Genomic DNA, 139,064 nt, shown 5'->3' on the forward strand with positions numbered 1-139,064 from the left:
GAGGGCGGTCGCCGCCCGCCTAGCCGAGGCAGCACCGTCGCGGTCCTCAGCCGGAGAGGCCGTCTGCGCCGTGCACCATCGCCGTCGCCCAGCGGGGAGGCTGGGCCAGATCAAGCACTTCTATTGAACTAAAAGGGGATTTGCTTCCAAAGCTGCAGCGAAATGGCATGCCCCGTGGGCATCACAAATAATCGCCCTTCATCTTAACAAGATTCATTGATGAGTGCAACTACCAATGCGGCAGTCGGGCCTCTACTGCGGTGGTTATGTATGACTTCTGCTAACTTGGAAAATATATGATTGTCTTTTATTTCTACGACTAGATTAAACTAGTTTCCTTGCATAAAGTATAAAGTAAACCTTGCTATCGTTGTCGTCCACCTCTTCTTTTTTTTAGCAGGATATAGAGCTAATTCTTTTTAGATTTGGTAGCAACATTAATTTTCTCAAATGGAGATCTAGATCCTTACAGTACTGGGGTTATAAAAACTTGTATGCTTATCTCCATACGGCCATTGGAAGAATAAATTTACATTACTTAATCACACTTAACAATTTGACATCCTTTTCACTCTTAGATCCTGAAGAACAATTCTGACGGTATAGTCACTATCTATACGAAGAAAGGTACAAAACCAGGCCATTTTATCTGTTGCTTGTAACTTGTCTCAAGTGCTCATGAATCCCTCAAGAGAAGGAAACCTACTTAAATTAGGAATATAACTCCAAAGAAGAAAGTATGTTTATAATTTCTTGCTTGTTTAGGGGCCAAACCATAAGCCCCATTTTGATTTGAAATATATCTACTTGGATTAAAAATTTCCTTCACAAGCTCGAAGTCGAGATATATTCTCGTCAGTGGTTATATGTTTTCCAAGTTCATGTTGTTTGGATTTAATACCAAAGATGCAAACTAATCTGGATTAGTTAGTCAAGTGGTGAAATTCCAAAGTGTGGATAGCCAAATATATGCCGATCTTCTTGCTTTGAAACGATGATGTGTTGAATTGCTATTATAGAAAATATGGATGATAAATTGATTCGTTGAATTGCTGTTATACAAAATATGGATGACGAATTGATTCGGGAAGTCCATTTCAATAATAAATAAGAACAAAGACTCCTCTATATCTTACCAAAAAGTTATCCTTGTTTTTCTTTATTCAAATAGAACGAGCCAAATGACTTCACCCAATTTTATATACTTGACAACAAACTCCCAATTAATATTGGACTCCGGTAAAACCTCTGAAACTGCTGGTCTTTTTTAATTGATTAAACATAGATTTTCATTTTATTTTGATTTTCATATTCTGTGGCACAAGTTTATGGATCCACACTCACTCACAGGCTTAGGATCAGTTCTATTTTCCCTCCTAGTAATTTAAACTAATTTCGGGAAACAGCCGTTTGTTTAGTACGGCACCGGAGCACAAATTAATAATTCGTATCTAGACACTCCCTCTCAATTTTCTTCAACATAGTATTCCTGATATCCTATCGATTTTCCTGTTCCATGGTGATCATATTGAGTTACTTTCACATACGTCTTGCGCGTGTAAGGAACCGGCTCGCCCGCTAGAGGCGGCGTTAAGTAATACGTCGTATATGCATTATTGGACCTTCCTAGCACTTTATACTTTTGCAAAAGAACAATTTGAACTAACCACCATCATATTCATTCTAAACATTGCACCAATCAACCCGTGTTTCGAGAATTCCTTCATGCGGTTGAAGAAGAAGTCTCCGTGCGATCCTTTATCGAGCGGCTTTAAGAATTTACTCCCCGGTTCGGCAACAGGAAAGGAATCGTTACGGAATTAGTGCGGCCGACAGGAAAAGAAAGTTTAATCCAAATAGGAAAGTAAGGGTCTGTTTGTTTGTGTTTCTTTTTTTATTTTTGAACGTTTTTTCTGTTTTTTTTCCTAAGAACAAAGGAACAGAAACGCATGCGTTAGATGCGTTTCTGTTCCTTTTTGTTCTTTCATTCCCGAAACAAAAGAAACAGAAATAAGAAACAACAAATTTGTGTTTCTTATTTCTGAAACAAAACTTAGAAATACTTTTTATTTTCTTCTTCTTTTTCTTCTTATTTTCTTCTTCTTATTTTCTTTCTTTTTCTTTCGCCGGTCGCCGGCCTCGCCATGGCCGGCGACCGGCCGACAAGGGCTGGCGGCCTCACCCCTGGCCACGGCGAGGCTCACCGGCCCCGGCGAGGCCGAGCCTCGCCGTAGCCGGGCGAGCTCGGTGTTGCCGGATCTAGGCGAGCTCGAGCTCGCCCAACCAAGGCGAGGCCGACCTCGCACCGGGCTGGGCGAGCTTGATCTCGCCCGGATCCCAGCCGAGGCCGAGCTCGCCCGGCGGCCGCGAGGCTCGGCCTCGGCCGGATCTGGGTGAGTCGGCGTCGCCAGGCGGTGGCCCGCGAGGCCGAGCCTCGCCGCCGGCCGGGCGAGCTCGGCCTCGCCGTGGGCGGGCGAGGCCGGCCCTTGTCGGCTGGTCGCCGGCCATGGCCGAGGCAGGCGACCGGCCAAAAGAAGAAAAAATAAAAAAGGAAAAAAATAAAAATAAAAAATAAAAAAAATTATACAAATTTACCAAACATGTTTCTGTTTATTTTTATTCCCGGAACAAGTTTACCAAACGTGTTTTTTGTTCAAAATTGTTCCCCGGAACAGAAACACTTTTTTCTATTTCTCGTTCCCGGAACAATTTTTAAACAGAAAACGCAAACAAACGCACCCTAACCCATTGGGGTTTTCTTTTCTTTCCCACTATAATTGTCTTAACAAATCGATCAATATTCTCCAATCGGGTCGGCTCTTGTATACAGGCTCAAAGTCAAAGTAAACCTTACCCTCATCTTCCTTTTCCTCTTTTTTGTTTTTTTTGTTTTTGGTTGCAGGATATAGAGTTAATTCATCGTAGGTTTGGTAGCAACGTTATCTTCTCAAATGGACATCGAGATCCTTATAGCAGTGAAGGGTATAAAAAAATTGAATGTTCATCACAGTTCATTGATCCAAAAAGTAAAATTTTACATTACTTAATCACACTTAACATGGAAGAACAATCTTGACAATATAGCCATTGTCTACATAAGGAAAGGTACATAACCGGGGCACCTTATTTGTTGCTTTGCGACTTGTCTCACGTATTTTCTTGCTTGTTTGGTCATCAAACAATAAGCCCTATTTGGATTTTAATTTTCTATTTGAATCGAGTTTCCTTCATGGGCTCAAACTCATCACTAATTATATGTGGTGTAAGTTCCCGTTGTTTGGATTTAAAGATACAAATCGATCCAAATTAGTTGCTCATGCAAGGAAATACCAAAGTGGGGATAGCTGAATATATGCCAATCTTCTCTCTTTGAAACACTCATATGTCGAATTGCTATTACAAAAATTATGGATGCTAACTTGATTCAAGAAGGCCATTTCAATAATAGGTAAGAATAGAATACTAAGTCCTCTGTATCTTACCAAAAAGTTATCCTTGTTTTGGTTTGGTTTGTTCCAAATTTAACTCTTGACCGAACTCATAAATAAAGAAAGATATTCACCATCCAGCCAAGAAGTTAATTCTTTGGTACGGCAACCTAGGACAGTTTTGTCCAACAGGAAAGAAATCATTACGTGAATTAGTGTGGCCTTCAAAGAAAAGAAAATTTAATCCAAATAAGGTAGTGATCCGTTGGGATACCTTTTATTTACCAATATACCTGGTATTACTCGGAGGCTTCTAAGGAGAAGGGCACGTTCTAGCGCTCTATCATCTCAATATCTATCGCTTGGCTAAATCTGTCTTGTTTCTACTAACAAAGACATATTCAGTTACCTTCGGCGCACAACATTGTTATCCATGCAAGCAGATCCCTAATGATTTATACTTAGAGTTAAACCTAATGATTCATTAAACTCCGTCTTAAGGTATCATGAAATGAATCATCATTCATTTTCATTGCTTAACGTACAATACAAATATTTACACAACATATTGCTTAACAAAAAAGAGAAGGAAATAATTTACACAATATTTCTAGCTAATTCTAAGAGATACGCCAAAAAAACAAAAGGGAAATCCTAATCGATAATAAGAGATACACCAAAATTAGAAAAAGAAAATGTGATCTTTAGCAGTTCCATAATATATCGAACCTCTGGTGGTTGGTCTGAAATATGACAATGGGGCGGCAACTCGACAGGCCTAATTTGGCCTCGGCATAGCTCGCTCGGACCGAAAAATAAGTAAGCAAATTTTATTTACGATTAGATGCTTTGATGTGGAGTTAGGCTTGATGCCGCGAGCTCGACCCAATCCTGTATGCCCAATTGAGCAAGTACATAAAGAGGCCTAATAACCCCTCTATCAGCACCTATGTGTTGTGTCACTATTTCAGCCACTTGGCCTCGATTCATGAATCGATAAACGTGATCTTCCTGCCCCTTAGATTCAGGATAGATAGGTCGATAGGCTTCACCTTCTTGTCCCCTAGGATTAGAACTCAAAGGTCGATCTTGATTCGGATTGTTGACGTTAGGGCTATGTGGCACATTTGGCCTATATGGAAAAATTTCCTACATTTGGAGGCAAGATTACATCATAAGGTGTCACGGTATACCCATTTGGAATTGGGCAAACAAGAGGTCCATTTTGATTAGCCACAAAATTGTCGACAAGATTAATATTAATTGGATTAACTTGGTTATTGAAAGATTACGAGTTTGGTTTATTTGTTAGGGAGGGGGCTCAATGGTTTACAAAGAGTATGACGTGGTTACTTAAAGTTTACAATTGACTTTACAAACAGAGAAGTTACATTATGCACGAGAAGTTACAACAATCCTAAAATAGTAGCAATAAAAATACCCACCCAATGATTATCCTTGATTGCTCGATGTCGATATCAATGACTTCATCAATTCAAGGTTCTCGTCAATAACTTCATTTTATGTGTCGTCGATGACTTCATTGGCGAGTTGTTGATTCTCTTCAATTTATCAATAATTCTCTTCATAAATGACCAAACTCTACTATTATCAACTAAATCTATCATTTGTCGATAATAATCATAAGTTTGTCAATTTTTAGGGTAAACAGTAGAAATTTGGGATCATATTTGTCCTGTTGATGAATATAGTGATGATACTAAAGGCGCGTTTGGTAACGTTTCTATTCCGATAAACAATTTTTTAACAAATAGTTTTTTTTTTTTTTGTTTCTATTTCAAGGAACAATTTCTAAGTATAAGAACGCGTTTAGTAACTATAAAAAATTTCTACTCCAAGGACAGAAATGTGTATGGTAAACTTAATCTAATTTTTTTTTTTTAATTTTTTAATTTTTTTTATTTTATTTTTCCTTTTTTCTTCTTTCTTCCTTTTGGCTGATCACCGGCCTCGCCCATGGTCAAGACCAGCCGACGAGGGCCAGCCCGGCCTCGCCCGGCCACAACAAGGCTTGCCGGCCCTCGGCAAGGTTGAGTCTCGCCTTGGTTGGGCCAGCACAAGGTCGGCCTCGCCTTGGCTAGGCGAGCTTGGCCTCATTGGATCTGGGCGAGCTCGAGCTCACCCAACCAAGGCGAGGCCAAGCCTCACTGGGCTGGCGACGCTTCGGCGAGGTCGCGAGCCAAAGAAAAAAAGAAGAAGTGTTTCTCGGAAGTGTTCATAGGAACATGAAACAAGTTTTTCTACTTCTTGTTTCTGTTCTAAATCTATTTCGGGGAACAAAAGTGTAAACAAACGCATTTATGTTCTTTTTTTATTCCCTAGAACAAAAGAACATAAATTTTTGTTCTGAGGAACAAAAACACAAATAAACAAACAGGCCCTAAATTGTCATGACTGCACGTGGCTTGACCATTCAACTCCGTGTATTTCTTGCCCTCTTCTAGATTGTAATGATTTTGTAATGTGCTCGCGATACATATAAAATGCCAAAGCTTCTTTTCGAGGAAGTATGCTTTTGATATAAAAATAGTTTCTAAAGTTGAAGCATGATTCTAGGTAAATAAAATTTTAAAATTTTAATAAAAAAAAAAAAAGTAGTGTGATTCTTTTCTGGGAAGCATGCATTTTTTTCAACTTTTAGGCTAAAAAGAGGTAGTTGGGTTGGATTATAACAAAACAATGAGGATTCATCTAGAAAAGGGTGGTCCTTCTGCGTGATTTAATTTAGAAATGGAACTAAAGTACACATGATATCTTCAGAATATCAACACTGACCGTAAATTCTGGCAAAAGCAAAAGGAAAAGTGGATTCTGTCATTGGATAGGGAGTAAACCTCCCCCACTAGAGGATTCAACGTGCGACCATCAAAAGACTAAGTGATTGTCCAAGCCATGAAAGCAGAGCTATGCATCAATTACACTACTTATGCGCCGGTTAGAATGCGAAGATGTGGTCTAATTTGAATTTAGCACATTTCCTTGCAATTGCATCATGGGATCCAGTGAATTCCACGTAAAATCCACCTATGATGAATCAAATGTATTATGTGTGTACATGTACCAGATATATTCATGAAAGTGTCAAGTTTAACAAGTGTCTTGACTTTGAAATTGCTTGAGTAATGAAACACCCACAACATCAACCGGGTTCTTAAAATAAATCCATAATGCAAGGTTTAAAAATTTAAAATAATTTACTAAGGAAATAATGGTCATTTCATTCAAATCCATCGCTTGTGTTTGAAATAATTGCATAATAGTTTTTAGAATATTATGAGAATAAGTCACAAATTCTTAAAGAAATAGTTTTCACGACAATTTATAGTTATTTGTAATTTGGTTTTATATGTTTCATAATAAACTATTATTCTTATAATACATTAATGACGATTACGCAATCATTTCTCTAGTGAATATCATCAACTAACCTACTTCTACCAGTGCAAGCCCCTTTATGCTTTACAATTAGGCTTGACAATCACGCGTGGACAACTTGCCAATAATCTGAAGGCCTTTAAAGTTTCAAAGGTCAATTATTTGCTAGAATATATACTTTATACTTTTGCAATTAGGCCCTCACAATCACGCGTGGACAACCGGCCAATAATCTGAAGGCCCTTTAAAGTTTCAAAGGCCGGATAACATATTTAAATACCCCGTCTAAGCAGTTAATTTTTAATCTCATCGCATGATTACGCGAAATACGTGATGGTTTTAAGCTGAGTATATGGAAGGTTTTGCTTTTTACTGTCTCTTTTTTTTTTTTTTTTTTTTTGGTAACATTTGAAATTTGACTTTTATTTATTTATCATGAAAAAAATGAAATATTTAAAATCTTAGCCCTCAGCTAACGCTCCGACCAGCCCTTTCCCCACATATTCTCCAGCCTTCCCATCACGTATCACCCTCACCATCGTCCATCGCGTCGTGGGAGATAATGTGATTGAAGAGCACGGAACGGGCAAACAGGGCAATTGCATTTTCCTCCGAAGAGGCCTAGAGTCAATCCAACTCCCGGACAGAAAACGAACGAAATTAAAGCTGCAATCGAGAAGCATAACGAAGGCATCCAATCGCAACTCATTCACGAGTGCGAGAACCTGCTGTGGCCGCAAGATCCCATAACAAATAAAGCAATAGAACAAGCAACTCGAGGGCCAAATCACACCGGCTCTGCCGAAGCAGCTCGCGAAGCATTGCGATCATGTCCTTCTTCAGGAGGTGCCCGAAGGTGGAGCAGCAGCCCAGCACAAGCGACTGCAGGTCCTTGCTGCTGGACTGCTTTAGCGCCCGCACGACTCGGATGGCTTGAGGCTGAGGGTCCTCCCCTCTAGAGTGACTTTAGGCGTTTTATTTTACAACCCATTTTAGATTGGGCCTTCAAATTTGAGGTGCTCCATATATAACCTGTTTAAGCAATTTTGAGTTAATAAATGAGTTCAAAACCCATTTTAATAGACCTACAGCACTAAATATAAATAAGCTATAAGTCGGAACCAATTACCCGAATTAACCGTTTTGCCCCCTTTCAATTTATTTCATTTTTAAATGTAGTTTCTTGGAAGCCCCTAAGACTTTTAAGTCCAGATCCGTCCTGCTTTTATTTCTCCGCGCCATCAAGCATAAAAACTTCCATCTTTCGTAGTTGACCCAATCGAGGGAAGAAAATACTGGATACATGTACAATGTACATGCACGTGCCTCGCGTGCATGGGTGATATGATTAGCACGCCAACATGAAGCACGAGGGAATCTGGAAATTGATCGAAGGGCGAGATGCGTTTGTGGTCCAAATCGATGTTTCTGTCGAACTAATGTTCTAGTCATCGGGTCCCTCCGCCGACGCATAAAGCTTACAGTCTTATAGCCACTGGATAATCGCACATGAATTCACTGTTGTCGACCTCTGACCTTTAAGTGAGTGGTAGATTAGCTTTATTGATAAAGAAGGCATTGTCCCATGATGTGAACCACTGGGTTCGTGCTTTTGTTCTTCATCGATCCTGACCGTTATTCTGCATGTGATGATCGTTGATATACCGAAGAAATACAGAAAAAAAAAAAGATGTAGATTTTGGAAAGATTTCAATTTAGACGTCTCATCAACGTTGACACGTGCTTGAATGATTAGAAATCACTTGAAGCTTTGTGGTAGGATCATTCGACAAAAGTTCTTGGTTCTTTTGTCCATATTAGAATGAACTTCCTAAGGCAGCTTCGTGGTAGGACTAGTCAACAAAACTTTTTTTTCCCACTCGAGAAGAATTCTACGTCCGGATAATTTGACAAGGCAGGGAAGTCAAGTTCACATTGCAAGGTGTATATACATCGCACCATCATGTCTAAACACTTAAATTTTCAGGCAAGCCGCCTGAAATCCCAATTGCCTTCGAACCTATCTATTCTTTTTAGGTCTCTTTTTTCTCCTCCCTTTTGTCACGTACCTGCTTCATCTTGCGCAAATTATGACTACAAACCCCGGAATGTCTTCACACCGTCGCCTTTGGATCGCTCTGCTTTTGCTCTCGGCGTCTGTTGCTACTGCACATGACTTAGACGATGTCGATATTCCAAAGCTGGGGATGTCCCGTCCAAAGTTCTTGCTAGACCCGGCACGCGCAGTTCAAGCTTTGGTCGCAGAGGACTTTGTGACTTTCTTCTACAACCAAACCCTCGATCATTTCAACTATAGACCAGAAAGTTACACTGCCTTCAATCAAAGATATGTGGTCAATTCCGAGTACTGGGGTGGCGCGGATTCTGGCGCACCGATCTTCGCCTTTCTTGGTGCAGAAGCACCCATTGATGGCGATATAGCTAATGCCGGGTTCCTCACAGATAATGCTGCTCAATTTAGAGCACTCCTGGTATACATTGAGGTAATTTACAAAAGAAAAGTCTGAAATCGCGTCACTACTCTTACTTGATGCTCTCACTGAAGTCCATTTATGTTGTAAAATTTATTATCCTTGTAGCATCGGTTCTATGGAAAATCTATCCCCTATGGAATGACATTAGAAAGAGCCCTTGGCGACGCCGACACCCGCGGATATTTCAGCTCTGCCCAAGCGCTCGCCGATTACGCGGAAATTCTCATCCACTTAAAGCAGAAATTGAAAGCCGAACATTCTCCTATAATTGTTTTTGGAGGATCGTATGGGGGAAGTAAGTGACTATATTCTCACTAACATCTTACACACCCCACATACATACATATAGCTTACATGGTGGTTAATTTCCATTTATAAAACCCAGTTACAAAATGGGTCGAAAACTCTGAGTACTTACTTCATTATGAATTTCAATGAATATCAATCTTTAGTGTTAGCTTCGTGGTTCCGGCTGAAGTATCCTCACGTGGCACTTGGAGCTTTAGCTTCATCCGCCCCGATTCTCTACTTTGACGACATCATTCCTCAGGATGCGTACTATTCAGTAGTCGCAAAAAGCTTTTTGGTAAGATCTATTTGCTCTGTATTTTCCCCTTCTGTTTCCATTGCCATGCGTTTCTATGTTAAATCGATTGCCTAACAAATTTGTTCTACGAGATTTTGTAGGAAAGTAGTTCTTCTTGCCACCAAACGATAAGACAATCCTGGGAAGAACTCGATAGAGTTGCTTCTGAGCCTCGTGGTCTCACGAAGTTGAGCAACGCCTTCAAAACTTGCAGGTGGAAATGGCTTCTCTTTTAACTGATTCTGAATGTAATAATAAAAGCTCTAACTCTGTTATTTTCCTTCTGTTTAGTCCCCTGCAAAGTTCATCAGAGCTCAAGAAGTACCTGAAATTGCTGTACGTACAAGTGGTTCAATACAACGATCCATCCGCACAACCCTTGAAACTTATGTGCGATGCCATTAATGGAGCTCCTCCAAGAAAAGGCCTACTGCAGAAAATCTTCGCGGGCCTCGTTGCCATCAATGGCAACTTAACATGCTATGTCAATCCTTCTGGTTCGGATGCTCAAACTCCTTCGGGATGGTTTTGGCAGGTGGGTAATATGTACCTACCACCGATATATGCGACTTGCATTTTCATCACATTACTTTTTATTGCTTTGTTAGCAAAAATTAATAAGATGGTTGTCCCATCGAGTCAAGTCGAGTCAAATCAATATGATTATTCACTACTCAAGTCTAGCTCTTCTCAATTATCTGCTAACACCTACCTGCTAGTGGTGGGCTTGAATTTTGAGGCTCGAGTTCACCTGCATGAAGTGTTTTTAGGCTCAAGGCAAACCTAATTTCATCTGTTCTTGAAAAGCAAGTTTTAGCTTAAGAGTCATAAAAACTAAGCTCGAGGCTGGAAAGAAAGGATCAGATGTGTGCTTCTAATGTTTTTCTCCCCTCTTTTGGAATGATCTGATTCTCTAATGTCCTAAATGGCTAAAGATAGCTAAAGTACTTAGAAATCGATCCTGTTCTCAAACTATTCAGGGTGCAGTTGGACTCAAAAAGAATCGAGCTGAGTTTGATTAGGCAGTCCATAATGTATTTGAGCTCGAACACGCCATGCATAGTGGCTTGACTCTCTTACACCATATACTAAGAGAGATCTGCGCAATTTTCCTTTTCTTGAGTCTACTTTTTTTCAGAGAAATATTCCTGCTCCTTTTGTTGGACTGAAGAGAGCTCGTCTGGCTTTTTGCAGACATGCAGTGAGATGGCGTTCCCTATCGGCATTACCAGAAACACTATGTTTCCACCAGAACCTTTCAATCTAAACAGCTTCAGCAATGCCTGCAAAAGTGAGTTCGGCGTCCCAGCTCGACCGCGTTGGGTCACTACCTATTTCGGCGGTCATGTAGGTCACTCTGCAAATCAAATAAATTTGGCTGTTTTTTTTTCCTCCCTCTTGTTGATCAATTTCTGCGCAAAACCAGAAGAAATGGCTTCAGACCTCAGCAATCCCAGATGTTAATTAAATTTTCACTAATTTCCTCAGTGACGATGAAAAATTGCAGGACATAAAACTAATACTACATAGGTTCGCTAGCAATATAATATTCTCCAATGGACTTCAAGATCCTTATAGCAGCGGCGGGTATGTGCAGCATCGAAGCTTATAGGTTTTCTATGAAACATCACTTTCTTTATCAAGTTTAATGATGATTCACATTCATCAATTATATCATAGGGTCCTGAAGAATATTTCTAGCACCGTTGTCGCGATCTACACAGCCAAAGGTATATGCTCGACCTAATTTGTCTCGTACCAAAGTTATATACTGTTTTTGAACTCAGAAATTAATTCTCACTTTGATTTGCAAAATATTTTCTACGTAGGTTCTCACTGTTTGGACATACTCGGAGCTGACAAGAGCGATCCAGATTGGTTGGTCGAGCAGCGCAAAACCGAGGTCAAGATTATGAAAAAATGGCTCGCCAAGTACTATGCAGATCTACACGCTTTCGGAAATTGATCTCACATGTAAAAGTTATGAATATATAGTGGTAATATGACTAGGAATAAAGCTATTACATAAGTTTTGTACCATCTCGGCCAATTTGATCTCGAAGATTTACATCGTTCGCCGCAATAAACCTCATGGGTTTTTCTCGGATGCACTACCTCATCATTTATGCTTGCCTGGATAGTTTACCTATTTAGTTTATCCAATCAAGATCAACAACAACAACAACAAAAGCATTCCATAACTATCTTATTAATAAAAATATTACATATTTAAAAAATAAAAGGAAAAGACGAATAAATTTATTCATGATAATTATTACATATCACGCATCAGCTTATTTGGTAACCCAGGAAACCCCGAAAGCCGACAGCCGGCGGGAAGAACCTGAGGCTGACGCAAGCTGGCCACCACACTCACGCCAGTGGTTAAGTCACCAAGTAACGCCACTAGGATTTGAACTTGGCACCTTTCGTGGGAGGCACAAAGTTCAAACCAACTGTGCCACCGCAGTGGGTGGTATGAAACGTTAATAATTTATATCTAGAATCTTGATAAATATTAAAGAGGACACGTATGTATGTGGATTCTGTTTGGATCCATTACAGGTAAAATCTTAATCAAGAGGGGAAACTTCATAGGTCTAATTTTAGGGAGAGAAATGTTTAAAATGCACCGAGGATGAATACTTCGAGTCATACAAAGTTAACTAATCAGTGTTTTTGTAGTCAAATTTAATGTATATTTCTTTTTGACTGAAACAACGACATAATTATTTACATAAGAATGACTTCTTTCCATCTCACCCAAAGCCAAACATTCGGCAAAACGAAACTGATGTATTGACATAAAACATGATACGTTCCTCATGTTTTACAAAAGGTTAATCCTCCTTATCCCCGCTGAGGCCTACAATGTGCAATCGACAAAATTAAAGGTGATCAAGACGTGTAGATCGGAGAAATCAGTTAAAAGAGACCCTCAATTACTGTCACGATATCACCAAAAGAATTTGAAAAATAGGGATGCATTTGACCGAATCCAAGAGGCTCTTGAATGACTCATGATCTCCGGAGTCATGCTAGTTACAGTTATACATTATACACTTTAGCCAAAACATGTGTATGGAGCATTTACTTACAATAAAATTAACAACTATTTATTTTCTACATAGAATAGAGATTTCGTTTGGCTGAAGCGAGAAATAATAGACTTGATATTGCAATCAAACATACTCCTAGCAAACTATATTACATTTAGTGCTCCTAGCAAAAACTATATTAGATTGAGATCAAGTGGCTTCGCATGTATATGATATGTATATGATGTACGTAAGAATATTTAGAGAACAAGCGCTCAATTCCCGTAAACCATCGACCAGGACGGCAAATGCCTATATATGCTTATGAAGGTGTCTCGTTCCATGTCCTCCTTAGTTTGGAATTCTTCGTAAACATCCTTCTTGTACCCACTGCACACTATGACTCTTTCTTGGCTCTCTTCGATCGTCTCCTTCATTTTGTCCGCAGCATCAATTTCTGGACAGAGACTTTACACTCCAACGCTCAGTCTACACCGTGAAGACGTCCTTCGAGATACTAAACAGGCAATTAGGGATCCCGTAAAAAAACAACTTTAAAACCTTCTTCTTCAACCAAACACTCGATCATTTCAACTACAAACCAGAGAGTTACACCACATTCAAACAGAGATAATTTATCAACTCCAACTACTGAGGCGGCGCGCATTCTAGTGCGCCGATCTTTGTTCTCCTCGGTACCGAATCACCACTCGACGAAGCCCCAGCCGTGGTTGGGTTTCTGACCCATAACGCCGCCCAATTCCAAGCTTTATTAGTTTATATTGAGGTAGTACATATGAGTTCTACTATTTCCTTCTAAGTCCATGCATGAATGTTCCTTTTGTCTAACCAAAGCTGCTAACCACGTAGTTAAATTCTTCTCTTCTCGTGGATTTTTTTCTTGTCAGCACCGGTATTATGGTGAGTCAATTCCACTTGGGATGAGCTTCTAAGAAGCTCTCAAAGATCAAGATATTCGTGGGTATTTTGGCTCGGCCCAAGCTTTGGCCGATTATGCAGCCATTGTCATGCACGTTAAGGAGGAACGAAACGCCCATAAATCTCCAGTTATCGTGGTGGGAGGATCATAATGAGGAAGTAAGTGCATTGGGTATAATATCCCGTTAATATTTGTGAGCATCAACCGCGGAATATATTTTTTTTTTCCCAGTTTGTGCTGCCTTCCAATTAGATTCAGTCTCATTCCAAACTTATTGTGCGTGTGCATATGTTAGAAACAGAAAAAAGGATCCTGAAAACTATATATACGCATTCCGAGACGGGTAAGTAAAATTACCGATAGTATAAATATTATGTAAAATATTCAGTTGTTACTACCCTTCATTATCCATGAAAATAACAGTCTCTTATTTACGTTAAAAAGATATATCATCTTATTATATTAAGTTCTTACATTCTAATAGCTAAAGCGAATTTTAGTGCTTGCTTCATGGTTCCTGCTAAAATATCCACATGGGGCCCTCGGAGCTCTAGCCTCATTTGGGTTGGCCTTGGCGGGTACACACTGTACCGATATCATGAACGGATCTTAGTTTACTACGATCAGTTGAAACCGACTTGGATTGATTATGAAAAAAAAAGCTAATTTCAAACTCGAGTGATGAACGAACAACTCCAAGATTCGGCATAATATGCGGTTTTCTATAACAACTCCAGGATTGACCTGAAGAACTTATCCTACTGAAAATGGCATTCTTGGCAAAATATTTGCAGATGTTGTTTTCTATAACAATAACTCCACAAGATGTTGGAAGTTTGTTTGTAAAACAAACTAAAGGTGCATTTGTTTCACAGAAAACACAATGATAAAGGAAAATGTTTTCTGGGAAAACATTTTCCAATAATATGGTTTGTTTTCATTTGTTTGGTGATGTATAATTGAAAAAAATTTCTACCATTTGTATCCCATTAAAAAATAATCACACTTCATCACAAGAAAAAAAAAATGAAGAAGCAAAAACTCACTGACCGTCCTTGTGGCCGATGACGGGTGAAGAAGAAGCAAAAGAAAAAGGAAGAAAAAGAAAAAGAAGCAAATTCGAATTTTTATTTTTATTTTTAAAAAAATATCCAAATTTTAATTTTTTTTTTAAAAATAAAAATTTCAATTTCAATTTTTTTAAAATATATTTCATAAGAATAATTGTTTATAAACCAAGCATCAAATCTAAGCTTTGGTAGATTCGAAAACGTTTTCCGGTCATTTCAAAGGGGAAATCATTTTCCTGAATTTAAGTTTTGTTAGGAAAACATTTTCCGTTGACTAGGAAAAAAATTTTTCTATTGACTCATTTTCCTAAGCGACCCAAACGCCAGAAAATGAGGAAAATGTTTTCCTTGAAAATGTATTCTGTGAAACAAGCGTATCCTAAGTGTGTGTTTTCTTGTCCCACATAGAAGATGTGGGCCGGTTAATAAGTGTTAGCGCTCTTAAACGTGTTCAAAGAAAAAATATTGGGTATGGGCTAAATCCCACAATACTCGCATGTAGTTGCATGATTTTGGCGAGATTATTAGGCGCACTTATCATTAACCCCTTTATTTTTATTTTATTTCGTACGGTTATCTTATTAACATTTATTATTTCAAAGGTTGTTTTTTGTTTACTAAGTATATTTAGAAATTATGAAAAATCTGAGTTTTATTTATTTAAAATGTATTATTTTTATTATTTCGAATTTTTTATGTGTTTCTTTTCAAGACAGCCTTTGGAAATTTCACTTGTTTAGTTTGCAACAATTCCAGAAGGGTTGCGTTTGTTCATTTTGCAACTCCTTAACGAAGGGATGTCTTTGTTCAATTTGCAACCTTTGGCAAAAAGTTATCTATGTTATTTAAGATCAATTTATAAATATATATGAGATCATTTTCAAGTCTTTTTTCCAAAATTATAGCCATCTTTTCAATTTTTTCCTAGAGAGATCCTGAAAAAATACTAAAATTGCTATTTAGTAATCTCATTTGAGATTTTGTTATATCTTGGAGGATATTTGCTAGTGATCATTGACAACTTTGTGGAGCAAATAAATCCTTTAAAAAAAAAAGTGATATCATGTATCAAAGTCTGACTTGATTGCTCTATTGCCATATTTTTCCAACACATGCTATCTCAAATCCTCCCACTCATGTATATCCAGAGTACTTTGGGTTTGAGGTGGCAGGTATGGTACTCTATATCTTAATCTTTAAGCATTAAAGGAGGCCAATGGGCCTTGACAGTTTGGGAGGGCTTGGATAATGCATTTCGATGTCATGGGTGGATTCGAACCTGGTTGAGTTTTGATTACTTCTAAGCGGACAGCGTTAGGAAAACTGTTCCCTCTCTGCGTCCGAGTGATAATACAATTACGATCGACTTGGACAATGGCATTTTTGTTCCATTACAGGGATCATTAGGTCTATGCTCAGGCCGATCCAAGAACACCTATCAATCAATTCTATTTTAATTGCACCACCCCCTTCTTGAAAAATTCCTTGTAAAATTTGGTAGCGTCTAACAAACTCACACTTCTATTGAACTAAAAGGGGGATTTGCTTCAAAGCTGCAGCGAAATGGCATGCCCCATCTTGACAAGATTCATTGATGAGCACAACTACTAATACGGCAGTCGGGCCTCTACTACGGTGATCATGTGTGACTTCCGGTAACTTGGAAAATATATGTTTGTCTCTTATTTCTATGACTAGATTAAACTAGTTTCTTTATATAAACTTTAAAGTAAACCTTTCTTCTGTTCAAAAAAAAAGTAAACCTTTCCATCGTTGTCGTCCACCTCGTCTTTTTTTAGCAGGATATATAGCTAATTCTATGTAGATTTGGTAGCAACGTTAATTGTCTCAAATGGAGATCTAGATCCTTACACTACCGAGGCTATTTAAACTTGTATGTTTATCTCCATACGCCCATTGGAAGAATAAATTTTCACATTACTTAATCACGCTTAACAATTTGATATCGTTTTCAATCTTAGATCCTGAAGAACAATTTTGATGGTATAGTCACTATCTATATAAAGAAAGGTACAAAACCAGGCCATTTTATTTGTGCTCGCGACTTATCTCAAGTACCTGTGAATCCCTCGAGAGAAGGAAACCTACTCAAATTAGGAATATAAGTCCAAAGAAGAAAGTATATACATAATTTCTTACATGTTTAGGGGTCAAACCATAAGCCTATTTTGATTTGAAATATCTACTTGGATTAGCTTTGCTTCACAAGCGAAATCGAGATATATTCTCATCAATGGTTATATGTTTTGCAAGTTCATGTTGTTTGGATTTAATACCAAAGATCTAAACCGATCTGGATTAGTTGGTCGAGCGTGAAATTCCAAAGTGTGGATAGCCGAATATATGCCGATCTTCTTGCTTTGAAACGATGATGTGTTGAATTTCTATTACAAATGTGGATAATGAATTGATTCGTTGAATTGCTATTACAGAAAATATGGATGACAAATTGATTCGGGAAGGCCATTTTAATAATAAATAAGAACAAAGACTCCTTCATATCTTACAAAAAAGTAGTAAGTACACTATCGGTGTCAAAATTTGTGTACGTCACTCACTTTAGTACCAAAAGTTTATGTCGGATCATTTAAGTGCCAAATCGAAGGAAAAAAAATCACTTTGGTGCCACCATCGAGAGATTTCAGCCAAAATGATTATGTGGCTTTTATATTTAAAAAAAATGACATAGCTTTTAAACGACATCGTTTTGCCATCCTAAGTGGATGGCCTCACAAAAACGATGCCGCACAACTCATTTTGGGATTTTTTTTTTTATTTGGAGATTGAAATTAGGGTTCCAATCCTCATCAGCTGTTGACCTAGCTTGCTCGGCCGCCGTCGCTCGGCCACAGCTTGAGGCACGTGAGGTTCCTGCCTTGAGCAAGATCAACACGAGCACGTCATCGCCGATGCTCAACGACTTGCGCCAAGTCGAACTCGCGATTTCTGTGTGAGCCTCGTGACCGAGTCGAACTCGCGTGAACAGCACCAGGACCACGTCCAGCAGCTCCGAGTGGGCATGGAGGGCGAGCCTTTGGCAGCTCTGGCCTTCGATCGCAAGCCAGCGACGACACACGAGGGAGCACCAGCCCTAGTTGCCGAAGCCTAGGTACTAGAAGACGCAGGCCAGACACTCGTCAAGGAGTTGGAGATGGAGAGGGAGAGATCGAGAGCGGCACACTCGTCGACGGCCTCCCCGAGCACCGGCCAGATCACGACCTTTGACTTGGCCGCCAAGTGGCCATTGTCGAGGTCGGAGCTACGGCTGCCGAGCGCGGGGCCATCGAGGACGGCGACGGCGAAGATTTAGAGTTTTGAATTGGGGGAGACACACCAAACGACATCATTTTGTTATTTAAATGCTAATTATACTCTCCGGTAAGCCACATTAGCTTCAAAAATTAATAAAAAAGTGTCACGTCAGATTTCTGGTCAACCAGATCGGAGCTGGCACTAAAATGATCATTTTTCAAACTTTTTGGCACTTAAGTGATCCGACAAAAACTTTTGGCAACAAAATGAGCACCGTACACAACTTTTGACACTGATAGTGTACTTACCCCCACCAAAAATTATCCTTGTTTTTCTTTATTCAAATAGAACGAGCCAAATGACTTCACTCGATTTTATATTTGAGCCATGTACCTGACAACAAACTCCCAATTAATTTTGGACTCCGGTAAAACCTCTGAAATTGCTGGTCTTTTTGATTGATCAAGCATAGATTTTCATTTTATTTTGATTTTCATATTCTGTGGCACAAGTTTATGGATCCACACTCACTCACAGGCTTGGAATCAGTTCTATTTTCCCTCCTAATAATTTAAACTGATTTCGGGAAATAACCGTTTGTTTAGTATAGTACCGGAGCATGAATTAATGATTCGAATCCTGACACTCCCTCTCAATTTTCGTCGACATAGTATTCCTGATATCCTATCGGTTTTCCTAATCCACAGTGATCATCCTGAGTTACTTTCACATACTGTTTTGCACGCGTAAGGAACCGGCTCGCGCACTAGAGGCGGCGTTAAATAATACGTCGTATATGCGTTATTGGTCCTTCCTAGCACTTTATACTTTTTGCGAAAATGAATTTGAACGAACCACCATCATATTCATTCCAAACATTGCACAAATCAACCCGCGTTTCGAGAATTCCTTCATGCGGTTGGAGAAAGAAGTCTTCGATGCGATCCTTTATCGAGCGGCTTCAAGACTCTACTCCCCTGTTCGGCAACAGGAAAGATATTATTACGGAATTAGTGCGGCCGTCAAGAAAAGAAAGTTCAATCCAAATGGGAAAGTAACCTATTGGTATTTTGTTTCTTTCCCAATACACTTGTTTTAACAAATCGATCAATATCCTCCAATCGGACCGGCTCTTGTATACAGGCTCAAATTCAAAGTAAACCTTAACATCGTCTTCCTCTACCTCTTTTTTTGTTCTTGGTTGCATGATATAGAACTAATTCATCGTATGTTTGGTCGCAACGTTATTTTCTCAAATGGACATCGAGATCCTTATAGCAGCGAAGGGTATTAAAATATTGAATGTTCATCACTGTCCATCCATCCGAAGAGTAAAATTTCACATTACTTAATCACACTTAACAATTGGATCTCTTTTTCAATTTTAGGGTCCTGAAGAACAATCTAGATGGTATAGCCATTGTCTACACAAGGAAAGGTACATAATCAGGGCACTTTATTTGTTGCTTCGCGGCTTGTCTCACATATTTTCTGGCTTGTTTGGTTATCAAATAATGAGCCCTATTTGGATTTTAATTTTCTATTTGAATCGAGTTTCCTTCAAGGGCTCAAACTCAAAATATATTCTCATCACTAATTATATGTTTTGCAAGTTCCCATTGCTTGGATTGAAAGACACAAATCAGTTACTTTAGGCGCACAACATTTTTCATCAATGCAAGCAGATCCCTACATGAAAAATATCATCATTTTGAATGAAGACAAAGGAATTTATACTTAGAGTTAAACCTAATTATTCATTAATCTCCTTCTTAAGGTATCGAACCTCTGGTAGTTGGTTTGAGATGTGACAATGGGGCGGCAACTCAACAGGCCTAATTTGGCCTCAGCATAGCTCGCTCGGACCGAAAATTAACTAAGCAATTTTTTTTTTTTATGGTTAGATGCTTTGATGTGGAGTTAGGCTCGACGCCGCAAGCCCAACCTGATCCTATCCGCCCATTTGAGCAAGTCTATAAAGAGGCCTAATAACCCCTCTGTCAGCACCTACTTGTTGTATCACTATTTCAGCAATTTGGTCTCGATTCATGAATCGATAAACTTGATTTTTCTGCCCCTTAGATTCAAGATAAATAGGCCGATAGGCTTGACCTTCTTGATTAGAACTCAAAGATCGCTCTTGATTCGGATTGTCAATATTGGGCTAATTGGCACATTTGGCCTATATGGGAAAAATTCCTACATTTGGAGGTAAGATTGCATCATAAGGTGTCACAGTATCCCCATTTGGAATTGGCCCAACAAGAGGTCCATTCTGTGAAATATTTTGATTAGCCATATAATTTTCGACAGGATTAACATGAACTGGAGTAGCTTGGTTATTGAAAAATTACGTTTTGTTTCTTTGTTAGGAAGGGCTCTAGGTTTACAAAAAGTATGATAAAGTCTACAATTGATGTTACAAATAGAGATTACGAATAGTTTTTAAAAAAGAAATAACCTTTTAGTGGTTGCAAGAAGTTACATTATCCACTAGAAGCTACTCGGCAGTCTCCTATTATAGCAATACTTTTTTTATAAGAAATTACAACAATCCTAAAATAGTAGCAATAAAAATAACCACCCAATGATTATCCTCATTGCTCGACGTCGATATCAATGACTTCATCAATTCAAGGTTCTCATCGATAACTTCATCTTATGTGTCGTCGATGACTTCATCAGCGAGTTGTCGATTCTCTTCAAATTTATCAATAATTATCTTCATAAATGACTATCATTTGTCGATAATAATCAAGAGTTTGTCAATTTTTAGGGTAAACAGTAGAGATTTGGGATTATTTTTGTCCCGTTGATGAATACAGTGATGACAATAAATTGCCACGATTGCACGTCGCTTGACCATTCAACTCCGTGTGTTTCTTGCCCTCTTCTAGATGGTAATGATTTTGCAATGTGCTCGCGATGCATATAAAATGTCAAAGCTTCTTTTCAAGGAATTATGCTTTTGATATAAAAATTGTTTCTAAAGTTGAAGCATGATTCTCAGTAAATAATACAAAAAAGATAGTGTGATTCTTTTCTAGGAAGTATGCATTTTCTTACTTTTAGGCTAAAAAGGTAGTTGGGTGGGTTAATAACAAAATGATGAGGATTCATCTAGAAAGGGTGGTCCTTCTGCGTAATTTAGAAATGGAACTAGAGTACACACAATTATCTTCAGAAGATCAACACCGACCGTAAATTCTGGTTAAAGAGAAAAAGAAAAGTGGATTCTTTCATTGGATAACCTTCCCCAGCCATAGGATTCAGCGTGCGAGCATCAAAAGACTTAAGTGATTGTCCAAGCCATGAAAGCAGAGTTATGCATCAATTACATTACTTATCCGCGCGTCAGAGCCCAAAGATGTGGTCTAATTTGAATTTAGTGCATTTCCTTCGTTGGATCCAATGAATTCCACATAAGATCCACCTATGATGAATCAAATGTATTATGTGTGTACGTGTAATTCATGAAAGTGTCAAGTATAGAAAGGGTCTTGATTTTGAAATTGCTTGAGTAACGAAACACCCACAACATCAACCGGATTCTTCAAATAAATCCATAATACAAGGCTTAAAAAATTTAAAATAATTTACTAAGGAAATAATGGTCATTTCAATCAAGTCCATCGCTGCAGTGCTTTGAAATGATTCCGTTGATCAAATCAGATTCTATAAATCATTTTAAACATATTGAATATCATCAACGAACCCAATACTGACTTCTGCCAGTGCAAGCCCCTTTATACTTTTGCAATTAGGCGCTCGCAATCACGCGGGGACAACTTGCCAATAATCTGAAGGCCCTTTAAAGTTTCGAAGGTCAATTATTTGCTGGAATATATGCTTTATACTTTTGCAATTAGGCCCTCACAATCACGCGCGGACAACCTTCCAATAATCTGAAGGCCCTTTAAAGTTTCAAAGGCCAATTATTTACTAGAATATATACATAGATGAGGATTCTTTTCATAATTATTTTTGGGCTGAAAACGATTTGTAGATACTCACATTGTAAACCTAGAAAGTTTGACAAGGTTGGGGTTAAAATACAAATGTCTGCCTTAACACGTTAGTTTTTTTTTTTTTAACTTTCTAGGTTTAAAATGGCAGAACGAGTAAAAGCAATCATGGAACGAGTAAAAGCAAAAATATTATTCGTAAGAGCAAGGGAAAACCAAGTTCATCACCAACGACAAGGCGTATGTTGGCAATAAAACATGACGCATCCCTCGTGTTTTTCCTAAGCTCAATTCATGAAAATTGCACAAGTCAATTGTCCTTCTCCTCATTGAAGCCCACAATGCGAAATCGACAAAATAATAGGTTATTAACACATTCAGTTCGAAGAAATCAGTGAAAGAGACCCTCAATAAGGGATGCATTTTCTTATACGAATTCATAATCTTGAAATTGAAATAGGAATGCATATGAACTATAGTAATTAAATCATATGCCGGGTTGTGCTTTACTTCTCTTGAGAGACTTCTTTTTATCAAAAGGTTCTTGAATATTTTACGACCTGGAGAGTTGTTAATTACCTACACTAATACATTATACACTATAGCCAAAAGATGTCTAAACAGCATAGACTTACAATAAGTGCTCAATTCACTTCAAACCGTGGCCCACAGACGGCAGATGCCTCTATATATATATATGCTTTGAAGGTGTCTATTTCATTGTCCTACGAAGTTTGAAATTCTTCATAAACATACTTCGTGTACACACTACACACTATGTCTCTTTCTTGGCTCTCTTTGATCATCCCCTTCATTTTATCTGCAGCTTCAATTTCTGGACGGAAACTCGACACTCCGACCCTGAGTCTACACCGTGAACACAATCTCCGAGATTCCAAACATGCAGTTTCGGCATCCATAGCAAACGATTACGAAACCTTCTTTTTCAACCAAACGCTCGACCATTTCAACTATAGACCAGAGAGCTACACTGCCTTTAAACAAAGATACTTGATCAACTCCAACTACTGGGGCGGTGCCAATTCTAGTGCGCCCATCTTCGTTTACCTTGGTGCCGAATCGCCAATCGACGGAGAGCCAACTACAATCGGGTTTCTAACTGATAACGCGGCTCAATTCAAAGCTTTATTAGTTTATATTGAGGTGGTACATCTGAATTTCTACCCTTTTTTTTTGGGGAGTCCATGCATGAATGTTCTTTCTGTCTAGTTTAAGCTTCTAACTACGTAGTTGAACTCTTCTTTTCTTGCGGAATGTTTCTTGTCAGCATCGGTATTATGGAGAGTCAATTCCACTTGGGATGACCTTAAAAGAAGCTCTCGAAGATGCAAATATCCGAGGGTATTTTAGCTCGGCCCAAGCTTTGGCCGATTATGCAGCCATTATCATGCACGTGAAGCAGAAACTGAAAGCCAGCTTTTCTCCAGTTATAGTGGTGGGAGCATCATATGGAGGAAGTAAGTGCAGTGGGTGTCATATTCTTTCAATATTTTAAGAGCATAAACCGTGGAATATTTGAATTTTTTACCGGTTTCTGCCCCCTTTCATTCGAATATGAAAGAGTTCAATCTCATTCCGAACTTATCGTTGTGTGTGTAAGGGAGAAAGAAAAAATAAAGAAGATACCACCGAAACACGTGTGTATGTATGTGAGAATTTTGACAGGTTTTGATACCTGTATTTTTTTTTTTTTTTTGGTAAGACAGGTTTTGATACCTGTTCTGAGTTGCGTATTTGAAAAATCAACGGTAATTCAGAATAAGCTGTCACTACCCTATACTTTTAACGAAAATAATAATTCTTTTTTTACACGAAAACGATATATCACCTTGTTATTTTAAGTTCTTAAATTCTAATAGCTAGTGCGAATTTCAGTGCTTGCTTCATGGTTCCGCCTAAAATATCCACACGTGGCCCTCGGAGCTCTGGCATCTTCAGCTCCGATACTGCATATTGACCGTATCACACCACAAGATGCATATCATTGGGTTATCACCAAGGACTTTAAGGTCATTACTCTCGTAAATTCTCTTCTTCTTTTTTGTTCTAATGATGAAGCGTGCGGCACTTTTTGATCATCCAAATAATATCCATTGGTTGACGCAATATCCCTATCTTCCCATCTCCACACAAGGCAAGTACATGAGTACAATAATCATGCTCTAGAGAATGGCCTTAAGAGATTTTATGGGTGTGGTTATTCGAAATCATTCCTTAGATGAGAAAGACCTACAAACTTACCATCCGGCTGATTTGAAATATTAATATCTATTCATTCATTTTCATTGTTTGTGTTCGATTTGGAATATTAATATATATTCATTCATTTTCATTGTTTGTGCTGAATCTTGGTGGCTTTGCACAGGAAGCTAGTGAGACTTGCTACCAAACTATAAGAGATTCATGGTCAGAGATCGATAGAGTTGCTCACGAACCTGATGGGCTTTCAAACCTAAACAAGATATTCAAGACTTGCAAGTACGTGATCTTGTGCTCCATCTATTATGTATCTTAGTCACCAAATGAGTGGAATGCTATAGGGTATCCCCATCTAGTTTCTCAATTTAAGGGAGTTGAATAAACTCAATTTACCTTTTGAGATCATGAACCTAATCCACGCACACTCTTCTTTTGGTGTACGTTTCATGATCATCGAGGCTAAATTGAGTCTTTCGAGAATTTGTGTGGATGTTAATTTACTAAAGAGATTCAATCAATCGTGGATTAATTAGTGCATTCTTGTGTGTGGACGTGTTAGGCCTTTAGAGAGTGTGGATGAGCTGAAGAGCTACTTGAAATCGTTGTATTGGAGAGCAGCTCAATATGATGATCCGCCGATATATCCGGTGACAATGATGTGCAATGGCATTGATGGAGCAAATACTATTGAGAATGGCATTCTTGGCAAAATATTTGCAGGCATTGTTGCCTATGACGGGAACTCCACATGCTACGTCAATCCTTCCACTGATCTCTCTCAAACCAGTTTGGGTTGGAGCTGGCAGGTAAAATCCTCTGCATTATCATCTTTAACCATCAGAGGCACGATGGTTCTCGATTACTTAGGCGAATTTGGATAACATATTTCGGTCTCATGGGTGCATGCAGAACACGCAGAATTGAATTTACTTCAAATTGGACAGAGTTAGACAAACAATTCCTTTTTTTGGTTTCGAATGATTTTCCAATTAAGATGGATTTAGGCAATTGCCTTTTGTCCCAATACGGGATCATCAGGTCTATGTTCATGCTACTCCAAGCACGCCGTTAATCGGGTCTATTTTAATTTCAATATCTCATTCTTGAAAACTTCCTCGTAAAATTTTGCACCGTCTGAGAAAACTTAGACTTCTATTGAACTGAAAGGAAGATTTGCTTGCAGAAATGCAGTGAGATGGTAATGCCCATAGGCATCACAAACAATTCCATGTTCCAACCACATCCTTTCATCTTGAGCGACTTCATTGATGAATGCAACTCCTCATACGGCGTCATGCCTCAACTACATTGGGTCACTACTTACTACGGTGGCTATGTAAGATCTGCAGTGACCCTTAGAAATTATATGTTTAGCTCTTATTTCTATCGGGAAACGAAACAAGTTTCCATGCGTGAAATTAAAACCCAATTTACCATCGTCATCCTCTACTCTCTCTCTCTCTCTCTCTCTCTCTCTCTCTCTCTCTCTCTCTCTCTCTTCTTTTTTTTTTTTTCTTTTTTTGCAGGATATAGAACTAATTCTTCGTAGGTTTGGTAGCAACATTATTTTCTCAAATGGACTTCGAGATCCTTGGAGTAGCGCAGGGTATCTAAAATTATATGATTATTTCTACACAACTGAAGAATTAGAATTTTACAGTACTTAATCACTCCTAACAATTTGATCTGTTTTTTCAATATTAGGGTCCTGAAGAACATCTCAAATAGTATTATTGCTGTCTATACAGAGAAAGGTAAAGCCAAGCAATGTATTTGTTGTTTACAACTTGTCTCATTTACCCGTGAATCATTCAAAAGAAGAAAACCTACTCAAACTAGGAATCTAACTCTAATGTGGAAAGTAATTTAACAATTTCTTGCTTATTCAAGTGTCAAACCATACGTCTTATTTAGATTTGGATTTTTTACATGGACCGGGTTTTATTTCACGAGCTCAGACTCAAGATATATTCTCAAATTTGATTATATACGTTGCAGGTTCTCATTGTTTGGATTTATATTCAGAGATGCAAACTGATCCAAACTGGTTGGTCATGCAACGAAAAACCGAAGTTAAGATTATAAAAGGGTGGATAGCTGAATATTATGCCAATCTTCTTGCTTTCAAACAATGATGTGATAATTGCTATGGCCAAAGATATGGATGATGAAATTAATTCAAGAAGGTCATTCCTATAACAAATGAGAAGAACAGACAAAGCCTTCGTTTCTCACCGTAAAGTTATCCATGTATTTCTTTGCTCCTTTAGAACGAGCTCTTAATCGAGGAAAGCAAAATGACTTCACCCAATTTTATGTTCAAGTCATGTAGTTCACAATAATTTTGAAACTGCTGGTCTTTTTTATTGATTAAGCATTGCTTTTCAGTCTATGTCAATTCTCATATTCGTGTAGCGTAGGATTAGTTCATTTTCCTTCCCACAGCAATCCGTCCTGACATATCCATTGATATCATATCTCATGTGAAACGAAGAACTGTCGAATGTTCTCGATCACCCATCCCTCTCGCATCTAAACTCCAAGATAATATAGCATGTTCCGGTGTCATCTATCTTTATGGCAAGATGATTGGGCTTAGAATGTACCTATTTAGGTGTACTTCTCCGTTGTTAAAAGAAGAACAAAAAATCTCAAGTTGATTCTAATATCAAACTAAATCCACATGATCGATTCAGTTGTCCAAGTGATTCCGACTGTTGATTGTAAATTCTCCCTAGATCAGTGTTTTTGACTTGTCCGTAGTGTGCACAAATCGGTATATGCATGAATTCAAAACAAAATTAAATCTTTGCTGATAGTAATTGCTGCGTGCCTAGTCTTTTCAATAGTTTAATGGCTAAGTTTAAAATAACATATTTAAATACCCGGTCTAAGCAGTTAACTTTTAATCTTATCGCGTGATTACGTGAAATACGTTGTGGTTTTAAGCTGATTATATGGAGGTTTTGCTTTTTATTTTTATTTTTTGGGTAAAATTTGGAATTTTACTTTTATTTAGTTATCATGAAAAGAATGAAATATTTAAAATTTTAGCCCTCAGCTGACGCTCCAGCCAGTCCTTTCCCCAGATATCCCCGGCCTCCCCATCGCGTATCACCCTCACCGCCGTCCATCGCACGAGGGAGGAGATGTGATTGAAGAGCTAGGAACAGGCAAACGGGGGCAATTGCATTTTCCTCCGAAGAGGCCTAGAGACACAATCCAACTCTCAAACAGAAAACGAACGAAATTAAAGCTACAAGCGAGAACCTGCAGTGGCCGCGAGACCCCATAACAAATAAAGCAATAGAACAAGCACCTCGAGGGCCAAATCGCACCGGCTCTGCCGAAGCAGCTCGCAAAGCATCGCGATCATGTTGTGCTTTAGGAGGCGCTCGAAGGTGGAGCAGCGGACCCATTCGAGTGACCGCAGGTCCTTTTTGCTCAACTGCTTTAGCGCCTGCACGACTTGGATGGCTCAATGCTTAGGGTCCTCCCGCTCTAGAGCGGCTTTCGGTTCTTGGGAGTGACCGAGGTCGGGGACGATTGCTCGGCTTAGAGATGGCGGGGAGAGAGAGTAAAGAGAGTCTGTGCAAAATGGGTTGACCTTAGAACCCATTTACTTTAGGCTTGTTATTTTACGACCCATTTTAGATCGGGCCCTTCAAATTTAAGGTGCCCCATACGTATACCCGTTAAACGGGTAGGTCGGGTCAGGTTTGGGTCGGGTCATAAATGGTTTGACCCAAATCGATCCATTTAACCCATTTATGATCCATTTATTGCAATACAAAATTTTTTACCCATACCCAATCCATACCGACCCATTTAACTAAACTTAAGAAATCTTATTTAATAATATTGTTAAAATGGTATTACTAAAATAATTTTATACAATGGAAAATTTTTATAATTTTTAAAAATATATATTTTTAAAAATAGAATTTTAATTATTTTTATTTTTTAATTATTTTTTTAATTATTTTTCTTTTCTTTTTTCTTTTTGTTCTTCTTCTTCTTTGGCCAGGCCATGACAACGGCCGATGGTCGGCCACGGGCGACCTAGAGCTCACCCGGCTCACCAACGTTGGCAAGCTCAAGCTCGCCCGACACCGATGAGCTTGAGTCTCGCTAGATCAACAAGGCTCGCCAATGTCGGGCGAGCTCGAGCTCGCCCTCGCCTAACGCCGGCGAGTTCGAGTCTCATCAAATCGGCGAGGCCTCCGCCTCGCCAAATCCGGTGAGCTCAAGACTCGCCTAGCGCCGTCGGCCATTGCCATGCCCGGCGATCGGAGGAAGAAGAAAGGAAAAAAAATTAAAATAAAAAAATAATTATGATTTCAATTTTTAAAAAATATATTTTTTTGTAAAGTTAAAGAGAGAAAAGAGAGACTGTGAAGTTTTGGTTGAAAATAAATTGGTTCATTTTTAATGGGTTTATAAAATGAGTCTTAAATGGATTAGCTCTTTGACCCATTTAAGACCCATATATCTCAATCTTGACCCATTAAAATCCATTATAGGTGCTTTAGGAAATAGGCTTGACCCATTAACAACTCATTTAAACATAAATGGGTCGATGACCCATTTTGACACCCCTCCCCATATCAAACCGTTAAGCAATTTTGAGTTAATAAATGAGTTCAAGATCCATTTTAATAGATCTAGAGCACTAATATAAAAAGGGCTTTGCTAGCATAATAGTCTCTAGGATACTGTAAAAATAATAGTTTATTGTGAGTTATAAATTCTTGAAAAAGTAAGTCTCACAATAATTCATAATTATTTGTGATTTTATTTTTCGTCGTCATAAATACACTATTAATTTCACAATAGATTAAAGACTATCACGTAATCATTTCTCGTATAAATTAGCTATAAGTCAAAATCAGTTACCCGAATTAGCTATCTTGCCCCCATTCGATTTATTTCATAAGTCAAATATAGTTTCTTGGAAGCCCCTAAGACTTTTAAGTCCAGATCCGTTCTGCTTTTAATCCTCTGCGCCATCAAGCATGAATACTTCATCTTTCGTAGTTGACCCAATCTAGGGAAAAAATATTAGATAAATGTACATGCACGTGCCTCGCGTGCATGGGTGATGTGATCAGCGCGCAATCATGAAGCGCGAGGGAGTCTGGGAATTGATCGAAGGGCGAGATGCGTTCGCGGTCTAAATCGATGTCTCTGTTGGATTAGTCATAGTCATCGGGTCCATCCGCCGACGCATACAGCTTGGAGTCTTACAGCCACTTGATGATCGCACGCGAACTCGCCGTCGTCGACTCTGACAAAGAAGGCATTATCCCATGTTGGGAATCATTGGGTTCTCGCTTTTGTTCGTCTTTGATCCTGACCATATATCTGCATGTAATGATCGTCGATACACCGAAAAAATGCAGAAAAAGATGTAGATTTTGGAAAAATGGAGATTTGGACGTTTCATCAACTCGGAGACGTGTTTGAATCGTTAGAAATCACCTGAAGCTTCGTAGTAGGATTATTCAACGAAACTTTCTGGTTCTCTTGTCCATATTAGAATGAATTTTCTAAGGCGGCTTCGTGGTAGGATTATTCAACAAAACTTTTTTTCCCACTCGAAAAACCTTCTACGTTCGGATAATTTGACGAGGCAGGGAAGTTAAGTTCGCATTACAAGGTATATATACATCGCACCATGATGTCTAAACAGTTAACTTTTCAGGCAAGCCGCCTGAAATCCGAATTGACTTCGAGCCTATCTATTCTTTTTTAAGTCTCTTTTTGCTCCTCCCGTACGTGCTTCATCTTGCGCAAATTATGATTACAAACCCTGGAATGTCTTCACACCGTCGCCTTTGGATCGCTCTGCTGTTGCTCTCGGCGTCTGTTGCTACTGCACATGTCTTAGACGATGTCGATATTCCGAAGCTGGGGATGTCCCGTCCAGAGTTCTTGCTAGACCCGGCACGCGCAGTTCAAGCTTCGGTCGCAGAGGACTCTGTGACTTTCTTCTACAACCAAACCCTCGATCATTTCAACTATGGACCAGAAAGTTACACTGCCTTCAATCAAAGATACGTGGTAAATTCCAAGTACTGGGGTGGCGCGGATTCTGGCGCGCCGATCTTCGCATTTTTTGGTGCAGAGGCACCAATTGATGGCGATATAGCTAACGTCGGGTTCCTCACAGACAATGCTGCTCAATTTAGAGCACTCCTGGTATACATAGAGGTAATTTACAAAAGAAAAGTCTGAAATCGCGTCACTACTCTTACTTGATGCTCTCACTGAAGTCCATTTATGTTGTAAAATTTATTATCCTTGTAGCATCGGTTCTATGGAAAATCAATCCCCTATGGAATGACAATAAAAAAAGCCCTTGGCGACCCCAACATCCGTGGATATTTCAGCTCTGCCCAAGCGCTCGCCGATTACGCAGAAATCCTCCTACACTTGAAGCAGAAATTGAAAGCCGAACATTCTCCGATAATTGTTTTGGGAGGATCGTATGGGGGAAGTAAGTGACTATATTCTCACTAACATCTTACACCCCCCACATACATATATATAGCTTACATGGTGGTTAATTTCCATTTATAAAACCCAGTTACAAAATGGGTCGAAAACTCCAAGTACTTACTTCATTATGAATTTCAATGAATATCAATCTTTAGTGTTAGCTTCGTGGTTCCGGCTGAAGTATCCTCACGTGGCACTCGGAGCTTTAGCTTCATCCGCCCCGATTCTTTACTTTGACGACATCATTCCTCAGGATGCATACTATTCAGTAGTCGCAAAAAGCTTTTTAGTAAGATCTATTTGCTCTGTAATTTTTCCCTTCTGTTTCCATTGCCATGCGTTTCTATGTTAAATCGACTGCCTAACAAATTTGTTCTACGAGATTTCGTAGGAAAGTAGTTCTTCTTGCCACGAAACGATAAGACGATCCTGGGAAGAAATCGATAGAGTTGCTTCTGAGCCTCGTGGTCTCACGAAGTTGAGCAACACCTTCAAAACTTGCAGGTGGAAAAATGGCTTCTTCTTTTTTAACTTATTCTGAATGTAATTATAAAAGCTCTAACTCTGTTATTTTCCCTCTGTTTAGTCCCTTGCAAAGTTCATCAGAGCTCAAGAAATACCTGAGATTCCTGTACGCACAAGTGGTTCAATACAACGATCCATCCACACAACCCTTGAAACTTATGTGCGACGCCGTTAATGGAGTTCCCCCAAGAAAAGGCCTTCTGCAGAAAATTTTCGCAGGCCTCGTTGCCATCAATGGCAACTTAACATGCTATGTCAATGCACCCCCTTCTGGTACATTTGCTCAAACTCTTCTGGGATGGTCTTGGCAGGTGGGTAACATGTACCTATCACCTATATATGCGACTTGCATTTTCAGCACATTACTTTTTATCGCTTTGTTAGAAAAATTGATAAGACAGTTGTCCCATCGAGTCAAACCAATATGATTATTCACTACTCAAGTTTAGCTCTTCTCAATTATATGCTAACACCTCTACTTCCTGCTAGTTGTGGGCTTGAACTTTGAGGCTCGAGTGCACCTACATAGAGTGTTTTTAGGCTCAAGGCGAGCCCTATCTCATCTGTTCTTGAAAGGCAAGTTTAAGAGTTATAAAAACTGAGCTCGAGGCTGGAAAGAAACGATCAGATGTGTGCTTCTAATGTTTTTCTCCCCTCTTTGGGAATGATCTGATTCTCTAATGTCCTAAATGGCTAAAGATGGCTGAAGTACTTAAAATTAATCTGTTCTCAAACTATTCAGGCTGCAGTTGGACTCGAAAGGAATCGAGCTGAGTTTGATTAGGCAGTCCATAATATATTTGAGCTCAAACACGCCATGCGTAGTGGCTTGACTTTTTTACACCATATGCTAAGAGAGATCTGTGCAATTTTCCTTTCTTGAGTCTACTTTTTTCAAAGAAATAATCAAATAAAACTGTACACTTGGTGTTAATATTCCTGTTCCTTTTGTTGGACTGAAGAGAGCTCGTCTGGCTTTTTGCAGACATGCACTGAGATGGTGATCCCTATGGGCATTACCAGAAACACTATGTTTCCACCAAAACCTTTCAATCTAAACAGCTTCAGCAATGCCTGCAAAAGTGTGTTCGGCGTCCCACCTCGGCCGCATTGGGTCACTACCTATTTCGGCGGTCATGTAGGTCACTCTGCAAATCAAATAAATTTGGCTGTTTTTTTTTCCTCCCTCTTGTTGATTAATTTCTGTGCAAAACCAGAAGAAATGGCTTCAGACCTCAGCAATCCCAATAGTTCATTAAATTTTCACTAATTTCCTCATTGACGACGAAAAATTGCAGGACATAAAACTAATTCTACATAGGTTTGCTAGCAATATAATATTCTCCAATGGACTTCAAGATCCTTACAGCAGTGGCGGGTATGTGTAGCATCGAAGCTTATAGATTTTCTATGAAACATCACTTCTTTATCAAGTTTAATGATGATTCACATTCATCAATTATAACATAGGGTCCTGAAGAATATTTCTAGCACCGTTGTCGCGATCTACACAGCCAAAGGTATATGCTCGACCTAATTTGTCTCGTACCAAAGTTATATGTTGTTTTTGAACTTAGAAATTAATTCTCAATTTGATTTGCAAAATATTTTCTACATAGGGTCTCATACTTTGGACATACTCGGAGCTGACAAGAGCGATCCGGATTGGTTGGTCGAGCAGCGCAAAACCGAGGTCAAGATTATGAAAAAATGGCTCGCCAAGTACTATGCAGATCTACGTGCTTTCGGAAATTGATATCACATGTAAAAGTTATGAATATATAATGGTAATATGGTGAGAAAATACAGACTAGGAATAAAGCTATCACGTAAGTTTTGTACCATCTCGGGAAATTTGATCTCGAAGATTTACATTGTTCACCGCAATAAATCTCATGGGTTTTTCTCGGATGCACTCCCTCATCACTTGTGCTTGCCTAGATAATCTACCTATTTAGTTTATTCAATCAAGATCAACAACAACAACAAAAAACCATTCCGTAACTATCTTATTAATAAAAATATGACATATTTCAAAAAAAAAAAAAAGGAAAAGATGAATGAATTTATTAATGATAATTATTACGTATCACGCATCAGCTTATTTGACATGAATAAAATATCCACATGTGGCCCTCGGAGCTCTAGCCTCATCAGCTCCGACACTGTACTTTGATGATATTATCCCACAAGGTGCATACTATTTAGTGGTCACAAAGGATTTTAAGGTGATTACACTCACAATCTATCTTTCTCATTTTAATGATGGGTTGTGCGGCACCTTTTTGAGCATCTAAAATATATCATTAGTTGGCACAATGTCCCTATATTCTTGCTTATAGGGCATAACTTCAAGAGAATTCAAGGGTGTGGTTATTCAAAACCATGCCATGAGTGAGAAAGACACACAAAGCTATCCCATGAGTAATTCTTGAAATCTTAATATGATTTTTTCCTTTTCCATAATCTGTGTTCAATCAATGTCATTTTGCATAGGAAGCTAGTGAGACTTGCTATCAAACTATAGCAAACTCGTGGTCAAAAATCGATAGAGTTGCTCGAGAGCCTAATGACATTTCAGACTTAAGCAAGATGTTCCAGACTTGCCAATGTGTGATCTATTGCATCATCTATTATATGTGTCAATCCCTAAATGAGCAGAATGCCATAGACTATCACATCTAATTTCTCAATTTAAGGACATTAAATTTATTCATTTTACCTTTTGAGTTCATGAACCCTGACCCACGCACACTCTTTTGTTCGATAAGATGTTTCATGATCTTCAAGGCTAAATCGAGTCTTTTAGAATGTGTCTGGCTATTAAATTACGAAGGAGATTGAATCAATCATAGATTAAATACTGTTACTTTTTTTATGTGGATGTGTTAGGCCCTTAGTGAGTGGGGATGAGCTGAAGTACTACTTGATATCTTTGTATGCGACAGCAGCTCAATATAATCATCCACCAAGATATCCAATGACAATGATATGCAACGGCATAGATGGAGCAAATACTACTAAAAATGGCATTCTTGGTAAAATAGCTGCAGGCGTTGCTGTTGCCTATTACGGGAGCTCCACATGCTACCTCAATCCTCCCGCTATTGTATCTCAAACTCAAACTACGTTGGGTTGGAGGTGGCAGGTACGATACCCTACACCATCTTTAAGCATCAGGGGAGGCCCATTCTTGAATCTTCCTCGTAAAAACTGTGTAGCGTTTAAGAAAAGTTACGCTTCTATTGAACTAAAAAAGGACATCTGCTTGCAGACATGCAAAGAAATGGTAATGCCCATAGGCATCACAAACAATTCTATGTTCCAGCCAGGCCCTTTCATCTTGAGTGACTTCATTGATGAATGGAACTCCTCATTTGACGTTGTGCCTCGACCATATTGGGTCACTACTACCTATGATGGTGGTCATGTATGATTTCTGATGACTCTTATAAAATATTTTCTATTAGTAAATTAAATTAGTTTCTATGCATAAAATCCAAAGCAAACCATAACATCGTCGTCCTCCAACATTCCGTTTTCTCTTCTTTTTCTCTCTCTCTCTTTTATTTGCAGGATAGAGCTTATTCTTTGTAAATTTGGCAGCAACATTATCTTCTCAAATGGACTTCGAGATCCTTGTAGTAGCGGAGGGTATCAAAAATTATATGCTTGTCTCCATAAATCCGAAGAATTTAAATTTTACATAACTCGATCACGCTAAAGAATTTGATCTGTTTTCAATCTTAGGGCCTTGAAGAACATTTCAGACAGTATCATTGCTGTCTATACAAAGAAAGGTACATAATTAGGCAATGCGTTTGTTATTTGCGACTTGTCTCACATACTCATGAATCATACAAGAGAAGAACAGAACAACATCGATGCATGTCACAGAAATTTTTGGAGGGATCTTGAATTCTTTAATTTGTGGGTATATGCTTTACAGTTTTTCACTGTTTGGACATACTTGCAGCAAATCAAAATGATCCAGATTGGTTGATCATTAAGCGAAAACCGAAGTTGAGATTATAAAAGGGTGGGTATCCCAATATTATTATGACTTCCATGCTTTCAAATAATGATCTGATGAACTAATTCAGGAAGGCCATTTCAATAAAATGAGAATAAGAGACTAAGGCCTATGTTCCTTACAATAAAGTTGTCCTTGTATTTCTTTGCTCCATTTGAACAAGCTTTTAATCCAGGAAAGAGAAATGACTTCTCCCAATTTTAATATCTAATGTAGTTCATAACAAGCTTGGAAATTATTGTTTTATTCGATGCTTTACCTCATCGCCTATGCTTACCTAAATAATCTACCTATTTAGTCTGTACAATCAATAGAAATTACGTTTATGATTTTATTATTCACAAAATATGACGTATTTCCATAAATAAAAAAAAAGGTCGAAATAGTTTATCAAAAACAATTATTGACACATGAGAAAGGAGATAGAGCCTGCTCTTTTGTTGGGCTTGGGCCTATGAGGAACAAACCATGTGGCCCAATAGAGTGTGGCAGGATGCTGTCCGAGGTCTCGCCCGGGACTTCTCCAGTCTCTCTCCCTTTCCATACTTGTTCTTAAATCTTATGTCAAATTGCCAATTACGCTCCAAATCTGTAAAACACCACATTCAAGAGTGCGCTTATTTCGCGAAAAATCGATAATTTAGAGAAAAAAATTCTAACTCTGATCTTTAATGTCACTTTACAGAATGAGTTAATAAGAAACATCCCCGTCATCAAGCATATGTTGTTATTACAAAGATGTTATCAGTTAGTTAATTTACTAAGCAAGATAATAGATAAAAGTTAAGAAAATCATCTCCAAGTTCAACGATCAAAACTCGAATGTTTGGTGCTCAACTCAAGCTCGACCGGGTATTAAAATTTATGCTCAAACTCGTTTCAATTAGAAAATCAAGATAATTGATCTTGATTCGATTACAATCAATTTACAAATGAGATCGAGCTGATCTTTAAAAAAAAAAAAAAAAAACTCTAATAGTGTGGGTACATTATATAAATTGGAGGATATCTACGAAATTTTTAACTGATAACTTTTTCAATAAAATAATAAATAAAAAAAAACTCAATCGGGCTCAATTAGACTCGCAAGCCAGTCAAACTAAGAATTGGCAAGCTCGATTTCACTTGACAAGATATTGGAATTGCTAGAGCTCAAAGTTAGACCTGTCAAAATTAGTCATTACTCCATTTCTCAACTCATATGAGTGTTAAATGAGTTAGTTATATTAAGTAAATGGATCATATATGAGCTTAAACATAATATGAGTGTCAAATGGGTCATAAGCAAGTTTACAACCCACAGATATGACTCTCGCTCTCTTCATTCTTTATCGCCCTCACTCGATTTCATATTCGTCACTCCACATTCTCATCTCAATTTGGATATGATTTTTCGTAGATTGAGTTAAATACGAATTATTTGAACAATATGTGTTAGGTCAAATATTGATCAGTAGATTTGTATTATATGAAAATGAGTCTATTTGGATTGATCCATTTTCAACTCGCCTCACCCGCACCCACCTATTTGACCGATCTACTCAAAACTAACTCAAAGAAGACAGATTGATCTCGACCAAATCCGAACTATATGCTAGCGGCTTGACTCGTATCTTCTTGGTGCAAAGTGGCATTAGCATGCTCAGTCAAGGGCTCAAATTGTTGAACGACCTTCTACAACATCGCCTCAGTCAAAGTTTCCAATCGTTAAAAAGACCGTTTACTCGATCAATTCCAACCCTGACGAAAGCTTCAAGTATTCAAAGCAATACGAAGCATGGCCAGCAGCTATCTAGTGCAATTCCATCTCGACCACGCCCGCTTTTGAGAAATAAATCAGATGGGAAACTTTGAACAAGACAAATGGAGAAAAAGCTCGAAATGAAGTAGTGCTATCTGGGCCCTCGTTTGTCTAAACACGAAAATAATTATTTTGGTACACATTTTTTTATTAAAAGAAGGCTTCAACCTAAGCAGATGAATCCTCGAGCACATAAAACATTTCATTAGTACCTATTGATGACCTAATGAACCACCTAAGATGCGAATTAAAGCCAAATTGGTGGCGCAAAAATTGATTATATGTGCGTGGTGATGTGAAAGATCAGACTAGCTTTTTCTTCTAATCTACATGTACACAAGATGTCTTCACGCCCTAAGCACTAAACCTACTCTATGAGATTTTGACTTGCTTAACCAATTTACTCGCTATTTATTATGCTCCATATAAGTCCTCGTGATCAAGGATACGTTGGCTTCGCACGAAAACCTCATGACAAAGGAAAAAACATTCTATGTAAATCAATTTTTTTTAAAAGTAGTTAGTTTTCATTTGCTCAATCATTCAGGAAAAGTAATTCTTTTCTTTTCAATAAGAAAATTCATTTTCCTTCAATCTAAATTTATTATTTTTAATCCATGAAAAATGTTTTCAGTAAATCAATTAATTCTCTATTATCTAAATATTGAAAAATCAGAAAAATAATTTTTCGAAAATAGTCTTCCTATCAATTCTTGGTGCAACAATAAACGAAGGATGGTCCAAGACAAATTGGTCTATTTCTTCCTAACCGGCTAAATCGCCAAATCCCCCTCGTAGTCCACGGACCCACATTGTCTGCTTTCAATTATCTCGTAAATCCACGTGTCCAGCTCCTGCCACAACTCAATGATTAATAATGTCGCAAAGGACATCTAGTGGAATGTTCTCCAACATCTCGAAATTATCAAAAAGAAATAAGTAATAATAAAGATGGTAATTAATTATCTGCGAGTTTTGTCCTTTCTTGTGATGGTATGTCGATATTATCAATTATCTTGTAAAGGACGAAAAAAAGGGGAAAAAAAAGAAACAGAAAATATTTCTTCTTTGTGTCTTTCTTTTTTTCTTTTTAATGTGATTGGAGATTGAAGATTGAAGATGTCTTTTTCACGAGTCACCTGCTCTTACGAACGTCTGTCCTGGAATGGAAGTCAAAACGTGAACGCGTCCCTTGACAGGCCGAGATAATACCAAGATAATGTATCGTTGACTCTTTCCGCGGCGGATGGTTGCGTGCTGAAATCTCAAACAGCTAGAAAATTCTATTATCGTGGGTTCATGTAATTGCAAATCCTAAATAACTGAAATGACATGAAACAACTAAAATTTTAAGAAAAATTAGCTAATCAATTTTAAATTTATTATACGAATATCAATTCAATCTTAAATATTTTAATTTTACTATTTTAATTCTACACCTTTGCACATAACTCCAATGTTGTCCTTCCAACTAGGGTGTTGGAACCAAGCTAGCAAACCTTATCGAAGGTAGAACCAATCCAAACCAAACTGCATTTTTGTGTATTTCCAATTCAGTTCGAGTTTTTTATTCAAATAATGAAAAAATAACCTTCTTTCTTTTAATTTTGGTTTAGGATGCGGTTTAGTTGAAAGTTAATGTACACTCCAATGATTCAGCTCCCCTCCTTTCAATTCTAGCCAATTTTTGCTAGAAATTATTGACGTTGTGTACGGGTGGCAATTTAGGATAACTAGTAATAACTAGATTGTCACGTCAACAATTTTTCAACAAAAATTTACTAGAATGATAAAACTAGAATTTCGTACAAAAGTTTATGATTTAATTTAGTAAAAGTTCGACAAAAATATTAGTAAATGTTAAAAAATTTAAACTAAATTAATATCCGTATAATAAAATTAGGATTAGTTGAATAATTTCCCTAAAATAAATTTTATGTCCCTTGAGCGTCGTAGTTACTTTGAATAATGTGTGAAATGAATACATTGCAGACGAAAATTTCGACCGAATTACACAAGCAATGACGCACGCGGCGTCGGCGACTTACGAGGATGCGATGTGAATGTCGTCCCGTGCGACGTGGCGTCATCGCTGTGGCTCGTTGACTTCGATTAGGGGAGAACAGGCCGTGGTTAGGTGAACGAGGTGCAGAGGAAAATAATCAAATAAATAATTAACTAAATAATTATTTGATGCTGGCACAAGCATTGAAGAGATCGTCACGAATCATGATACTATAGGTTGAGAATGGCGATGCTTACATAATTTTTCAGCCGCCCGATGAAACAATCTTTGCAGATTATAACGAGGGAGATAACATCTAAGGACGACGAGAACTAGGCACATCTCGTCGGCTCGGAAAATCACTATAATTAGGTGACTTCATGAAGGCGAAAGTTCGATAACTCCAATTCAATAATATTTTTAAGGATTAATATTATCAACAACCCCAAATCAATATATTTATGATAAATTTACTCCAAACTAATTTTTTAACCACAAAAAATATTAAACCAATACACATGCATAAAAAAACTTCAAAGTTTCTACTAAATTAGATTAATATCGCGAATAATCATAAACATGTATATTTATGACAAATAAGGAGTGAGACCCTAAATTAATTGATAGATGACATCCAACTCAGTAATCCAATCTCAAAATTTAACAAAAACTTATGACCGATAAATTTGTCACGGATATATATCAATTTGGAATTCTTTGTGATCAAAAATTAATTTATGATTAATTTGTCACGAGATGTACCAGTTTAATGTTTTTCGTGGTATTACCATTTTTATATAAAATAGTAGATTTTAGCGATATTGTTTGTATTCCATTTAATGGATTATGCATGCATTTCGTAATACAAATATGGAATGATTATCTGGGGGAAATAAGGACCGTAACGTATCAAATTGACTTTTTAAGATCAAATTTGTCTCGCGGCCAGTGGTCAACGACGCCATCTTGTGGAATCATTCGCCTGCGCCTTGAACCAACTTCTGCACCATTCTAAACGTGGTGAAGGCTCTCCTAGGGATCAACTATAAACTCCTATTCTTGTTTTCCCTTTATTTTATTTTTGCTTTTGCACTTTTTTTATTAATCTTTAGGAAAAAATAATAAATTATACGCGTGGGACTTGGGAGCAGGTCCGGCCAGCTTCCGTAGTTGCTAAGGACAATAATTCGGCACTAAATAAAACAAAAATCAAATCAAATTGGGCGAGATTCTCTCTCCCTCCATCCATCTTCTAAAAGCCGACCAAAGAGTGAATAATTGCATTGGGCTTCGTTAAAGTGAGCAAAAGCACATGCAAGATGGGGGCAAAGCCAAAGGAAACTAGGAACCTGTGGCTTTTTGGTGAGAAGATGTGGGAGTTAGTGTTCAAAGGGGCCACTCCATCCTCCCTCTCCTGCCACGAATTTGAAAATAAAAAAATCGAATTTTTTACTCAATAAATTGACAGAAAGGGATTTGGTAGGGCCAGCCAAAATCCAACCGGAAAAACGTGGGTTACCATAGAAAAACGGCCTAATTCCCTCAAAGATGGTAACTTTAAGTTCAATTTTTATTCTATATAAATTCCTTTTATCCAAAAAAAAAAAAAAAACTCTTAACTTTTGCTCTATCCTCAAATTTGTTCACGCATCCAAAAATCACCGTTAATTTTTTCATTATTATCGACATCAGAGCCAATTAGGGATTTATTTTTATAACTCCCATCTTCATCAATACCCTTGCGTTGTTTGGAACAATGGCAGCCTCCTAATTTTGATAAAATCAATGATGATTTTTGGATGATGGAGTGGATTTGGGACCACAATAAAAAGTTTAGAATTCTGTTTTAAATAAAAGATCGGGACAAAATTGGAATGATACTTGAAGTTGGAGCTCTTAGGGGATTAGCCCAATGAAAGACAAAATCTCTTTTTTATTAGGCAAATTAGGTCACATTAATCTTCGATACACATGTTATAAATTCAAGAGATGACCGATTTGATTCAACTTTGTAAAAGGTGGTAAGTGGGTACACCCCCACCTTTTCTGCTAAAGTTGCCTTCTTAATTAAGCATTATCATTTTCTTAAGTAATTACATGATCGAGCATTACTTATGTTGTCAGTGCAAAGTTAGAATGATAGGAATTGACTAAGAGAACATTAGGTTGGTACAATTTGACTTGAAGGCAACGTCTTTCTTATGCCAATTTGTTGAGAAAAAAGATTTATTAGGTGCTCCCCAAAATATATTATATTTTTCCTAAAGATAGATCTCTCCTTCTATCCTCCTAAGTTTGTTGAATTCTATGTGGAAATCAAAAACAAATATTTATCCACGAACAACTTTAAAAAAGCTTCATTTGATTAATATCATCCACAAAGGAAAGTAATTTCTCGCATATTCTTAATTAATAATTTATTCTTGTCACCGGTAAATTTTAAATGCATGACCAAGTAACTACGTTAACAACAGTTAAATCTTTTTTTTTTAATCTTAAAATAGTACACCGCATAAATAATACAAAACAAAGATAATGACAAAAATGATCATTGCACTTTAACTCAATGAATAATATAATCCCTAAAATTTTAATTATTTAAATGTAATCATTGAATTTTAATCAAATATATAATATCATTCCTAAAATTTTAAATTATTCAATGCGATTTTTGAATTTTTAGTAGATATACAATTTAGTCAATGAACATGTACCAAAAATTCATGCATATACTTTGAATTAATTAAAAATTTAATGATCACATTACATGTTAAAATAAAGATGAGGAATCAACTTTTACCCATATGACTAAGACTATACATGGAATTATCCGTACAAAATATTTATATGATCGCGATTAGTAGATTACCCTATCGGACAACAACAACCGAGGTTTCTCCGTTGTTTTTTTTTTTTTTTTTTTTGGTGGTTTTTTTAAGGTTCCGCGGCGTGTCAGAGTTGGCGAAGCAGAGCGCGTGGGGCGGGGGCGGGGAACGCGTGCGAGCGCGTGGGTGGCTGACCAAGGAGGAACGTGGAAGGGAGGGGAGAAGACTTCGAGGAAAGATCAGAAAGAGATATGGAGATAGAGAGAGAGAGAGAGGGGGAGAGAGCGAGAGCTTGCGTGACAAACATCAAATGAAACGAATTGTATAAATAAATGTGGCCCGAGTCGGAGCGAGGCCGCCATCTTACATTGCCGAAGCTTCTGTTTCCCTGTCACATTCTCTCTCTCTTTCTCTCTCTTCGACGTTTTCTGGGCTTTGCTTTTGACAGATCCCACGCCGTGCCCGCCTTGAATTCTTGCTCCCCAATCCGAATTCTCGCCGCCTGGACGACCCGGAACGTGGGTTCTCGAGATTCGTTGATTGGTTCGCGTTGTTGGGTTCGTCGAGAAAGGGAGAGGGGAGGCGACTGTCATGGCGGCGGCGGCGGCGGCGGCGGCCGCCGGGTTGTTGATCGCCGTCGCGGCGCTGGCGTCGGCGGCGGCGGTTTCCGGCGGGTTCCCGGCGGCGATGGTGCTGGAGCGGGCTTTTCCGGTGAGGGGTCACGCGGACATGGGTCAGCTCATTGCTCGGGACAGGGCCAGGCACGGCAGGATGCTGCAGTCCTCCACCGCGGTCGTTGATTTTGAAGTTGCTGGCAGTTACAATCCTTACGTCGTTGGGTATTTTCATGAACTTTCCTCTTCGAAATTTTCGATCTTTCTGTTCGTGAAGTTCACAGCTTTTTGATTCGGTTTCTCGGAATACAAGTGGTCCTTTTGTTGGTGCGCTTCGCAAGTTTCTGTCTTTTTTTCTCCTTAATGAATGAATCCACCGATCGGTGCGTTTCGCTTGCATTCGCTTCCTTCATCGTGTTCCGCTGTTTTTCAGTTGGGCATTGCTAGATTTGGAATTCGGCAATTCTCTCCCTTTGTCTTTTTTTTTGGTCCTTATTTCAGTTAAGCTTAGCAATGATTGGAATTGTAACTTGTTTGTTGTGGTCATACTGATCATGGATGTTTTTTTTTTTTTTTCGGGTGGATTATGTGTAGGCTTTATTACACAAAAGTGCAACTGGGTAACCCTGCAAAAGATTACTACGTACAGATTGACACAGGAAGTGATGTTCTGTGGGTTAGTTGTAGCTCCTGCAGTGGTTGTCCTGATAAAAGTGGACTACCTGTGAGTACAATTCACACCTTCCTCTTCACATACACGATATGCAAAAAGGCAGCCACTGGGCATTGACTCTTTAAGCATGTCTCTACAGATTCAGATCAATTCATTCAATCCGTCAAGCTCAACGACGGCTTCAACGATCTCTTGCTCGGACAAACTTTGCACCCAAGGGATTCAGTCGTCGGACGCGGTCTGCTCTTCACAGACGAACTCTTGCGGTTTCTCATTCCAATACGGAGACGGTAGTGGGGCTTCAGGTTATTATGTGTCTGACCAGCTGCATTTGAACACGGTAGTGGGGAACTCTCAGTCTGCTAATACCTCAGCTTCTGTTGTCTTCGGGTAATTCTGAATTTAAGATGCAGCATTGTGTTATTGCTTGTCAAATTTCTTGGGGAATTCGTTTTGTTTTTCTTTTTATTTCCAATTATATAGTGAATTATGAAACAGGTGCGGCACATCAGTAAATGGAGAATTGACAAAAACAGATAGGGCAGTTGCCGGGATTTTTGGGTTTGGGCAGCAAAGTATGTCCGTTATTTCTCAACTGGCTTCACAGGGAGTGGCACCCAAAGCGTTCTCACATTGTTTGAGCGGAGACGGGAATGGCGGGGGCATATTAGTCCTTGGCGAAATTGTGAATCCAAATATAGTCTATAGTCCACTTGTCCCATCACAGTATGTCTTCTTATATGCAACTTTCAAGCATCCTTTTTTCTACAATTTTTTTTGGTTTTAATTCACGAGATGAAAGCTCGGTAGATTGTATCTCGGAAGTTCTTCATGACTTGTTCGCTATAAGCCAATAATGTTGATTTCTGGATTTGGTAAATTCAGCGCTTGCAGTATCTGTTATGTAGCTAATCGACAGAATAGGGAAATTATAGGAACAAATTTTTTACCATCATTACAAAATAAATTTGAAGTCTTTAGACATTTTGTAGTAAGAATGTTTTGACATTTCTACACATTTTCTTGGTTCAACTCTGATTGCTCATTACCTTGTTAATATAATTCAGTTTATGCTCTAATAGCTTTGGTAATTTATACAGCTTATGTGAAACAGAGCATACAAGTTCACTAGTAAGTGAAAAGAAAGGAAGAGGAATAAATTTGGTCACCATATTTCCGTAGCACGATGTACTCTTCCCTTTTCTTCCTTAAACTTGTAAAATATATCTAGGTTAGCGCTTTTGTGAGCTAAACTTTCCTCACATGGAATTGTTAGTGATTATTCAAAACCTGAGTTATGAAGTGATGAACATTGAGTGAAGTGATGAACATTGAGTTATGAACTTTGGACATATGTAAGATAGTCTAACTGATAATATCTGACAACTTCTTGTGTCTGTGATTATTGGACATCTTTGGCCTTTTACTATGGTAAAAACAATTAGGCTAACACATCATAGTTGATTGAATTTGCGGAATTGGTCAGGGTCTTTTGGAAATTTCTCTTCAACTGATTTGCAGCACGAGATGATTATTCTCATGTTTGTAGAACCATTTGTGTGGAATGAGGACAATGGCATTTTATGGTAAATGCATGTTGTGTTTCCATTGTTGCTGCTGCTGCTTTGGTTGTCATGAAAGTTATTTGATGCTCAAAAAAAAAAAAAAATTCTTAGCTTATTAAGAAGTTGCATCTTCAAGCAAGTGCTTTGATTCCACTAACAGCTGCTGATATACAAGATTTTGTCATCTGCTCATAGAGCAATCGCTTGACCCAAGTTCTCTGTTGTTGAAGGCCTCATTACAATTTGAATTTGCAAAGCATTTCCGTGGCCGGGCAACAACTGGCTATTGATTCATCAGTATTTTCAACATCAAGCAGCCAAGGGACTATCATAGATTCAGGGACGACACTGGCATACCTTGCTGAAGGAGCTTATAACACTTTTGTTACCGCTGTAAGTTCCGAAGGAACATTAAGTTTATAACAAAACTGGATGCACCCAAACACAAAATAAATAAATGCCAGCAGAATCAACAAGTTTCCAAGTTAGGAAGTCTCCGGCAACTCATTTCGATTACTATTACTTAGAATAATGACTACAACCACTGAATTTTTCTGCTCAGATTGCAAATGCTGTTTCTCAGAATGCTCAAAGCGTTCCTACCCAAGGAGCTGAATGTTATGCCACCACATCCAGGTTTATTTTCTTACCAAGTCTCTATAATTTTTCAATTGGTTTTGGTAAGACTAATATATGGTCTTTGGTCACATCTAGTGTCACGGATGTGTTTCCTCAAGTTAGCTTGAACTTTGAGGGAGGGGCTTCCATGATATTAACTGCTCAGGATTATATGTTACTGCAGCAATCTGTAAGTGGATGAGAAGTATATCTCTTATGCTTTGTGAAGTTTTTTTATGCTTTCTTGATACTATTTTTCCACAATGAAGTTGTAATTGCTAATTGTTCATGGATTGGTCAGCTAGTCTGCCCCTTCGATTCCACTGAAATCCTAGTAATAACTCCAGTCATTTGACCTTTCATGCATCCCCATTTACTTTTGTGATGAAAAAAGTTGTTTTCCTTGAGTAAACCTCGATACAAGCAAAGATCTTAGCGTATCTTTGCATATGCTATAACGGCGCAAATGTCAACATGTTCTTCACAATTGAGGAAAGTGTGCTTTAGCAAAACATCAAAGTCTCGGTATAAGTTGCAGTTTCTGTTTGCCAAGGTTCAAACACCTCCAAGAGCTTTTATTTCTGAAGAATCACATGTTGACTGATTATTTAGTTTCCTTGTGATAAAGACAACAGTGCTTGCTGTGTCAGAAAGTTTTTACTACTTGCTTCCCCCTCGAAATTTACATTTCCAAATCAGCACACTTTGACATCAATATGGTTGGAAGGTGCATGTCTGTCCTGTTTCTCTTTCTTCATTCCCTTTATTCTGGCTGAATTCTTTTCTTTTTTTTTCCCTGCTTTCTTTCAGGGCAGCCCTGAAATATGGTGCATTGGCATTTCAAAAGTACAGGGGCAGGATATTACAATTCTAGGAGGTACAGAACCCTGCTCAAAGCTTTTTTTCCTCTTACTTATTAGCTACAAAAGTTTCAGAATGCGGAGTTATATTACTCAGGATACAAAGTAGTGTGCAGCATGACGACTGACAAACACAATCTCATAGAAGAAAGTCAGGACTAAGGGAAACTCTGCTTTGGTTGTGAAGATCATAATTTTGCCAGTTCTCGTGTTGCCACACATTAAAAAATCTCGAGCTTCATTCTGTTGAATAGAAGCCTACATAAGAATCCATGAACTGACGACTTTCCTACTTCCCAATTAATTTGTCAATTCCCAAACACAGCTTTTCAATTGAGTACAGGTGCCGAATAAGCAGAGTAGCTATCCCGAGTATCGCCTTTCTTACGTATTTTACATGAAATGGAAATGATTTTCTTTATTTAGCCATGGTATCGCTTGATGGATTTCTTTTTCATTTTTTTTTTCCTCATGTTCCTTGCATTCTTTACATTTGTTCGTCTTGAAAGAAAATGACTCATGTCTCGCTTTTCTTCTTGTTCATTTATCTCCCTGTTATTAAGTAAGGTTTACTGTAGCTTTTTTGCAACTCTTTCTCTTTGTTGACTATCAAACTGTGTAATTGATTTCGACCTGGTGGACCAGTCTAATGATAAAGCCAATATTGCGATTTTCAGACCTTGTCCTACAAAACAAAATCGTCATCTATGACCTGGCTGGGCAACGGATCGGATGGGCCAATTACAATTGTAAGTTACTTTCCATTCCTTAATTAGTTACTGTACCCTAATTTGTTTCTTTTAGCTTATTTCTATAGGAGGTATCAAACATGCTTAGTGTCGAGTAATTATATCTTCCTTTTCCTTCCAAACTGAAACTTCTTAGAACTCAGTAGATGGACGTGTCTCACAGCACGTGATTGATATGTTTGCACTTTTAAAGACATGCATGCACGTACCACGGAAGAACCATACTCTGAAGAACTTGTCGACGGGGTCATTTTACATGACGTGCTTGTATTTGAATTCTGAATATGGGTTATATCTTTTCTTACCATTGCTTGACCTGACCTTATACTCTACTTTTCAGGTGCACAGTCCGTGAATGTGTCAACAGCTAACAACGCCAGTACAAATGAATTCGTCAATGCAGGACAGCTGAGTGATAATAGCTCACCTAGAAGCATGCCTCACCAATCGTTACCATTGATCATGATATTAATGCTCAGCATTCTGTTATTCCTATAGCATCTATCGAAGGAAAGGGGTCTGCGTTCATTTCTTCACTGTATATTTATGCTGCTTATTTCTTACTCACGCAGCAGCGAGCGAGATCAATTGATCACTTCTTTTGCAGCCATTTTGCTGCTCTGGTGTACCATAGTTTTGCGTTTACTTCATTTCGAGGATCAGCATATTTATTCATTCAGTCAGTGTAGATTTATACTTCGTTAGGCTTGTGATATAGGCAGTGTTGTAGATGACATTTATATACAGTTTATTCATACGTCATAAATCAATATTCCATTTCTTTTTCTCAAAATGAGACTCCGATTCTGGGACTCTTTGACAATGACATCACGGCACCGCAGTCTTGTTTAGGTATGAATTGAAATCGAGAAAGTTGTTCTAAGCTAATGCAGGAAGACACAAAGCTAGATATCATGTTTTCGCATTGCGAACGGGGGTCTGTTGTACTGAGGTTTCTTGCGACATAAGTCACGAAGACTTCTAAAAAATGTTCATCTAGGTACCCAATTTGGCTCGTTCTACAAGATGACATTCTCCATGAGCAAGAGCATTTGTACCGAGTCATTTTGATGACCCTTTTTTCAATGTTCACTCGGTGCTATTACCAAAACTCGTAAGATCCAACATGATCAATTTGACCAAACGAGCAGCTGAACTTATCGAGAAAGCTTGAATCGATTAAGGGTGTGCATCATAATTAAGAAATCCTCGTGGCAATTGGTGATTGCTGCTAAACTAGGGGACCACTGTGAATAAAGTCTAGCTAAGTTGAACTGATGAAGCGAGCTGTCTTTTTGACGTGATGCAATTGGACAATCATGCTATTCTGTTTTCAAAAGAACGCATTTTTCCATTTCTATGAGAGTCGAGAAATGTAAAAGCACTGTTGGTAAAAAAATAAATTACTGGGAAACCTGATTTCTTAGTCCGTTGTTGATAACTTAGTGATCACTGATTCTTTCGTACGTTTTAAAAACAATTACACATCTGTCTTACTAATATCTTGAATTTACAACTCCTTACGTGAATTTACTAAACTTTGTTCGAAGCCAAGACGTTGGCTTAGGTCCAGCCCATGAGGTTTGGATGCATGTGGCTTGCTCAAGGCCAGCTTCATGAGCCGTTAATTCGTCGCCAACGCCCCAACAGCGACAAGCAACTTCTTTGGTCACTTAGGGTCTACTTATTAACTAGCTAAATAGAAACCGATTCTATTATTTTACTCCCAAAACAAAAAAAAATAATAAAAATCTACTTGGTAACCTTTTTTGTTCCGAAGAACAAATCTATTCCCTGGAATAGATTTAGAACAAAATCAATAAGTAGAAAGATGTTTCTTTATTCTCAAGAACAATTCCAAAATCAAGCCAATTTTTTTTTTCTCTTTTCTTTTCTCTTATCTTCTTCTTTCTCATTGCCAGTCACCGGCCAAGCAAGGTCTAGTGACCTTGTTAGAGCCTTGCCAGGTCTTGTCGCCAACCGCAGGGAGATCGGCCTTGCCCTGGCTTGGCGAGGCTCCAACGAGGTAGCTAACCATTGTCATCGTCGAGGTCCGACTAGAGAAGAAGAAGAAGGATGGCAAAAGAAAAAGATAAAAGAGAAAACATAATGAAAGTATTAGAAAATTAAAAAAAAAAATCTAATCCACAAAAGAATTTGAGATTTTACCAAATGCATTTTTATTCCGAGAATAAAAATTTTAGACGATTACCAAACGCTTTCAAATACACAGAAACTCGTTCAAGGAATAAAATAAAAAATAATCAATTCTAATAAAAAATTGTTCCAGGAATAAAATGATTACTAAACACATCCTTAGGAAATGGCACGCCAGGGGCTTGAGTTGAGTTGGCTCTAGGCAAGCTACTATACTATATTTTTACCATGAGATCCACCACAAATCGAGTTTAAGGACGTGGGAATGGATACTAGACATAAGCTGATTTCCATGTGTTAGAAGATTGACATTTATTAGCTAACTTATGGAATTGTCAATTTTCTTATTTCATTTAAATTCACTTGCTACTTGTGAGAAATTCTTTTTATTGATAGTGGACGGTGTGTCATGTAGAACGGTCGGGGATAATTGGATCGCCACATTAATGATTTACAACAAAAATTAACCGAAATGACTGCATTGAAATATTACTAAAGATTTGGAAATTTTAAAACAAAGCACCGCCATGGTCAACCAATTTGGCTTGCAGGCAACTAAGTTTCACCAGAAAGGTTCGAAAATTTAAAATAAAAATGTTAACAAAAAGTCCTTTATAAGTATAATTTTTTTTTAAACAACATTTAAGTCAAGTTGCTTCCCAACGTGATTTTATATTACAATTTATCAACTACTATTTATATTTTGGAAAATTCCTTTTACCTAAAGTTCTTTGTATTTTCCCAATACCCTAAAACCAAATCAAATGCTCCCTATATCCATTACTAGTGGAATTAGGCAATTTAGAAATTCGGATTCCTCTGTTATCCATAATTATGTCAACCAAATGTTTCAAAGAATCTACTTCAAATTTTCGTTTCCTTCGATCTTTGACTCGTAGATAATACATATGTGCTGGAGGGTTGATAAGCCGCTTTCGTTGGAAGTAGTGTCTAGTTGTTATACAAAGAGCATTATTAAAACCATACGTAATCTCAACCAACACGCCTAACTTCTTTTGTTGGTCGGAACCAACAAACCAAATTTGCAGGGTTGACCATCCAGCTTTTCCTCTGTTGAATCTGATCTTTTGCGCAGGTGACAATCGCGGTCCATTGTCGAAATTGTCCGCAAGTTGCTGTCCTACGCAGCTAATATGAACTCGTACACAAGACCGCTAAGAGTGTCAATGACAGCTACTTCAGATATTATATCGACAATGCGACGCACAAGGTCGCGGAAGAAGATCATATCCCTGGGGCAGACCCGAGCTAGCCAGTGTCGAGCCTATATATGGAGGTGCATAACCGGCTGAGATTTCCATTCCTTTGACTTGGAATTTGATGGGGCAATTCCGTTCATGTTCATGCCCTGGTACTCGCCGATAGAGGGATCGATCATTTTCATTCTTCATTCATAGTGACTGAAGCATAGACACATTTGTGCTAACAGGACAAACCGGGCGACATTCAAGTCATCTGAAATAGAGGAAGCATATGATCGTATTTCTATGACAAACAGAGAACAAGGTGAATTCTTGGGATATAAGGCATTGTCAGACGCGTGTGCGACGAGTGATTTGTTTCTCATCTGTACTTTTTGTCGGCAGAAGTGGCAATCTGGTTGAAATTTAACTGTCTGGAAAGCATTTTGGTTTTACGTTTCAGGCATGTTCTTGCACTCAAGATGCTGTTGTTTTCGCTCAACAATAAATTGCTCATCCGGAAGCATCTTGGTTCATGCAACTTCACCCCTCGTGCCCACTTCCCTATCACCAAAACGTTAAGGAAAGAAAATAAATAACCTAACCGATACCACAAATAAGCATCTTTTGCTTATAATCATCCTTGTATACACAACAGGACATCGGGCCTCAGATTGACATCCGTAGAGATTAAAATGCAACTTCTTGGCATTTGACTGCTGAATGAGCAAGAGAAGATGATTAAAAAAAAAATTTAATTTATTCAATTGAACTTTTGCAGCTTAAATCATCACTGTGCCATGGCATCTAAACCGGCAGAACTATCGTTTTATTCCCAGAATTAATCTGGTTAAATAATGGCACATTACATCCCACGGGGATCGCTAAATGAGGACTGGCTCATTCGTCCCCTACATCTGTACAGACTAATGGGAGTGGGAAACAACCGTCAATCGCATGACCTTAGCTCCTTGCTCGTAGCTCCTTGCTCAGCGCAAGCGACTAGGAGCATATTCGCGGGAGCAATCTGACTGCGCATTTATAGTTACTGTGGCGCGCACGCCAACTTACAGCAAACACTTATTATCTGGGTAGGCTTTGGAACATCACTAAAGATCCGCATTCTGCAAAGCGCAAACAAGTTCCAGAGTAGAAGGATCTGACTGCTCGATAAGAGATCTTCCTCTATGTTTCTTGTAATGCTTGTGGGTTCTCTCATAACAAACAAAGGACAACATCTTGAGCTCCCCTGCCATGCGACCTGCAAGTAATATCAGAGGTCAGAATATGCAGGGTATGTGAGTTAAATTAGGTCGAGAGCATGAGATGAATGTATGTCAATCTTGAGTTCGTTTACCTGCCCAAGCTAATGATGCTTAGTTGGTCTCTTCGGATGATCAGCCAATTTGGGACTGAGACTCCACTTGACTGATAATACTAATTTTGTTATCATCAGTTCAATGGGTCCATAACTCCCAAGGAGCACCTCAAGTTATCGTGAAACCAAACATATCATACCCACTTTAATGCAAGATGAGTCGGAGTAAATTTTCTCACTCACCAAGAATTGGTATCCAAGTTACAGTATTTTCCTTGCCTTGAGATATGCATACATAAGGAAGAAAGCCACGACAGCACCAAAAATAATTCCGCCAGTTGTCAGCCAAAATGCGAACTGCATCAGGTAAAATAAAACACAATCATACCCCAGGGACAATCAGTGAAACCATAGGGAAAACACAAACGAACAGGTATACAGCTTCGCATACCACATGTTCTTCGAGATAGGACTTGAGATTCATACCAAAAATACCTGCATGCATGGGAAAAGCTCTTTCTGTTAGCAGGATTAAAATGACCAGTGACGAAAAGCTATATAATGACTGGTGACTATTAACGAATCCCTCAGTTCACCCCATCATTTGATCATACATAAAATTCGTCCCAAAAAAAAAACATACTTCTATCACATGCAATCTATTCAAAATTGTTCTCTCCGATTACAGTTACATGCATCATGGAATGGCTAAGTAAGCAATCCATGCCTTGTCATTCCCATAATCTGAAAAAGGTCATATACTGAATTCCTATTTCATTCGTTGCAATAATCGGACATTTTGTTCTTTGATTACGATGACCAATCTAAGATGCATGCGGCAGCAGAAGCAGTAACAGCAAAAATAAAACAAGTCTTATCCTCTAAAGTGGTTTCAGCTATACGAAGCTATCATCCCATTGCGCCCCATCCATTGGTAGATCCTCAGTAGGATCAATAACCAGTCTTAGATGCATATGCAATAAAAATAAATTTAGAAAAACAAATGGATATTCTGTTTTTCTTTTCTCAGAAAAGCAGAAGTAAAGAATTGCAGTCATGTGATAAAACAAAATGCAATCAAAGCCTAAAGAATGAGTAAAAGTGGCCTAAATTCATTCTACCAGATCAAACCAATCATTTAACTAGAGTTCTTGGGGACCACGATACTATCACTAAAAGAGAAAAAGTTTCGATACAGTTCTTACGTTCTTATTGGTTCTATTCAGCATATCACCCTCGTAATTTAATAAGTTTTCCTAAGCAATTGTGTGGTCAACAGATCACGCAATATCACAAGAAAATCACTAATGACAGTATAATTTATTTTATCTTTTTTGCAAATACCACCTCTAAACAATTTTGTCCAACACTGTATGGAAAAAGTACCTGCAACCAACGCACCAACCGCCACACAAAATGCTCCAACCTGAAGAAGTAACTCCACCCTACTGACTTCAAGCCTCCGAGAGCTGATGAAGAGAGAAGTCAAAATTTCATAGCCGATTTCTACTCATACAACCACAACAAAAGTGGTGCTCAAAGAGTGAAAGGAAGAGCAAGTTTTACGCATTTAGTTGCACTACACATGAAAATGAAATTTCCCAATGCATTCAGTCTTCAAGTGGAGCATGCTTTTAGTCCAAAATCTAACATGGAGAATAACATGTTCGGTAGTCCAACAGATAATTCATGGTAAAGAATGTTATGTGGATTCAAACAATTCACAAGCATTATGGAGATACTGATCACTGGCATTTTTGCCATATTAGTATTACTAGAGAATGATGAAGTGAACCAAAACAAGTAAAGAAAAAATACAGTGATCAATTCAGTACAGAAACTGAATGATAGTGGCGAACTGGTAGAAAAGCATCTGTCGGACCTTAAATTGACAGCGATAGAGTCTTCCATCTCTTTGGCAGAATCAAGGAGTCTTTCAGCTTGACCATGACAAGATTCGCATCTGCAATGGTAGATGTGAGCAGTAAGCAAAGCTGCTTAAGGGTACCTTGTAATAGGGTGAGCTTATCATGACAAACTTTCCTGTTCCAGTTTATTTCCAAGAAAACTTAGATTCCATGGGATTACAAAAGAAGCACTGCTTACACTAGTTGAAAAGGTCATAATCTGTTTGATAGAAAAAAAAAATACGAATATTTGTCCGACACAAATTATAAATCAGAAGGGCAGCAGCCATGTTCTCTCATTAAAAGGCTAGCCTGCTTCGATTTGAATGGTAATATCAGCCACAAAATTAAGTGAATCCTCCAGACACACAACTAGATAGCACCAGCACTCTCTATTTTTATCCTGTCCAATAAAGACTCTCTTGCATTAATGAATCTTTTAATCCAAACTTCCAGGGAAAATTCAGTCAGCCATTTTCTGTGACACTCATGTAATAATTAATAACCCAGTATTAGAGCTAACAAGGTGTCAGTCTGCAGCTGTCATTTAAATCTGGCATGACCATGTACATCAAGAGACATAGGCTTTTCACACAACCAGGCATGATTCAAATTGATGATTTCGCTGTGCAATAAACTGTCAGAATTAATATATTTATCTTTTCATGCAGATCTGGTCAACAGTGTGAGTTAGTAAGAGGGTTCCTTGAGACTTTAAAAGAACAATCACTTATACAGCCTACAGGAACTTAAATTAATATGATAAACTTTTTTGTTTCCCTTCCTAAATGCATAAGTGATGAGATTTAAGGAACTGTGTCTTCAAGTGACACCTTGGCGATATCCCAAATTCTTGGTCCCAAGGGCAATGGCATACTTTGTAGGCCACCCAACCCAAACCCCGTATATCTCATAATTGAGGTATCAAACCGAATTAAGATATCAAAATTCTTGTCATCTGTCAGAGCAGTCTCTTTAACCATTTGTAGACCTCTTATGCGGCAAACTAAAGACTCAATTCTTTATTATATTTTATCCATCCAAAATAGCATTGGCATCCTATGCTAATTTCAGGTTTCACTGCTCATAAGCAGCCATATCAGGATCAAAATAGATTAATTCAGAAACCATAACTACCTCAGAATTATAACATGAATGACTCCTTTCTCAGTGGTGAATAACCAAAATTTTCTGCTAATGTTACACTAGTTAGCAAGTAGCTGCAGAACTCATAGATTTAAGTGATCTCCCTGATTCTGGTCTAAATGCCAGCCACACGGCATATGATACTGCAAGTTTACTATGTACAACACCAGCTTAAGGTGCCAAACAAAGTTACATAGTGTATAATTTGAACATTTGTGAATACTGCCAAGGGCTATGGTACAAAAATGAATCAAGAAGAGCATATTCAAACACAGAGGTGCACTCTCTGCCATAAATGAATCATTTGTACGGCAGTGATTCAGGATCAAAGAAATAACCTTTGCAGGTAGTTTTCCAGAAGCATCTCAATTTCTTCCTCCTCTTCTGCCATATTTAATCAAGTCCAGAAGAGTGGTAAGTAGATACTCTTCGTTCACTAAAAGTAAAACCCACGGTTTGCACATTAGACTAATGGCTTATACAAAAATCTTCCAGTACCATACCCTCAGCTATCTGTTTTTCAAGAGGAACAGAACATTCCAAGTTATCACTCCCTTTTGTAATTATGCAATTTCTTCCCATTATACATATGCGGCGTATCTCATGAGGATCCTCCAGAAGATCAAGGAGCATCTGTTTCAGAGCTCCAGCTCTCGAACCCAGTTCCACCTATCATTGGAGCAACCACAAAATAAGAACATACAGTTCTCCATCAATAAGGGTGGTCAACCTTTCAAGTGACACAGTAGACAAGTACCAAGGCCTGCTTGCTAAGACGGAGTTCCTCTAGGATATCAGCTGTCAATCTGTTGGGTAAAACCTCGAGCAAAGATAGAACCTGAACCAATTTCAGAATGTCAACCACAGTCAGGACATTAGTAAGGTCTGGACTCTAAGTTGCCACTCTAATCTAATTACCATGACAATTGGGAGAAACCCAATCAAATTCATACAACTTATGAAAAAATCAACAGTGGCAAAAACTGAATGGGGAAGGTAAACAGGGATCCAACAATAAGAACTACCTCAGAAAAAAACTATCTGATCAATCACCCATTTTTTATAAAGCTTTCATGTGTAAGTTTGCAGGCTCTTTCATGTGTATACCAAAAGAAATACGTATTGTGCTTTAAGTTGTAAAGGACAAAGTAGAGCATGCTCTTTTGGCCTTTTACTACCAAAAGCAGAATAGTGAACTGAGGGTCAAAATTTCAAGCGGAACAGGTATCTATCTAAGAAAATGTTGAGGGATAATACTATGGCAATCTCCATTGGATGAAAAGGGAAGAGCGCTGTGTTCTCAAACTCACACGAGGTTCGAGATTCATCAGTCTTTGCTCATAACGTTGTATACGTGAAATCAAGGCTGCTTCAACAACCTGGAAGCACCATCATGGTTAAAAATGTGTTAAAACATCATATGGTATGACAGAACCACAAGAACGTTGCAATTTGGCCTATTTAGAAAATCAAGGTACAGAAAATGCTACTATTCAGGAGCACAAGATGAGGTTATTTCATACGATTTAAAAACACGGTGATAAACTTGCCTTGCGACTCTTGCTGAAATTATGTGAGTGGTAAAGAGTCAAATTACCAAAATCAGGAATCATTTTGCTCACAGATAGTCTTCATCTATCCATTTTATTCTCTTGACTTTATAATTTGATTTTGTTTTTCTGCAAGACATAGAAAAACATGGCACCCTCCCAAACAAAAGCTTTGGTTTATCTGCCACCCTCCGCGTCTAAACATGTCAACCTAATAAACCCCCTCACATTCCCACCCCCAGAATAAATAGGTATGTGTATTTTACTGGGCTGTACACAAAGTCTCTGTGACACAGAATAAAATGCTTCTGAAAAAAGATAAAATTGAAGGAACATAATATTCTTAAAGCTACCAGAAAGAAAAATATGCAAATAAAGAAAAATAGAGGATGAACTAACCTCAAGCTCAAAAGGCATACAGTGCCCTCCATTCATGTCGGGGTTTAATCGAGGCAACAATGATTCTATAAAGGCTTTTCCTCCTCTACTGTAATTGATCAATGATAGATGTTAATTGTTAGCTCATTGAGAAAAAAATAGTGTAAAGTAGACTAAAAGAAGCATCATCTTACCTGTCATAGTTAAATAGGAGCACACGTTCTGGCATTGCTATTGCCCGTAATGATCCCAAATTAAGGAGAATGGCATGCTCACGGACCTATAACATGATCATCAAAACCAAAGAAACATAAAATGGAAATTACACATGTCACAATCAAGACAGTACAGTTTTTATCATCAGTTTTGAGATATGAGAAAGAGCTGTCATCTTCATACTCACAACTCCTTTAAAAAATCCCAGAGTGAAGGAAGCATACTAGATACTTTATTGCAAAAAGAGTTATTAATCTTGTACTCTCAAATACTACAATGCTCATCTGCCTCATTTACTATCCCTTTGGTCAAACGTTGTCAAGACAAAAATCAGTCTCTCCCAGCACAAGGTGCAGAAGAATACACGATTGAGCCACTTATTGCATATGGGCATCACAAGAGAATATTATACTACCATGAAAGAAATAGCCTTTCTAAGTTTAATGAATCATTTTTCCTTCCCAAACAGTGGGAAAAGTATATGTTATACATACTCGACTGAAATAAGAAGATAAAAAGATCAGTTAACTAAGAGAAAGGGATGAGAAGTTACAAAGGACCAATGGACCTCCCCAGGTACCCAATATATGCAGTCCAAATAAAATTGCATATTTATGGCGCCACAGATCATTTAAAGATTGCATAATTTGTCGAGAGACAGCTACATTGATCAAAGCCTTTAAACATAAAATATTATAGCGACTTCTCTGCCAACCTTTACTAATCAAATAAATCAATCAGGCAACAGAAATTAATACTGCCACGAAAATCATACCAGCAAAGAAGGCATCGAATTTATCAGCCAGAGCGATGGATCAACACTTCGTATATCTCGCGGACGAAGGCCTGATAGTAAAACCAGCAGTTAGAGACAGGAAAAAAAAACACACACACACAGAATATACAAATTTAGCAATGAATTAAGTCACAACATCGGGAGAAGTCGGACCGGGTCAATCGAACAAGTAGTGAATACAAGTGACACGATGAGATAGAATTTTCCATAGAATCAGATCAAAATGCACAGCTATTTTTGGCCATTGATTCTACAAAATCTGAATTACAGAAGAAGATAAAGCAGGCTAGCCATCCAAATCTAATTTCACTCACCACTCGACTTCAGCAACTGCCGTCTGTTGATCTTCCGAGTCGATATCATCCCGTTCGACTTCACTTCCACCACCTGTGGACCGACAGAGTCAGGAAATTACACCGATCCCGTCGCAACCGGAGAATCGGAGGAAAACAACTCCTCGCATTTCCAAAAATCCACTCCGAAATTCCAGGGATCCAGGCTAACGCCAAGCAACGCGCGAATTTACCTCGTAAACCGGTTCTCGTATCCCGATGGAAAAATAGTCGCTGGACGGCCGGCCGCCCCCGTCCTCGCCGGGGACCCTACCGTCGCCGCCGTCGCCGTCGGAGACCAGCGTCTCCGAGTCGCTCCACCGGCCCCCCTCCTCCGCCGACCCGGCGACGCACTTCGCCGGGGACGGCCCCGCCTTGCGCCTCCGGAGCTGCGGCCATGGAGGACAGCGGAGGAGCCGGGAGCAGGCGGCGAGGTCGGAGAAGAGGAGGAGGCGGCGGGAGGCGGCGGAGGCGGAGGGCTGCGGCGGAGTGGAGCGGAGCGAGAACCGGAGGCTCTGCGGGGCCGGGGGGTTCAGCGCCATTCGAGCCGCCGCGCCGGAGCTTGGGTCATCGGCGGGAGGAAGGTTTTCTGTTGCAGCTGCTGCGACGGGTGGTGATTGGGTGGAGTAGGATAAAACTATTTATTTAATATATTTATAGCGGATAAGGCTAAAATAATAGCTTTTTTTGGGTAATTTATTATTATTTTATTGGGTTATTAGAGGCAGTGACAGTTATATTTGTGGCCAACAAATTTTTTAAGGGAATAAAAAGAAAAAGGGGAGGTGCGCTTTTTTGCGATATTCGTTGATTATTAGTGGGAGGGATTTTGGAATTTCTGACGTAAGCGCGAGACCGTTGGACTTGGACACTTGTCTGATACACCGTGGAAGCGGTTCCGGGCTCTTCACATGTGGAATCTAGCCACGTGGCGGCTCCTCATGAATCTCGGGCCTCGTCTTTTTCCGTGACGATAAAAGAATTGGAAGGGGCCACCGACATGGATTATCTCTATAAAACATTATCATTGAATATTTGGATTAGAGCCATGGGCATCACTTATTCAAATCAAACTCGTTCTGGTTGCATCGATGGACGGAAGCATGAATGAAGTTGGAGTTGTACTACGGTGCATAAGTTAACCGACGTTATATAGGAATCGCAATTTTCTAAGATGGGAAAGTGGTTAAAAAGTCTCCAAACCGTCAAGGGTTAAGAGGTTTTTTCACTTTGACCTATGAACAACAAGTGAATTTTAGAAAAACAAAAGGAAATAGGAAAGCATCCACCAACAAGGCCCTAGGCAAGCACACTCAGCACCTATGTAGCGCGGACACGCGACACGCGACACGCGACACGACACGACCTTTGACACGCGACAGCGTCGTTTTAAAAAAATAGAGAATTAGACACGTTAAACGCGTTATATATTAAATAAATATTTTAATTTTTAATTAATTTGATTCAAATTCACAAATAAATAAATAAGAACTTACAATAAATTTACACTAATAATATTAATAAATCTATTCATAAAAAAATTTAAAAAATATATTCATAATTAAAACGTGTGTATACTTAAAAATATATTTTTATTCTAACAAAAATTACTTCCCTCAAATCCTCTCTCCTCGTTTCTCTCTCCCCTCTCCCCCTCTTTTTCCCACGCCACCACCCCAAAATCCTCCCCCTCGATTTCTGCAGATCTGCCCCCACTCTCTCTCTCCCCCTGCCCTTCCCCCTACGCCCACTTGCTCCCTGCGCCCCCATCATTCACCCCAGCCCCCTCGATCTCTTCCCCTTCTCTCCCCTCTCTCTCTCTCTCTCTCCCCCTCCCTTCCCCCTACGCCACCACCTGCTCCCTGCGCCCCCATCAATCGCCCCCATCCCCTCGGGAAGAACCCCTTCTCTCCTCTCTCCCCTCCCCCTCCCTTTCCCCCACGCCACCACCTGCTCCCCTGCGACCCCATGCGCTCCCCATCAATCCCCTCAATCCCCGTTCTTCCCATGCTCTCTCTCCCCCCTCCCCTCCCCCACGCCACCACCTTCTCCCCGCCCCCTCAGTTTCTTCCTCACGATCTTCTCAACTCTTTCGGTCGCCTCATCGCTGTCGCCTCCGGCCTTCCTCCTTCGCAGCAGCTGCAGCCTCGCCGCCGGCCCTCCATCGCAGCGTCCGTCACGGCCTCACCTCCGCTTCCTCGGCCTCTTACTCGACCTCATCTCTCTACCCACCATCGTCTTCTTCAACAATCTCTCTCGGACACGCGTGTCGAAGCGTGTCGAGAAAAGTTGACCGCGTGTCGGATTTCTCGACACGCGGTCAACGCGTGTCCGAACGTGTCCGAGCGTGTCGGACACGTCGACACGTGTCGGACACGACTCGGAAGGCTCGGCAACGAGTCCGTGCTTCATAGCTCAGCACAATGGCGGTGCCATCACTTTGTCGGTGGCTTGCCAGCAACGAGCAAGACTCAAATGTCTTTGCCAAGCAAGGGTTGGACCACTCTTGCTTGATGGTAGTGAGACCCACTAGCCAATTAGACCTACTTTTGCCTCCAGCAAAAGTTGTGCGCTCTTATCAAAATAAATACATGTGGGACTATTCATTTTTAATTATAAAATGTATACGGCGCATAAAATATATCGATTTCATATTACAATATAGTGGAACTTATTATCACTATAAAAGCTAAAGATCACCACCTAGTAATTTGCAGATAAGAAAAAGTTAATCAGTCAAAAGGTAGTGGATGAACTTCTATTTTGTAATGCAAAGTGTAGATTGCATATGATTTTTATTTTATTTGAACTCAGATAATATACAAGAAAAAGAACTAGCCAAAAAAAAAAAAAAAAAAACGACCCCAAAAAAAAAAATCCTTTTCATATCTAATCACCTTAAGGAAAAAGACATTTCGCGAATGCGGCGGTCTTTATCTTCCCTGCCTCGCCAGTCGCCGCCGCCGATATCCCGTGGGGCTGATAGCCGGCGGTCCGGCGAGACAGGAGGCGTGATTTTTTAACTGCGCGGAGGAGAGTTTTCCGGCGACCGGTTTCGCCCCGGTGCCGGAGACGGTCGGTGATCTGCTCCAAAGCCTCAGCTGGGGGTGCTCTCTCCCTTTTCGCACCAGCCGAGAAGGGCTATGGCGGTCGACTTGGGATCGGCCCTTCAAGACGAAGCAGAGGAGGAGGAGCGCGCGGTGGACGGAGACGCGCCGGCTCATCATCCCGCCGCGCCTCCCGACGAGGTACGATCGCTCGCGTTCTCCAGTTCCGTCGAATCGCGTCGTCTGAAGATACGAAGAACGGTCCGTCTCAGTCGGGACACGGGCCGGTGCTAGGTTTTTTGTCTGTTCGTCTTCCGCTAACCCTAGCGTTCCCGCAATCGAACTGCTTCCGAGTGTCGGAGACGCGTTTCGACTGTCGGGAACTAGAATCGATGGCTGTTCTTTCTCGGAAGCGGCGAGTTCCTGTGAGATGCGCACGGTGATGTTATGGATGGTCACTGTCGGGGTTAAGGTTTCTCTTATTTGCGAAAAAGACGATAGCAGCGATGGTTGTGATGTTATCCTGGAAGATATGGAATTTCCTAGGTTATTAGTCTCTTTACTCATGGGAACCTGCGGGATGTTTTAGGCTTGGGTTTGCCTTGTGATGTTGATGGAGTTGCTCTTACTTTAGATGTCACGGCCGGGGTGTCAAGTTGTTGCTGAGTTTAGATTGATGCTGTTCAAGATCATTTGTGCGCGTCTCTTATTTTCTGTCTTAACTGTTGTGAAAGAACTTGTGGATGCCATTTCTGCGTCGATTCGTGATTTAATGTTTTTTAATCGATAGAGAGACCATCGAGAAAAAGGTGCGAGATGGAATTGATTAATTCTCCTTAAGTCTCCTGTCTCCTGTTATGTGCAGTTATTTGACCTCCCAACAACAGTTGATCCCAGCTATATAATTTCCCTCATACGGAAACTTCTGCCACCCAATCAGACATATAACTCTTGCTCCAGTGGAGTTGACGGAAATAATTCCCAGAAGTCTAGCTCAGATTCCATTGAAGAAAAGCGGGCCCCACTGGATAATATGAGAGTACAAGACTCAGCAAATGACTTTGCTGAGACAATGGATGTTATTGATGATAATAAGGAATCTGCCTGTGAAGAAGGCAAAGTTGATGGAGAGTCAGGTTGCGGAAATGGATTGCCCAAAGCTTCTACATTAGAAGAGGTTTGGGAAGGGAATGGTTGCATTCTGTGGGACCTTGCTGCAAGTCAAACTCATGCAGAACTCATGGTACAAGAGATTGCATCCTAGTTTTTCAAATGCTATCTACTGTACCTCGATATCTTGTTTGCTTCATTTTAGGTGGACTTATCTGGTAATTGGCGCATTAATAGGAAATTTCTGCAAAAAGGGTGATTTGGTTGTTTGCCAGATATAACAAAACATTTGTTGTTTCTGTAGTTTCTTTTGTCATATTCAACAATTGTTTCTTCACATTGTCTGTGAGCTCCATCCTCTCTAGTAGCTCGCAGCCTGAACTGAGTCACTTGCAAACAAAGCCACATCTAATGGAAAATGTTGTATGATACAGTAAGTTAGTTTCTGATTCAACTGAGCAGCCACTTTACTCTTTTTATGTTTTGCATGTCACAGGTTGAGAACCTTGTCCTGGACGTGCTTCTGGCAAACTTCACAGTCTCCCAATCCACTAGGGTTAGAGTAAGCTATTCTCCATGCTTCTTTTTTCTTAAACCGTTGTGTTGGTGGGCATTTGGAAACCATATTTGGGAACGGTGGACCAATTGGTTCTGAATAAGTATATTCATCTAATTCCATTTCTGCTGCTTTTATTGGTTTGCAGGAGATTTGTCTTGGAATTTTAGGGAATGTTGCTTGCCATGAGGTTCTTATGAAGAGTATAGTTTCTACTAAGGGGCTCATCGACACAATTGTGGATCAACTGTTTTTGGATGATACACAATGCTTATGTGAAGCTTGCCGGTACTATATTAGTTATGCGAAGTTTTCTCCTTTGCTTGTAATTGTCAGAGAAAAAAAAATTATCCAGGAAACAGTCCAGAAGAACACTTATTTTATTTATTTATTTATTTATTTTTATTTTTTTGTGGGGAGTGGTTGGGGGTTGGGGAATTGAGTTTTTTCTTGCTCATCTCCTGCATCGACTTTTCTCTGTAATTTCAAAATACTTCTGTCACTGCATTGACTTTGCTCGATAATGTGGTTGGTTATCCTTATTTCTTGTTCATTTCATGTTCTTTTTCTTAACAATAGTTTGTTTTCTTATAGTTTTGGTGCAATGTTTCCTTCATCCTTCTCAGTGAACTGCATTAAATGACTAGAGGAGGAACTTGTTTTGTCTTTATAATGTACAACATCAATGAAATCGCAGTGACTCTTGTCGTAGAGTGCTACCTATTCATGTCTTCCTTTTCTTATTTAGTATAAGATTTAGTTGGGTGCCACCTGTGTCGTTATGTCCATGATTTGTTTTATGTGCTTTATTTTCATGTATTATTGCTGGTGTTATATTTCATAGCACGGGTTAGCTTGTGATGTATATCTAAGTTTGTCATGCATCTTGCAACTGGCATTGACACAGGTTTCTGAGCTTGGCTATTCAATGTAATGAAAGTATTACTTGGGCGGAGGCTTTGCTGCCTGACCATGTTCTTCGCCGTCTTGTTTGGATTGCAGAGAACACCTTGAATCCACTGCTTATAGAAAAGGTCAATGCTACAATAGATATTTGATTCTTTTATGTCAAGGTGTACTGCATGTAAACAGAATTTGTTTCTTTGGCTAAAGGTGTTTTCTTTCTCAAACAGAGTGTTGGGTTACTTTTAACGATCTTGGAAAATCAACAAGTTGCGTCAATTCTTCTTCCTCCTTTGATTGATATCGGCCTGCCAAATGTCCTCTTCAATCTTCTGGCTTTTGAAATGAGCCAACTAACAAGTGAAAAAAACCTCGAAAGGTATTCTTGAACTTTCTGCATCAACTGTTGACTAGTAAGGATCTGGTGGAGGAAAGGTGCTTAAACTCTTTAGGGGTTGAAGTAGTTAATCTTCGCAAGTTACAGTTGTTTTCGAGAATTTTGTTTTGAAATGCTGTGATATTGATTTGTAACACTGTAGCTTCATGTGCTATGCTGAGCATACTTTGTTAAAGACTTATTTTAGTTTATCGGTCTGCACTAGATCTACATCCCCTGATAGAACTCTTCAAAGAACATGTGCAATTAAAGACCTGTGGGGTTTTTGAGTTTTTTTTTTTTCTTTCAATCAACTTTGGATCTTTCTGTATAGTGCATACACATGCACTTGATTGCCTGTTCATGTGTATTCCTGTGTGCGTGTATAAATGTGTCGAGGGCAGGGACAGGAGCAGTGGATCTCCTGCAGAGTTATGATTTGAGGAGCAGAATGACATTCCTGTAGTAATTTGTGTATGCATCATTTCAGATACCCTGTGCTCGATGTAATTCTCCGTGCAATTGAGGCTTTGTCTGTGACGGATGATCATTCTGACAAAATTTCTTCAAATAAGGAACTCATTGGACTTGTTTGTGACCTGGTCAAACTTCCTGATAAGGTGGAGGTAAGTGCATGCTGCTGGTAAGCATGCAATAGCAATATCCATTAGGAATATTTGATAATGATAAAAACGCCCAGTGTGTAGCTGTTTAATTTGTGGAACCATCCAGGGCTGAAGATTTTGATTTTCTTAAATATATCCAATATATTAGCATTTTCAGGAATACATCGGTACTTTAGATATAAATTTTCTTTGGGGTGGGAGTAGAGATGTGCACGCACCAAGTGCTCTTATCTCTTACTGAAAATTTTGAGCATGCATTCCAGCTGCTGATTGAATTTATGCATCTCAAATGGGATGGCTTCTATCCAAGCCGTTTTACACACGGGCAGTACCCCTTCAGCACCTTTGTAATGGAATCTTGGGATGATATCCTGTTGGAGACTTGAATTCATAGATTACTAGTCTCTTGTGGCATTGAAATTGACAGAACCATACTTTTCCTTTTTGTGATGCTTTTTCCTAGATTGCCGATTCTTGTGTTACTGCAGCAGTTCTGATGGCAAACATTATGTCTGATGTCACTGATCTTGCTCCAGTGATGTCACAAGGTAATTTTACTCTGCTGTCTCAATTGAATCAGCCACCTGATTTTTCTCTCGAACTTGTACATCATACAACTAGAATGGAACTGACATTCAAAATCTCCAGATTTGCCCTTTTTACAGGGTTTGCTTGATATACTACCATTTGCTGCAAATGACATAGAAGCACGGAATGCTCTGTGGAGTATTATTGTCCGATTGCTGGTTCATATTAAGGAAAGTGAAATCGGATTTTCCAGTTTGTATCAATGTGTGTCAGTTCTTGCAAGCAAGTGTGATATGATCGAAGAAGATCTTTTGGACCATCAAACAGATTCATTCATTAAACATGGAAGCTCTGAGGGTTGTGAGATTAAACCAAATGTCATTATGGCTGTATCCTACTTACAAAATATCATTCTCAATGTTTTTTAATAGCAATAGACTAAGCCATGGATTCGTTTAGTGGAGGCACTAATAAAGATCAACATAGTGAACTAACTGCTTATGATTGTGAATTAAGAGATTTACCTAAATCTTTGGTCATCTGCATCTTGCTTGATGTTGAATGTAAGTTGCTATCTTGCCAAAATATTCGTTTCCCTTTACCTTCTAAACAGCTCGAACGGATAATTAGTATATTGCACCAGTGGAAAACTTTGAAGGATAACACTGAGGCGAACAGTTTGTCAGAAAAGCATCATGTTGATGGATCCTTGGTTGATAAGTTGCTTCACTGCTGTGAAAGATATATCAAGTAAGTGACTTTTCAGACATCATTGTTACTGAGCCTTTTTTTATGATATTTCTTGTACCTGCTAGTTTCATGACCTTTTTTTCTGAGGTTATTGTCAATTGAGAGAGAGAGAGAGAGAAGAAATGGCTATCGACAGCGTCCTGATTATGCAGTTCCTTCTCTGACATCTACTTATTCATTGTAGATGTTAATCCTAGCAGGTGATTGACGCCTGGATATGGCATACCGGCACTACCGGTGCTGGTTCTGCAATGTTCCACTTGCCATTTCCATTGTCTGCAAGGATTTTAGCTACTGCAGACACATCCTGATGGACCATTTCAATCAACCTGTCCTTGAAGTAACTTCTGCATGTATGAGGGTTGCAGTGCCGTGCATGTTGGAGGTCTCATTGGACTTGCGTAAACATCGCCGCATCCGTCTGATAATTTTGATCATGAAAATCATGGAGTGAACTCCAGATTCAGATGTACTTGTTTGAAAAGCATTGTCAGTCCAGTGGATAGCTGTCCCTCCATGGCACTGATAGGTTATGTCTAAAGTTCACGGAGACTGGACATTCGGAGAAGGCGTCTTTTTTAAGTCTGTACTTTCCATGACGTTATGGAGCACTCTCATTACAATGTCTAGGGCTGCCTGGCTTTGCGGATAAAGTGATGCAGTAACATTCAGTGAATTGCTTTTCAACCTGGTGGGGACTTGTGATATGCATGAGCAGTCTCAGATTCTAATTGTTCAGGGCTTTTGTCATTGCGAGACACAGTGCATTTATCTTGCGGTTGTCTCCCAAAGGTATTTGAGTTCGCATGTTTGATCTACTTCTCATCAAAATTTCTTCTTCCCATGTATACACTTCTCTCCTCTGCTTGTTAGTTCTTCTCCTGCTCAGTAGTGAAATTACTTATGATTTGAGGTCTAAGAATTAGGCAATCAAAATGATATTATGAAAGATCCTATTTTTTTTTTTTTCTGAAGATTATAAAATTCTACTTAGAATGTCGTGTACGATTGCTACTCTTTTTGCTTATGATTTGGACGATGGAAGTAGTTGAACTGATATATCCTCCTCCTCTATGATTAAGGTTGCTACCAGCGGATGCTGGCAGTGAACTGTCTGGAATTTTTATGCGTAGTTCTGTTTCCCTTGTGATATCGTGTGTGCTTCATTTGATTTTTCATCCATTCTACCGTAGAGATGGAGGAATTAATTGAACAACTTCGCTCCATTTACTATCTGTTGTGAAACTCTGGCTGCACTTCATTTGCATCTTTGCATTTTGGATTTCTCAATATGAAGTCATTTTGGTCAAACTCTTTCGCAGCGTCCTCTTCTAAGATAGCTTGATTCCCTCCTGCACATAAAGCTTCACAACCATGTAGGACTATCCAGTATTCTAGATAGTCTATAAGCGTCTTCTATGTCGGGCTAGTACAACTCCAGGGTACATGTAATAGTGTCTTAGGTTCCGAGACATTGAAATAGAGTAATCTCTCCCATTTCGTCATGATTGTAACCCTTCATTGGCTTTCACACTTTCAAATAACTCTTCTTTACTTATATCCAGTTGATCTTTGAAAAGTAATGATGTTAATTAATCAGATATGTTAAAGTGATTTCATGGTAATGACTTTCATTCTTTTCGTTAACGACTTGGTATATCACGGACGCGAATCATCCTGGTGTAAGTCCACGGATGCTTTGTTATGCAGGCCTAAGTGAATTGCGCTTGTGGTCCTTCGACCTTTTTATCTTTGCTTGTGTCAAGGACTTCTTGATATACTCTGATGGATTAATTTAAGCAGCGAACATAGTAAGAGCGACCGATTAGAATGATAGGCAGATGCAGCCATGGGCAATCGAATGAACCTCGACTTCATTACTTGAGGCAAAGTGCAAGGCCGTTGCATTGTGCAGGGACGGACGATGAACTTAAAAAAGGAACTGCATACACTCTCTTTTTTTTTTTTTCGGTGACCCAGGAACCCCATACACCGTTAGCGGCGAGTAAACTCTGGGGAGGACACGTGGAAACCACCACCACGTGCCCCCGGGCAAGGCCTCCAGCGATGCCCGGAATCAAATTGACCTTTTGTTCGACCTTTTGCGAGAGGAAGAGCGCTCGCTCAGCAACGCCACCTTGAGGGGTGGTCTGCATACACTCTTTTGGGATTCAAAGGAGTGAGGGAATTTCAAACCAATGGTGAACGGCTATCCAATCCCAGTTTTACTCTTTAATCAAGCCATGTAGAACAATCTGTAGGCCTCAAGAACTGCAGAGGCATGGCGAGCAACGCCACCTTGAGGGGTGGTCTGCATACACTCTTTTGGGATTCAAAGGAGTGAGGGAATTTCAAACCAATGGTGAACGGCTATCCAATCCCAGTTTTACTCTTTAATCAAGCCATGTAGAACAATCTGTAGGCCTCAAGAACTGCAGAGGCATGGCGAGAGTGCTCAACGGCTTCGGTGCCACCTTCGAGTGTATGAGCTCGAGTTACATTTCCTGCTTAGATCAGGTGAGTTCCGTACGAAGCTTACTCATCCGAACCATCCCCAAGGTACGAGGAAAGGACAGTAGAGCCAATCAATCTACGAATCAATTGCATGCCTCTCCATTGATCGGCTCAATGGCTGAGGGGGAACTTTAGGCTCGGCCGTCTCATGTCATGCCTACCCCTTGATCGGAACATCATCCTCAAATTGGAAGACTACCTCTAGGAACAAGCAACGAAAAGAATCGAATGAACTGAGAAAGTTCCCGATTTTTGTTTCGATCTGATCATACCAACCCAGAGAATAGCTGACAAGGAGCATTAGTCTATGTCATCGTCAACCCTCTACATAAAGACCAAAATCTGGCTCTGCTTGTCGATGATCAGATTCCTAAGAGCAGCCTCTGTTCTCCAATTCTAGCTACACATACAAGGCAAAGCGTAGTGTAAAATGTTATGTGGCTGGTTTTCTTCTCTCCGAGCTGCAAATTCTTCCGCTATTGCATTTGTCTCTCTTATTAGTTAGCAGAAGCGTCATCTCCTAAAGGCTGTCACTTTGGCACTCCTCAAATTTCTCCCAGAGAATCAAAGCTGTATATTTATTCTTTCTGACATCCTCATAATGTCGGAATAGATCCTGTCACCGCCAATCTCCTCGCCGGTGGCCCCTGCGGCAACCCTAAGGACGTCCTCGATGAAGGCCACATTGCCCATGATGTCGACATGGGCCCCACTTGCGGAACCTCGGCCCTCGAGCAGGCTCGCCGGGGGTCTATGCTGGTATTCTCTCACATACGTGGTGGCTCCAGAGGGGTTGAATCTCGTTTTCCCCCTCCACCCTCTGGCGCACATGAAGCCGGAGCTGAGGACGGGCACACTCTCATCACCATCCACAAAGTAGACTCCGCCTTTCAAGCAGCTGTCCTCATACCCCTCAGCCGTGCTGTCTATGCGGAAGGGAATGCTTTTGCATTTGCCTGTGGGCGACATCTTGTAGACATATGATCTTTCAGTGGGAATTCCGACTCCGTATAAGCAATATATTTCCATGTCAGGAGCACCTGGCAGCCTGAAATGGTATTATGTTCAATGGAACAGAAACTTAACGCTTCAAGCAAGAGAGCTCCTAAGATGATAGAATGTCCAATTATTGATACATACCGCATTTCGAGTGGGTTCGACCAGTACTTGTAGTGGTTGTATTTGGGGTCGTTGAGATCATCAGCTATCCCATGAGAGAAGTGAGCCTCTGCACGCTTCATCATTTTGGGGGCCACAAAACGTAGTAGATCGAGGAGAGTTTGAGAAGTGTACACTTTATTGTCTGCGACATCTCGAATGCTTTCTCTGCTGAGTTCGTTGTACTCGGTCCAAACCTCTTGACATGTCGAGTTAGATATGGTCGAGGGTTTTCCAAGTAAAAGCTCCTGCTTAGCATCGTTAGAGGAAATTAGCTACGCACGGTATAGCCTTGGCATAAGAGAAGAGTGTTCCAACTAGGGATAAGTGAAACTAATGATAAACAATCCTAGATTACATTTTTTGGCATGCAAACCAAGGAGACATCCTCTACTCCACTATATACTAAAGTTTCTCTAAGCTAAAGATTATGAGATTTAGGGACTTGTTACAACTCTACATCTTTTGAGGTGGCACATACGAATAAACACGATCTATGGAGACCCCAGGCAGTAAAGTCATAAAATTGAAAATCTAGAGCACATGAACTAGAAATCGAGGAAAACAGTTATACCTTAAGATCAACACTTGGGAGCTGTGAAGAAGGTATATACGATGCCTCTTTGCCGAAAGAAATTATTCTTCCATACTTTGCAAGGTCTTTCATGGCACTGAAAGTTCTCTTTCCATTGGTGTGGTTTGAATTCTTGTTATTTCCAGAGGATTGCAGGGTTCTTCTCTTGGCCAGACTGCAACCATGCCCTTCTTCTGGAGACCAATCCAAGTCGCCCCAAATCGTCTCTCCTCCTTTAGGGACTAACGAGATAATCGAATCCCATGTTCTGGCAACTCGCATAGCATGTTCCAGAGTCTGAAGCCCAAGAATTTCAGAATCCAGAACCCCAGGATCCATTGATCTACAAAGGCATAAATCACAATGATCATAGTAATAACTTCATAGCGATCATTTATGGACGAAAAGGAATTGATGAACATTCAGTTTTCTTTAACTATTAGCAACTATCCCAATTAGTTCCCAGTCATTCATGAGTAAAGCTAGTACATGAAGTATGGTATTTACCTTAATGAGATTCGATATTCTATAGCAAAATGTTGTTTGATGCAAGTAAAAGCTGACCTGATGACGGCAACATCTTTGGCCTCAGAGGAGAGTATGTTACTAACTGCCTTTGGAACGCCGAGAAATGGTGGACCGATATTCATAATCGCTTTAATATGCGTGGCACACCAACCTGGTCCACCACCACCTCCCATTGGAGGAGGCAATTCGACCCACTTTAGAAAGTGAAGGAAATAGAGGACTCCCATTGAGTGAGGAACTACTACCACTTTCTTGCGACCATTAGTCAGATACATGAGCTCTATTGTACTCTTCAATCTGCTGAGAGCTTGATCTCTAGTCTGCACAAGATCCATTTAGGTGTCTTTGAACCTGCGAGACTTGCAATAACATCTTCTTCTACACTTTGCTAAGTAAGACAACAGCTCAGTGCTTCCCAAATGGAACAATGGGAGATGCAGACAACTATCTTTTGACTCTTGTTCAATGGACATGTACTTCGAAACCGTGGACATCTACTTCCAGTTATTATACCATGCCAAACCAGAGTAGATTGATAACTTTCTTATGGTAATGTCTTACTGCTCTGAACCAGCTTCAGTCATTTTTCGTTTTTTTTTAGAGAGAAGGGTTTTAACTATGCAATCGATCGGTCCCCAATTCTTACGCTCTGTTAATGGAACAACACTACTTGCATTAGCAATGACCGATGCACAGGGCCTGAATTATATCATATGCAGACTATTTTTCTGGGAGCATGGTACTGTGAGATGATGATACAATGATTAAAGATGCTTCATCCCCTGAATCTCAAGGAAATAGGTGAGACATTATTGGATGAACAAAGCAGAGTTAGACTACCTCTGTATTCTGGAATGATAATCTCCAGTCATAAGCAGCCATATGCATGTTCTTCTCCTCATAACCAATTTTAGCCAAATTCTGAATGAGGACAGCCCACACGAAATACCCAGGTGCAAAATAGTCTGCTGCAACCAGCCCTGGAACGGCCCGCACTCGAATCCCAGGGGGGTCGAGTCCAGTCTCATTGTCCAGTGAGAGGTGCTCCAACCAACACAGCGGCCTACATGAGCCATCACCAATCATGTAAGTTCGCAATCCATCCAAATTTATAGATTTTTTAATATTTCCGGTCTTATAGTAGGTAATTGAGCCAGAATCAACTGAGATTGGCAATGATGAACACAAGCATACACCGAGATATATACAATATATTAAAATTTTAAAATTCGAAGCACGAAAATGGAAATTCCAAAACCTATAAATCGAACACCTGTTATCTGAAACTGACATTGCTTCACATTATTGAATTTGCAATATTATGTGCCTTGACCATTAAAAGAAACACATTACATCCTATCAGTAAATACAAAATGCATCAAAGGCATGATCATAACATGGTAAAGCGAATTGTGTTTGCCTCAATCACCAACCTTTTGAGGATTTCGGTGAAGCTGCCTCCCCAGAGCCGTTTCCGGAATAGGCCCTCAGTGCAGGGCTTGCCTTCCCAGAGCTCGAGCCCGCCGGTCGAAATGCCAGGGACAAGAACCACCGGGTGGAGCGCTCGCACGCCCTCTCGGCCGAGCCGCGCCCCCGGCGACTCGGGCGGCTGAAACCCAGGCAATGCAGCCGGCAACGAGTAGTACAGGAACACCAGGAGCCACCAGACAGTGCACAAGCACCCAATCACCCAACAACACGAATCAATGCACCTCCATTCTTTCATCTTCTTCTTCCCCTCCTTCTTCTTCTTCGTATCCTCATCGTCATCACGACCATTCTTTTGAACCGCATTCTCCACCTCAGAAACGGTTCTCTCTTCCTGCTGCTGCTGCTGCTGCTGCTGCTTCTCAGCGTTCTTGATGGACTCAAAGGACTGGAACTTCACTGGCTCCACATAACAGAGTTTCCGGAGCCGAAGAACCGAACCCATTTTCGGGGGTCGGATAAAAATCGCTTATTTTGGCAAAGAAGGAAAAGATCAAGAAGAACAGAGCATTGTGGGATCGCCGGGTACACAGCGAAGCGGAGCAAAAGAGGCGGTAAGAGGGTGATGAGCATATATCGGCATCGCCAAAAGGCGAAGGAAGACCACGTGGTGAGGAAGGGGGTGAAATGGGCTCGCTGCGTGTGCGCAAGGAAACATATACGTGACGGCCAGAGGAGAGAGAGACAGAGACAGAGAGGCAGAGAGAGAGAGAGAATCGAATTAGAGTTTCAGCTCTGTCTAGCTAGTCTCATGCAAAGGTTGCAAGAGAAACTTGGTGGTGGGTTTCGGAGACAAATGTTGGGAGGCGAAACAGAGAGTCAGTGTGCTGTTCTTGAACCATCGAGACACGTGCTTACATGAGTTTGTGTAGATATATGTTCTGTCTGTATAATTGCCTTTATCTGGGTTAAGAAATAACCTCAGAAAATAACATCTTGACAACTGGTCATGTATATTCTCTCTCCATATATATGAGATATATGTATATATGTAGGTATGTATGAACGAGAATAAATCAATTCCTTCGGAGAATGCCGGTCTTGTTTGTTGATCTGCGACCCGTAAAATCCTTGAGAGATCAATTTTTTTTTTTTTTTTTTGGGGGTCTGGTTCTGGTCTCCGCTTTGATCTTTACAATTTGGCGGTCGCTTTTATCGAGCACGAGACTCTCATGGAAACATCCGGAGGGGATCGCCGGCTGGCGCTCCCCGAATTTCATTTTAGAAAAAGAGCATTGCGCCGGTGACCTTTACAATGTGCCGTTCTAATTTCATCGTATAACCCGCCAAGGAAAGCAAAAGAAAAGCACAATCTTTCCCGACATGGAATTACTCAAAAAAACTTTCCTTTGTGCGTACTCCGAATTTTGGGATGAACACCCTTTTCATCATCGGACAATGGACTAAGGGATCATCTCTGGACGCAATAGGTAAAAGGTTGCGCGCAGCCCCTGCAACCCCCGAGCGCAGGGGCAGGGCCACGCACGCGCTACGAGAAAAGCACGCATTCCCAGAATTTTTCCTGCGCGAGTCCCTCGAAAGGAAGGAAGCCCATTTGCCAAAAAGGGAGGACCGAAGGTGCCTGGTCCAGATATCATCCCACAGGGCGCGAGCAAGGTGACGTGTAACGGCGCGAAGCTCGTTCTCGCACGGAACGGAGGGAGGGTGGAGAATGCAAAGCGAGGCACGGCGTTTGAGGAGATGATTGCGGGTTTGTGGTCATGGCAGAGATGGGCTTTTTGGCTTGATGGCGCACTCGCCTTGGAGCCTAGCGCCTTTTCTCTCTCTGCTGCTCCTGGTCTTGATGCAGAGGGAAGAAGACAGAGAGAGAGAGAGAAAGGGACCGGGGAGCAACAACGTCTGCATAAGGGACTGAGCAGCGGAGATGTTGCTGGGAATGTTATGGCCAAGAGAAAGAGCAGGAGCGGCTTTCTCTTCTACCTTGTTGGATTCTATCATCTTGGGATGTGTTGGCTGAATATGTTGCCATTACCTCAACCCAGACAAGAACTCAGTAACTCTTTAGAAATTGAGGTATTTGAGTATTTTCTGTTGACATATGATTCCTATTCCTATTGATAGGATGGCACGAGATCGTAATCCTCGACGAGCGTGTGGGGGTTCAAACCAGCGGATGGCAGGAGCAACATCCCGAACTGTCGGAGAGCTCTTATAATTTGAGTTGGTAATTTGACTTGAGTTCACGAATAGTTATTAAAGTATATATAATCTTTTTTCTTTTATAATCGAGAGATGTAATAGAGAGGTGACAGTATCAATTATAGTGAAATCCTCTACCGGATGTATCCCTAATTTAAGAGTGAATTAGGATAAAATCTTGTATATTGAATTCTCTTTTTCACTCTTACTCTTTATTTTTCCGTGATTGTGCGTCGAAACCTCACATTTTAACCCTCATATCATAATTCCCACAATTCTGGTTCATGGAACCTAGGAAAGCTCCTCAATAACCCTCTCAAATTGCACAGTTTCCACATGCGGTGCCCTTAAAAGTATGGGAAAATAAAAACGTACGGAGCATTTTGGTTTCGAAAGCATCGCACTCGACTTGTGCGAGTCGAGCTGCGAGCATAATTGCATTACGTGCAAGTCCAGCCTAGTCACAACGGGCGTGTCTCTCTCCTCCCCATGTACTAAAGTATGTTCAGATTATTTGAGCACCCAAATAATTTTTGTCCAATATGTTACTTCTATTCGATGCGCACCTGGATTGGATTAAGGTCGCGTTTTCCTTCACTGTAGACATCACATTCTTCTCGTTTCACACGCGGCCGAAGTCCATGCTTATAATTCACCGACACGAGACGCCCTCTTATTTGAAGGGAAAAAAATATGGTCCTTTTGGATGACTCGCGAGATATGCACGGCTGAGAATGAGTTCCCGGGAGTGCCTGTCCAAAGGTGACTTTCGAATTGAATTTGGTGGACCTGAACTCATTTGGGAAGTACATAAGCCCAGCATCAATGGGCCGATTTAGGAAACACGAGTTTAAATAGCCTGGGCATGGCCCGCGTCTCGAAAAAATAAATGATTTGGAATACTTTTTTAAATAATTGCTTGAAATAATTAGTCAATAAAAAAATTTCATTATCAATGGCAAATTACATGTAAATATTTTTTGGAGCGGTAAAAATACTTTGTGTACATTTATTTTTGTAAGAGATACAAACAATCACTTTTAAAAAAAAATTAAAATCATTCATTTTTTAGTGAGAACAAACAACGCCCGAACCCACCACGGTGGTGGCGCAGTTGGTTTGAGCAAGGGACCTCTCACGACAGGGCCTGCGTTCGAAACTCTGCGTCGTCGAGTTTAAGTACCAACCGGTCTTACCCGGAGCACGTGGGTGGTGGGGTCCTCACGTGTTCCCCTGGGGTTTACTCTCCACCGCGAAGCGGCAGGCAGAGGCTCCCCAGGGTCACCAAAAAAAAAAAACAAACAAACAACGCCCGAGTCTCGTGGAACTTCCCAACGTGCATTTTCGCGTCAATTTCTTGCATTTTCAACTAAAAGCATTTCGCCCCAACTAAAAGCTATAAAAGTTTCGAGTGGGTTGCGACGGAAGATAGTGTAGAGTAGGATTAGAGTAGAGATGAAAAAAAAAAAAAAAAAAAGCTAAAAAAGATAAAAGTCGACGGAAGAAATTATGAACGATGGACCGATGATAGTAAACATATTGGACGCATGATACATGATGCTACATGAATCTTTCAGAAAATCAAGTGCCACCAAATCGAATCTGGGATCTAGCATTTTTATATTCATCCGTGACAATAGTGAGATATCTTATGTCTTCAGATTTGAGATCTATATATATCCAATTATAGAATTTACATTAATAAATCTAACATGCACCGCAGCCCACGTGAGAATGGAGATGAACAGCTCAGTCGGTGAGCAAGAAAATAACAAATCACATGGCATCTCTCTCTCTCTCTCTCTCTCTCTCTCAATAATTTCATGCCTGCCGTTCGCTCGCTGGCAGCGAAAGCGACGACTCTCGGGTCAATTCGCTTATTCGCCCCGGAAGCTTCCGCTCCCCCGTAACTTTCGGCTCGGCGTCGCCGCGTCCCATCGCGTTCCGACGTCATCGCCCCAGTTATTACAATCGTCGATTTCTACCCAAAAAAAAAAAAAAAAAAGAAATTAATTCCATTTCTTTCCACAAGTAATTCGTAATTTTTACATTACAAAAAGTAGGCAGATGCTCAAAGAATTCACCCCTATCCCGCCCTGCTCTACATCGGCCGTTCATTTATTAACCATTCCCATGCTAATCGGGGCAAAACAAGGCAGCCATGGCGGTATTGTCATCTTATAATGCTATCTATACGCTAATTCTTAGTTTTTAAAATGAATAATTCCTATTTAAGATATACAATTCGCACTAGATTATGAGAAAACGATGCATAACATTGCATGAATCTTCCGAGTTATCTCGAGTTAAGTATTTAAAATGTGCAGTCTTGAATAATGAATGTTCACGAGTAAATAGCATTACTTTAATTATTTCAATGGAGAGAAGATCTGCACAAAAAGAAGACAGATGATGGTCGGGCGCAATGATTTGATGAGCTTCCTTTTCCTCTAAACCTACATAATTACACATGGATAATGACATTCCAGAAGTTCCATTTGCGTATACTTCACTTACCCTAATTACATCGTACCTAACCCTAATAAGAGAAAAATAAATAACCAAGCAATCAGAACATATCACCCCGGTCATGTGGCCTTATAACACGACGAGTGGTGTTCGCGACCAGAAAAATCATCTAAATTTAGTCATTGAATTCAGTCATAATGAAATTCATATGATCATTCAAGTAAGTCACATCGATCAATTCAGTTTTTCAATTTGCTTTCCAAGTCAGCCTTTTGGAGCGTTGTACTAAGTCGGACTGGATTTTGAAGGATGTTGGACCCAATGAAAGGGACACAAAGTTTTAATATTAATTAGAATATTTATTATAATTAAAAGTGGATCCATCCAAAGGCTGGGCAAACAATAAATAAATAATTCAACCAAAAAATCAATAAATAATATTAAAAATAAGAAAAATAAGAAAAATAACAAATAATCTATGAATTTTAGTATAATGTGCAATTTAATCATTATTTTTAAATTTATTTAATATAACCTCTAAAATTTTGATATATTTCAAAAATAAATTAAAATTTCAAGTACTACATTACGTATTAAGCTAAAATTTAATAATTATATTGAATAAATTAAAATTTTAACGATAAAATTACATTTTAATTAAAATTCAGGTACAATTTGTGTTATTATTATATATATCCATCACCGTCTTACCCTTTCCCTCGCGTTCCCCAAAAATAAACACCGACATTTCATAAATACCGCTGTCCTCGCTTCACTCCCACCGCCCAACCATCTCCTCCTCTCCCTCTCTCTCCGGCGAAAACGCGAAAACCGAACGGCTCCGAACGACTCATCGATCCGAGCTCCGGCCATTCTCGTCCCGGCAAGCAGCGGCAGCGGCAGCCGTAGTCGGCGGAGGGATTCCTCTTCAAGCTCGAGGGCGATTGATCGAACGGTCGGTCCGGCATGGCGAGCGGCGTCGCGAGGGTAGATCTGGACGGGAGGCCGATCAAGCCGCTGACGATCTGCATGATCGGCGCCGGCGGCTTCATCGGCTCCCACCTCTGCGAGAAGCTCATGGCGGAGACGCCGCACCGGGTGCTGGCCCTCGACGTCTACAGCGACAAGATCAAGCACCTCCTCGAGCCCGGCACCCTCCCCTGGGCCGACCGCATCCAGTTCCACCGCCTCAACATCAAGCACGACTCCCGCCTCGAAGGCCTCATCAAGATGTCAGATCTGGTGAGTCTTACGCCGCCCCGCCCCTCGCCTCCGCTTCCGAGGATTCGCGTCGCTCTGTTCCGTGCGCGTGCGTTGCGTTGGTTCGTTGTTCTGCGTGTTGGCCTGTGCGATTGGTTCGGTATGCTCGGATTTGCGGCGAATTGGCTCTTCGAACGCTTCCTCGTTGCTGCATTGCCATATATGTTAATAATGCTTTGCGCTTGGAGCTGTTACGTTTCCTTGCACGCGAATCTCGCTGGATTATTTGTTTGTTCGTGCTTCAGATTTGTCGTCTGGCTGCGATCGAGTCGATTGTCGTGTTTACATTGCGCCTGATTTCATGTTTTATGTCGTGCAGACTATCAATCTGGCGGCGATCTGTACTCCTGCTGATTACAACACTCGTCCTCTCGACACCATATACAGCAATTTCATCGATGCGCTCCCCGTGGTACTGGATTTCTTTTTCACGGCTTGCGCCTTTTCGTCGATATTGGTCAATTTCTTTTTGATTGGATCTCCGTGACCCTCCGATAGGGACTCTTCTAGCGACGGGCCTCTTATGCAGATATGGATTTGATGTTGATGGTTTTGGTGTTGTTAGGTCAAGTACTGCTCAGAAAATGGCAAGCGTCTCATTCACTTTTCGACGTGTGAGGTGTATGGGAAGACCATCGGAAGCTTTCTTCCCAAGGAAAGCCCTCTCCGCCAGGTAAAACTTATGTTTCATTATCTCTATCTCACTTCTCCCCTGTCCATATTTGGTTATATGTTGACATCTGCTGCAGATTTTTCAGACAAACCTCTCAACAGAGGAATAGAAATGTTATCTGGTGTTGTTTGACTATGTACCTGGCTGCACCTAAACTAGTTTCGATCTAGAATCTCCTTTCTGGTGATAATTCTAGATCGACACGATGGAAGATATTAAACCGTGTTGTATAACTGCAGAAAGTTTTAGAGGAATCTTTGCAGTCTGTGCTGTGGTTTGTGCTAGTGCATTGGTATAAAACAGCTGTTTCTTTTCTCCAGCTTAACATAGCTAGCAGCTGCATTAGATACACTACTAATGTGATTTGGAATGATATATTAAAGTCAACCTTTTGTATGTTGATAATGGTTTTATAAAGTGTATTCAAGATCTGGCTGGGCAGATGGAGTTTTGCTGTTCTCACCTGTATTAAACGATGACACATATGGATCATGTGCTTTTCTTTAAAGAGACCTATGTTCCTTGATCCTCTTGATGCCTCATCTATCTTGTATTACAGTCGATTTAATTTGGTTCTTTGAATATTCTTTTAGATAATGATGAGGCTTCCCCTTATATTTAGGGGGAACAATTATATTGGGGTACTAAATTTCCTGGGTACTTATAAGTGTAGTAATTTGTTTCTAACTTTTCCGCAAGCCTGATCGTTACGATTTTCTACGACTACTTTTGACTTTCCCTGCTTAATTACAAATCACAATATTTTTTTTAATATTTATGAAAAAGAACTCACATGGCATTGGATGATCATTATTATATATTTCAAATGATTTGAGGTGACCAAAATTAAATAAAAGAGATATCTCCAACTCTAAATTCTAAAGTCCAAGCAAAAAGCTAAGGGCCTTTTGGAATGATGCTATCAAAATTTTACAGTGCATGCACTTTGATTATTTTTTAATCTAACACGGTTGGAACTTTTACAAAATGTAATACATACATGTAGTTTCACATATAAATTTTTCATAAGTTAAATTTTGATGCAAAAGCCAAGTACTTTTTTTACCTTTACTTTGGCTCAAATAAATACGCCCTAAAAGTTAGAAGCCTTTCTGTTTATATTTGCTAAATCCATGTTGCTGATTGCTCGGGTTTCTCTTGCTGCGTAATGCAGATATTTTGTGCAGTGTTCACTTGATGGTTAAGTCGTCGTTTGCACCAGAAATATGTACACATACATCACCTTCTCGTCTTAGATGTTTTCTCATGATAACAACATTGACTACTTTGAAGTCTGCCAATTTGTCTTCTGCCTGTGTTGACTTGTGGTGCTTAAGTTTAAAATCTTCATGTGCTTTGGTTTGTCAGGACCCTGCATATTATATGCTTTCAGAAGATTCCTCACCTTGCATATTTGGTCCAATTGAAAAGCAGAGGTGGTCATATGCATGTGCAAAGCAACTGATTGAAAGGCTGATTTACGGTGATCTATGTTCATAGTGATCTCTGGTTAGTTCAAGTTTGGTTCTTATACTGTTTCTCTAACTTTTCCTCGTACTTCTTACAGGTGAGGGTGCAGAAAATGGTCTCGAGTTTACTATAGTCAGACCTTTTAACTGGATTGGACCTAGAATGGACTTCATTCCTGGCATTGATGGTCCAAGTGAGGGTGTTCCCAGGGTTCTTGCATGCTTTAGTAATGTGAGGAAGTTTAATGAAGTAATTTGTTCTATGATTTTCATCTCTTTCCACCATTGTCATCTTTCCTTGCTTTGTGACTGTTTCAGGCTCTGCTTCGCCGTCAGCAACTTAAACTTGTCGATGGTGGTCAGTCCCAGAGAACATTCATTTTCATCAAGGATGCTATTGAAGCTGTTCTTTTGATGATTGTGAGTTAAACTCAATGTGTTGTTTGCATTTTTTCTGTCAAGCAGTCACGGGTGACTGGAGAGTCTGATGGATTTTGCAGGAAAATCCAGCAAGAGCCAATGGCCATATTTTCAATGTTGGCAACCCCAACAACGAAGTCACAGTGAGGCAGCTGGCTGAGATGATGACTCAGGTAAATATTTGCGCTTTGCTGCGGATTTTTTGTCTTTAAATTGAAATACATGCCAATGCTTTTGCATCATTCCCACAAATATTCAAGAATCGACCTCTCTTCCACATTTCCAGGTTTACTCTAAGGTTAATGGCGAGCCACCTCTGGAAGTACCAACTGTTGATGTTAGCTCTAAAGAGTTTTATGGCGAGGGATATGATGATAGTGATAAGAGAATTCCGGACATGACCATCATCAATAGGCAACTAGGTAATTGGCCTGACCTCTTAACCTCCTAGATGATTCAACTAGATTAATTGGTTTTATGGGTTGGAAGAGGAAAGTTTTTTGACAATAATATGACTCGTGCTAATGCCAGGTTGGAATCCCAAGACATCGCTGTGGGACTTGCTTGAATCGACCCTCACCTATCAACACAGGACATATGCTGAAGCTATCAAGAAGGCCACGTCGAAACCCATTGCCACCAGCTGAGTTACAGGATCTACTTAGCGAGTGATCAGGTTTTCTGGCTCTGTGTCGGTTCACACTGCAGAGTGCCGCTGTTACAGGTCCTATGATTCTTTAATGGAGATTTAAACATATCTAAATAGACGATACTCTTTATATATTAAGATACTTTTGGGCCTTTGTGGTGTCGGTAGTCGTAGTGGGATCGGGATATGATATTTCAGTCATAACTAGATTCTTTTAGGGATTTTTCCTTATGTAATTCAGTAATAGAGGTTTCAGCTATGCATCACGCAAAGACCGAGCGTTTTTCGGTCTTCCAGTTCCCAGGGGACTGGACTCAATTCCCTATTATCTTCAAAAGCTTGTTGTACGGTTCACTGTTTCCTTTTTTTGTAATTTTTTTATTGGTGTTTATAACTTAAAGCTTGTGATTAAAGCTTGTGAGCCTCTCTAATTTTGCAAATAAACTGTTTGTGCGTATTTTTTGGGCATTCGGTAACATGCTCGCCAAATTATAGTTGAATAAAGGTTATTGCGTCTTATCTTTAATGTTAACTAGTAAATGATATTCGATTTGGCCACCCAGATGAATTTCAGAAGTTGAACTAATTAGCCAGATTAAAAATCATTTATTTCAGGTGCGTTTGGTTCATAGATAGATGAATGGTTTAAAAAGCATTCTTATAAAAATGATCACGTGACTCGTTTACTAAAATGAATGAACAAAACTTTTTAAAAAAATTATTGTTAATATTGAAGATATTTTTTATTAATGAATTATTTTAAGTGATATAAGTGATCATTTATAAAAACTTTTACCGCCTATACTGCGTAATTATCCATACCAATGAATTATCCATACCAATGAAAGATGGTCCCATTTGAGCCATTTCTTTCATACGAGCCATTTCTCCTATATATGCACACATACATCAACCCAATACGGAGATTTTCATGGTCGTTTTTATTGGGCAAAAGAAATTCTATGTTATCGCTTCATCGGGACCAGTTGGAGGCCGGAGAGCGACGATACAGTAAGCAAAATTAAACACTAGAAACAAGTCCACGAAACTTTCTGGCTGGACACGAAAGATTCTAATTCTAAAGGACGTTTCACGTAGCATTCAAGAGTTGCTTACAAAAGACATAAGTTCTCGCCCAACTGTCGAGCACCATCGCAGTTTGAACGAGTCATTGATGATGTCGCGTCATCGGTGCTTACTTTCTCTTCGGTTCGTTCTAGGAGATTATTCCTACGCTTTGCTCAGTCAACCGCGACCTTTAAGTTCGCTTTTTGTCCATTTTCGGACAGGATCGAACATAAGAATGATCGGATCTCGTGTCCAGAATATAATTAGGAGTAATTGCCACGACACCAATTCCACAATAGTGAAGTTACCGACGAACCATGCTATCCTAACTCAATAATATTTGGGACATGATGGATAGTAATTCACTGAGATTATTGATAAAATATTCAACAATCGACAAATTATTTAATTAGTTACGCATCAATATATTGTTCACTTACGTTTAGATTTAGTAATGTTTAGTTCGATAAACTATCCATTTCTAATAGAGATTTTGATAGTCTATTATAGACATGAAATTATTGTAAAAATTCAAAAGTTTTCAGAATTTAGATTTTTCTTTTCAATCAACTACCAACTTTGATTTAAATTAATTAATGCGGCATGCTACCAACTCGAGCATGCTTTCAACTAGTAGCTATCCAACTTTTTACCGACCAATAAAATGCGCATGATTAGAAAACATATCTTTTAAATAATCGAATTTTCCTTTAAACAAAAGGGAGGGAAGCGAAAGTGCAAAAGTTCAATAATCTTTAAATAATTGATTTCTCGTAAAAAAAAAAAAAGAGAAAGAAAAAAGTCGCGCGAGAGCGCGAGGTTAAAAAACCCCGGTCCTTCACCGGATCATCATTCACCTCGGATCCACGCGGCATTGATGATTGCACCCAAACTGCTCGACAAAAAGCGTGAGCCAAACTATCATTTTACAACCCCTCTCTCTCTCTCTCTCTCCCCCAATCTCCGGTCGGCTTCCAGCAGCAGCAGCTCCACCACCACCACCAACAGTACACGACGACCCAACACAGTGATCGGGGCCTTTTTAAAGTGAATTTTCCTTTTGTTGTCTTCTCAATTACTTCAGGAACAGAGAATCCGCTTTACCCATTTCCACTCCCCGCTTCTTTCGGCTTTTTTTCTTCCTCGAAGGGCGTCGAGTGAGGTCGTGGTCGTTCTTGTGATCCGCGCTCGCCCGCCCGCTCGGCCGCCCGCGCGCGCGCACGGGGAGAAACCCGGGATCGGAACGAGCGGGGGTGAATATAATATAACCCCCCAACCCCCGCGGAGGGTCCATGCTGGTTGGTGGTGGGATGTGGGGTTTCCCTTTCCTGAGTTGTAAAGACCCACTCTTGTTTTGGTTGCCCTCCTGACGACCACAATCGACGCAGCGAGAGAAGAGAGAGACAGAGACAGAGACGGAGACAGAGACAGAGACAGAGAGGGGTAGGCGCTTGTGTGGCATGGCATGTCTGTTGGTTTTTGCTTCGGTGAGAGGGAAGCAATAATTACAGGGTCACTTTCTATGTCTCTCCCTCTCTCTCTCTCTCTCTAGCCTCGAAGCTGAGGTGGGTTTGACTCGTTGTTGATCTGGGGAGGAGGGGTTGGGGTAGTTCCTCTCATGCTTGGGTGATGGCTCCTGCCGGCAAGGTCTATGGGTTCCATCGAGAAGGCAATGACTGGTACTCTCTCTCTCTCTGCCGTGCTTCTTCCTAGTTTGTTTTTGATCAATGGAGAAATTCAAAGAATTCGATTCCTCTGTGGTGCTGAACTGGTCTGAGGGTCAGGTCAGGTCGGGTCGGGTCTTATAAATTGCCGCGATGGTTTGAGGATTTCGAACGTGCATTAGTTCTGTCTATTTTCTGCTTAGGTAAGTCGCGTTGTCCTATTGTGATCACCTGTTGATCTCACAAATTGTTTTTGAATATGCTTTGGTTCTGTTTCCTCTGGTTGTCCAGAAATTTCGAAGATGAAGATGAGTTTTGTTATTCTGGGTGTTTCTGTAGGTTGCCCAGTACTCAACATCGGTTGTTTCGTGGTTTTGGCAGGTTTTGCAGTGCGGCTTTGCCAAGTGACATCACAATTATCGTGGAAAGCATCAACTTTCATCTTCACAAGGTATGCCCCTAGCCTTTTCCTAATGCTCCCTTTGTTGCCCTTTTGATTTGTCATGATATACTATTTTTTTAACGGAAAAATTCTCATGATTTTGACTTGCTAAAAGGTTATTTCGACTTAGTATGAGGTCGCTATCGCAAACTTGTGTTTAATGTTCAAATACCGAGCCATTTTCCCTGCATCTTTAGTGGCATCACCTTGGTGTTTAATACTAGGATGACTTTCGCTATATGGTACAAGTAGAGCTACGTGGCTTAAAATATACACAGAAGTGAAAGCCTCAATTAGCTAATGCTAAGTCCATGCGGCACAACCGAAAGACTTTCTGTTTTTAACCTAATACAAAAGTCTGGGTTTGATTTTCCAGTTCCCTCTCGTATCGAAATGCGGGAAGATAGCAGATAAATGTGAAGAATCCCCGAGCAGTGAAGGCAGGACTTTCACATTAGAGCTGGATGATTTTCCTGGTGGCCCCGATTCTTTTCTTGTCGCTGCCAAGTTTTGTTATGGTGTTCGTGTGGAATTAACTCCTAGGAACATTGTGACAGTCTACTGTGCAGCAGACTTTCTCGAAATGACAGATGAATATGGAGAAGGTAACTTGCTTTCCAAGTCAGAAAGTTATTTCCACAAGAATGTGCTTCGTAACTGGAAAGATTGTATACTGGCTCTCCAAAGTTCCGAAGCTGTCACAAGTTATGCTGAGAAACTTCAGATAGTTAGCAAATGCTTGAACGCACTGTCCATGATGGTTTGTACCGACCCAAGCTTGTTTGGATGGCCCATGATGATGTATGGAAGCTTACAAAGCCCCGGTGGCAGCATTTTATGGAATGGAATAAACACAGGAGCAAGAATTCGAAGTTCAGAATCTGACTGGTGGTTTGAAGACATATCATATCTAAGTGTTGGGGTGTTTGAGAGGCTTATTAGGACAATGGAATCAAGAGGTGTTAGGTCCGAGAATCTTGCTGGTGCTATTATGCATTATGCTAGAAAATATCTGCCTGGTCTGGGCAGATGGCAAGGAGTGCAAAGTGGCAAAACCAGAACAGTTGCTAGTTTTAGCTTAACGCCTGTCATTGTCGATCAAAGGGTTCTACTTGAAAGCATTGTTAATCTTCTCCCTGATAAGAAGGGGAGATCTTTTTGTCGCTTCTTGTTGGGGCTCCTTCGGGTTACGTTCATCTTGGATGTCAATTCTACGTGCAGAGATGCATTGGAGAGGAGAATAGGGATGCAATTGGAGTTGGCTACCCTAGACAGTCTTCTGATACCTACATACTCGGATTCCGACACTTTGTATGACAGTGACTGTATCGAGCGGATTGTCCATTATTTTGTTTCTCTTGAGTCAAAGGCCTCACCATTTTCTCCTGCATCATTTGAGCTGGAAACATCTCCCTCTGCTGGACCATTAACCAAAGTCGCAAAGTTGATAGATGCTTATATTGCTGAAGTAGCTTCTGATGTAAATCTGAAGCCTCGTAAAATTTGTTCTCTTGCTGAAGCTCTTCCCGATACTTCAAGAGTCTTGCATGATGGACTATATAGAGCTGTGGATATCTATCTCAAGGTATAAATCCTACATCAATCGCTATGGTAACGAGTGTCTTTGGTTGCTTTGGATGCTTATGATGACCAATATTAATGTGCAGGCACATCCGTGGCTCTCAGACAAGGACAAGGAAGAACTTTGCAATGTCATCGATTACCAAAGACTGTCCATTGATGCCTGTGCTCATGCTTCCCAAAACGAAAGGCTGCCACTGAGAGTCGTTCTACAAGTTTTGTTCTTTGAGCAGATGCAACTGCGAACAGCTTTAGCTGGTTGCCTTAATGTCTTAGATACTGAAAGTGCAGCAGCAGGTCCAGTGTACGCTCCAAGCAACATGGCTGGACAAATTGTGCAGAGAGATGGATGGGTGGCAGTAGTGCGTGAGAACCAGGTTCTCAAAGTCGATATGGAGAAGATGAGGTCTAGGGTGGGGGAACTTGAAGAAGAATTCAGCAAAATAAAACAAGAGATGAGAAAGGTGGCCAAATCACATAGCTCTCTTAGTTCACCTCGCTTGGTTGCCAGGAAAATCGGTTGCAAGCTTCTTCCACGACCTTCGGACGCTCAACCAGATCATGCTGAAAGCAGTGGCCCCACTGCAAGAAAGTCGGTTGAGCAAGCACAGCCTTCTCGTCATTTTAGACACCGAAAGAGTTCATCCTTAGTCTGAAAATTGATCTGGAAAAGGTTTTGGTCTTTTCTGATACCGAATATGGATATTGATCTTGGAAGACAGTATGAGGAGGAGCCACAGTCAAGATTGGAGGCTTCTGGAGGCTCCTCCTCATACTATCTTTTTCCTTGGCTTTATTTTCTAGTCATTTTTACAGGAATGGATAGAAGATGATACTTAAATTAGTAGATGACCCCCAACTCCAGCATACATGTAATGCCTAGTTTCAAAGATGTAGACGCAGGGTGGTCACTGATAAGCTCGAGGCAGTTCTCACAATTGAGCATAAATGTATAAGCTTTGTTGTCCAGTCATGGTGGATAGGTGTATCTCTTCGGTGCTTCTTTTTGCACCTTCTGTAATCATGGTGTCATACATGTACAGTTCATGTACGGATTTATAGATTGTGAACAGAGTTTCAAGATCGGACATTATATATACAAACTCCTGAGCAATGTTGCACGCTTCTATCCTTCAGTATCAGCTTTGCAGGGCACAAAAAGGCAGCACTAAACGAATGCCCGCCCATCTCTCTTCATTCAGATGCCTGGGTAGGCCACTTTGAAAGCCATCGGGTTATGCATTTCGATCGCTCTTCACGCATGAGTCGAAACATACCATGCAGCAGGCTCTTCAGGACGCCGCAAGTCACATGTGCTTTCCGTTTCTATAGCAGATCAGTATTGAAACGCATTTACCGTGAGGGCGGTGTTAACGGCGACTGATGTTTGCCCCTGTTGCGACCCTGTTGCGACGAGAAGTTGACATGCGTCCGTCGTCCTTTGGAGGCCGGAGTCATAGGGGATATGCTTTCGATCCGAAAGCATAAAGAAAAAGGTAAGAGAGATTGCTAGCGCTAGCGCCAGGCCATGGAAAAAGCATGGCAACTTGGCATGTCTTGAGAGAACTTGTGGAGATGGAGAGGCGAGCGGTCGTCTTCTTTGATGGATTCGGTTTCAGCCTTTTCGGATAAAGCAAAACACTTTTTGAAAGCGCACTTCCTGATTTGTCGCAAAACCCTTTAGCCATAGAATGGTGATCGGCTCGATTCATAATGGACCGGGTCCATTTCTGATTGGCGAAAGCCTACATCGTCCCTCTTTCTCTTCTTCTTCTTCTTCTCTGTCGGCGCCTACGAAGATAGTAGGTTTGTCCCCATCGACCTTTTGTGCCTATGAAACTCCAACCCTTCTCGAAAAAACCCATTTTCGCTCAATTTCTTGTCCTTCTCTTTTCAGTCTGAAGGGAGAAATGCCCATAAGATCGCGTTGCGGATCAACTTTGACTGTTCGGGACAAAGAAAATTCAAGGCAAAATTGAATGGCGAAGGGGATTGGCCGAATTGTTTAAGCGCACGCATCTCACTTCGACAACTACCTCCGCCAATCCGACGCCGTTTCTCCACCAACTCCTTGGTTTTTCCCCATGACGCGTCATGACGGTGTCGATAGAAAAGCATCATGCGAAGTCCGAACGGAGTGCAAATTTTCGTTTCGTCAAGGGAAAGGGAGAAAGGAATATGATCGAATCTCAATGCAATTATGAATGTGAGAAATGCCTTTTAGGACAACCCCACTCACCAGAAAAGAAAAGCGACAATAATTTAAAAAAAAATATTTAAGGAATCAAAATAAATTATAGAGCTGGCAAAGCGGAAGTATTAGGTGGAAAATTGAAAAACGAGGAGAAAAAAAAGAAGAATAAGGAAGAAAAACGGTCGTTGATTAAGAAAAAATACGGGTCAATAAATAAGGCGTAATCGGCAAATTAAAAATAAAAGTGAAATTTTAAAAGTCGTCTCCTGCACTCTCCCCCGTCGGCCTTTCCAATTTTCCTCAGTCCACCTCCTTTCTCTCTCTAGATAAAAAAATAAAACGAATTTCAGCTCTCTCTCTCTCTCTCTCTAGATCAAGCGTGGCCATTTCGTGGATCTCGCTGGGGACGAAGCTGGAAATCCGCGCAATGGCGTGCTAGATCCCCGATTCCGGAGCTCGTCGGCAGAGATCTGGTGGTGCGCGGCGGAGGCGGCGGCGGCGGCGGAGGAGGAGGAGGAGGAGGAGGAGGAGGAGGAGGAGGATCTCCTCGGTTCTGTATCTGTTTGCGGTGGTGCGCGGTGGTGCGGCGTGTTATGATTTGAGGAGGTGCCGGATCTGTGGAAGGGGATGGCGCTATCCGGCATGAGGGGTCTCTCGGTGTTCATCAGCGACATCCGCAATTGCCAGAACAAGGAGCAGGAGAGGCTCCGCGTCGACAAGGAGCTCGGCAACGTCCGCACCCGCTTCAAGAACGAGAAGGTTAGGGTTTCTCCCGCCGGCGCCGGATTTCGTCCGAATTCCGCGCCGCCTGCCGGTTTGGGTTTTGTTTTTCTCGCCCCGGAAATTGGAGTGTCGCGCGCGCGGGTGTAGTTGCCCTGTGCTCTTTCGAGAGAGATTTCGTCAATGCTTGTGTTCGTATCAGATGTCGTGAGCTATCGATGCTACTGCGCGGCGGTTGCTTCTTAGTGCTTAATTCCAGATGACCTCGAGCCATAGTTTATGTGGCTTGGCTGATTGCAAAGATGATTTTGTTGTTGCAAGTTTATCGAATTCCTGGTAGTGAACTATGCAGGGAAGCTTTGTTTTGATTGCTTGTTCTAAAGGGCAGATGGGTAGTGACTTTTGGGGATTAAATGGTAGAAAGGCGGGGCATGGCTTTAAACTGGATGCTGGATCGAACCTGATCAAGAACACTTTGATCTCATCTAGTCCTGGCAATTGAATGGTGTTTGTGGCTTGCGGAGAATGGATACCGCAGTAGCACTAGCTGTGTGGCGTAATTACATCTGTATTATATTACCTGAGTACTTGGCTTAAAGAATGTAAATAATGCTGGCATTATAGTATTAGGTTCTTTAGCTTTCATTTCTCATGCAAAATAAAGTTTCATGTGGTGTTTAAGGTACGATTGGCAACTCTGATTTTGTCGGAGGCTTTTTTGCTGTGTGGCAATGCTGCTTTGGCCTAGCAGATGCCAAAGTCATGGCAGCCAAAAGCTTGTGATAAGTAGATAAGAATAGCTTGAAACCTGATCAAGGGTGCTCTGATGGGTTTAGATTACTATAGAATGATGCCATTCAAGGAACATCTAGGAGAAGATACCTTGAATAAGTTTGGAAGTATACTAACTCCATAGAACTAAGGGAACTTTAGGAGTAAATCAGCTGTCCCTTTAGTAGTTCTGACAAAGTAGTTATGGGTGTTTATGATAAAGAAAAGATCATACATGAGGAGACTTCTAGAAGCGAAATCAGAATTCACAATTAGTGGAATTTGAAGCTTTTCTGAGTTTTGGTAACTCTGATTTTGGGGTGTTTAACCAATGTTGGACACTCATTTTTCCATCATAATTTTCTTTTGTGTGTGTACTGAGAGGGACAAAATTGATGCATTCTTATCTCTGGCTAGGATGTTTAACTTTAATTATCCTTGTTGTTGGTAGAATGGTTAGGAGTTGGAGATAATTTGAGCTATTTTGCTCTTGGAATGTTGTACAAATCCTACACAAGTATTTGTGGAGGGCGTTTAATTGGGGATCAGGGAGGATTGGGGAATCCATTGCAATGTCCTGTAATCAGTGTTCATCTAAGGACCTTTTGCAGCACGAAATGTAGCATTGCCCTGGAGAGTAGCTCTCTTCAGAATTGGCTAGAAAATCACTTCCTTTGTCTAATTTTCTGAAGAGATGGAAGACTTTGTCTGATAAATGCTCTCTTTCTGACAAGATTTTACATCACACTTATGGCACATGGATGAGAGACATGTCTACTAAATCACAATAATGAGCTCTTTTGCTCTTGAAGTGTTGTACAAATCCTAGACAAGTACTTGGAGTCAGCGTTTAATTGGGGATCAGTGAGGATTGGGGAATCCATTGCAGTGTCCGATAATCAGTGTTCATCTAAGGATCTTTTATAGCACGAAATGTAGCGTTGCCCTGGAGATTAGCTCTCTTTGGAATTCTCTAGACAATCTCTTCCTTAGTCTAATTTTCTGAAGAGATGGAAGGCTTCTGATAAATGCCCTCTCTCTCCGACAAGAGTTTACATCACACTTCTGGCACATGTATGAGAGACACATAAACTAAATCACAATATTTGGAGTGAATTTTTCTCATGCTGTGCCCATCAATATGAGGGTGAGAGGAGATATTGATGATTTTTCTGCTTGGAGAAAAAGAAAGAAAATTATTTCCTAATCATCCTCTGTACTTCTATCTTTGTTCTGCATTTTTTTTTTTGAGAGTATGGAGTAAGAGAAATTGAGGATTTACTTTCTTTATCCAAATTCAGGCTGTGTGCCATTGCAGTTTTGGGGGCTCTTGCTGCATTGGAATGTCACTTTTATGAAGATTGGACATTCTAGTCAGATTTTAGGTTATCTTTCTTTTCATGTAGATTTCACCTTACAATCGTAACAAGCATTGGCATGGAAGTAAGGTGATGGGAACGTAGTTTGGAGAGATCATTTCCTGTGCTTCTCATTTGACGTCATATTTCTTATCAACTATATGTATACTCGGTAGATAGGATTTTTTGAACTTTAGGTTGAGTAGCAGGTGGGATATTGTCATTCACCAATGCTCTTCGAGATTTTGCTAATCACTGCAAAAACTGAATGCTAAGTTTGTTGATTTGGCAGGGATTGACGCCTTATGAAAAGAAGAAGTATGTTTGGAAGATGCTGTACATACATATGCTTGGTTATGATGTAGATTTTGGCCACATGGAAACTGTTTCTTTAATATCTGCACCAAAATATCCAGAAAAGCAGGTAAAGTTCTAAATTTTCATCTTAATCCTTTCAAAATGTGGTATTTACTTAACTAACAAGCAAGAATGTTAGTGCTAGCATTGTACTTGGATAAGTCATGACAATGGTATGGTTACTCTCAAAATGCTAGAGATTCTAGGATAAATAAATCAAGATAATTGTCAAGATTTTATTATGCTTGCGTTAAGATTGAAGCTACTAATGTACTGATAAAATAATAGAGACCTATATTATCTCTAAAACTAGAATTTAAGCTAAGTCTAAAACTTGAACTTAATCTTAGTTAGTATCTATTAGAATATGGATAACTAAGAGAGCCCAACGTTAGGTAATTGATAGATTCTTCAGTGGTGTTACATTTTCAAATCAAAGATCAAGAGATCCCTGTCATGTTTTTGCACCCATCCTCACAATTACTGGCTTCTCATGTGACAATTGCTCCAATGATGAATTGATAGTGGGCCAGATCCATCAAGTTGCAGTGCTGTACAGTATCTAGAAATTTCATATTTGCAATAATATTGTAGCATTCTTAGGAATAAATATAGCTAGAGAATTGAGGAACAGTTCGGTTTGTAGGAACAAAGAGAAGCGGATCTATTCTATCCCCAGTAAGTACCAATATGCAGTGGGGATTGATTCCATTTTCTGTGAGCGAAAAGAATTTTCCAATCTTTGGTAAAATATGGCAAAGGACAATAATTAGTAAGATAATAAGTGCATAGTTATGCTTCCACATCAAAGCAACTACCATTGTTGAGTTATTTGGTCCCACTCTTTATCTATGGGGTCAGAGCCGGTGCTAGGCTAGCCAAAAATTGAAGTTTATCAGATGCTTGGTCTAAAATTCATGAAGAATTAGCTTTTTGTGATTACCGTGGTAATTTTATGGCAAGGGGGGCTTATTCAGAGCAGGTCATAATGGACAACAGGGATGGGGTTGCTGTTGGGTAGTCACTAGTCAGGACATCCTATCTTCCCAGATAAAATTTCCCTTGTTTTGTGTTCCAGAAAATGTTCTTTAGAGTAAAGGCCGTATCTTTTCTGATCCTTAAAGAGGAGTTAAGGGTTTGATTATTAGCAAGAAGGTTTCTGAGTATTCCTGGAGCTGCTATATGCTCCTTTCATCTTAGTGGAGTGTTCCATTGTGGCAGTGTTTCAGTATGATGTGTGCTTGTTGGTGCATGTGCACGTGCCTCTATGAGTCTTAATCACTCACATCTTTCTTGCTCTATGTTGGCTGAATATTAGTAAGAGGATCAGCGAGGTTAGTGTTCTTTTATATCTAAACTGTTAAGAGAGTATTCATAACTGTATATTATGTAAGGACTTTGTACACTGTGGCATTCTCGTCGGGGATTTTTTCGTCAATCTCTTTTGTCCTAATTTACATAAACAAATGAAGGACTCAATTACTTCATTGTGTAAGAAATTATCCTCTAATTTCACATGGTATAGTTGGAACAAATGTGACTTCACTTTGCTGTCTATTTTTGCAGGTTGGGTACATTGTAACAGCATGTTTACTCAACGAAAACCATGATTTCCTCAGATTAGCTATAAATACCGTCCGCAATGATATCATTGGTCGGAATGAGACCTTCCAATGCTTGGCATTGACTATGGTATGGCTATATGATTGTCATTGGAATATTTCTTCAATCTGAAGCTTTACTTTTCTGGGTTAGTAATAATCTCTATTCTTCATCATCTTAGGTGGGGAATATTGGTGGTAGAGAGTTCGCTGAATCTCTGGCACCAGATGTTCAAAAGTTACTTGTAAGAATACCCTGATGTTAATCTTTAGTGTTAACTTTTCCTTCAGATTATTATTATTATTATTTTCTTAAAACTTTCCATCAGGTTCTTGGTTTTAACTTACGGTTTACATTAGATTTCTAGTAGCTGCAGACCCCTTGTGAGGAAAAAGGCAGCATTATGTCTCTTGCGGCTGTATCGAAAGAATCCTGATGTTGTGAATGTAGATGGCTGGTACTTTCTAATTCTTAGCATGGATGACAATCTCTAATGACAATAATAATCTCATTACTTATCGAAAGTTTCTCTCATGATTTCTAAAGGGCGGATCGGATGGCTCAGCTTTTAGATGAACGTGATCTAGGTGTGTTAACTTCTTCAATGAGCCTTCTTGTGGCTCTAGTCTCAAATCACCATGAAGCATATTGGAGCTGTCTTCCAAAGTGTGTTAAGACGTTGGAACGACTTGCTAGAAACCAGGACATTCCACAAGAGTATACTTACTATGGTATCCCATCTCCCTGGCTTCAGGTTTGTATATCTTTCCCAATCTTTCAACATATAGGGATGTAGCAGATTCCATACATCAAACATGGATGGCATAGTTTGCATTGGTTCAGTAAGTACAGTCAATACTTCATGGTGTTGCTATTTTGTGTCTTACCGAAGGAAAATGATTGTAATATGATCTTGGTGACTTGTACTCTGTTTAAAAAGGTGTTGCCTGGTGGTAACATTCATAGGAGCTTGTTAGGGCTTGGAGCTATCTTTTAGCATTAATAAAGCTTAAGTTATCCAGGTGCTAGAAAAAATGCTTTGCAAGCCAATAATTGAGGGAGATACTTACCAATAAGTACAGTTGATACTTAACCATCTTTCTAAGAAGCTTAAGCTTTTAGGAAAATGTCCATAATGCATGACATGGATGTGCCTTAATGATGGTCACTGTTGTGCATTTGAGTGCATTCTACCAATTGCTGCAAAATACTCATTTCTGTTGGAGAGATGGATTAGTGTATTTCTTCACTTGAATTCGAAACTGATTATAAAAAGAGCAATTAAGTAACAATGAAAAAGAAACATTCTTTCTAATGGAAAAGGTTTGGTGAATTTTATTTTTTTTCAAGAATAATACCCAATATGAAAATCTTCGTGGAGTTTCTTGTTTTAATTTTCTTTTAGGTTTCCACTTCAAGGTTGGATTCTGATCCTGGATTAGCCCTTTAATAGTTGCTTCTGGGAACCAATCTTGTCTTGTGTACATCAAGCATGGTGATATAGTTCTTATGTGTGTCCACTTGACACAGGTCAAGACAATGAGAGCTCTGCAGTACTTCCCCACAATCGAAGACCCAAATACAAGAAGATCATTATTCGAGGTTTATATCTTTGATAGGGATTTATTTTCATACTAACTAGAACTTTCTTTAATGAGCTGTGGTTTTTCGGTTAGGTGCTGCAAAGGATACTAATGGGAACTGATGTTGTTAAGAATGTGAATAAGAACAATGCTTCACATGCTGTTCTCTTTGAAGCCCTCTCTCTGGTAAGTATGCTGCCTCTTTTTCAGTTTTGTTAAATCATATGGATAGCAGGTTGCAGTCTTGCAATGGTGTTTTTTAAACTGCCTAAGCTCAAACGTAATAAGCCCCAGTCTGATTTTTTTTGGAAGAAGTCCCTCAGCTATTGAATTGTCATTTGTATTTTCTATTATAGTCACTTTGAGTGACTCTGTCTGTTGGTATTTCTCGATTTTACATTTTCAGGTTATGCATCTTGATGCTGAAAAAGAAATGATGTCTCAATGTGTGGCCCTTCTTGGAAAATTCATTGCGGTTCGTGAACCCAACATTAGATATCTTGGATTGGTGAGTTGCAGAATTGCGACTGAGACTCTGACAATTTCTCTGCCTTTTTTTTTTTAATGATAATGGTTTGCCGTATCTAAGAAATGGAGCTCCCCAAGTCTGTAATTCTATGATTCTAATTGGTCAATTGCCTTCGTGCAGGAGAACATGACTAGGATGTTGATGGTAACAGATGTACAGGATATTATCAAGAGACACCAAGCTCAGATAATTACATCATTGAAGGATCCTGATATCAGGTGGAGTTCCTGTTTTCTACATGTTGTTACACAATTGAAATTTCTATGATGTAGTTCTATTCCCTTACATAATGAAAATGCTGGTCATAAGTCGTCTCTTGTCCCACTCCTTCCCACTATTTAAATGAAGCAATTTGCTAGCATCCAAAAGTTCTGGCTTGTACATGGGATTTAGCAGTTCCTCCCCACTGAGGTTATATTCCCGGAACTACTTCATTGGCATTATGACATCTGTTTGTTAGCTGATGTTCGTGGAAGAGTATTATGTGGGAGCTCTATCATGTAATTTCATTCTGGGGCATATTTAACGTCCACCTTTATTTTGTCTCACTTGAATAAGATTTGTTCCCTTTAGTCTGTGTAAGCACTGGAAGGTTGATTGATTGTGTCGGGGGAAAATTGGGTTGACAAAAGAATGTTGAAGAGCAGTTGTTCCTTGTTTCTGTCTTTGACTCTACTTGTATAATTTGATCAGCTGTTAGTTGGGGTCATGCACTTGCGATATGGGGATCCATGCTATGTGCTCTTACTACTTTTGTTAAGTCAGCATGTTGATTTGATTAGGTAGATCTACTGTTGTCCCTGAGATCAAAAGCATTGGCCCCTCTTGCCGTGCTGTTTCTTTTTATGGAACAGGAGGATCCTTTAATTACGATAAGGCAATGAGGGCTTGGACTAATAGTGGTCCAGCCCTACCAGTATCCAAGAGTTCATGTTCAATTCCCATCTTCCCCCTTCGCACCTTGCTAATTGAATATGCATAGACATACACTTTTTTTTTTCACAATTAATATCTACAACAGAAAAGGCTATAATAGAAATAGATAGAAGTGTAGCAGGCTTATCTTCTAAAATCCAATTGAGCAATGCAGAATTGCGTGAGCACTGAGCACTTTAGAAACGTGGTTTTAGGGAAGCACCTGAACCCATCTATGCATACGCAATAAAACAAATGTACATGCATACATCTTATTTTAGTCTTGGAGATACATGTAGTATATATAATAAATATGATGTATACAATAACACCTGTAGCATTTTAGAGTACTAGTCAGGTATGGAGCCTTCGATAAGAGTTCGGACATGTGTCTTTGATTATTTTCTTTAACAATTTCCTTGCCCGAAGAGACTGGGTATATGTCCTTGCTGAAATTGATTCCTAAATTATAGTGACATTGGTTATCTACTGAACGTCATCGCGATCGTCTTTGGGAAACAAATGACTTAATTGTCTTGTACCAACTTTCCTTTCCATTTCTCACATGTATTTGTCATGCTTGCAGCATCCGGAGGCGAGCTTTGGATTTGCTTTATGGCATGTGTGATGTCTCGAATGCGAAGGACATAGTTGAAGAATTACTGCAGGTATTTTCCGTAGTTAGTCCTCACTAGAGTTTAGAGGAAGTTCTGTTGAATTGTTTTTTGGTTGGTGAAACAAAATGCAAATTTTTCTTTGGTACTAATTTCAAAATGTCATTCAGTATCTCAGCAGTTCTGACTTTGCTATGCGTGAAGAGCTGGCTTTAAAAGCTGCAATTCTTGCAGAAAAGTTTGCACCTGATTTATCATGGTAAGTATGTTAGGCATATTTCCTGTCATAAATCTTGGCTTCCGTAGAACCTGTTAGACAGAGCAACATGTCAATTAATCTCTTTCTGCAGCGCTAACTCTCTTCTTTTTTTTATTTTTTGGGCAATATCTTCAATGTCTTTAACACTAATCTTTTCCAAGCCATAGGCTTTACTCTTTGAAAGTGATTAAGTTCCCTCTTTCGATGATGATCTACCATCTTGTACAAGAGCGAGCTTGGTCTTTGTTTTCTAGTCCTTCTTTCCTGATTGTTCCGATAAGCTATTTTGTAGTCACTTAGTAATGCATCGAAGCTGGAAAGTGCTTCTGTCATTATTGGAAAACATATAATCCCCTTTTTACTTCAATTCCTGATTTTTAGATAGCTTACAGATGCTAAAGAATTTGGGAGAGAATTTCATTACTTTGCTGGATCTCTGTGTCACATTTCACGATTGCAGTTTCTAACTTGGATATATACTGTTATTCGCTGTCAAAGAAGAAGCTTTACTACTCGTTGTGTGATCTTATGTTGGTTTATCACCATGCAGGTATGTCGATGTGATTCTTCAATTAATTGACAAGGCAGGAGATTTTGTTAGTGATGACATATGGTTCCGTGTTGTGCAATTCGTTACAAACAATGAGGATCTGCAGGTGAGGGGATTATATAGTTCTTCTCATATTGGCTTTGACAACAGTGTTCTTTTCTTTTTCAGCGTTTGTATTTGTGCATGTCTTGTGAGTACAAAGCATTTTTAACTGAGTGTTGGTGCTTGCTCCAACCAGCCTTATGCTGCTGCAAAAGCCAGAGAGTATCTTGATAAGCCTGCTATACATGAGACCATGGTGAAGGTATGGAATGCGGCTTTAACTATTCTATCAATTAAGCTTTTTCACATGTGAAAGGATAATAGTTGTTTGGGAGTGCCAGTACTCAATGTCTTAGCACGTAATTTCTGTTAGGTTTTACTGGTTCATGGTCATAGTTATATTGATATCATGTTCTGCAGTCACTGAAGTACTTGTTGGGAGAAGTTCTTACAGTCTTTTATAAGTTGGTTTTATACTATATCTTTTGTTGAGTATCCAAACACCAAACATCAATTGGTAGGACATGATAAACCGTTTGCATGAGAATCATGAGAGTGGCAATGGGAGTGACAGTCAGTGGAATGTTCCTACTCCAGGATGCTTCATTCATTGCAAAGTTTCTTGCTGGGAGACTACATTTTTTGTCATTGTTTCAGAGATTTATCTATTGCTAGCTGAAGAAAAATTATTTGATAAAAGCTTGCAAGTCTCTTGTTGTCAGTTTTTCTTCTTCTTTACTGCACATTTCTTCACCCTCTTGTTTGTCCAGCATAGTTGGGTTCATGTACCTGAAAGAACCTATTGTCAAGCATGGGATTTGAAATTTATATTTCTTTCCACTGGAGAGAGCTCCAGTTCTCTTTTGTGTTCCTCTTTGGGGACAAATGCCATCCCAACTTTTCAGAAATCCTTTGTTCCATTTTTATTTCCCATGATGTGATCATACTTGGCATAATTGCCTGAGCAATTTAGCAATTTTTTTGTTCCTGTCCTAATTGTGTTGAGAAATATCTACCATAATAGATGATGTGTCTGCCAAAGAAGTTTTTTTATTCTGATTTTAACTTGAATGAGCTTAAATCTGACAGGTTAGTGCTTATCTTCTCGGAGAGTACAGTCACTTTTTAGCAAGACGACCAGGGTGCAGTCCAAAGGAAATTTTCAGCATCATACATGAAAAGCTGCCTACAGTATCGTAAGAGAAGTCCCTCTATATTTCTGTTATGTTTTCATCACATTCTAACTACAAGATCTATCTGATAGTATGCCCATTTTTCAGGATGTCTACAATTCCGATACTTCTTTCAACATATGCTAAGATCTTGATGCATACTCAACCCCCAGAACCGGAACTACAGAATCAGATCTGCACTATATTCCAAAAGTGAGCTTATGTTAACTAATCTTCTTCCTTTTTTTTTTTTTAGTTTTCTCTGGCATATTTTGTGTGACTTTATGAAGCTTTCACATAGGTATGAGAGTTGCATCGATGTTGAGATACAACAAAGAGCTGTTGAATACTTTGCCTTGAGTGCAAAAGGTGTAGCTTTAGCGGATATATTGGCCGAAATGCCAAAGTTCCCTGAGCGGCAGGTACCTTTCAATATTCTTTTTGAAATAGTCAATATCTTTTATGATTTAAACAAACTTGACCACAGAAGGCCACAATGGTGCTTTTGATTCTTACCCTTAAGTTTCTCAAACTCAGTCTGCACTAATCAAGAAGGCGGAAGATATCGAAACTGACACTGCAGAGCAAAGTGCTATTAAGTTGCGGGCTCAACAACAAATGTCTACTGCTCTGGTTGTAACAGACCAGCGCCCTGCAAATGGGACGCCACCAGTCGGTCAGCTTAGTCTTGTGAAGCTGCCTAGCATGAGCAGTAATCCGGTTAGTGGTTTCTCTTGATATTAGAACCATATCCCTTAATGTAAGCGTTATTGTCTAGAAGCAGCAAATGCGGTGGCAGCCCACGAGTTTAAACCTGAAGGCAAATCACCTGCAATCCTGTCAACCACTAGAAAATTATGATATACACTACACATAAGAGAGCACATATCTCTCTATTTCTCCAGCACATGTCTAAGTTCACCTCTAAGCCAGCACTTTCTTCATGGATGAACCTGTAACTACTCATGTTATTTCCATGACCGAGGTAGCAATTGACTTCCATCTGCATGCATGAGCAAAAACTGTCATTCATGCCTTCATCCAAAAAAGTGCTTTTTCCCTTCTGAAGATGCATCAAGAGTGCACCCAAATGATCTCAATGATTTACATACTGTGCTGTCACTAATTTTGGTATCAGATAGCAATAGCATGAAATAAACCATATGGATATAATAACAGGACAATTATTCAGCGGATGAAGGAGTGAAACAGGAGAATGGCGTTTTGAGCATAGTGGATCCTGAACCTCCTTCTGCAGACCTTCTGAGCGATCTTTTGGGTCCACTAGCTATTGAAGGTCCCCCAGGGGCTGTCCAATCAGAGCAGAATGTGCCAGGAATAGATGGTGTCCCCAGCGCAGCAGATGCTGCGGCAATAGTACCTATTGAGGAGCAAAAAAATACTGTTCAGGTACTGATTATGTGGATGCTTATTGAATCCAATTCTTTCAGAGTCTGAAGGAGAAAATACAAAGTGCAGTGCTTTCTTCCTACATCAGAAATAAGTTTTGTAAATAGTACTACCTTTGGCTGATGCAATCTTTTCATCATTTTCCTCTCCATTGTATTAGGAACAAGGAAGGAGTTTGACTGACTTAGGTTTTTTCCAGCCCTTTCATAAAAATTCCTTGATTATTGGTCATTTTTCAAAAAGAACATGGTGAAATTGCATTTTTGATGTTCTGATCATGGGTGTTAGTTAAATAAAGTGTTTATAATCATAGCAAGATAAGATGTTTCAGTAGACTACCAGTGTGCCAAAGTTTTTGCTTCATTTTTACATATGTAGATGTTTTAAGAAACTCAGTTTGTTATTGTAAAACACGTACATGTTAACATACTTCAGGTAAATTTGAGTCTATATATACAAATCATTTCCCATACTGGTTCAGGCTTAGAGTTTAGTATAAAGACTGCAATGATGTGGTTATTCTCACCTTTAATAAGTTGATTGACTTTGCAGCCACTCATAAATATTGCTGAAAGGTTCCATGCATTATGCTTGAAAGATAGCGGTGTGTTGTATGAGGATCCCAATATCCAGGTATTCATCTTATCATTTTTTGGAATTTTCTCTCAAGGTATATGCAAAGAGCTTGTGTTGAATTCTTTAACATTGAATTTCAGATTGGTATTAAAGCTGAGTGGCGAGCCCACCAAGGACGTCTTGTGCTTTTCTTGGGAAATAAGAATACATCTCCGCTTGTATCAGTTCAGGCTCTAATATTGCCTCCCTCCCATTTTAAAATGGAGCTCTCATTAGTGCCTGAAACCATTCCCCCACGAGCACAGGTAGGTTACTAAGCCTCATTTGTGGTGGTTTATCATTTCATGATACCTTATTCGCATTATTCTGTGTTTTTTGGACATTCACATCTTTCCTTTCGTGATCAAGGTGCAATGCCCTCTTGAAGTTGTGAATGTTCGCCCAAGCAGAGATGTTGCTGTACTAGACTTTTCCTACAAGTTTGGTAGCCATGCGGTAATACTTCCAAAATAGTTCCTCCTGGCTTCTAGCCAATGTTGCTTGTTTGGTGACTGGCAGTGATTTCTGGTCTGCCTTTTATAGGTCAACATCAAGCTACGCCTTCCTGCTGTTATAAACAAATTTCTGCAGCCCTTGACATTGACTGCAGACGAGTTCTTTGCTCAATGGAGATCGCTGACGGGACCACCTTTGAAGCTTCAAGAAGTGGTATAACTCTGTCTTTAAGTGGGAAGTTTGCTGGCCAAAAAGAAAAGGCTGTGAAGTTTTTAAGTGATGCCTAAAGAGACTAGTTTATATTATTTGACCTGCTTTGCCCGCATAACTCATCCTCAATCTTGACTTAGCACGAAATTTCGAGCACTTCTGATATACCTCCCTTAGTTTGTCAATAGTTGTCATCAATATCGTCATGGTTCTTGTCTAGAATTGGTTGCTGCTTTTGCATCTGCATGATGTGATATCAATTTCTTGAATTTACTAGTGGCATAGGAGCTATAATGACTTACAAAATTAGACCATTAATATACTATTGTTTAGTAGCTTCTGCTATCTTTTACTCAAGCAATCCAAGGCACATTCTCATTCATGGACGTCACTAATACAGGTCAGAGGTGTAAGACCGCTTCCACTCTTGGAAATGGCGAACTTACTTAACAGTTTAAGAGTGATGGTTTGTCCTGGGCTTGTAAGTCTCTCTCTCTCTCTCTCTCTCTCTCTCTCTCTCTCTCTCTCTCTCTCTTGTGAAGTTCCATTAACTTCTATATCTCTGTTTAGGATCCAAATCCTAATAATCTCGTTGCAAGTACAACATTCTACTCAGAAAGTACGCGTGCCATGCTCTGTTTGGTAAGTGCACTTTTTCCTCATGCACCAGTACTAAAACGCACCCTCTATTTGGCTTGGGCAACTTATGGTTTATACTGGGAACTATATGCATCCCATCTTCTCAAGTATGTCCAGTTTGAAATCTCCGTGAATAAAATCATTTGGTAAAGAAGTTGCTTTGAGAAGGCAATTACAACGCATCCATTTATTTCTTCAAATCAAAAACCATGCTGAGCTGCCAAATTAGATCTACAGTCAACCTTCTTATACTAAAACTAGTTTGGATCAATGCTCTTCACAATTTTCCATGTATCGAAAAGACGATCCTATTATGACCTCCTTGTTCCAATATGCAGGCAAGAATTGAGACAGATCCAGCAGACAGAACTCAGTTGCGTATGACAGTTGCTTCTGGGGATCCTGCCTTAGCGTTTGAGTACGTGTCAATCTTAAATTGCTTAGTATTTTTTATTTTTTTTTCAGATTTTCCTCCGATGGATCTAACTCTTTCCCCGCAGGTTGAAGGAATACATCAAGGAACAGCTAGTTGACATCCCAACAAGTTCCGCTCCACCTCCAATGGCTCCTGCTGCAGCTTCGCCGATGGCTCCAGTAGCACCTTTAAATGATCCCGGGGCCATGCTAGCCGGTTTGCTGTGACAGTTACGAAGTCGGCGTGTGATCATGTGAAGATTTGTTGAAATTACACACCTATATAGGACTGATACGGCCGGTCCCACCCCTTCGTCCCCTCTTGTAAGGAGGTCAAGTGCAGAAATACGTTGCTGGGGCTGGCCGTGTAAAGGGTGAAAGCCAATTGGTCGGTTGATGGTTTGAGTAGCGTTTCCAGGGTTGGTCGGCTTTTTGAGATTCTTTCTGCACAATTTTGGGTGCAATAGCGAGCATTTTGCTTCTTTGGTTCTCTTCTGTTTCTTCTTTGTCCTTAATTCTCTCTTATTGAATTGATGGGGCGGGGAGGTTTTCAGCCCCTTTTCCTTAGGTCTCCAGTTCCCCATACGGTTTCATGAGAAGCATTGTAAGATATGTGGTAATGTAGAATTCAGTTGTAACTGCTTAGAAACGTGTTTGTCAATTGATAATTAAAATTGATTATATTCCAATAATGACGTTGGTGAGGACAAATCCGAAGGTTTGATCTGATACTATAATTTTAAAGTCCCGTTCTCGCTGTTCTGTCAAAACGTTATGCAAAAAGGTAAAGTTATCGGCGATACCTTGCAAATTGGTAAAAGACCGTCGAAAAAGTGTTACCTACTGGCTAGACTTGCTCCTTTTCTTACCAAGAGTTGAAATATGAAGGGGCTGCATTGATCTCTCTCTCTCTCTCTCAAGAAGTTTCTTCAAGAACTCTTTAGGGTGAATTTTGTTTATCATTAATATATTTATCTTGAACTTTCTTTGGTGATATAAAATATCCAACTTACTCATCTTGACATACTTACTCTAGATTTTTTCTTGTAACAAAAAATTCTTAGCCCATACTTGTATAATACGTTAACCCTCTATTAAAATTCTATGAAATGATTTTTTAGTCAAAGTAACGTTTTTACTTTACTTAAATCAAGTGACCATCATATTAACATTATTTAATCTTTGACATCTATGTCAACAGATTTTAAGTAATTCTCATTGACAAAATTTTGGCTTGTGATAAATATCATACAAGTATAAATTTGAGATTCTTGATATCACAAGAGGAGTTTATGTTAAATGTATTCCAATGAATATAATTTAGGATATTTTGTGACTTTTGCCTTTAATTAAAGATGACTATAATTCTCACCGACCAAGACTCCAAGATAATCAAATAGCTATCGCTAACTTTATACAATCATTTAAAACCAGATAAGCACGACAAAAACCCAGCTTATCTTCTTCAAGGATGAGAAAATGTGGTTCCTTTTCCCCAGAACCAAAAAGAATCTGAATCCCCCAAAACTCATGGAACCAAATAATCCAGAAAGTCAAACCATCGCAGTGGGTTCGGAAGGAGCAAACCCTCAGAGCTAGTCATTGGCATATCATTGATGGAGGCACAAGCAGCTGCTACTTGGTTGTCTCCGCCTATTCTGGATGATCACCACCCGGCTCTTATGGATGATCACCACCGATGCGACAATCTCTCTAACGACAAGATTTGATTCGATTGAACCTTCCATGTAATCTGCCGCCTCCTCTCCTTTTCGCTAACGGTGGCCTCAATTTACAGTAAAACCTCTTTCTTTTAAGAAGCAACTGAAGCCAAGAGCTCCTACCTCCGTTCCCGGCAATCCCCACACTTCCAGTCACCTTCACCAGATTCCATCCCACCCCAAGGAGAACAACCGCTATGCACACACAACCCACAAAACCGGCAACAGAGATCAGGAGTTGGATCTGAGTGCGTGCATATCCGACAGGGGACAGCAACGCCAGAAATTTCAGAACTTGTCTGCCCCACTCCATTATCAGAGGGGGCCTCTCTAAAGTCCTCAGCAACCCCACCCTGCAAAGCTGCAGAAGCTGCATTCTCCCAATTCCCCGACACATCCTCAAGTGCATGAGCTTCATCAAACTGATCGCCATCATCAGAAGCCAGCAACTCCGTGAAAGAGAAGTAGGTCTGTGGTTCAAATTCCATATCACCATAGTCAAAACTTTCATAATCAATAAGAACCTCCCCATCAAGGCCATTGCTTGGAATATCCCATGCTGCTGCTGGAGTCGTCTCATCCCCAGTCTGATCCATGGGAATATTTATTTCCATTGAAGCTGAGGATTCTGAATAAAAGTAATTGTTCTCCTGAAGGCCATCTGCAGCTCCGTCTCGCTTTACATGCCTTCTAACAGGAAGTTTCTGCAGTGCCGGTCCCGGTGCACTCACCTGGCCAAAATCCACCTCCCAATTGTCGTCAGTAATCTGATGCACCCTTGAGGTAGATTGAAGAAGAGGATCCTCCTCTCGTATTTGCATCTCCACAGGAGGGAACATTGGAGTTGTGGGTTCACATTCTCTCGATTCAGACGTATTTCCCAAATCAGACTCCGATTCTTGCTTTATAGCCGAAGACTGCTGCTTTTTAACCACCACTCGTTTCTTGCCTTTGTCATCATAAGGACACTCGGGTGATTTTATTCTACGACACTTACAACACTTGAAACCCACCACATCAAATATTCTCGACTCCGTAAGTTCAACAGCATCAGCATGAAACCAATCTGCAAATGATTGTAGATCATCAACTTTAAAAGAATGATGGCAAATACACACCAACACAGGTTCCCCACCACCCCCCAAAAAAAAAAAAAAAAAAAAAAAAGCACTGATTATTAAGAAACATGCTTACGGGTGCAATTTTGGCATCGGATGTACATCAGTTCAGAATCATATGGCTTCCCACAAAGATGGCAGACAGGTCCGGACCAGCGCAAATCTGCATCGCCCCTCAAAAGAATATTTTTGAGCCTGAACTCTGACCCTGTATCATCACAGTTCTTCTTCCTCCATATAACACCCCATGTAGGGTGCTTAGCTCGGGATTTTGTTGCCAAACTAGATCCTGAAGTGCCATGCTTTATCTCCTGACCATTGTCCATAGGTCTGACAGATGCTAATGGCTGATTGTACACCTGAACTTTAGGAAGTCTGATGATTGTCCCATTGCCATGATTTTCACGGGTTTGTAAAAGCAATGGACTAGTTGGAGATTCTGTGCTTTCCTTCCTTGAAAAAGCTTTGGCATTGAAGCACTGCCTGCAACTAAACCCATTTGCCATAATTCTTGAACCTATGATACATTGCTCGTGACAATAACCTGACAAATACATTGCAGGAGATGAAATCAGCAGTAAGGAATAATCTGAAAACCTGTTTGTATAATCTCAGTCACTAAAAGCTCAGAACTAAAGGCTCAATAATTTTTCTAACGCCTACATAAGCAAGAAAGGCTATACTCAACAGAACATATATAAGGGAACAAATTGCAGAAAGGACACCACATCTTCCCCCTGTTTATCCTACCTACGACTACTAAAAAGAAATTATCTAAGGACTCTGCAAGTATTTACCTATCCTACTCTATTCTGCAAGTATTTACCTATCCTACTCTATTCTGCAAGTATTTACCTATCCTACTCTATTCCTGAAGGTAAAAAAGTCATCTTGTTCCTAAAACAGGTTGATAATTTAACTAAGCCATAGATCAATAAGAGCATCAGCCAAAAAAGATATGTGATATTCACAAGAATCTTTAACACATCAAACACCTTCCCAACTTGTGTTAGTGAAAGAAATCTCTTCAAAATACATTTCCATTTGGCCAATACTCTGGCCAGGAATATAATTTTCAAAAGTCCTGCCACATTAGTTACAGTTGCTAAAATAGAAGCATCAAGGGCAAATCATAACTATAAGGAATGAGTAAAATACAATAAGCCTGTTTAAAATAACCCTCATGGACCTTCTGTAGTACTAATAGAAAAGCAAAAGGTTTAACGTGATTTTTATCTCTTTTTTTCCTAAGCAGAGGAAGCTGGAGGCAGATACACCAATTCAATAGGCATAATGCATGTGCATTAAGTTGCTACAAATAGGCATACCTTGACATGAGCTGCATTTGACTGCATTCCTGCAATTCAGGACAGATAAAAAAAAATAAGTGAAGCGCAGGATCAAAATAACCCTGAAATCAAGCTTCTATAGACATGGACAATTGAGATTAAGCAATAAAACCACAACCTGAGTGGAACATCCCGTTGACATGAACTGCAAGAGAACTTATCCACCTTATCCCTCCGGTATACAAGAAAGGAGAATATATCAATGCGAGGAGCTTTCAAATGCACTCTTTGGATATGCGGAAAGAAACGCATGTCCTCTGAAGGCATTGGCAACCTGCCAACACCTTCCTCATACTCTTTGATTAAATAAAGAGGAATATGTGCTTCTGAAAACCAGTACTTCTCCTTTCCTCCTTGACTTTTCTCTATGTCAATTATACTCTTCATGACACGAGATGGAAGGTGCTTTTGAATCCCAAAATCAACAGCATACAATACCTTGCGTTCCTGATCTTTCTTATCACATATCAATGCATTTCTGAAAACAGAAGATTCCAACTCTGGACCTTTGGCATCCTGAGGGCTCTGCTCTGGCCGTACCAGATCACTCCATCTCAAATAAGAATCTAGATATCTAACCTGATGCAAGTAAATATAATCATAACTCATAAGAGGTTAATAAATAGAATTCCTTCAATGTACATAATAACCTCAAAGTAAATGCAACTTGCTTAATAGAAATACACAGTCAGAGACAAGAATGCAGAAATACACGGCAGAAAATTACCACAGACCTGAAGAGCAAGCTGCGAAGCATTTTTACTCATTTCAACAGCAGCTCTCCATGCTAATTGCCTGCTTCTTCTATGAATCTCAGTACTGTGATAATAGTGAACACCAGGAATTTTTCTTAGGCCCCCTACAAGAACACAAAACCAGAATATTCAGGATCCTTCATGACTCAGAGACAATCTGATGTGGAAGTTGAAAGATAGCTTAAAATGAGGAAGATAATAGCACACTCAAAATACCCTGGCGAGCAGCTCTTTTTACCAATGACCGTGGCAAAATTGCTTTGTGCATTAAAAGCTTTAATACTTTCCCTCCTCGCCACCAACTGAAACTCTTGTCCAGACCATCATCAGATGCAACATCAGATAGAGCAGCATTTTTCCTCCGTCTACCAGGACCGCGCTTGTGTGCTGTATCAACTGTTGAAGAAACACCTTGAGTAACAGAAGCCTCCATCAAACAATCATCCGCTGGCTTAATCCAGTCACCAGACAGCGCAATTGGGCGGATGTGCTCCTCAAGCTGCCAGTGGAAATCATCAAATAAATAAATCCATTCTCATGAGTGCAAAGTGCACCGAACTCAACAATGAAGCACAATTGATTACAAATTCAAGAAGGTAATTTAGGATTTCAAAGGGAGAACTTCAAGAGATCTGGAAAAAGGAGGAAATTGCTAAGAACAGAGTAGAAGGTTTAAAACCTAGACACAGATATGTTAATTTTGTCTGTGTAAAGATCCTTATATTAGAAAGGGCAGGCATTAAGTGAGAGGATTTAAAAGAGAGAACTATTTTCAACTAAAGCATTAATACCAGTAAAGTGATTTGAAACTAATAATGATTGCTAGGATACGTGAACATACATTTTCACTGCATAATGAAGGATTTGAAAAAAATCTAGTGAATAGCAAATTGGAATTTCTTCTAACGGTTTATACTTACGCGCATCAAAAGCATGCCCCTGTCAAAAAGAACAAAATTCATTGCACAGGTCTAATTGCTTCAGTGCCATCTTATAAATCTTTCTTCACATGATTCACTGGAAAGGAACATTCCAATGTACAAATTACATGCTTCTTTCAAGCTATTTATGAAAAGAAAAAAATCCTTTCAAACTATAAAAGTTATTGTCTAGTTGTTTTTGCCCTTTTCTTCGATGGGGTTTCCTTGTCAACTAACTTAAATGAAAAGAACACAATTTGTCAAGAGACACCTATCATTGTTGCATCAGCTTGATGTTATTGAATATTCAATGCCTACTGGTGCCTAGAGCTAAAGAATTCAGTCACTGGCTCATAATAAAATCTCATTTGGTACAAGACAAAGCTGGCACCAAAATAATGAGCATGCAAAACTTACCTCAAGCAAGAGACCTTTCACTGCTGTGCAATCTGCAGCCTCCACCAATCGCTCACGCCATTCTTTTCTTTGAGTCATGCCAAGAAATGGACCAACGATAAGACCTCGAAAACTCTCCTCTATCAATAAAATATATGTTACTATGCTAGAAAGGTTCCCTTGACCATTTTTAGTTGGCGGTAGACCACCGAGAATCTTAATTGTACTTTTAGTGGCCAGCAGGGCTGCTGCATTTAGCATACATCCTCTCCTGCTGATAACTTGAGCCTTACAAGTATAGCACCAACCACACCTCTCTCTTGGCACCTCTCCAAGTTTCTTCTCAGAGATTGGCCAAAAAAATCGCGGGGTAGCTGATATAAAAGCTTTCATTTGATGGGAGCTAGCAGATGTGAGCTTTTTGGAACTTCCAGAAACATGAACCTCTGAAATCTGGCCTTCCTCAGCTGAAAGGGTTGCCAGATTAGCAGCGGCAGTAGCAGCAATGCATCCATGGATATAATTATTAATGTATGCCTGAGGTCTAAAAAGGGCACCAGTGTACATGCAAGTCTCCCCTATATTTTGTGCACCTCCTCCAACTCCGACGCTATAACAATGTTTACTCTGGTAAGACTTAAAATTGGGTAAACCAATACCATCTGGATATCCATTGCAGCTGCCACTGCTGTTCTTAGAGGTACACATAACATAGTTGGATGTGCTTGATCTGTCAACAGAACCGTGGTGGGTGGTGTCAGATGGATCGGCTTGCTGAGTAACTGAACCAGAAGATGACGCAGAATCCACTTTGATGTGCTCTAGTAGCTTCATATCAACAGGAGGTCCATTTTTCACCATATTTGAGTTACTACTGATATGATGACCAGCTATTTCACAGCGTGCCGTTTCATTCGCAAATGTCTGGACTGAAGTTGCAATAGTAACTGCATCACCCCCAGTTAAACCACTCACATTCTCAATTCCAGCGGCACCTAAAATCTTCTGTCCTCCATCAACAGAAGAATCGAATGGTTGAGAAGAAATCTTTATGTCATTGTCATTCACCTGATCCCCTTGCATTTCATTCACTTGAGGGAGGGAAAACATATTATCCGGTATATTCCAATACCGTATGATTCCCTTGCATATCTCCAAATATAAAGTCGTATGCTGTGCAGAGGAGTTGATAGCTTCCAGGACTTTCACAATGTCTTTCTGGTTGTAGTATCTAAGGCACAACTTGTCGGACATAGATGCTTTCAGCCTGCAGAAAGCATTGGGCGTTGTTCAATAGAACAAATAGATATTTGGGGGAGTACTTACAAATAGAAAAAAATAGGAAGATAGCTCGCTAAACAGCAAAGTTCAAGACCCAACCAAACAAATTCTGGCAAAACTTTAAAATTGGTAAGCAAATACTGCAAAGAAGTAAAAGGACATCTTTTGGCAAAATAAGAGGAGGAAAAAAAAAATGGAAGAGGAGAGGGGTGCTGGGTCTTGACAGGCAATAAAAGAAAGAGAAGACAGTTCGCTACATTCCAAGAAACAATAATCTGAATCAAGAAACAAAAGATGGACTTATCCAGGTAGAGGAAAACATACACCAGTAGGTGATTGCAAGTACCCAAGAAAACTTGCTCGTATGGATCAATCCCAAACATCTTTGCTCCAACAAGAGATGTCCCTGAAGTAATTGAGGGTCCAATCCTATCAATTGTGCACTCTGGGCAATACCATGATCCTTCTGGTATATGCATCTTAACCAAGCCAATACATCTTGCATGGTACGCTGATGGACAGCCGTCACAACAGAGCAAGGTCCCATCCATTCCACAAAGCCGACACTCGTCCCCATTTCCATCCCCACCAAGATTTGCAGTATCAGCAACAACTTGAACACCTTCCAAACCATTGGCCTTATAATTTGTATTAGTCTGTGCTTTCATCTCATAACTTACTGCAATGGCTCCTGCAGCTTCTCGGTTCAGAAGAGAAGTTGTTTTGCAATATCGCGGATGGACCATTCTCATTCCATTCTGGGATATATTACTCGCAGCCCCATCCAAGTCAATTCCAACTTCTGACTCTTCACGCATGTCCATCTCAGCTCTTAGATCTGCACACTCTAATGCATGGTCACACAGAATTTGAAGAACCAACAACTTCTTACCAACAGATAAGGAGTAATAATCCCTGTACAGAACATCCTCAGAGAAACCTTTCCACTCCTGCCCTCTAACATGACCCATCACAGTTAAATAATGGAGCACATAAAAGGGCCACGTCAAAGTATCCAGCAAGTCCCAATCGATGCATCTGCAAATTATGTAAGCATTCAAAAAAACATTTAGCCAAGAAAGCACAAAAGTAGAAAAACTCCAAAAAAGAAAAAATAAAGAATTAAAGTATTGCATTTTTTCATTTCCGCAGTACAAGTCGCACAACGAAGCTCTTCTTAATATAGTAAAATCAGCTGACGTGATTACTTATAAGTTGAAAACAAGCTGGCTAAAGCAAATTATGTGCTTACAAGCCCAGGATTTTCAATTAGTAATGGATGGTAAGTGATTATTTAAGTGAATTAGCCACAACCAAAAATTGCTTCCAGCTCCTAAAAATCAGTGACATGTAAGCAATGTGTGTGCGGACAGTCAAGGAAGCCTGTCTATCTTTATTAATTTTAAGTTCGACGCTTCAGCATGTGAAATTCACGGAGGGATGAATATTGAACAACGAGATACTTGTTCAGGTAACGCAGCAGTCTTAGTGAAAAGGAGGTCACTTATCACCTCGAGGTAAATAAAAAGTGCAACGCAAAGAGAGTACCTTAGACATTTCGAAGCAAGCTCTGAACCCTCGGAAGAGACGGTTTCCAGATGAAGCCTTAATGAACGCATCAGGGCGACGTGGATGGCATCCAATAACGAATTCGGAAGCGAAGAATTAAGCGCCCCGACAAATTCATCCAATCCAAAAGGACACAAATATAGCGCAACGCTAAAAGACCTCAAGAAGCCATATACAGAGAGCAGATGAGAAACGTACTCCTCCGCAATGCCCATGGATCCTGAGGACGGTGGCAATTGTGGAGCTGGGGGTATTACCTTTGCCTCAGACTCCGAACCCGAACCTCCATCCTCGCCATACTCGCAGGAATCAGTTGATGAGTCGGCGTGGCCATGGCCTTCACCATCGACTCGATCCCCACTATCTTCGCGAACTGGGGCACCGCTCGATTCACTCGGCAAAGACGCTTTGACATCAACCGCCCGATTCTTGTCGGGAAGTTTCCCACCGGCATCGGATATCATCTTATCCAGCTTCTTTCTCCTCCTATCCAATTCCTCGGCGAAGCTGCCGTCGTCTATCATAATCCGACGGAGCTCGCCGCTCTCCAGATCCTCCTGATCGCCGTCCTCGTACTCAATCCTGTACAGACCGGTATCGTAATACACCACCTTCCCGAGGAACTTCCTCCCGTTGAATTCCTTCAGCACGTATCTTCCCACCATTGCCACCGGCACCGCGCTCGCCGCCCGCCTCTTAGGATCCGGACCGCTCCCCTTGCCGGCGGCCGCGCTCTCCTCGTCCGGCGACGGCCGCTTCCTCGGCCGGCCCCGCTTCCTAGGCACCGCCGGATCCATCTGCCACCAATCCAATCCTCGCGGAGGACCGCTAATTCAGATCCTGAAATCTCCCCCGCGCCGAAGCTCCGGATGTCGATAGCGACGCTCCTCCCTCGGAACCGATGACGAGATTAGGGTTCGCGCGCGTCCTGCAAAAAAGGGAAAAACGCAACCGCAGACCGCGTTAGCGTGTTTCCGCCGATGACGACGGACGATCGGCGCGTGGGCGCGTGCTGCGGCGGCGGCGGCGCCGGTGGAGGAGATTCGGAGGCGGCGATGGAAGAGGAGAGAGAGAGAGAGAGAAGGGGTTATACCTTGTCGCGATGGATGACCGCCATTGAAGCATCGACCTGGAACGACGAGAGAGGAGAAGCCCTAAAAAGAAGAGAGACGAGAATGAGAATGGGCTCTCTCCCCTGCGCCACCATCTTTCTTTTTTTTTTTTCTTTTTCTTTTTTTTTTTTTTTTTTGGGGGTTGGCCTTCTAGTCTACCGGGGGAGAGCTAAGTTCTACGTGTCTCTTCGGATACGCACCATTGACTCGACCGACTCGGCTGAGTGACTCGGGTTGCTTTCTTTTTTCTTTTTTTTTTTTCTTTTTCTTTTTCTTTTTATGCTTCGGCGTTGAAGGGGAGAAGGAGAAAATTAAAAATTAAAAATTAAATAGGAGGAAGAGGGGAGGACAGACGCGCGCTTTCTTGAAAATTCAAAAACTGAACTTGGGTTATTATTATTACTTCTTTTCTTGGATTAACGGTTAGAGATTTATTGGTTTATTTAGAAATATGTTTTCCAAATTATTCGTTACCGATGAAATAAATGAAGCTAGAGTGGCTTGAGATTTTTCCTAATCTTTTCCACTTTTGCAACATTATTTTCATTTTAACAAAAGACTAGAATTAGCTTGCTCGATAGGCTATAGATAATAAGTATTAAAAAGGTTGATTATCGAATAAAATTATTTTTCTCTTCAAACCTAAAATAAAATAAAACAAAGATTAGAGCTGTAAAAATAATGAGAAAATTAATAACACAAGAAACAAAAAAAAACCTTAAAATAAAACAAAGATTAGTGGAAAATTAATAACGAAGAGACAGGCCAATTGAAGGGGATGTGATTGGATACATCGCTATTTGAATTTTTTGAAATATTCAAAGTATTTTCATGAATGTCAATTTGCAAAAAGTCAAGAACTAAAAATTAGAACTCTTCTCAATAGACCCTAAAGCTATGCCATTGAATTGATTCTATTTAGAAACCACATTAGATAGTGTTGAAAACCTATCTCATTGGAACCAATCCAATTCCTATCTTGGTTCCAAATTGGAATAAATAAGAACTAGTTTGGTTACTAATTTCGAGCAAAGTACCACCCACAAACCAAGTTGACTTGATCGAATTTGGAATTGGTTTTAAAGCCTAAAAACCCTAATTTTTCTTCTTAGCATCTTTCTCCATTATCTCTAACCTCACTCAAACACTTACATAATTCTCTCTATCACTCATGACTCACTCTTACTCATCTGAGCCTTATAGCTCCTGACTCACCTTTGCTCACCCACCCTTGTTCATCTTTTACTTTGATTGTTTTGTAATTCATATTATTTTGTTATAGAAAAAAAAAAAAGAGAGAACAAAAGAAAAGGCAAGTTTTTTAATAGAGCTTAGAACTGAACTAGAAAAATAGAGTAAGTTCTAAGATTAGTTTATAGACAAACAATGTGGGTTTTAAGGTCATTTCCAAGGCAAACTGGATCAGTTCCAAGTTAAAAAAAGTGGAAATTAATTCAAAAAGGTAGGTTAAAATTTTCAAGTATGAAATTGATCAACCTTGAATTATCCGATCCATTATCGATCAAATTCACCGATTAAATCCATTAAACTAACATGTCTTGTGAATTAATATTTCACTTTTTCATATCAAAATTTCAATATGCATGTCCAATTCTTCGGCCAGCTTTACTCTAGGAATTCATTTCAAATAGTTGATTCGTATTACTTAAGTATGTAGTATCAGTCGCTAGAAATATATTCCTTCCTTTTTTTTCTCTTGTTGTTTTTGGTTTCAAATGAGTAAGGCCTAAAATCAATAGTATATGATTTCGTGGCTAATGTACCGAGACTCCCAAAAGATAGGAAAAAAAAAAAAGAGGGAAGAGACGACGGTCGGAAAACAAGGAATCGAACGAGTCAACTCAGTGTACCTTCGCCGCTCCTGCAAAAAAAATAAAAAAAAAAGTCCCACTGGAATCGGTTAAGTGCGCGGGCTTTCTTTTTCTTTTGTTTTTCTGTTCTTATTGGTGCCCCTCACCGTACGATAAAATAAAACAGCGAAAGTCACGAAATTGGCGGGAACGAGTCGGGCTTTCAATATCGTTGCCCGCCAAATTTCCTGAACGTTTTCTTATAGTGATGTGGGTGACCCCGGAGCCCCTCCTTTCGTATGGGACGGGCGAATTTCTGATTTCGGTTGCGCCCTCTTCACTTGATTTGGCTGATTTGGGGTTGGGCCTTCTGTGAAAAATTGAACAGTTGAGAAATTGAAAATGGCAGAAATTTTAGTGAATTGTGAAACTTTCACAATTCTTTATTTGGGCACATATGAAGGAAAAAGTGACATTTCATTTTTTCTCGTTTTATTGACTATTTCGAGGGTTGAAACTCAATTGCATTCCTTATTTGAATTATGAACTTTCAACCCAACTTTTCCTCGTTTATCTCGCATTGCTATGAGTATCGTGTCTGTGCATATTTAAAGTATACATACGTTGTGATGGTATAAAAGAAGAAAGAGAGAACAGTACGGTACCAAGTAATTCCTCTGACTCCACTTTGATGGACTGCATTTATTACCACGAATCTAGTTTTAGTCATCTTCTCTTAATTAAGGCGATACCTTTGGATCAGCTCATACAATAGACTAGCCAACCACTGGGATCCTTCAACATGGAACGAGGATGTGAAGGGTTTAAATCCCCACATTCTCAGAGAGGGATAGAATGGGGATGCGTAAGTTTCAGGAGTGGATTTCGACTCCCACGCCCTGTAAGAGGTAGGGCAAAAGTCTTGTAGAGCAAAAGTCTGAGAGTGAGTGTAGAGTAGAAATAGAGTAAGACTAACAAAAAAATACAATAGACTAGCCCTTCCCAAGTTATTAAGGTTGCGTTTGGTTTAGTTTTTTCAATGAACTTTTAATCTCCAAGGCTCTTTAGGGAAATGTTGGGATGTTTGGTAAGTATTTTGAAGTACTTTTATTTTAAGTGTTTGGCAAGCAATTTTATTTGGATACATGTGAAGAGAAAAGTGACTTTTTCTTTTTTTCTTTTTATCAATTGCTTTGAGATTTGAAACTCAACTGTTTTTTTTGTTCGAGTTATGGACTTTCGATTCGGTGTTTCATCTATCTCACATTGCTATGTCATTGCTATGTGTGTCATGTCTGTGCATATGTAAAATATGCATACATGGCAACGGTATAGAAGAAAGAAAGAATTGTTAGGGTACCAAGTGATTCAACCCTAGCTCCACTTTAATAGGTTGCATTTATTACCATGAATCACATCCTAGTCCTCTTCTCTTAATCAATGCGATACCTTTGAATCAAACCATACAAAAGACTAGCCTTCCCAGACTATTAAAACCAAGTACATCTGTAGAAAACTTTCTCATCGACTCTTTCTGTCCATACTGCAATGGTATTTGGAGATTGTAGAAGCAAAATACCTTTGATTCATCTTCAAAGGGAGTCAATCCATTTAATTGAGCCGAGCGGGCAAACAATGACACTAAAAATATCATAACCTTTATACAACGTTTGCCTTATACAAAAACGCTAGTTTGTCCGAATTCGCCTCTTCTTAAAACCCTTATTCAAAATGACATTTTCAAGCCAAAATTAAGATCTTACTCTTACAATGGAGAGGAGAATAAGTAGAACCAGCTCAGGTTCAGGTCAACAAAGTCAAAACAATGGTGAGAATAAGCTTAATGCTTATCAATTTGTCCCAAAATTCACCTCTTCTTGAAACCCTAATTCAAATTGACGTCTTTGGGCCAAAATTAAGATTTGACTCTTACAGTGGAGAGAAGAATAAGGAAAAGCGGCTTAAGTTCATGTCAACAAAGCCAAGACAAAGATGAGAATAAGCATAATGCTTGCTGATTTGTCCCAAAATTCACCTCTTTTTGAAACCCTTCTTCAAACTAATTTTTTTGGGCCAAAATTAAGATTTGACTCTTACAATGGAGAGGAGAATAAGCAGAAGTAGCTGAGTTCATGTCAACAAAGCTAATAAGACGAAGGTGGGAATAAGCCGATTTGTCCCAAGATTCACCTCTCCTTGAAACCCTACTTCAAACCAACGATTTTTGAAGCAAAATTAAGATCTAAATATTGCTATGGAGAGGACAATAAGCATGAGCGGTTCAAGTACACGTCAACGGAGCCACGACGATGGTGAATGCTTCGCGATCTAGCACCCAGCCTAATTCTTTCCCTCTCCCTCTAACCACCAAGTCAAACCCTAATTTTTCCTTGCATTGACTGAGTAAATAAATGGGAGAGGATGTTGCCGATTGAGTAAGTGAGTGGGAGACGGGGTGTGAGCAATGATGGAGTGCGAACATCGAACAGGAGAAGGATTCCAAGTCAAAAGAGAGAGAAATTTGTCTATTTGAAAGAATTTTCTAGGTACGGACCAACAAAGGAAAAAGAAAGAATTTTCCAGGTGCAAGTTGTTTAGGGAGGGAATGGCCAACCCATCGTCCACTTGGACTTGCCTTTTTAAAAAAAGAGCCATTTGATTTATTTATTTTTTTATAAAAAGCGATGTAGGACTTTTTGCTGAAATTTGTTACCATAATCACTTATGGTGCATTTGATAATGTTTATGTTAACAAATTACTCCCGGAATATAAATTCTGCACAAAAATTATGTTCCAGAATAAAAAAAAGAATAGAAACGCATTTTGTAAACTTGTATAATTTTTTCGTTTCTTTTAATTTTTTTATATCTTTAATTTTTTTTTTTCCTTTTTCTTTTTCTCTTTGGCCGGCGACCAATTGGGTGACATTTAGCGAGGCTCGGCCTTGCCAGAGGCCAGCCTGGCCCCAATGAGGCCTAGCCAAGCCTCGTCGTGGCTCGGCCTCTCTAGGGGTCGGTGACCTTGTCGACCCTCGTTTGGCCGGTTGCTGACGCCGGCCATGGCCAAGGCTGGTGACCGGCAAAAGGAAGAAGAAGAAGAAGAAAAGAAAGAGAAAAAAGGTGTTTCTCGAAAGTGTCTCTAGGAACAAGAAACAAGTTTTTTCTATTTCTTATTTTTGTTCCAAATTTGTTCAAGAGAATAAAAATATAAACAAACGCGTTTTAGTTCTTTTTTTTATTCCCTGGAATAAAAGAACAAAATCAGTTTCGAGGAACAAAACAAAAATTTGCCAAACACCCTCGTTTTGGTTCTTAAGACTCTACATGGCAATGTTTTTATTTCTTTGTTCTTTTGTTCTTTTGTTTTCCGGAAAAAAAAAACAAAAAATTATTTAGTAATTTCAATTAAGGGTGAGCAAATTGACCCGCTTGAATTAGGAATCGCTCGGACCGAATCAGATGGTTGGTTTGGTTCGATTCCTAAGGGTGTCAGTCTGATTTCCATTTTCATAAAAAAGAAACCGGTAATTTTTAGTCTGAATCCTGATTTCGGGGGGAACCAGATCGGATTAAATTGGACGGATGGACTGGACTAGACAGACTCTTTTTCAAATAATTTTTTTATATTTTAAAACTATCAATAAATTTAAAATTGTAAGAACTAAATAGTAAGAACTCTAGTATTTTTACAATTTTATAATTTTTTGCTAAATGATCAATTCCATTGGATTGGATTGAATTGGATCGGATTAGGAATTGATCACTCTTAATGTCAACTAATTTTTTTATTCTTGAAACAAAAAAGTAGCCGGAGAATAGATTTAAAATAGAAATAAGAAATAAAAAGAAATAACTTTTTATTTCCAATAATAATTTATAGAAATAAGTCATTTTTTTCTTCTTCTTTCTCACCTCCTGCTAGCTACCACTGGCGACGGCTAGAGGAGGAGCAAGAGGAAGAAAATAGAAAAAAAAAAATTATCAAAAAAATTAAAAGAAATTATACGTTACAAAAATTTGTATGTTGTATCAAACGCATTCCTATTTTTTTCTATTATAAAAATAAAAAATTTGTATAATTACAAAATGCATTATTTCACTCAAAAATTGTTTTGAGGAATAAAAATAAAGAAATATTTTTTCCAAAAATAAATTATTCACCATAATAGAAATAATACTAAACGCACCTCAAGTAATTTAACGAATTTTTTTGGTAATAAACGAGTACTGTATGACAATTATGGTACTTTTAAAGTTATTTTCCTACTAAACAAGGCGTGCTTCTTTAGCTCGCTCGTATCCCCAATCAAACGTGAATTAGGGTCCATTTTTCAATTAGGGTTCTTGATTTTGAGTAGCACCTTCACATTTTCAATTTGGGGTTGGAACAAAGGGACTGTGTTAATTAGGTCATTTGATTTAAGGTGACGAGGATTGTTAATGGCCACTTAGGATAAAAGAATCTCAATGGAGAAAGCTATCTATGCATTACGCACATGAATTCACAAGTTTTAGGATTTAAATGCATAATTTGAAATTTTTGCAACTGAAGTGCACAATTGACAAGTTTTAGAGTTTGAGCAACACTATGTTATCGGGTCCTAACCTTACAAAAGAAATTATTGCCGTCCAAGTTCTTGCGAAGTATTAGCTTTTCAAGATATCGTCAACAAACTATCGAAGCTGTGGCTCGGAGCATTGAGGTTAGCAACATGAATAGCAAACAAAGGTCTTTATGTTTCGAGGATACCACTAAACCTAATCATGGTGAGGTTTGGAAGAGAGATGTTTATGACATGAATGATAACCATTTCGGTCATATTTTAATTTTTTGAAGAGAAATAGATTTTTCTATTTTTATTATTGGATGAGTTTCTAAGCGAAATACGCGTTTGATAACAACATAAATTTTTAATTCCTAAAATAAAAATTCGTTTGATAATGACACAAAATTTCTCCTTTCCGATAGCGGTAACTGACAACGAGCAATTGGTAGCCGCGGCAGGCAACAAGGAGTGGCAGCAACAGATAACGAACGACGGCTGGGTTGCCGCCATTCCTTGCTGGGATGATAGATGAGCGACCGACTAGTAGTAATGACAAACAATGAGAATAGTTTTTAGTTCTCATTTCTATTCCATAAATAAAAAAGTAATTTTTTTTTTACTTATAATTTATATTCCAAACCTATTTATGAAGTATAATTATATTCAAAAAAATAAAAAAATGAAATAATTTTACCAAATGGATTTTTGTTTTAAAAATAAGTCTAGAACAAAAAAATAGACACGAAACATAAATAGAATGATTATCATGCGTTGCTCTCATAATGCATTTTACTCATGAAAAGTGCTATTTGCACCCCCATTTGCTTGTAAAACCACTCCATCGTAAGAAGTGGATCACGATGCCCTTCATTTGAAAACGCTGACCTTTTAATTTTTCTCCCTTTTTATCTCCTTGTGACAGGATCTCATTCTCAAACCTTCATTTATTTAATGTCATCGCAAGTTTTCGCTCGACCAAGACGAGCAATTATTCTTCTCTAGATGCCCCAATTCAAACAAAATTACGCCTGCCCCTGTCCCTTATGGCGAGCCGCCCACTGCACGCCGCCGCCATCCCCGGCTTTCGCACACCCATCGCCATTATAGAAGTCGCGCTTCGCACCCGAGGGAGAAGATCAATGGTCGCACCGTGCGGTGACGACATGGGCAAGTGATTGAAGCGTGCCACGTGCTACGGCGATGGCGTGCGGTGGTGTGGCTTCACGCGAGGGCAGGGCGCGAGGACGAGTCTGTTTGAAATTTTTAAGCATCGAGGATCTGACAATTATTTTAGGAGATCTTTTTTCTTTGGCACTTCTTTGCTTGTTTCGGTCGAGCAAAACAAAAAATGCTGCCAGTTGCATCAAAAGCATTAATTAAATAAATGGTTATGATTCCAAGGTTCACACAAACGATTGCTTTAAAGGAAATGAAAACTTTGGTTGGGTGTTTTGGTTCAGTATTATAAATGGGCTCTAGGTCTCTATCATTGGGCAAATGTAAGAGCCTTTAGCAATTTTTTTGGAGCTCTCTTGAGAAATGTCGGTATTGACAGAGCTTAAAACTTAAGATTGTATCTTGCGCTTTCAGGATTTTTAAAAGGCGATTTCAAAGTTAATGAATTTTTTATATTTCGAAATTGCCCCCACTTATATTTAATTATTCTAGTATAATCAATTTGCTAATTTTGGAGCTGCATGGATAGTATGTTGGGTTGCCCGGGGCTGCACAACATGAGTGACATGTGGCCTCGGCGACCCATTGCCTAACTTGTGCGACCTTGGTGTCACCTTGGCAAGAGTCACGCCGACGGTCAAGGGTTAGATTTGGAAAGCTTGACTATTGAAAGACCAAACGTATGAAAAGCTCGAGGTTGCACATCCTTGACATTGCCTTGCTATGCTTGAGGTCTTGCATCTCGGCAGCTCATCCCTTGGGGTTGCTTGACCTTAGCAGCCCTCGCTTGGGATTGTGACGGGCCTTGCTCAAGCTTTATCGACCTCTATCGCTTGATGCTTTTGCTGAGTTTCAACGAGGGTCGTGACGAAATCTACTATGGTTAGGGTTGCCACCAATGCTCCTTTTTTCTTCGTCAAAGCTCCCCTTGACTTTGGCCTTGAGTCCATGCCCTCTCCGCAAATGCTTGTCGATCTCACTTTTTTTTCTTTTAAAGATAAGTACACTGAAAATCTTAAATTTTATAATGAAAGTACGATTAAGCCTTAAAACTAGTTAAAAAAATGCAATCGAATTTTTAAAATTTTCAAAAAATGCAACCAAGTCTTATAACTTGTCATGAAAGTATAATTGAGTCTTAAAATTTTAAAAAGTGTAATCAATTTAAATACTTGATTGAATCATTTTGACAAGTTTTAAAATTTGATTGTACTTTCTAAAGTTTAAGAACTCAATTGTATTTTCGTAATACATTTTATGACTTACTTGTATTTTTTGAAAATTTTAGAACTCAATTACATTTCACAATAGATTTTAAGACTTCTAATGCACTTTCCTCTTTTTCTTTTCGTAATACATTTTATGACTTACTTGTATTTTTGATGTTGCTTTATACAAAATACACATCAACCAAACGCTTCTCCCTTTCGGCAAATCCACTTTCATCGAAAGATCCTCGCGACAATGGGCCGAGACATCCCTCCAAAAAGCCCAAACCAAAGCAAGCCGTACCCACATCGTCCCTACACTTGCTACCGTGGGACGTCCCACATCAAAACCACGCTCTCCCCGTGGCGGGAAGGGCGAAGGGAAGAAGCGGAGTGGCGCACACCCACTCTCGCGGCACTTCTCTCTCTATTTTCCCTCCCGACTCAACACCGCCGGCCCCGCCTTTTTCAACATTTCTCTCGCCTCTCGCCGCCCTCGATTCGAACTCGGCCCTTCGGAAATCCTTCGGAAATCGTCCCGATCCCGCGACACTCGCGTCGCCCCTCCGATCGGCGGCGCCGGGGAGGGGGTTCCCGATTCTGCCCGGCCGGAGATTAGGATTTAGGGCTAGCGGCGGGGATGGGGAACAAGGCGACGGACGAGCTGCTGTCGACCGTCCGGTCCGTCGTCGGCGCGGACTTCTCGGACATGGACATCATCCGGGCCCTCCACCTCGCGAGCAACGACGCCACCCGGGCCATCAACATCATCTTCGACACCCCCAATTTCAAGGCGCGGGAGAGGCCCCGGCAGCCTCCGCCGCCGCCGCCGCCGACGACGACGACGACGACGACGACTCAGACTCAGCCTCGGCGGAGGAACGCCGGAGTCTCGAATCGCGGCGACGGCGTGGTTGCGAGAGGGAGGCCGGATGAGGTCGTGGGGCGCGGGTTGGATGGGCCGGGCGGAGGTGCGGAGGATGGAGCGGTTTTGAGAGAGGGCGTTGAAGACGGCGGGGAATTGTCATCGGGGGCTGAGAGCAAGTGGTGGCTTGTTGGGTGGGGCGAAGTCGCTGGGCTATCCACCTGCAAGGGGAGAAGAGTGAAGCCTGGAGAAAAGCTGACTTTCACGTTTCCGTCGAAGCAGAGTGCCGCGTCGCCTTCGCCTGGAAAATTCGGTAAAGGACGGAGCGCTGCAGCTTGTTCGGAGATTGTGAGGTTTTCTACGAAGGAATGCGGAGAGGTATGTTCCGTTCCATTTAACTTCAAATTTGAAAAGTTGTAGCCTTTTTCTTTGGCGATAGATGGGTCCTGTTGATTTTTGGTTCACTGCTGAGCTTTTTGATGGCAATGTTGGCAGATTGGTCGAATTCCGAATGAGTGGGCTCGTTGTCTTGTGCCACTGGTGAGAGATCAGAAGGTGAAGATCGAGGGATGGTGCAAGTCTGCTCCCGAAACGTTGGGCATCATGGACTCGGTTTTGTTATCAATAAGGTAACCTCAACTGGTGGCTGGCGAGTTGTGATTTGCGTATGTCTCTTTATGAATTCACGAGTCGTAGCCATTACAGCCAGTCACACTATTAACCCACTGTTGCAACTCTTTGAACAAGATGATATTCTGTTTTATTCCTTGCATTGTCTGAATGCTGCATAGAACAGTTGATGATGTTGGACGTTTGCTTTTGCCCAGTGTATACATCAACAGTTCCATGTTCCACGAGCAAAAGCAGGCCTCGCTCAAGGCAGCCAGTAATGTTACTGATGAATCTGTGGTACATCCATTCCCAAATCTGTTCCGATTGCTGGGCCTAACACCCTTTAAGAAGGTCTGATTTTTCTCCACAATTGTGAAGCTACGGTTGTTTAATGTGATTTGGTGATTTTTCTGCACTTCTCCATATGTGTTTATTGACATCTTTGTCTCTTGCTAAGTAGGCTGAGTTGACTCCCAATGATATATTTCCAAGGAAAAGGCCCTTAGATTCAAAGGTATATGAATAGTATTTTCCTCTTTGTACATCGTTTTTAAAAATTCAACAACTAAAGAATAAAACTTGACAGCTCAGCTCTGGTCTTCCAATCCCTTTGTCACGACCAATTAAGTCTCATAATCCATGTCAAAATGGAGATGAAGCTGAAAATGAGGAGCCCTTATCAGATTCTGATGTTGACAGGATAGTTGGTGTCGGAGATAATCTTGATTTGGAGGTACCATATGCGTTGTGTTATTTTATCATCTATGTTGTGTTACAGTTAGCAGCATTTGAATCAAAGTCACTTCTCAATATCATACTGCAGGAGATGGATCCTCCATGTACGCTTCACTGTGAACTCCGTCCATATCAGAAGCAGGCACTTCACTGGATGGTCCAACGGGAGAAGGGACGCTGCATGGATGAGGCGGCGACCACACTTCATCCATGCTGGGAGGCATATCGTTTGGCGGACAAGTACGGCATATTTGTACTGCTTTTGGTATTTTGTTTTTCCCATTTGTTTGCTTAGAGTTGGTTCACTGATGATTTTTTCTTTTTCAGGAGGGATCTTGTTGTTTATTTGAATGCATTCTCGGGGGATGCTACAATAGAGTTCCCAAGCATGCTTCAGATGGCACGAGGAGGAGTATGTAATTGAGACATTACTACTTTAAGTTAGGTTTATATTCTAACATCCTATTTGAATTTATGATTCTTCTTGAAGATTCTGGCAGATGCTATGGGTCTCGGGAAGACCATCATGACTATAGCTCTCCTCCTCACTCATAAGGAAAGAGGTGAATCTTTGGGCAGTCTGAACATAACTCAACCACTGAATGAAGGTTCTGAAATTGCAAACACATTAGAGCAGTCTCCAAATTCATCCAAAAGGGAAAATAAGTTCTCGGGCTTCAAAAGGTTGATGAAGCAGAGGATGTTGAATGGTGGCTGTCTGATTGTATGTCCAATGACTTTGCTAGGCCAGTGGAAGGTAGGCGTAATACAATAAGCTAATGCTAAGGTTGCTTTGTTATGACCGACAAAAAGGGTTGCTTTTGTTTATTGGAGAAGGTTGTATTGTGTTTATGTCATGATTTACATAACTGGGTGGTTTTGTATTTGCAAGTGACCGGATCCATAGAATTGTTTTGACAGGCTGAGATTGAAACTCATGTACAACCTGGGTCTCTGTCTGTGTATGTTCATTATGGACAAAGTCGACCAAAGGATGCAAAACTCTTAGCACAAAGTGACGTTGTAATCACTACATATGGTGTTTTAACCTCTGAATATTCTGGAGAGGTAGCTTAAAGATCTCTCTCTCTCTCTCTCTCTCTCTCTCTCAGAGTCTAGATATAAGTAGGCCACGTAAGTTTCTGTGCAATTGATTACTTTGCAGAATTCTGGGGAGAGTGGGGTGCTTTTCTCAGTTCGGTGGTTCAGAGTGGTTCTTGATGAGGCACATACTATAAAATCCTCAAAGAGCCAAATTTCTATGGCTGCTGCTGCCTTAGTTGCCAATTGCCGATGGTGTTTGACTGGTACCCCCATTCAGGTGAACTTTTGAATTTAAGTGTTTGGAGACGCAAATGTATATGGATTTGGAAGAATTACGCAAATAAATACTTCAGAGATGTGCTAGATTTAGCTTTGTCCCTTTTTCTCTACTGTACTTTGAAGTCATGTTTCAGGCCAAGAAAAACTATTATACATTTTTAGCTGATATATTGTTGGGCCTTGGCATGTGTAATTTTACCGTCACAGAACAGTCTTGAGGACATCTACAGTCTTCTTCGGTTTCTGAGAGTGGAGCCCTGGGCCAATTGGGCATGGTAAGCCTTTTACACTTCTTCCACCTTTCTTTATGTAATTTGATGCTTAGAGCGTCCATTTATGAAGAAAAGTCTTGGTATCTTTGACATATGAAGGATTGCCTATAAAATCACAAACTGTCATTTCCAAGAAGCCTCTTCATACATTAAAAATTATTCAATTTTCCGTTTTTCATGAACTGCTGAATGTTGGAAAGTGTAAGTACGACGTTATAATAAGCTTGAGCCATTACGAATTAACTGATTGCTTGAAACTCATCTTCTCTTGAAGAGGAGCTCATGTTGTGGTGACCTTAGCTGATTGATATAACAGGTATGTTGAGAGTGGACGATGTGTTTCAGTTAATCATGTGTAGTTGGAATTAATAGCCGAGCCTGCTCACATCATTTTGAGATTGTGCACAAGAATTGATAAAAGCTATGGAATGTCAGATTAAGCAGCCCATGGCTCGCTACTCATTGTGACATTGGTTTACCTTTTACTGGCTTGTTCAGTTCTTGAACTTATTGTGGCTCAGATAATGCAAATTTTTGTCATCAGCCTTTATACTCTCAGAACTTGCTGGGATAAGTTGAATTTTTATAAGCTTGAGGGTTAGTATCAAGTTCAGTGGATGAAAGATATCATTGATATGCTAAAGGCCATTATTTTTCTCTGATTAATTGTGATCATAATTCATAAACTTCTCGAGTTTTTGTTTTATGAAGAAATATGATGACAGAAACTGGGAAACTGAGAATTTGTGCAAATAATCGATTTAGTCCTTTTTAGTGGCTATTCAGTGTTCAATTGCTGTTCAATGCTTGGGTCATGGCCACTGATATGTTTTTGGTATGTATTCTCGGGACTTTGTGTTTCTGTTGGTTTCTGGGATTCCTCTTTAGAAATAATTCTAATAGTTCAAAGACTGAGGATCTGATAGAGATTTTAATTTCTATTCTTAATTTTGTGGGATGTTGTGAATCTTCCTTTGTTACTTTACTAATGAATTTTCCTTTAAATATATAGTTATAGAGTTCCTTTAATTATATGATCTATAAACCTTTGTCTAGGTGGAATAAACTCATCCAAAAACCCTTTGAGGAAGGGGACGAGAGGGGGTTGAAACTGGTGCAAACAATCTTAAAGCCGATTATGCTGAGAAGAACAAAGTTCACCACTGATCGAGATGGAAGGTGAGCAGATGGACATGTCAGAACTTGGTCCCTTCCATCTCTGTAATCTGAATCTAAATTTCAATTTATGCAACTGCAGGCCCATTCTAGTTCTTCCTCCAGCCGATATGAAGGTCGTCTATTGTGAATTAAGCGAAGCTGAAAAGGACTTCTATGAAGCACTTTTTAAAAAATCCAAGGTTTGTGTCACCATCGGCAGTGTTATGGAAGATAAATTCCATTTAGACTCCATATGTTTCGTAGAAAATCAATAATTTGGATAATGTTTTTATAATTGTGATCTTCTATATTTCTTAGGAAAATGAATTTTTGAAATTTTTTTCGCTATCAGCAAAAATGTTTTGGCTTTGATTGTTACAGTAATGGAAATATTTTCATTGATTCTTTCTCTTGAGTGGTCAAAATGATTAAAGTTTGGAAAATATTTTCCAATTTGTTGATTTTTGTGAAACAAATGGAATAGGGTTTCTTATTATTATTCTCATTATGATCAGACATTATTATTCCCATTATGATTAAGCATTTAATTTCTCTAGGTCAAGTTTGATCAATTTGTTGAGCAAGGCCGGGTTCTTCACAATTATGCTTCAATACTGGAGTTACTTTTACGTCTTCGCCAATGTTGTGATCACCCATTTCTTGTGATGAGGTGTGTTATCTGTGTGTTCGTCCTTACTATCATGTATAGTTGCATTGCCTCTGTATGATGATCACTTCATGGAGGTGAGCTGGTGTATGCTATTGCATAACACTGGGAATATTGTTAGGATATTGGTAAATTTAAGAAGTCTTTTTGAACAGAAATATGATCCCAATTTCTGTGTCTGTATAGACATGGAAATATTATCCCAAACTCTGGGGTAGTGGTCTTACCAGAAACTAAAATGATGAGAAGTGCTGCTAAATTCTTGACACTCACTCTTCATATGTTTAGCATCTAGCCACTGTTGGAATCTGCTTTTCCCATGTGCTCTCTCTTCATATTCCATATCTTAACTATTAGCTTTTCTGTGGGAAAATGGAATACATTAACTCATACAGAGGACACTTGTTTTGGCAGAGCTAAACATAAACCTACTTGTGTGCTTGTGGAGGAGTTGTTTTCTACCTAGATATATCTCTTCTTCCATCAAAAGATACACTGACTAGTAATATGAGAAGTCCTAATGGTCAAGAAAATGGATACTTTTATTGAGCAAGCATATTCGTTGATTTTTTATTCTTGTTGTTGTTAATGTTGTCATCATCATCATCATCATTATTAAGCAGGAATTGTGTTGCATGATTATTCTTTTCTTGTTTATGTTGGACTCTACACCTTTTCATTGCATTATGTGCTTTTAAAATTTTTGAAACTGTCAAATTATTTCTAGAAAACATAGATTGGGAAAAAGAAGAAACGAGTGATAACTGACTCCTGACAGCTATTGTTCTTTCCATGAATACGGAATAGGGTGGGAAAACAATGCTTCCTGTAGGATTCTTTCCCCTGATTCTTGTTTGAGAACATCTAATTGCTGGATGGCACTGTGAAATTGTGATTTCTGATAGTATTCTTTTCATTTCATTATTATGCTTACTATCTGTGTTACATCTAGTTCTATATATTAGGAAGCTCTTATCATGTTAATGTTAAGGATGTGTGGCTTGTCTGTCCAGTCGAGGGGATACACAGGAATATGCTGACTTGAATAAGCTAGCGAGACGTTTCTTGAAAGGAAGTCTGAGCGACCTGGATGAGGGGAACAGCAATGCACCATCGCGGGCTTATGTTCAAGAGGTCATGGAAGAGCTCCGAAAGGGGGAAGTAGGAGAATGCCCGATATGTCTTGAAGCCTTTGAAGATGCAGTTCTAACAGCTTGTGCTCACCGCCTATGCCGAGAGTGTCTTTTGGCAAGTTGGCGTAATTCAAATTCTGGTTTATGTCCTGTTTGTAGGTATTTTGAGAAAGCTCACACAAATTTTAGAAGTCTAAACATCAATTTTTCATCTATCCTTGGAGTCTTGTCCAATTTTAAATCTGCGTATGTCAGTAAGTATTGTAATCTTTGTTGTACTTACAGGAAAACTATCACCAGACAAGATTTGATCACGGCACCAACTGAAAGTCGTTTTCAGGTTGATATTGAGCAAAACTGGGTTGAATCATCCAAAGTTTCTGCTCTCTTGCATGAACTTGAGAACCTCAAGTCTTCAGGCTCAAAGAGCATTGTCTTCAGCCAATGGACTGCCTTTTTGGACCTTTTGCAGATTCCTCTTTCTCGGTAGGATTTTGTGCCAGCATTTTTTTTTTTTTTTTTGGGTACCTTAGTATCTCACTAAGAGGGATGTATAGTTGGTTTAGATCCAAAATTTTCAAGTCATCCAAACCTCCCTTTTCCTTCACTTCACGATGTAGCATATATGGACCACTATTAATGTGCACTTCTTCTCCTGCCTAGGTCCTGCAACTTTCATATAAACAGCTTACATGTATGTGCTGAATTGCTTTTTTGTTGCCCCATGCTTTATGCTTGAAATACCGTCTAGTTGTCTATATGCAAGCAGTTTTTTAGGTTATCTCTATCGATACAAACTTAAAAGAGTCATGAATATCCTTAGGCTATTAACAATTAAGGGTTCATTTGTTTTGTAAAAAATGAATGATATGGAAAATGTTTTTCTAAAAGTGATTGCTTATATCGCTTACAAAAATAATTGAAAGAAAAATATATTCTTATCGATAATGAAAAAAAAATTCATGGACTAATTATTGCAAACGATACAATTAATTATTTTTTAGAAAATGTTTTTCAAATCATTTAGTTTCTATGAAACAAACGTACTCTAAGTACTAGTGATATTTTCCACATTTATATAGTTGTCAATTTTCGTTACGGGTCTCTCTAGTTTGTCATCTGAAATATTCATGGATTCTTTTGCAGAAATAAGATTCCATTTGTTCGTCTGGATGGGTCTCTCAGTCAGCAACAGCGTGAAAATGTGATTAAACGGTTTTCAGAAGACAATGATATTCTGGTTAGCATAGATATTTTTCTCCTTTGGTTTCTTTTTTTAACTTTGTTTTCATTTCCACTTCTGTTTTGCTGGAGATGGGGTGATGATTTGTTTTGGCTGATAGATTTCATGGATGATCTTTTTGCTTAGGTCTTACTGATGTCACTGAAGGCTGGTGGGGTGGGAGTAAATTTGATAGCTGCTTCCAATGCTTTTGTCATGGTAAGCTGGTACTATTTGGATTAGTTGGATCAAATGCATTGCCTCTTGTTATCTCACTGGTGGATAAGCCGTATTTCATGCTATCTTCGATCAAGTATAACTCTATGATCTGATTTCAGCTTTTGTTGCTGATGATAACTTCAAAGAGTATGGTGGAAAGATGCTTTTGGGAAATATTTAGGATCAAAATTGCCTTGTTTGGATAAGATTAGTAAATGTAAGATACATTCTAGTATCAGGAAAAAGGTAATAGGGAATGTGGCTTTATTCAAGATTATAACAACACAGGGAGAGTGCTCATGTAGAAGAACTGGAACATTTCAGTTAACTTTTGTGTTCCATCTAATTGGCATCCACTCTCAATGCCTTGGGGGCTTCCTTATATGAAGTTCGGTTATGCCTTGTATTGCTTGCAGTAATCTCCAAATTTAATATTCTTTCATAAGCTTGAAAAATTTTAGGCAAATATTTACATATGGTCTTAAAGAACAAAATTTGTTAATATTGTATTCACGTTGTCCTAAAATATTCTGCAGGATCCATGGTGGAATCCAGCAGTGGAAGAACAAGCGGTCATGCGCATTCATCGTATTGGGCAAACAAAAAGTGTGATGATCAAACGGTTCATTGTGAAGGTTTTCCCTATTTCCTTAGACTGAGTAGTTGTATGGATGAGTTTGACGTTTTTGGCTTTAATGACTCCAGCAGCAAAACTCTTTAAGTTTGGGGGGTTGTAATTAGGTGTTGTCGAGGTGACTTATCATGTCTGGCCAAGAAAAAGATGACTATCCTGTGAATGATGTTCGTTCATGTGGCGGGTAACTGGGTTTATTTCTTTTATTGGTTGAAGAATTTTTTGATAATCACATCATTCACATTCATGATTGCGGCATTTGATTCGAGTGCTGTTGCCACTAATGCACTTAGATTTATGCCCATTCCCTTTTATTTTGGCTTCTTTGAAGATGATTTTGGTTGCCACCAGGTGCATTATTTACGTACTTGCATGAGGTGGCTATTTCTCTGATAAAGTCCTTACTACGTCTGTGTGATTGTTATCCAGAACCATGTTTTCTCCTCTTGAGGGTTGTGTTTTTAGAGTCTTGCAATTGTTGAAATCCGCAAATGGCAGGGAACAGTTGAGGAGAGGATGGAAGCAGTGCAAGCACGTAAACAGCGAATCATATCCGGTGCTTTGACAGATCAAGAAGTTCGCACGGCACGTATAGAGGAGCTGAAGATGCTTTTCACATAGTCCTCACAAGAATTTCCGTTCTTGTGATTTTTTTTGAGATGCCTCTAAGCTAGGTAGCCATGGAGATCCAGGTTTCTCAGAAACCAGTATAGTAAAAGAATCCTCTAAGCTTGGGCTATCGAGGCTCGCTAATTCTAGATTTATCAAGCACAGGTTGGAGGCAAGTCTGATAAGGTCCTTCAGGGCCACGGATGTCTCATAAGTTAATGGAGAGGAGATCAGAGCAGGCCTTGGTACAATTGGTTTTCATGGATCTTTGTGGGGTTCCGGTTCCTGGTCTTGGTAGGACTGAACTCGAGAACAGTTGTACAGAGCGAGATGTGGGAAAACGCTGAAATTGGGGGTCGGGTTGATTTTGTAATGCTCCAATGTAGCTTAATTTCGTCAGAATCAACATCTTGCGATTCTGTCGAAATGATTGCATTGTTTTCTCAAAAATGTAAAACATATTGTTTTGGTGCCTTGGCTTTGTACAGGATTAATTATATGATATGAGCAGTTTATTTCAGTAAGACGATTGTTTGGTGTGGATGTAGCAAGAGGCCAGTGCTTTAGAATTTTGGAATGATGTTAATCTTTTTTTTTTTTTTTTCTCTTTTCTAGTTTTCCCCACTTTCGCAAAGTCAATCAATTCAAACAAAGAAGAGGCAATGGGGTGGGAACACTGTTTTACTCTTGCGCGTCAGTGAGCTTGTGCCATCCAATGTTTCATCAGAGCTGTTATACAGGTTATAAACAAGGGAAAGTTGGACCATTTGGGGCAGTTTCTTCCATTTTCTATCAATGATCTCCCTCTTAAATTTAAAATGAAAACAAATTTAAGAAAATCATAAAAATATTGTACAAAAATTGTAGACTCAATGTTTATATATGAAAAACTTCAGTGTTATGTTGAAACAACAGAATCAAGTATTAAATTTCTTGTTTAAGCTTAACTCAAATGGAAAAGAGAGATACTTGAGTTCAATTTAACTCTGGTCGATTATAGGAAATAAATGAATTCAAACTTGAACTTGGGCTCCACAATTCAAATTTTATGACATGTAGCCTTTTATAACAATTAAATTCTACTAATATAATAGAATAAAATATAATAGAAGCTCTTCTTTTTTCCTCAAAAGGTGGAAAAATTAGTTTTGCCCCTTGAGCTTGAATTGATAAGATATTTGAGTAGGTCCAACTTGAGTGGGAGCTAAATATTGAATGAGTCAATCTCTAGTGATCTCCAAAGTAATTTGATTTACTCGCTATTAATTTGACTCAACTTTATCTGTAAAATCATTATATCACGTATTAATCGTACATAGTAAAAAAACAATGAATAAAAAGGGAGAGTTTTGGAATTCAATCATTAGAGTTAGTTGCAATACAAATCAAGCCATTAATTAGTTAATCACACCATGTCAACGTTGTCATCGACAAAATCATATGTATATATTTTCTTCTAACATAGCACTCGGGTAGCAAAAAGCTGAAATAGAAACGGAACCCGACCCGGCTTAAAAGCTCCGATCGGATCCGCAGGCTTCGACGGGTCTTACAGAAAACCTCCCCCGCCCTCGCGTCCCCAATCGGCACGTGCGGACCGCCGGCCCCCCAGCGACCGGCTTCCATCCAGCGAACGGCTCGCCGCCATGGCGTCGGCGGACGAAGAAGCCTCCTCCGTCCCCCGGCGGCGCCTGTCGTGCACCACCTGCTTCAACTCCCTTTGGTTCTGCTACTGTACTCTCTCTGAATCTTCTTCGTCTTTGACCTTGCGCGCCTCGAATTTGGCCTGTGATTCCGCCATTCCTTTCTCTTGCGATTTTTTAATTCTCGGCAATTCTGTTGCGGCAGCTCCGGTCCATCAGATGCAGCAGTACTACCGGCTGGGGTTCTCGACAACTGCTCCGGGAAATGGAGCGCCCTCGTCGATTGCTTGGCTCTCAAGACCAAGCGAGCGTCCGACGTTCAGGTCAGCAATTACTTCATCCTTGTACCGTCGCTCACCTCATTTCCGAACCTTAATTGAATTAGGCTCATTTGCGGATAGTGCATTCTGGACTTGAAATCGCGATCGATGTGGTCGGGCGTCCTTCGCGAGACGTGAAGATTGCTGTCGTGAGAGGGCTTTTGGTGGTTTTAGGCTTCTCTTTGTTATGTCGGGAGTAGTGTAACTGATAAAATGGGGCCTTGGAAGTGAGTAAGGAATGAAGCATTTAGTCTTCAAAAAGAATGGAATACCACTAATTGCGACTCCGAGCCCGTGATTTCGCTCTTGGAACCGTCGGATACAAAAGACACCCTAGTCTAGAAATAGATCTAATTGTCTCAAAGAGTCGGAGAAATACTTGTTTGATGATTTCAGGAACTTAACAAAGTAAAGATGATTGGATTGGATTCGAGTTAAAATAGAGGGAGGGGAAAAGAGTGAGCATAAGCGCGGATTGGTGGCAGTTAATGTCACATCAATCAGGCTCATTTAGGGTGGACTGCATATTCTTAGATGATTTTTCTATCATTATGGCTTGGAGACTTGCTTGTTGCCTTGTTGGTTCCTCGTTGACTCGTGATGGTGAATGCTGGTATCCTTCTGCAGTTGCTTGTTTCATTGCCATGTTCACTAATGCTCTTGGGTCCTCATCCTTTAAAGAAATTAAGCAGTACATCTAATGAATCATCTTTCTATTTTTTCTTACGTTTAAATCCTCCTTTGTTTAACATTCCACAGATAGTCTAGTTATAGCTAGATAAGGACGTTGAAGAACTCCTCTGTCTTTCTTTTCTTTCTCCCCTGAAAGAGCTGGAAGCTGGTTGGTTTTGTGAAAGCGGTTGGATATATAGCTTTAGGTTTGACAAGAAGCACTTGTATAGTCCCCCTGATTTAATAATGACTTATAAAGATTTAAGAATTAGAATGATGCTAGAGAGGTTTGATTCCTTTCCATTCCATCATTTTCTGTTGTACACCCTTTTGAGCTAGTTTCTTTCTCCCATTTTAACTGGTGAACTCCTGGCTTTCTTGGGTGTTTTGGTGGAGCTTTATCTCTGGATGATGGTAAATCTTCAATCGAGGAGCATGACCGTAGGATTTCCAAATACCGGGTGTTTGCTCCCCTACTTTTAAAAATTTGCATTGAAGTGTGTAAATTTTCTTTCTTCTCTGTCATCTTTTCTACTAAAAGGATGGCCATTGAACCTTTAGTTGCTTATGAAAAAGCAAATATCATTTGTCACTTGGTGGACCTAGTTTTGACAGTGTGAAGAAATCACTGCATGCACAACTGATACCCAGAGTTTTGCTAGAGTAAAGGAGTAGAAATGCACTTCTTTTAGTAAAAGTTTGGTGAATCCATATTCCAAAAGAGAACAGTGAATGCTTTCTTGTCATGTGGACTGTAAGAGGGGGATAACCCGGCCTCCATGGACAGGAAGTCCATACTATTTATAGAGATCTTGCCATCTGTTCTAATGCTTCCATTGCCAAGAGTCGGAATTAAAGTTTCTCCTGCATATTGCAGGACAAATTTCATTTGGCAACTCGGGAAAAACCTCCACTTAGTTAATATCATCATTTCCTGCTCCTGTGATGCAACTAGCTAAAAACTGTTCTGCTGAATTACACTGTCACACCTTTTCCTTGTCGTCATGGGTTATGGTGAAAGTTCAATTCGAGACAATTGGCTTGCTCCTTATGCTGTTTAACCTAATCAGAAATTCACTTATAAGAATTTATCTGTCTCTTTTATGTTGAAACTAATTGGGGATTGGAATATTTCATAGGAAATCTTGGAAACCCGCGAGAAAGCCAAGCATCATATCTGGACTATCCGGACGCCTGAGGAAGCTTCGTCTCATTGGAAAGAGTTGTTTGCACATCTGGATGAGCCGGAATGAAGAAGCCTAGTTCTGTTCGATGTCACCTTTGTCTTCTCGATCCTTCTCATTCAAATGCTGTTTGTGCATTCAGAATTTTCATTTTGCGAAATTGAATTGATTCATAATGTTGAGGGAGAAAGAGATGCCGGCGTCGAAGAGCCAAATGATGGATAGACAACTATGAGTATGGCCAGGGACTCCGAAATGATCGTGGCAGATTGGTCTTTCACCGTATCACTGACCATCTATAGAATAATATCTGTGGGTGATCGATCAGCTTTTTTGGTGGACAAGATAAGAGAGAGTATATTTGTTCCCTAAATTTATGCCATTTTCGTGGATCTTTTCATTGCAAATGCATTCAAAGAAGTTGATAGGATATAATAGGACGGGATAATGTTGATCGGCTATTAGATTATTTTCTAAAATTGGTAAGAAATATTTATCGATTCAATTCCATTTGGTCATTTAGATTTTTACTTGGCAGATGAAACACAATTCTAATAGCCATTGGAATCGACTATGGGCTTGGCGGCTTGGCTAGTTGAGCCAAGCCACACGAGCCGAACTTATATGTTGCATTTGGTCATTTGGATGTTTATATCGGATATGATTAGGTAGGATAGGATAAAGATCGGATATGATAATGATGGGATTTGTAATACCTTATACGGTGTTTGGTCGGCGCTCGGATATAATATAAATATAGACTTGCTCGAAGCAAATCTCAATCTTTTCCTCCTCCTTTGTCCGCCTCAAGCGACCTCTAGGGTTAGCCGCCACCTCTAGCTTTGATGAATGCAAGCTTGTAGTCGCGACCTCTACTTTTGGCTGCAGTCGATGTTGAGCGTGAACCCCACCCTCATATGACCCTGGCTCTATGGTTCCTTGAGGCCGACAACCTTGGATATGAGGTTGCGAGCCTCAGAGTCGAGGTCTAAAGTATTGGATCGCATTGATCCAATGGATCAGACGTTTCTAGATATAGTGTGAGACAGAGGGGTTTGATGGGTAAGCAACCTTCGACGTTGAACGATGACGGAGATCACGGGCTGGTTTAATCGTAGGAGATGATAAGAATGCTATGGATGGTAATCGTTGCTTGATGTGCTCTTGCTCTTTTTCTCCTATGTCGATTGCAATTTCACTTAGCATGAGCAAACACTGCCTTCTCCTCCTACATCGGTAACTTTCTGTCCTTTTTCTTTTCTTTTCATTATTTATAATACTTATCCTATTCGGCTATATGCCCATTGTAAGTGGGATTTATTTATCCGGATTATTTCTGGGTTAATATGGAGAAGTATGGAAGTCAAGTCACTTCAAAACGCCAATTATCCTATCCGAAGTATATTCAGGTGGTTTGGAATTTCTTCATCTGGCTTGGCTTGCCTAGGTCAGGCCGGTCATTTTCGCAAATACAAATTTCATATATGGATTGATGAGGTACATACGAGGTAGAGATCTATAAGTTCCTTGTCATTGAATCTAATCCCTAATTCATCTAATAGCCTGACCATTTATCCATCTCTTATTCTTGGCAAGAGCTAGCAATGGAAACTCATGCTCTTTCTAGAAATTGCCATTTTATTTAATTTATTTTCCTCCCCATTTTATTTTTCTTTTGGGTTGCTCAATACAGTCACATCCCAAAAATTTTCGCCATGATGCTTATCCTATCATTCTACAATTGGCAATGGATTTCCTCATAAATTCCGATGGATTTGTTACCATATTCGATAAGTTGAATGCCGAAAAAAGCATGACTTTGGGTTACATCTTGGAAAGTGATAGTATCTAGCTATACCTCCCAAAAAAGGTGGGGAATTAAATGAAAACGAGTTGGCAATTTCTAGGGGCATTTGGAAATCTAGAATCTATCCCTAATTCAACTAATAACCTCTTGTTATTGACAAGGGACAGCAATGGAAACTCATGCTTTTTCTGGAAATTGCTAACTATTTTCAATTACTTTCCTCCTCTCCTTTTTTTTTGGGATAATTTACTAGAAATGGTCAATTTCCAAAATGCAACAGGAATTCATGCTTCTTTCGGCATTCACTTAACGAATATGGTAATAAATCTATCACAGTTTATGATGAAATCCAATCCTTTTGCCAAATGCGGAAGGATAGGATAAGCATCGGGGTGAGATTTTTTGGAAAGTGGCCGTATTCGGTAAAATACCCAAGAAAATGAAACTGGGGAGGAAGGTAATTGAAAATAGGTGGCAATTTCCAGGGGCATTTTGGGGAATCCGAAATATCAATGGGTGTTTTTAGCTTAAATAAATTAAGCCCCCCACCCGGAGTTGTATATGCTCAAGTCTCCAAACGGGGTTAAAGCAAAAAACTAGTCCGTCAGCAAGAAGCAGGTGAATTTCCTTTTTCCTTTTTCTTTTTTCCCCCTTTTTCTTATGTTCCTGGCGCGTTTTGCAAGCTCACTGCTCGCTCAAAAATGCCTTCGTCTCGTGCTCCTCTCGACTCGAGCGTTGAGCGGCGGCGGCGGGGCCGTTGTCGTCGGCGCCGTCGTCGACGGGCCGAGCGCGCATCGTAATGTTTTGAATCCTTGCGCGCGAGCGCTTTCCCTTTCTTTCTCCAAGCTCCGTTAACGAACGCTCGAGAATGTCTCGCGCTGCTTCTGCTTCTCCTTCTGCTTCCAGGGCTCGACGCGGTGTGAAGGATTCACGTCCATGGAAAACGAAGGCTTCGCCGAGACAGGGTTGCTGGGTTCGCAGGTCGCGCCACAGGGGAGCGCGGGGCTCGGCGCGGCGGCAGGAGGAGATCCTGGCGGTGCCGACGGAGGGAGGCCACAGTCTGAAGCGGGTGCGCGGGGAGCGGGTGCCGGCGTCGCTGGAGCTGTGCTCAGGAGGAGGAGAGGGAGGCCGAGGCAGGACGGACTCGGCCGAGGAGCCACGCGGTCGGCATCCTCGTCTCGTGGCCTCCCGAGGCGGGGCTCGGCGAGCCGCGGCAGGGGAGGCGCCGAGGTCCCTCCAGTGGAGTTCTGCATGTCCCTCCCGTGGGTGAGTGATCGCCGACACTTGATTCGAAAACAGTCTTCTTTTATCGCAATTTGTGCATGCAAATCTGCTTACTGTAACAATTTGAGCATGCTTCTTTAACACTCCTGATATTTAGACCTCTTCTGTGAAGTTGAAGGTCCACCGCCGGAATTTACAGGAAGTTTTGAAGCTGAGGTGGTGACCATACATAGAGGGGAGGTGAGATATGGATGTTTCCTAGAGTGTGTTTCTTTCCTGGTACACATTGTAATGTGACGGATTCCATACTAAAAAGATTTGCGTTGTCTATAGGAAATCCTCGCCAAGCTATCAGATTTGATCGAACCGGGCACTCGTTCGCTCTCCATACTTTCGGCAGCTGGTTCTGTCTCCAGTGCCGTCGTGCGCCAGCTCGGGCCTCCGGCTGGTCTTTTGACTTACGAGGTATTGGGTCATTCCTCATGCTGGGTCATGTACCAAAATCATGAACATCTGCATTCCGTATCTTAGTTAATGGTCGAAGGGGTGCATCCGCAACATGATATGACTCTATCATTTGAGTCCTGTGTACTTATATAGTACACTGACGAAGCCGGTGCTTTCATCTGGTCTTCCCTCTATTAGTTGCAAAATAACCGCCATTCATCCTAAATGGGCATACGTAGTACAGAAGGGCTGCATGAACTTCCTGCTGAGGACTATTTGTATTGTCGGGGAAACGGCCGATCCTCCTTGCAGTTTTCCTTCTATGAAACAACAGTTTATTTATCTCTTAAACAACTTCCGGCCCTCTTTATGACAGTTAATCATAGCATTACTTTTCAACTGGTTGCTACCTCTGGAGTTTCTTTGAACAAGATTTTACAATTTCAACCGCTTTTTCAGTTTTCTAGATTGGAATGGCAAGTTTTGAATGTGCTCTTAGCGATAAGAGGTGCGGATGAGGGAAAAACTCCGAATACTCGTTACCCGAGGCACCTTTGTATCGATTTTGGTTCTCTATCGAAGTTTTTTTTTCTTTTCACGCTTAATGCTGAACCATTACCCACCAAATCCTACTATCGTACGGATGAGGAACATTAAATAGTAGAAAGAGCTACTGACTGCAAGGTTTAGTTTGGCTTTTTTATGTTCTCCTTGTTGTGCAGGGGTGTTTCGAAATCATGGCCCTGAACG

The 139,064-nt window shown here is 39.9% G+C and overlaps 14 protein-coding genes and 1 pseudogene across 18 annotated transcripts; 11 read left to right on the forward strand and 4 right to left on the reverse strand.

Annotated features, from left to right (window-relative positions):
* The first annotated feature begins 8,780 nt into the window (after positions 1–8,780).
* Positions 8,781–12,012, forward strand: LOC104421242 (lysosomal Pro-X carboxypeptidase). The gene is made up of 9 exons (XM_010033130.3): positions 8,781–9,328; positions 9,425–9,614; positions 9,772–9,905; positions 10,007–10,119; positions 10,197–10,440; positions 11,100–11,252; positions 11,413–11,492; positions 11,586–11,635; positions 11,735–12,012. The coding sequence occupies exons 1-9, from the start codon at positions 8,915–8,917 to the stop codon at positions 11,869–11,871; spliced, it is 1,515 nt and encodes a 504-aa protein (XP_010031432.2). The 5' UTR covers positions 8,781–8,914; the 3' UTR covers positions 11,872–12,012.
* A 10,917-nt stretch (positions 12,013–22,929) lies between these two features.
* On the forward strand, positions 22,930–26,761 carry LOC104421243 (lysosomal Pro-X carboxypeptidase). The gene is made up of 9 exons (XM_010033131.3): positions 22,930–23,355; positions 23,480–23,669; positions 24,088–24,221; positions 24,578–24,690; positions 24,971–25,217; positions 25,595–25,747; positions 25,938–26,017; positions 26,116–26,165; positions 26,410–26,761. The coding sequence occupies exons 1-9, from the start codon at positions 22,969–22,971 to the stop codon at positions 26,544–26,546; spliced, it is 1,491 nt and encodes a 496-aa protein (XP_010031433.2). The 5' UTR covers positions 22,930–22,968; the 3' UTR covers positions 26,547–26,761.
* Positions 26,762–30,120: 3,359 nt separating this feature from the next.
* Positions 30,121–33,306, forward strand: LOC104421244 (lysosomal Pro-X carboxypeptidase). Its single transcript, XM_010033132.3, has 9 exons — positions 30,121–30,624; positions 30,721–30,910; positions 31,068–31,201; positions 31,304–31,416; positions 31,499–31,748; positions 32,423–32,575; positions 32,736–32,815; positions 32,908–32,957; positions 33,057–33,306. The coding sequence occupies exons 1-9, from the start codon at positions 30,211–30,213 to the stop codon at positions 33,191–33,193; spliced, it is 1,521 nt and encodes a 506-aa protein (XP_010031434.2). The 5' UTR covers positions 30,121–30,210; the 3' UTR covers positions 33,194–33,306.
* Positions 33,307–33,557: 251 nt separating this feature from the next.
* LOC104423387 lies at positions 33,558–35,519 on the forward strand (annotated as a pseudogene).
* A 6,849-nt stretch (positions 35,520–42,368) lies between these two features.
* On the forward strand, positions 42,369–47,973 carry LOC104421245 (aspartic proteinase 39). Its single transcript, XM_010033134.3, has 10 exons — positions 42,369–42,940; positions 43,310–43,439; positions 43,528–43,778; positions 43,887–44,114; positions 45,184–45,346; positions 45,516–45,589; positions 45,668–45,761; positions 46,382–46,448; positions 47,109–47,180; positions 47,521–47,973. Exons 1-10 carry the CDS (start codon positions 42,693–42,695, stop codon positions 47,676–47,678), a joined length of 1,485 nt encoding a protein of 494 aa, XP_010031436.2. The 5' UTR covers positions 42,369–42,692; the 3' UTR covers positions 47,679–47,973.
* A 3,304-nt stretch (positions 47,974–51,277) lies between these two features.
* On the reverse strand, positions 51,278–58,797 carry LOC104421246 (magnesium transporter MRS2-A, chloroplastic). 2 transcript variants are annotated; one of them, XM_010033135.3, is made up of 14 exons: positions 58,377–58,797; positions 58,165–58,237; positions 57,830–57,900; positions 57,033–57,118; positions 56,860–56,947; positions 56,221–56,289; positions 55,668–55,748; positions 55,414–55,579; positions 55,249–55,294; positions 53,740–53,820; positions 53,244–53,326; positions 52,309–52,352; positions 52,101–52,214; positions 51,278–51,800 (listed from the first exon to the last, which is right to left on the reverse strand). In XM_010033135.3, the coding sequence occupies exons 1-13, from the start codon at positions 58,722–58,724 to the stop codon at positions 52,119–52,121; spliced, it is 1,332 nt and encodes a 443-aa protein (XP_010031437.2). In that variant the 5' UTR covers positions 58,725–58,797; the 3' UTR covers positions 51,278–51,800; positions 52,101–52,118. The 2 variants fall into 2 exon arrangements, with proteins under 2 accessions (XP_010031437.2, XP_039159907.1); XM_039303973.1 differs by lacking the exon at positions 56,221–56,289.
* Positions 58,798–61,088: 2,291 nt separating this feature from the next.
* LOC104421247 (protein SAAL1) lies at positions 61,089–67,083 on the forward strand. Of its 2 annotated transcripts, none has more exons than XM_039303602.1 (11): positions 61,089–61,430; positions 62,095–62,472; positions 62,836–62,901; positions 63,044–63,183; positions 63,803–63,929; positions 64,029–64,177; positions 64,665–64,800; positions 65,264–65,348; positions 65,449–65,717; positions 65,942–66,078; positions 66,263–67,083. In XM_039303602.1, exons 1-11 carry the CDS (start codon positions 61,326–61,328, stop codon positions 66,267–66,269), a joined length of 1,599 nt encoding a protein of 532 aa, XP_039159536.1. In that variant the 5' UTR covers positions 61,089–61,325; the 3' UTR covers positions 66,270–67,083. The 2 variants fall into 2 exon arrangements, with proteins under 2 accessions (XP_039159536.1, XP_039159537.1); XM_039303603.1 differs by having other exon boundaries at positions 66,279–67,083.
* Positions 67,084–68,897: 1,814 nt separating this feature from the next.
* On the reverse strand, positions 68,898–73,290 carry LOC104421248 (putative phospholipid:diacylglycerol acyltransferase 2). The gene is made up of 6 exons (XM_010033139.3): positions 72,286–73,290; positions 71,693–71,915; positions 70,889–71,172; positions 70,325–70,667; positions 69,733–69,998; positions 68,898–69,640 (listed from the first exon to the last, which is right to left on the reverse strand). Exons 1-6 carry the CDS (start codon positions 72,783–72,785, stop codon positions 69,157–69,159), a joined length of 2,100 nt encoding a protein of 699 aa, XP_010031441.2. The 5' UTR covers positions 72,786–73,290; the 3' UTR covers positions 68,898–69,156.
* A 4,412-nt stretch (positions 73,291–77,702) lies between these two features.
* On the forward strand, positions 77,703–81,897 carry LOC104421249 (UDP-D-apiose/UDP-D-xylose synthase 2). The gene is made up of 9 exons (XM_010033140.3): positions 77,703–78,211; positions 78,549–78,641; positions 78,795–78,902; positions 80,271–80,385; positions 80,470–80,603; positions 80,690–80,791; positions 80,872–80,964; positions 81,078–81,213; positions 81,323–81,897. The coding sequence occupies exons 1-9, from the start codon at positions 77,936–77,938 to the stop codon at positions 81,436–81,438; spliced, it is 1,173 nt and encodes a 390-aa protein (XP_010031442.1). The 5' UTR covers positions 77,703–77,935; the 3' UTR covers positions 81,439–81,897.
* Positions 81,898–83,368: 1,471 nt separating this feature from the next.
* On the forward strand, positions 83,369–87,322 carry LOC104421250 (BTB/POZ domain-containing protein At3g44820). The gene is made up of 4 exons (XM_039303785.1): positions 83,369–84,187; positions 84,554–84,623; positions 84,991–86,199; positions 86,282–87,322. The coding sequence occupies exons 1-4, from the start codon at positions 84,138–84,140 to the stop codon at positions 86,849–86,851; spliced, it is 1,899 nt and encodes a 632-aa protein (XP_039159719.1). The 5' UTR covers positions 83,369–84,137; the 3' UTR covers positions 86,852–87,322.
* A 1,341-nt stretch (positions 87,323–88,663) lies between these two features.
* On the forward strand, positions 88,664–103,316 carry LOC104421252 (AP-2 complex subunit alpha-1). The gene is made up of 27 exons (XM_010033143.3): positions 88,664–89,148; positions 91,531–91,662; positions 93,162–93,287; positions 93,379–93,441; positions 93,557–93,654; positions 93,744–93,951; positions 94,728–94,799; positions 94,874–94,966; positions 95,187–95,288; positions 95,430–95,527; positions 96,811–96,892; positions 97,009–97,097; positions 97,648–97,753; positions 97,886–97,951; positions 98,779–98,885; positions 98,970–99,074; positions 99,163–99,283; positions 99,399–99,581; positions 100,041–100,271; positions 100,824–100,904; positions 100,988–101,152; positions 101,256–101,342; positions 101,430–101,555; positions 101,953–102,033; positions 102,123–102,194; positions 102,530–102,609; positions 102,692–103,316. The coding sequence occupies exons 1-27, from the start codon at positions 89,017–89,019 to the stop codon at positions 102,831–102,833; spliced, it is 3,048 nt and encodes a 1,015-aa protein (XP_010031445.2). The 5' UTR covers positions 88,664–89,016; the 3' UTR covers positions 102,834–103,316.
* A 566-nt stretch (positions 103,317–103,882) lies between these two features.
* On the reverse strand, positions 103,883–112,931 carry LOC104421253 (DDT domain-containing protein PTM). The gene is made up of 10 exons (XM_010033144.3): positions 112,808–112,931; positions 111,694–112,642; positions 110,470–111,183; positions 108,886–110,131; positions 107,765–108,047; positions 107,528–107,652; positions 106,912–107,372; positions 106,773–106,801; positions 105,521–105,988; positions 103,883–105,392 (listed from the first exon to the last, which is right to left on the reverse strand). The coding sequence occupies exons 2-10, from the start codon at positions 112,509–112,511 to the stop codon at positions 104,446–104,448; spliced, it is 5,091 nt and encodes a 1,696-aa protein (XP_010031446.2). The 5' UTR covers positions 112,512–112,642; positions 112,808–112,931; the 3' UTR covers positions 103,883–104,445.
* Positions 112,932–121,934: 9,003 nt separating this feature from the next.
* Positions 121,935–131,543, forward strand: LOC104421254 (DNA repair protein RAD5A). Of its 3 annotated transcripts, none has more exons than XR_720953.3 (20): positions 121,935–122,811; positions 122,929–123,062; positions 123,261–123,396; positions 123,506–123,559; positions 123,632–123,778; positions 123,869–124,020; positions 124,108–124,192; positions 124,271–124,537; positions 124,702–124,848; positions 124,946–125,101; positions 125,311–125,378; positions 126,432–126,554; positions 126,634–126,733; positions 127,091–127,203; positions 128,214–128,448; positions 128,619–128,819; positions 129,480–129,573; positions 129,703–129,774; positions 130,311–130,409; positions 130,907–131,541. XR_720953.3 is itself a non-coding variant. In XM_010033146.3 (20 exons), the coding sequence occupies exons 1-20, from the start codon at positions 122,209–122,211 to the stop codon at positions 131,027–131,029; spliced, it is 3,153 nt and encodes a 1,050-aa protein (XP_010031448.2). In that variant the 5' UTR covers positions 121,936–122,208; the 3' UTR covers positions 131,030–131,543. The 3 variants fall into 3 exon arrangements, 2 of the variants coding, with proteins under 2 accessions (XP_010031448.2, XP_010031449.2); XM_010033146.3 differs by having other exon boundaries at positions 121,936–122,811; positions 128,214–128,492; positions 130,907–131,543; XM_010033147.3 differs by having other exon boundaries at positions 121,936–122,811; positions 128,214–128,492; positions 130,914–131,543.
* A 976-nt stretch (positions 131,544–132,519) lies between these two features.
* LOC104421255 lies at positions 132,520–135,243 on the forward strand. The gene is given in 4 exon segments (XM_010033148.3): positions 132,520–132,751; positions 132,866–132,901; positions 132,904–132,983; positions 134,792–135,243. Coding segments are annotated over 4 exon segments (318 nt in total). The 5' UTR covers positions 132,520–132,663; the 3' UTR covers positions 134,906–135,243.
* Positions 135,244–137,494: 2,251 nt separating this feature from the next.
* Positions 137,495–137,896, reverse strand: LOC120289158 (translation initiation factor IF-2-like). The gene has a single exon (XM_039303682.1). The coding sequence runs from the start codon at positions 137,894–137,896 to the stop codon at positions 137,495–137,497; it is 402 nt and encodes a 133-aa protein (XP_039159616.1).
* Positions 137,897–139,064: the final 1,168 nt, after the last annotated feature.

This window comes from Eucalyptus grandis, chromosome 10 (assembly GCF_016545825.1).
Source record: "Eucalyptus grandis isolate ANBG69807.140 chromosome 10, ASM1654582v1, whole genome shotgun sequence".
NCBI classification, from domain to species: Eukaryota; Viridiplantae; Streptophyta; class Magnoliopsida; order Myrtales; family Myrtaceae; genus Eucalyptus; species Eucalyptus grandis.

Bases quoted from the DNA above. Each gene is read 5' to 3' on its own strand.
- LOC104421242 (XM_010033130.3), top strand. From the start codon at position 8,915: ATGACTACAAACCCCGGAATGTCTTCACACCGTCGCCTTTGGATCGCT. The intron at 9,329-9,424 runs GTAATTTACAAA...TTATCCTTGTAG, and splicing joins CACTCCTGGTATACATTGAG to CATCGGTTCTATGGAAAATC. The intron at 11,493-11,585 runs GTATGTGCAGCA...ATTATATCATAG, and splicing joins GATCCTTATAGCAGCGGCGG to GGTCCTGAAGAATATTTCTA.
- LOC104421243 (XM_010033131.3), top strand. From the start codon at position 22,969: ATGTCTCTTTCTTGGCTCTCTTTGATCATCCCCTTCATTTTATCTGCA. The intron at 26,018-26,115 runs GTATCTAAAATT...TTTCAATATTAG, and splicing joins GATCCTTGGAGTAGCGCAGG to GGTCCTGAAGAACATCTCAA. The intron at 26,166-26,409 runs GTAAAGCCAAGC...TATACGTTGCAG, and splicing joins TGCTGTCTATACAGAGAAAG to GTTCTCATTGTTTGGATTTA.
- LOC104421244 (XM_010033132.3), top strand. From the start codon at position 30,211: ATGATTACAAACCCTGGAATGTCTTCACACCGTCGCCTTTGGATCGCT. The intron at 32,576-32,735 runs GTAGGTCACTCT...GAAAAATTGCAG, and splicing joins CTACCTATTTCGGCGGTCAT to GACATAAAACTAATTCTACA. The intron at 32,816-32,907 runs GTATGTGTAGCA...ATTATAACATAG, and splicing joins GATCCTTACAGCAGTGGCGG to GGTCCTGAAGAATATTTCTA.
- LOC104421245 (XM_010033134.3), top strand. From the start codon at position 42,693: ATGGCGGCGGCGGCGGCGGCGGCGGCCGCCGGGTTGTTGATCGCCGTC. The intron at 45,347-45,515 runs GTAAGTTCCGAA...TTTTCTGCTCAG, and splicing joins ATAACACTTTTGTTACCGCT to ATTGCAAATGCTGTTTCTCA. The intron at 46,449-47,108 runs GTACAGAACCCT...TGCGATTTTCAG, and splicing joins GGATATTACAATTCTAGGAG to ACCTTGTCCTACAAAACAAA.
- LOC104421246 (XM_010033135.3), bottom strand. From the start codon at position 58,724: ATGGCGCTGAACCCCCCGGCCCCGCAGAGCCTCCGGTTCTCGCTCCGC. The intron at 56,290-56,859 runs GTTAGTTCATCC...TGGTGCTTCCAG, and splicing joins GTATGCCTTTTGAGCTTGAG to GTTGTTGAAGCAGCCTTGAT. The intron at 53,327-53,739 runs GTCCGACAGATG...TCTCTTCATCAG, and splicing joins TCTATCGCTGTCAATTTAAG to CTCTCGGAGGCTTGAAGTCA.
- LOC104421247 (XM_039303602.1), top strand. From the start codon at position 61,326: ATGGCGGTCGACTTGGGATCGGCCCTTCAAGACGAAGCAGAGGAGGAG. The intron at 63,184-63,802 runs GTACTATATTAG...GCATTGACACAG, and splicing joins TGCTTATGTGAAGCTTGCCG to GTTTCTGAGCTTGGCTATTC. The intron at 64,178-64,664 runs GTATTCTTGAAC...GCATCATTTCAG, and splicing joins AGTGAAAAAAACCTCGAAAG to ATACCCTGTGCTCGATGTAA.
- LOC104421248 (XM_010033139.3), bottom strand. From the start codon at position 72,785: ATGGGTTCGGTTCTTCGGCTCCGGAAACTCTGTTATGTGGAGCCAGTG. The intron at 71,173-71,692 runs GTAGTCTAACTC...GATCTTGTGCAG, and splicing joins TATCATTCCAGAATACAGAG to ACTAGAGATCAAGCTCTCAG. The intron at 69,641-69,732 runs GTATGTATCAAT...ATACCATTTCAG, and splicing joins TCGAACCCACTCGAAATGCG to GCTGCCAGGTGCTCCTGACA.
- LOC104421249 (XM_010033140.3), top strand. From the start codon at position 77,936: ATGGCGAGCGGCGTCGCGAGGGTAGATCTGGACGGGAGGCCGATCAAG. The intron at 78,212-78,548 runs GTGAGTCTTACG...TATGTCGTGCAG, and splicing joins TCATCAAGATGTCAGATCTG to ACTATCAATCTGGCGGCGAT. The intron at 78,642-78,794 runs GTACTGGATTTC...TGGTGTTGTTAG, and splicing joins TCATCGATGCGCTCCCCGTG to GTCAAGTACTGCTCAGAAAA.
- LOC104421250 (XM_039303785.1), top strand. From the start codon at position 84,138: ATGGCTCCTGCCGGCAAGGTCTATGGGTTCCATCGAGAAGGCAATGAC. The intron at 84,188-84,553 runs GTACTCTCTCTC...TGGTTTTGGCAG, and splicing joins CATCGAGAAGGCAATGACTG to GTTTTGCAGTGCGGCTTTGC. The intron at 84,624-84,990 runs GTATGCCCCTAG...TTGATTTTCCAG, and splicing joins TCAACTTTCATCTTCACAAG to TTCCCTCTCGTATCGAAATG.
- LOC104421252 (XM_010033143.3), top strand. From the start codon at position 89,017: ATGGCGCTATCCGGCATGAGGGGTCTCTCGGTGTTCATCAGCGACATC. The intron at 99,075-99,162 runs GTGAGCTTATGT...GCTTTCACATAG, and splicing joins ATCTGCACTATATTCCAAAA to GTATGAGAGTTGCATCGATG. The intron at 101,556-101,952 runs GTATAACTCTGT...TCACTAATACAG, and splicing joins CTTTGAAGCTTCAAGAAGTG to GTCAGAGGTGTAAGACCGCT.
- LOC104421253 (XM_010033144.3), bottom strand. From the start codon at position 112,511: ATGGATCCGGCGGTGCCTAGGAAGCGGGGCCGGCCGAGGAAGCGGCCG. The intron at 110,132-110,469 runs GTATGTTTTCCT...TGCTTTCTGCAG, and splicing joins ACTTGCAATCACCTACTGGT to GCTGAAAGCATCTATGTCCG. The intron at 105,989-106,772 runs GTATGCCTATTT...TGTATTTGTCAG, and splicing joins CAAATGCAGCTCATGTCAAG to GTTATTGTCACGAGCAATGT.
- LOC104421254 (XM_010033146.3), top strand. From the start codon at position 122,209: ATGGGGAACAAGGCGACGGACGAGCTGCTGTCGACCGTCCGGTCCGTC. The intron at 127,204-128,213 runs GTGTGTTATCTG...TTGTCTGTCCAG, and splicing joins CACCCATTTCTTGTGATGAG to TCGAGGGGATACACAGGAAT. The intron at 130,410-130,906 runs GTTTTCCCTATT...CGCAAATGGCAG, and splicing joins TCAAACGGTTCATTGTGAAG to GGAACAGTTGAGGAGAGGAT.
- LOC120289158 (XM_039303682.1), bottom strand. From the start codon at position 137,896: ATGCAGAACTCCACTGGAGGGACCTCGGCGCCTCCCCTGCCGCGGCTC.